The 144,179-nt window shown below is 37.6% G+C and overlaps 9 protein-coding genes across 20 annotated transcripts; 5 read left to right on the forward strand and 4 right to left on the reverse strand.

The window, feature by feature from the left end:
* The first annotated feature begins 5,604 nt into the window (after positions 1-5,604).
* LOC129565922 (transmembrane protein 18-like) lies at positions 5,605-6,911 on the forward strand. The gene is made up of 4 exons (XM_055441275.1): positions 5,605-5,847; positions 5,973-6,090; positions 6,376-6,521; positions 6,638-6,911. Exons 1-4 carry the CDS (start codon positions 5,776-5,778, stop codon positions 6,764-6,766), a joined length of 465 nt encoding a protein of 154 aa, XP_055297250.1. The 5' UTR covers positions 5,605-5,775; the 3' UTR covers positions 6,767-6,911.
* Positions 6,912-16,193: 9,282 nt separating this feature from the next.
* On the reverse strand, positions 16,194-100,585 carry LOC129565889 (carbonic anhydrase-related protein 10). Its single transcript, XM_055441203.1, has 9 exons — positions 99,941-100,585; positions 56,411-56,458; positions 43,696-43,735; positions 43,535-43,631; positions 41,283-41,474; positions 40,019-40,181; positions 19,341-19,495; positions 18,956-19,087; positions 16,194-16,585 (listed from the first exon to the last, which is right to left on the reverse strand). Exons 1-9 carry the CDS (start codon positions 99,990-99,992, stop codon positions 16,442-16,444), a joined length of 1,023 nt encoding a protein of 340 aa, XP_055297178.1. The 5' UTR covers positions 99,993-100,585; the 3' UTR covers positions 16,194-16,441.
* Positions 19,494-25,875, forward strand: LOC129565888 (uncharacterized). Its single transcript, XM_055441202.1, has 4 exons — positions 19,494-21,471; positions 21,540-24,359; positions 24,521-24,784; positions 24,909-25,875. Exons 2-4 carry the CDS (start codon positions 23,321-23,323, stop codon positions 25,166-25,168), a joined length of 1,563 nt encoding a protein of 520 aa, XP_055297177.1. The 5' UTR covers positions 19,494-21,471; positions 21,540-23,320; the 3' UTR covers positions 25,169-25,875.
* LOC129565891 (uncharacterized) lies at positions 32,353-35,345 on the reverse strand. 2 transcript variants are annotated; one of them, XM_055441209.1, is made up of 4 exons: positions 33,847-35,345; positions 33,480-33,650; positions 32,648-33,409; positions 32,353-32,547 (listed from the first exon to the last, which is right to left on the reverse strand). In XM_055441209.1, exons 2-4 carry the CDS (start codon positions 33,486-33,488, stop codon positions 32,452-32,454), a joined length of 867 nt encoding a protein of 288 aa, XP_055297184.1. In that variant the 5' UTR covers positions 33,489-33,650; positions 33,847-35,345; the 3' UTR covers positions 32,353-32,451. The 2 variants fall into 2 exon arrangements, with proteins under 2 accessions (XP_055297184.1, XP_055297183.1); XM_055441208.1 differs by having other exon boundaries at positions 33,480-35,345.
* LOC129565890 (uncharacterized) lies at positions 36,555-38,264 on the forward strand. 3 transcript variants are annotated; one of them, XM_055441207.1, is made up of 3 exons: positions 36,573-37,094; positions 37,446-37,547; positions 37,674-38,264. In XM_055441207.1, exons 1-3 carry the CDS (start codon positions 36,875-36,877, stop codon positions 37,925-37,927), a joined length of 576 nt encoding a protein of 191 aa, XP_055297182.1. In that variant the 5' UTR covers positions 36,573-36,874; the 3' UTR covers positions 37,928-38,264. The 3 variants fall into 3 exon arrangements, with proteins under 3 accessions (XP_055297179.1, XP_055297182.1, XP_055297180.1); XM_055441205.1 differs by having other exon boundaries at positions 36,580-37,166; XM_055441204.1 differs by having other exon boundaries at positions 36,555-37,547.
* Positions 57,072-64,209, forward strand: LOC129565885 (DNA topoisomerase 2-binding protein 1-A). 9 transcript variants are annotated; one of them, XM_055441199.1, is made up of 16 exons: positions 57,072-57,384; positions 57,534-57,690; positions 57,804-58,502; positions 58,634-58,785; positions 59,028-59,160; positions 59,319-59,426; positions 59,513-60,190; positions 60,308-60,471; positions 60,567-61,275; positions 61,365-61,653; positions 61,723-61,899; positions 62,006-62,340; positions 62,412-62,706; positions 62,773-63,107; positions 63,182-63,420; positions 63,637-64,209. In XM_055441199.1, exons 3-16 carry the CDS (start codon positions 58,389-58,391, stop codon positions 63,839-63,841), a joined length of 3,933 nt encoding a protein of 1,310 aa, XP_055297174.1. In that variant the 5' UTR covers positions 57,072-57,384; positions 57,534-57,690; positions 57,804-58,388; the 3' UTR covers positions 63,842-64,209. The 9 variants fall into 9 exon arrangements, with proteins under 9 accessions (XP_055297174.1, XP_055297166.1, XP_055297168.1 ...); XM_055441191.1 differs by having other exon boundaries at positions 57,845-58,502; XM_055441193.1 differs by having other exon boundaries at positions 57,848-58,502.
* Positions 100,586-102,663: 2,078 nt separating the features above from the next.
* On the reverse strand, positions 102,664-106,316 carry LOC129565886 (uncharacterized). The gene is made up of 2 exons (XM_055441201.1): positions 106,007-106,316; positions 102,664-105,927 (listed from the first exon to the last, which is right to left on the reverse strand). Exon 2 carries the CDS (start codon positions 105,752-105,754, stop codon positions 103,205-103,207), a length of 2,550 nt encoding a protein of 849 aa, XP_055297176.1. The 5' UTR covers positions 105,755-105,927; positions 106,007-106,316; the 3' UTR covers positions 102,664-103,204.
* Positions 106,317-113,182: 6,866 nt separating this feature from the next.
* LOC129565664 (uncharacterized) lies at positions 113,183-114,388 on the reverse strand. The gene is made up of 4 exons (XM_055440775.1): positions 114,044-114,388; positions 113,928-113,974; positions 113,559-113,811; positions 113,183-113,410 (listed from the first exon to the last, which is right to left on the reverse strand). The coding sequence occupies exons 1-4, from the start codon at positions 114,386-114,388 to the stop codon at positions 113,183-113,185; spliced, it is 873 nt and encodes a 290-aa protein (XP_055296750.1).
* Positions 114,389-120,956: 6,568 nt separating this feature from the next.
* Positions 120,957-125,098, forward strand: LOC129565941 (neprilysin-4-like). The gene is made up of 6 exons (XM_055441327.1): positions 120,957-122,856; positions 122,928-124,015; positions 124,113-124,141; positions 124,252-124,422; positions 124,490-124,733; positions 124,827-125,098. Exons 1-6 carry the CDS (start codon positions 121,442-121,444, stop codon positions 124,916-124,918), a joined length of 3,039 nt encoding a protein of 1,012 aa, XP_055297302.1. The 5' UTR covers positions 120,957-121,441; the 3' UTR covers positions 124,919-125,098.
* The last annotated feature ends 19,081 nt before the right edge of the window (positions 125,099-144,179 follow it).

Here is a 144,179-nt window from a genome sequence, read left to right on the forward strand (position 1 = left end):
GGATTTCTGCACAAAATGTCAACATCAGGAACACATCGATTATTCGGTTGTATGCAAATCTCCAATATTGGAATGGTCATCGCTCCAATTGAGGCATGATATAAAGTGACAATCGATGTCATCGATAAAATTTTCGGAGAGAAGCCATGAACATATCACATCCCATAATTTATTCACTTTCACATGTATTTTTAATGAAAACAATGAAGACATACATACCCGTGTACTCTCTCCCACATACACACACTCTCTCCCTTCATCTGAAACGTTTGCCGAGAGCCGAACATTCTGACAATTAACTGAAAACCAAAACCCATTAAATCCATTTGACGATTGTCATAAATATCAACGGCAGTAATAATACCATGACACCAGATACCAAAACAGAATGTCTTGATAGAGTACGAAATGCCATGAATGAATTTTGATCTGCATTCATCCAGATAAACGACATTTATCGAAATCTGTTGTTCAACATCAGGTCAAAAAAGATGACCAATTTCTAGTATTCCATCCCGTAATTGATGCTGTGCTTTTAAATGTGATGTTTTCTTGGGTTTCATGGATTTTATGTTGCATTTCGTTGGTTTCGTTAGCACTTTGAACATTTTGTTACGTACACAAAATCAAACAACTATTGATCCACATAAAACATGAACCTTTGATTGTGATCCCATCCATCCGTCTAACGCATTTCTAGAACAATGCAAATGGATTACGACAAATGCAAAATACCTCTGATGCAACCCGCCTCATCAGTGTGTGAACACCACAATTCATTGTACGTCGTTGCATCCATCGTGATGTGTTAAGTGGTATTATTGCTTTCAACGTCAAATTGAGCTACTATTCAAACATGCAAATACTTCACTTGGCCAATAAAATATATCATCAAAGCATAGTCATATAACAAATAAACCATAAAATATACGCCTTTCGTAACAAATTAAACAAAATGCATGCAATGACCTCTGTTCGGCGGAAAACTTTAGCAGGTCGAATGTATGTGAAAATTGTTCATTTGTTAGTGAAAACCTCAATGGTAGATTTCAACCGAAACTTTGCAATTGGAAGTTATTTCAATTTCAAGAGAATTGAATCTAAAATTTAAGTTTTAACTAATTTTTAGTGGAGCACAGAACTATGTAAATAGCATGGATGGTGGGTTCAATGACACACGTACCAGTTTCCCGAACCCAAGGTTGAAGTTGAACAATTTCGAAGGAAACCGCAACGAAACGTATCCACATGAAATTATGCAGCACTACACTGTTCCAAATGGAATGTCAGTAAATAAGACTGCAGTTCGTGGCAATTCGTCAACATGCGTTTCATTCAGAATCTGTGTGGTTGCTATGTCGGTTCTTTTTGTGAACTTGGAACGGGAATACATATTTGAGAGACGTTTGGAATGAATCCATCCTACACCGAACTTCGAAAAAACTGACCAAAGACCGATATTTCACTCGAATATATTCAGTTTTTACAATCGAATAATCAGTAATTTCCCCCAAAAATTGCCAATGTGTGAAAAGTTGCTTGATTTTATCAAAATGTATCAATTAAAACGGATAATCAACAGAAAAAACACAAACATGGCTAATTCAAGATGATAATTATGCTTTTGTTGCTTGGATATTGATGTATACAATACAAAAAGCTATCGGAAAACTAAGCAGATGAACGGCTTAATGATAATACTGAAAAATACGCCGAAAATAAATGAGATGGAAAGACACAAGGGCGATGAGAAATGTGCCACAAACGGGAGCTAAAACATGACATTGAAATGAAACTATTCAATGGTTTGCAAAACAAAAGACATTGTGTTCATAATTAAGAGAGAATCATGCAGCAACAGCAGTAGCAGCCACACAGCAGCGGCAACAAATTCGATCACTTCTAATTAGAAGTTTGTGCCAGTATAACAAGATGTGATAAGAGATTGAATGGCAAATACGCTGCTGGCCATAACGAAATTAACTTGTTCTTCGACCGCACACACTCACATCCGTCGCTTTTAATGCGTTGTATTAATACTGCGTGTAATGGAGTTTGGTATTTGGCGTGTGCATTGTCTGTGCACACACACACACATACACACACACTTCAGAACATGGACTATGTCTTTGGCCAAGAGCAATAACACAAAGCAAATACCACTCATTGACTCACTGTGTTTATTGTGGTCAAACAGTGTGGAAATCGTGACATCTTTATTTACTCTTGCACTTAATGACCACTTGAACTTCATCTGTTGCTCTCTATCCCCCCCGCATTGTGTGTTTCGGTGTGGATTTATTTGATCTCGTGAACAATACGTCATGGAAGACTAATGATAGTTTCACTTTCGGTCGTTTCGATGGATTGGGCCTTTGCGATAGGTTTCATGGAAAATGGTGGAAAGGGTTGATTTGTTTTCATCATTGAAACGAAGTGAAATGGTGAATCAGTAATTTTTGAATTAAAATATAAAAATATTTTCCAACGGTTTTGCTCTACTAAATATCACGTTGAAAATAGCATTCTGTTTGAGTGTTCAAATTGTGACTTAAACACTTTTCCACATCAAAATTGATATTCCCGAGAATGCCGACTAATTTCAGTTTTCATTCATCCAACAGGCAACAATGCAGTTTCTCTCATGCATCTTCATATTGCACACAAAGCACCAAATTTGATATCAACACAATGAGCATCTAATTTTCAACGTTTTCCCGTGCAAAGTGTACAATTTTCCAAAAGGAAACTTGTTTCGGTTGCATTGAAGATTGCACCGTGACATTTGGTTCAACGTACTTGTCGGTACTAGTTAATTTCTCCGGCATCGTTCTCTATCGCAGCGGTGGTCGGTTTTGGCGTAACATATGTATGTGGATTGGTTGACTAAGCGTCAGCATATTATTCAGACGGCGTCATTCAATGCAATCCCGCTATAGCTGTTTGTTCGGGTGTGTGTGTGTGTGTGAACAAATGAACGTGTCTATGGCTAATGATGTTTTAATAAGCGTATCATTGTCTCTCGCTTACTCGATGCCAGAGTTATTGCCACGGTTTCCTTTTAGCAAGCCGTTGCTTGTGTGTTCGCCTGCAAGATTTATGTATGTGTGTGGTGAATGTAGACCACATGTGACAAATGTTCTAAGGCTCCAGATGAATTGGCATTGTGTATGAGTGTATGTGTGTGGCATAGCACAAAAGGATATTCCAATATGAATTTTGATCTTTGCCCTTCACAGATGTGAACATAAAATTAACTCTGTATATATTCAGAAACCAGAAACAAAAATGTGGTAACAATTGAAAGAAGGAAACGGGAAAATGTGGCGGCAAGTCAGAGGACAAATCGATCGAGACTTTTGAACGCCTGACTTTTGGGCTATGAATAAATTTGCGGACAGACAAAACTTCATGACAATGAATTGGCTGCTTCGGATGGTAAAGAGGTAGTGACTTTTCTGCCGTTTTATAGTAAGTTCAATGGTCCAATGCATAGTAAATACAATTTATACTTTTCGTTTGTGTTACATGCGATTGTACGGAGAATGTGTTTATTTGACTGTCGTGACAATTTAATTTATTTAAGTGAAAAACGATGTATTCCTGATTAAACCAGTAGGCCATATCTCAATTTAGATATAAACTTGATTCCATTTTTGGTCCATACGATTATTCGATGATTCAACCATACCAATAAAGATTAGATAGAAGCTTCCGGTGACTTGCAGTGAGTTTCATTAACTTTTGATTCTATATCATAATTTTTTTTTTACACATTTTCACATCTTAATTGCTTCAATAATGAAATTACACTTTTCTCAGAGCCGGTAACTTTCATGGTCGTGTTTGGGCTCGTTAGGATTTCCGTGTCATTGGTTCCTTGATTTGCTTATTTAGTAGTATTGTTGTTTGGAAAACTTTTGCCATATAACCAGATTGTGCTCTTACTGAGAGTCGGACTTTTTTTTTACCGTTTCAAGTTTCTTGGTATTTGGATGCGATTTTAAGTCGATATGAATCGTTGAGAATGAATTTGTCCATCATGGAAGTTTTTGCAAAAAATGCGACTTAAATTTGTTTCCCAAAAAATGGGAATTTGAATGCTTCGCAAGCAGAAGAGAATTATTGTAGAGTCACTAGCAGAATATTATTGTGAAATTACCGTTTAAAAAAAATCAAAAAGTGAAAGTGTATTTATTGTGTTCAAAGTGTGACTGTAAACAATATTTATGTACTAACAATTTAAAAAGTTTTTATTCTGCGTACGACGAATTCGAGTCACGAATGATGTGAATACTTCGATACGGTTCGAAATTTATTCTCATCGACACATATGTTTTTCCGAATTGAGATGCAAAGTTAGGCAAGGCAAATTTAGCTACCGTTATTATTATTATAATATACGATATTGTGGTATCATAAATACGATAAGTCATTCGATGGAGTCGACTATCCAAACAACAGCAACAACATCAATAACGTGCTTAAGCTCCCACATTTCTTCTCTTTTTCTCTCCTTCTCTCTTTCTATCATCGGCACAGACTACGGTTTGCCAGTAAAATGGATACTTGTTCACCAGAAGAAACCGAATAGACTTGAGTAAAACTTATTTTGAAATACATATAATTTTTTCTGCGTGCAAAATGAAAGCACGAATCAGGTGCTCAAAGCACTCGATGCGCATAAAAATGTGGGCCACAAATAACACTTGGGATCGGTCTTTTCATCCCTTCGCTCCGTTTGCACCTTCGTCGACTTTTAGTACAGAGAAGATACATTCCAAGCAAGGTGTGAGAGAGCGAGAAGGAGAGTGAAAAAGGAATTGGATTTGCCGAGTTTTATGTGTGAACTTTGAATCTAATTCTTCGACGAGGTGATAGAGTTAATAAAGCAAAGGTGAGAGCGATTTCCAGATATTTTAGCAGGTGCACAAGAACGAAACGGCGACGACAACGACAACGAAAAGAAACTGACTCAAAACTAAACCCAGAGAATATTGAGCACACTCACGACAGCCCAAGCATAATAAAATAGACGAATACACCGAAATGAGAAAAGTTTTTTAATTCTAGCTAGCTTTTGCGCTCGACATTCCATTTTATCACACATATACACACACTGCGCTCAACCAACACTATCCCATAAACATGAGCCCAACAACACAACTTGACGAGAGTGAGTGAGTGAGTGTGAGGAAGAGCGTGCTGTTTACGATTTTGTAATTACGAGTCGCTATAAGACACAAAATAAACGCTAATCTGATGCGAATCAAGGCTTTTAATTTATTTTTCGGCGAAATAATTTTGGATTCCGTTTTTTTTCTTTCGCTTTTTTCGGCTAGTAACGGTCATGCCAACGTGAAACGAAACGAAGCGAAACAAAATTCGTGTCGCACACAAAGCGTTGATTGAAACGTTCAAGTGTATATATTGACGAATTGCTCAAAATGACAATTGAAATGTGAATGACAAGCGAAAAGAAGCGGAGTATCGCGGCCGGTCGTGCAAACGAAATGTCAAATTAAATGTGGCTACACACATGCAAGCCAGTAGCGCAAACGAAGTGTGCGATGTAAATAAACAATAAGTGTAAATGCGCGCTGGCACAAGCAGATATGAATTGTGAGTGCAAGTGAACGGACGGTACTTTTTGTGAGTGATGTGTTGTTATTATTGATTTGTTGCGGGAATTTAAATCGTTCTATTTTGGACAATTATTCAGTCAATTAGAGAGATTTCGACGACGACAGTGAATAGTTTTTGTTTATTGACAAAATGGAAATGGACGATGAAGATATTTTTATAAAAATTTCGGATATTGTGGAATATTGGGCATATTTAAAGACCGTACGTTATGGTTGTGTTCATATTATGCACTTTTATTGATTTGTTCCGTGGTTAAAAATGCATAGTTTTGAAATCGAAACGCATTGAACTAAACCAAATGGTGTCCTTCTTTCTTTTCCCTCCAGATTGATTGGTTTGATCCATGGCTTATTCTATTGATAATTGCCCATTTGACGATAATAACGGTGGTGGCAATGACTCGCAAACACTCATTATTTCAAATGATTCTCTTTTTAACCATGTGTAAGTATCGAAGCGAGAAAAAAACACCATGTTCTGACTTGGCGAAAACCATTAGATTAACCCGAAGGTCAATGCAAGTGTACAGCGGCGTACGCGAACACAACACAGACTATGAAATTGAAAATGTGTCGCTTGTAAAATGCATAGCCTATTTAGTTCCACCGCCGCCGTTGTCGGTCGTCTTGATTCTATTGTCGGTTGCCGTTGTCGCGTCGTTGTGTTTTTCTTCTCAAGTACTTTATCACTCATTTAAACTGCGGTTTTTCTTTATCTGTCTATTTACAGTGTTGGCTGTGTTTATGTCGGAGAAGATAAATGAATTGGCCACAAAACATTCGCGTTTATTTTCGCGTCAACAAATCGATAGCAGTGGTCTATTCATATCAACTGTATTCTCCATGCCCATTCTACTAAACTGCATGCTGATGATTGTACGCTTGCTATTTGCATACAATTCAAATATTACGTTATACAGCTTACAAACAATTTTGTAATTGAATATGTAATTATGCATTTGGGTAAATTCGATTTTTGCATTTTGTTACAGGTTAACTGGTTATACACCGCTACCGATGTGATGTCAACAATGCGTGCTGCTCAAATGAAAAACAACAGCGCCGGCAACAGTAGAAGCAAAAGCAACAACAACAAAATTACCAACAAAAAACATCTCTAATCGGTTTTTCAGCTGCTTTTCAATTTATTGCCATTATTACAGCAAAACTCAAAAAAGGAAAATTGGCGAAAAATGATGATTTTTTTTTTTAATTTCTTATGATTATATTAATTTTTAGTTGATTTAACTACTCAAATGAAAGAAAATAAATCCACAAAATCTACAGAATCTTGCTCAATAAGCAAAATGAAAATGACAGTCTAACTTTAGACAAAGTGAATGTCTTCAAAAATGTGAAGAAAAAAAAACACAATCACTTTAGCTCAATTCTATTAAAACCGCAGATTGCTTGATTGAAACTGAAAATCCCACTTGGAATGAAGATGGTTAATTTATTTAAACGATTATTATTGTAAATAGGAGAAGGCGACCGACAAAAAACACCACCATTTGCTAGCACTTAGTAAAATTAAAATAGATTCTTTCATTCATAGCTCATTTGTCGAATGTGTGACGGATTTGGAGCTCATAATGCTTTATCATATTGTTTTTCCTCGTTTTTTTTTCTTTCTATTTTTCGTCTTCTTCTGATTCATCTTCATTGTGCGGAGCTTCATGAGTATAAAAGTGGAGGGTGTGAAAGAAAACCGTTGCCATTTTCACTGCGCTGCACGTTTTATTGTTGTTGCTTTTAATATGAAGATGAAGACAAAAAAAGTGAGATATTAAATTTGTAACAACAAAAACAAAAGCAATGTTGAACAAAACGGGCGAATAAGAGGAGAAGCAGAGAAAAAAATCTCTGTCAAGCGATAAAAACGTTTAGCAAACGATGAAATTGCTTTTCCCACATAAACACAGATCGCGTTCTCGTTCGTTCGTTCGTTCGATGCGTTGGTTCGTCTTTTTTCTTCTCTCTCCGAAGTACAAATCGGCACCCTCCGGTTTCGTTTTTTTTTCCTTCTATATGTGTTCTGTTCGGTGGGTGGAGAGACGCTTAAAAAATTTGCTGTGGCGCGCGCGTTACCATCAATCGACAACTTACTTCGTTACATTTTATTCGCGCGCATACACATCATTTTCTTATCAGTTGTGTGTTGTTGTTGTTGTTGTTGATTTCATCTCATTCTTTCGTTTTCCATTTTTAAGCTGAAAATGAAGAGCATGCTGTTGAGAGAGAAAAAAACACTGAATCGCATTTTATTATGTGAATTGACGCGAAACAGAAGAAAAAAATATGTTATTGGCAAAGAGATACATGCACTTTGCAATGGTTGAGAAGACAGCAGTCGAGAGGGTGGCCATCCTCCCCCTCTGACTGATGCAAAACAAGACACCGACAAAAAAAACGTACGATAAATAAGTAAATATGCACATAAAAATCGCACACAATACACATCACCACTCATTCGGTGCCGCTCTCTCGTCCCTCGATACACATCTTCAGCTTGATAGCTAGCAACGAAAAGAGAGAGAGAGAACAACACTGAATGACTGATGGAAAGTTCAATCTTATTATGAGAAATGCTTTCACTTAACTTTAAAGAAAAAAAAAAAACGTTGAACGTTGGTAAAAAACCAAGGAAAATGTTTTGTTTCTTATATTTTTTCTCGCTGTTCGCTGTTTGGTTGGGGTCGCTTTTTTCTTGGGAGCGGAGGAGATGGTGACAAGAAAATGAAGCTTAAAACCGCACACACGACACACAAAACACCTCGATCCTTCTCGGAACCGTCTTTATATTGTTCAACCGTTAAATAATACATATAATGCGTATTAATAACACGAGTGGGAGACGATGACGACGACGGGTCGAGATTTTGCTTCCGCCATTTGGTTAAGTACTTGAGCATGCCAACAAACACAATGAACAATAAGAGTACCAACAGCACAATGAAGAGCAGGAGTAGCAGCAACAATAAGGAGGATGTTTGCCGAGCGATTTGAAAGGTGAGTCAGGTAAGTTTGGTGTCCCATGAGGAGATCTATTTAGCGAATGAACAGCATGCCCTCAATGATATCACAAGTAAAACCGTTCGTAAACAACCTCTTCCACAGAAACAAAATTAACTGGGCTAATGTCGAGCTGAACAACGGTGGAATTTTCAATTTCGGTTTTGTGTGTGTGTGTGTGTGTGTGCAAGAGTGTGACCACGACCGAGAGAAAATAAAAAGTGACTGCTCACTTTTTGCCAAGCCAGCAGCTGGGGAAATGTTTTGTCCGAAATGCGTACCACGCTCAAGTAAATTAGTTGAAGAGAGAGAATTAGAGCGGAGATTTACAGTGTCATTTTCGAATGTGTGCGCTTTCATCCCGTGGATTTTCTTTCTGTCATTTTGCATTTCGCCGTAACGCTAGATTCTTCTTTTCATTTACGTCATGTATTTTTTTTCTTCTGCGGCTGCTGTGATGTAAAAAGCAGTTCATTTTGAGTTTTTTTTAAAATCTGGTTCAAAGTTTACATTAGGCAATTTGTAGTATCCTATTAAAGTGCCACATATCAGACCGAACGGAAAGGCTTTGTTCGGCTAAACGACTGAGTGAGCGACGGCGGCGGTAACGGCGGCAGCACTCAAGAGAGTGAAAAAAGGCGACTGATATCGCCGCCACATACATTTTTGATGATTATTATGAGCGTTCGGTTTGCATCGGAAAATGTTTCCCTTTAGCATTATGAATAGATTATCGCATCAGCTCAATTACTTGCGATAAAAATGCGCTCACTTCAACTATTGTCATTTTGTGGCGACGTCTTTTTTTCCACACTCTCTCCAAAGAGACACTTAACGGTTTAAATTTCGATATCTCAAAGCTCAGCTTTTGGAAAAGTTGATAAAAAGGCATTTTCTGTGTGGAATGACTTTATTCCGTGATACCAAAACTGCCGCCCGCAAATGGAATGGGTCGAGCATTGAGCTAGAAAATGGCTTCGATTGGTTTTTTTTCCTTTCTGTTGGCACTTTATGTGTAGACATATCTCTGTATTTCTATCAGTTGCAAGATATGCGTAACACGATGGTTTTAAAATGAAATTACCGATAAATCACATACGCCACCAATCGACAGATTAAAATGAGAATTTTGCACAAAAAGGAAATCATAAAAAAGCGACAGATAAGAAACAAGAGGATTTTCATTGGCAAACATCACATTTTATATTCAATGTGCGTTCAATTGAGAGTTGCGTTTTCAGCGAGAGCGAACGAGCGCTCCAAAAGCAAACACACACACACACACACACCAAATCTTCGAATGACTCTATATATGTGAGATGAATGTAAGGGAAAAACAAACGGGTGAAAAGAAAGAAAAAGCGAATGCCATTTTCGACAATTTTATTGTTTCTTTTCTACATTGTTTTTTTCGACTGCTTTTATTCTGGTCGTGTGTCGAATCTTCGCAGCTATTTTGGTAGTTTTCTCGCTAGCATTCAATTGGCGCGCGCGTGTGTGTATGTGTTTTTTTCTTTCTACTCTTTATTCTGCGTCGAAAACAAATTCTTAACAAAATAAATGTCACATAAAATATGCCATAAATGTTTTATATGATTTCTTTTTTTCTTTTTTTTTCTCTCTTTTGTGCGTGCGACGCGCTGTTACTGGGCTCGCACCATCCATGAACAAGCGTATGTATGTGAATATGAAAATGGTTGTTTGTGTTTTAATATTTGTCCCTTATTTCATCTGCTCGTTTTTGTATGCCAATTGTTTTTTCTTCTTTTTTTCCTTCTTTTTTCCACGCTCACTCTCGATCGTCTTAAACCAATTTTCCCAAAGCCATTTTGTGATGTGTCAGTGCTTTTTTTCGCCATTCATTCATATTTTTTGCCCTGGGCAAACACGAATCTGAATATTCCGATTAGATACCGTCTGCCCCGTGCTCTTTTTTCTGCTGTGTCATAAAAAGGTTGTTCATTAATTCGTTCGCTTGGCATTTTGGCAAGTGTAATTTGAAACAAAAAAGTAACAAATCGACTTCAATTCAAGGCATACATTTTGCGAGCAACGATGACACCAATTTGTCTGTATGACATGTTTCTTTTTCTTTTTCTAGGTACAAAGGATGCGGAAGTAAAGTGCACACAAGCAATTTGTTGATGGTGGTGCTGGCGTGAATATCGTGCGTTCATCCAACAAAACGTCTTCTTTTTCACACACACACACACACAACTACCTGCACTTTCCATGCGATGCTTGCTGAGAATAACAAATTGGTTGTTTCGTGTGTTGTCGTTGTGAGATTTATCAAAATCTCCTATTTCCACCGATTGAAAGCATTAGGCATTCGGATCGGATCGCACCCTTCGTCCGTTTACTCGCAACCGCTTGCAGCAACTTGAACGATGAAGTGATTTCGCCTTTGTTTGGCTATTGACATTTTTATGTGACATTTATTGTAATAAAATGATAAATTTCAACGAGAGTGGCTTGAGCGAACGTGGAAGTATGCGAGCGTAGAAGGGAACAGTGAAAGAGAGAGAGAATATCAAAAATAAGGGAAAAGACAAAAGTGCTTTATGAATGCTTGGACCTGCTTCGAATGATGGCAGTAAATGTGAATTTCATTAGAATGCTTTGCCTTGTATTATGAATTTCGATTAGAGCAAATGGAATGGTTCCTTCCTGGCTGGCTCTTCGTCACCACAAACGCTGAATAAGCTCAACTATCGATCAATTTCGGTCGAATTTTTGGCCACAACCACTGAAATAGATTCACACACACACACACACACAAACACTCTGGCCCATATCTAGTATCTGTGAGTTGATCAGGTGTCAGCAATAATTACGAAAGCTAAATTTGATCAACGACGATGACGACGACGACAAAGACGCGCCTCCTTCGGGCGCTGAATGTGTGCCACTGATGGCCACCAGAGAATAAAATGTCTGTCGAACGGACGAAGGAAAAATGATTGGAAAATATATGGCAAAAGAGAAAATCTCTCCAAATCCATTACGAATAATTACATTTTTGTTTTGATTTCCAGCAAATTAGCTGTGAAGTCAAGCACGCAATGATTAATTTATTATTGCCGATGATGGTTATTTCGATAAGGTCAACCAGAATGCCACTACGGACACAAACTCTCTCTCTCTCTCTCCCTCAAACGTACACACACAAATAGATATTTGTATTTGACACGCATTTGTGTGGAGCCGCTATGTTGGATTGATAAATGAATGAGAGCCAAAGTTTCGATTCGTTCGACATAAAATCACCATTGGATGTAAACGGATGTAAATGCATACCGACGATGGCCAACGGATGTGTTTTAATCATTTCACTTCTTCTCGGAACGTGTGAACGAGTGAATATTAAACGCTATTCGGTTTTATGAATTTGAGCAGTCAATCGAGAATAGTTTTGCTCCTCTGGATGACATCTCTGTCAAATCGCACGAAAATCGCAAATGAATTTTGTGTCTCCCTCGTCAGACCCGCAAACATGCGGTGGTACACACAGCCACAGCAATCGAATTATTTACACTGTATCAATTCAGCATTGGAAAGAATGGAAGAGTACGATTCTAGCGTATCATGCAACTGAATTGTATGGAGCATACACACGAACACAGGCACAGGCACAGAGCACTCTTATTTAATGTGTAGCACTGGTGATTTGCCACATCGTATCAACAAATAGAAACGTAAATTTTGTTAGCATAATAGAATCAAACCGAATGGTTGAATAGACTAATGACGAGTATCATGGGTATTTATCGGCTTCAATTTAAATATGTGGATTTGGTGCAGCTCTCGTTCAATTTCTATTCCACTACTCGACGTTTTCCATCCGAAACATCGATAGAGTTGATTAAGTGGGGTGATATAGTACGTAGATTGAGTGAGGGAGAGACAATTGTTCGTATTGATGAACGTGAACTGTGGGAATTGACAATGAGATTTTTGCTTGGGAACAAGCAAGAAAGTGGAAAACTCACTTATTTTAATTTGACACTTCATTTAGATTGATCGTGATGATACCAACATCACACACACACACACACACACACACACACTATAGAGATATTGAATAGAAAAATCACATTTTTCTGGGTGATAATATTCAATTTTCATTTGCCGCTAGATACGAATATATTGATATATTTAGTTTTTGGCCTTTGTATTCCAGTCCCATTGTTCGGTTTCGTCGTTGTCGTCATCATCGTCGTGGAAATCAATTGCTATCGGCATATTTTCATACACATCGATGACGAATTCACTTCACATTCGAATGTGGTTACTTTAATTTGCAAGCTGCTGCTGCTGCTGCCACTCTAGCTAACACTATTGTTAACTATGGCACTCGTAATACCGATGAAATATTTGGCATTTTCGTGGCAATAATGGGTTCGGCTTCATTTCATTTTCATTACTAAGCCTCCATAATTTTCAATATAGACTTGTGCGTCTAATAAACTCTCGACTATTGTTCCCCAGCAGGTGTGGTTTTTTCCCCGAATGTTCGAACTCGAACATCAAACGGTTCGACTTTCATCGATTTCCCATAAATTATTCGACCGTAAAATCAATTGGCTGCGGAAAATGCTTGTAATTCTATGAAAACAACGCAATCTTTTGATTGTGAAACCAAAAACCCGGACCGAAAATTCAATAAATGAACACGAATTTCATTGTGTGCTCATCATTAATGTGGAGCTCAGGAAAAATATGTGTATTTTCATAAGCCAAATGTAAATGCTAGTGTAAATGATATGGTAGCTTGCAAAAATGAAGCGCTAACTAAAGTGCCATTGCTTCCGAACCGAACTGGTTTGGTTGCCTGGCTGGTTGGCCACCACTTTCGAGGACAGCAATAATTCAAGAGGTAACCGCAGACGAAAGTAGAATAAATTTAAAGCAATAAATCATGGTAAATAATATCATCGTATGGCCAATTCCCGACGGGATGATTTGTTTCCATATTCCGAAAAATATGTGGTTGAAAGGCTGACAATGTTGATTAATCCAACCCGTCCGGAGATTTTCATCGTTTTCATTGTGTCACACCGCTCGATATATTCACAAAGGAAATATTTGAAAATAAATGAGTACGACGTACGCATGGGACACCACCACCATCGTGCCAGTTGTGCATTAGAGCATTTAATTATAGGCGCGCGCTTTCTCTCCCTGTGAAAATAAATGTCACTTAATTACCTATCGATCATTTCACCTTTGACCGTTGATTTGAGATTGAGTTACTTACGTTCGGCGTGCAGAGGCGCCGTCGCCGCACCACCTCGAAATCCTTTATACAAATGAATCACTGAACAAAATTCGGTAATTTATTGCTGTTGTTCGCGTTTATTTTTTTTCATTCATTTTCTCTCTTAATTTTCATATTCCATTTTTTTTTGCCTTAAAACGATTTATTCATTTTTTTCCTTTTGTTTTGGTTGTTGTTATAACTAAATAACAATAAATGTAATTTTGGATACAATATCGTCTTTTTCTAATACATACATATACACACACGCTTCTAGTTGTTTCATATGTGTATGTGTTTTTCAGTATATTTTTTTCCTTTAAATTTGCTTCACAAATTAGACTAAATGTTTAAAACTAAAATTTGACCGATAATAATTTAAGTATTTTTGCTATGCACCAATTCATTCATTTGTTCCTAATCCGTTCGCCTTGCAACTTGGGACTATGTGACGCTGGGAATTGACATAAAAATCATAACATTTACGCTTGTATTATCTTAATTAGCTGCTTTGTTTAGCCATAAGTTGCCTAAATCTTTACACCATTTCTTATCATTTAATTGTTTATGTTTGGTTTTCCTTTGTAATGTAGACACTAGCTACTAAATCAATATGTTTTGGGTTTATTATTTATAATTATGTACAAAGTATTATTATATCCATTGAAATTCTAAATGCTATTCGTCATTCACGCAAAACATCAAACTTGGCATCGAATCGTTTTGTCAACTTTTTGCGTTAATTCCATGTTTGGTTTTAACACTTAATCTATCTCGTTTGGACAGTTTATTTTGGTGGTTATTCTTAAAAAGCCGCATTTTTTATGAACACGGTCGCTTTTTCGACTGAAAATGAATTATTGTTCAAGAACAGCGAAACCAAAACTCAGGACACAAACCTATTGAAGTTGACATGGTTTCAGAATAATAAATTAGTCTCCAGACATGGTTGAAAATGGAATTATTTTCAAATGCATTTCCGTCGAAAAAGAGAAATGGAAGGCGCGCTCACGCTCCAGTACAGTTATTTCATTATTCAAACAAAACTATTCCATAATTCAATGCATTCCTATTTTGTTTTTATTGTTTTTCTTCTGCGTTTATTTAATTTCAGTCTCTGCAATTTACAAAAAGTTTTGATTTGTATTTCGAGATGCGAAAACTGCACAAATTTAATCGATTGAGAGAGAAGTTAGAGTTTAAAACGAAAAAATGGCATAAATTGAATTATTGCAGACATTTTGAGTCGGGAAAATACGCTTCGAAAATTTCATAGTAAATGCTTGGCAAGTGAGTGCTTTGATTTTAGTACTGGATTGGTTATGACTTAAAAAACGAAAAGCTTTGAATCTTATTGTCTGCTCAAGTATTCTATCGGTTGGTTTATTCGATCATGGAATTCGGGAAGGTTTTTTTGCAATAATTTTGTTGCCAATCTTAGAAAAACTAACGGAACTTTTATTCCGTTTCGAAACAATCTACCGATTTATTGGAATTACTTTGTACTAGAAATGCCGATAAATCCATTCAAGTTCCGATCAATCGGAACATTTGTTCCGCTAATTTTCCTAAGAGCAAATTATTAACATTAGCAAATAATGTTTTAGAGGGGGGAGGTTTGTGGCATTTGGATGAAATATTTATTCGGACACCACAAATAGAGCCGTGTGTCACTAAAGCCATTTTACACATTCTATTTTTTGTATATAGATCGTGGATTAAATGGATTCTTAAAACATTTGCACACTAAAATGTTGGAATTAAAATCGGTCGGTCGGTCGCTTTCACATTCAGTCATGTTAATGTACGTTTGCCGGTGTGTTTATATATATTGATTTAGTTTGCATACAAAATGCACATTAATTTGCTTTACACCGCTTTGCACGATACACACACTCACAACAGTATAATGTAATAATGGGATACATTTATCACTTATAAATAAATCAATCGCACTTAAATTCTTTTAATGCATTTCCTCTAAGCGGATGCGCGAGTATTGCACGGCCACCGACAGCGCAAAATGAGTATACCGCGTGCTTTTCAACGTATACAAAATACACATTGTTTTCGTTTTATTTTGTCATTACGCTTCGGCAAATTTCAATTTGTATGCTGTTCGATTATTATGATTTAATTATTTGTTTGCTGGTTGGTTGGTATACTCTCGTCGACGAATTTGGGACTAAAGTGTTATAACAAACCAGTTGTTAATTCTTGTGATGGGTGTTTTTTTTATTCCTTAGTTTTCGATAAGCGTGACACACAATAAACACTTTTTGGTCGATGTTTTAGTCATTTATTTTTAAAATTTCAAAGAAAGTTTTACATGTTTCTTTAGCTTAACCTTTGGTTGAATTTTAGGCTTTCTAAATATCTCATTCTGTTTTATTTTGACGTCAAACTCGTTTCATTGCATGAAATTCATTTAAATGTTATCCTATTGTTTTGTTAAAAGTCTCTAGAGAAATTTCATCATAATTTTGCGTCGATTTTGTCGATAAGACTGTCGCTGTTGCTGAGCTTAGGTTTTGTAAACGGATGAAAAAACGGCATCTATATCGGCCATATTTCGATCGCGACCGGTTCGCATCGTCATCGGCGTATCCACTGTCCATTTGTTCGCCTTGTAGAACATATCTTTGTACATTGTGGGGCAGTTTTGTGTCTGGAAATAAAAAGAAGAGAAAAAGCATATCATTCACAAGGAGGAAAAATAAACATCGTTTGGATCTGTTTATTTCGCATAATATAGTTATTGGTGTGACTGCTTGGAAAATAATGCCATGAAAGAGCAAGTTTGAGAAGCTTAATGTAGCGATAAGCTTGGCTTTTTATGATTTTGTGATGAAATCTTGCGAGCTAAGTACTTAATTCTTCCTCTTTCTCTAGCTCTTTCGCTCTCTCTCTCTCTCTCTCTCTCTCTCTCTCTCTCCAGTCGACACTTCAAGTTCGTTCTCATTGCGGCCAAATCTCATAAACACTTCAAGTTGTCGCTTATTATTTTACTCTCACCGACACACACTCCACAATAATGTGTCTGTGCGCGCAAGCAATCGACAGCGGACAGCAGAAAAAAAAGAACAACATCAAATGAACTTCCCCAGTGACAAGCACAATCACTTTTTGGCGTGTGCACTGCATGGCAATAAAGACAGATTAAGTTTTCGCTCAAGTTTATTTCGATTTTCCTTCTCTCACTCTCGCTCATGCTCTTCCGCTCATAAGCCGAGCACTGCGAGAAAGTCAACAATATTCACACTTTGGTTTTTCGTTGAATTGTGCACCGGATTTTCGTGTGTTTATTTTCATTTTTGGGCTATATCATTGAAATATTTCAACACTACTGGATTTAATCTCTTTTGACGCTCCCAACTGGGGAATATTAAAATCGAATTTTTCCAGTCGCAACTTTCTCTTTATTTATTTTTTTCGTTTCCTTCGTCGGTTTATCAATTCATTCAAAAAGTCGACGAAATTAAACACCGACTCACAGTGAACGTAATCCGTGAGAGAAGAAACGAAATCCAAACACTCCAAACATAATTTTTTCTGACGTGAAACATTTATATTGGTTGCAGAAGGTTCGGAAGTCGCAACATAAATTCAATTTTTCTGCCTGGGATGAGGCGAAAAAAAGAAAAAAAATGAAACGAAAGGAAATGCTCGATACATTATAAGGGTTTCAATAAGCCGGATCGAAAAGTTGCATTGAAAAAGAAACCGTGTATCGCGAGATTCACGCGTTACCCTCGGCATTAATACTTTTCGGAATATAGATTGCGGTTCGTCGGAGAAGGGAGATGTATATCGAAAGTAAACACATTGCAAGTTTATTAAAGAATATCCGTTAAGGTTTCGGATTTTCGTTACGATTTCGACGGATTTCGACTAAAAATTAAACGATTACTTTTTCCTCACTTTTAAACAAATCTTTGTCTCTATTGCTGACTGACTGACAGACACATCACCACACCGCTAGACGTGAATCTGCAGGAAAATAACTTGAAACAGCAATAAAAGATTGTGATGTTCGCGAAAAACCGAAGCGATTGAGCGAAAGAAGTGAAAAACACTTGGAGTGATATAGCATTTAATCATGCAAATGCTTCGTTCACGATGCAACCCACATTTTTTATCTCTCTTTCAGTCGATTTTCCACGGTCGCATTGCCATGAGCATTTAACGTGCTGATGTTATGCAAAATATGCTGAAATGGTGCATAAAATTGCACTGGCTTCATTTTTCCTCAGTTTCACTGCAACTACTACTTGCTTTTGGTCATTACTTGGCGCACCTGCTGCTGCTGCTGCTGCTGCGCGCAATAAGTTCAATAGCATTCGAATAACCACTTATTGCCGTATAAACTATTTCGAGCACTCATATTGTGCATTCAGGTCTCGCTCTCGATTCTATCGGACATTGGTTCGGCTCTGACTCTTCACCCCGAAAAAACACTCTTCAGCTTTTGTTCTGCGATAGTTTTTAATATTGAATTCACAAACTGGCGACAAAATTATCATCGAGATTCATTTTCAATTCGGTTTTCCGTTCCGAATGAAAGGATAAAAAACGACTGTTAATCGATTGAATTGCTGTGCCATCTCGGCTATAGTTTGCTGAGTGTGCAAATCGCAACAAATGCTCAAGAGACAGATAAAGACATGATTTCTTCTTGACGGCACAAAAACAAAGCTGGCAATTTTTTTTTACTATGGAACAAGATGTAAATCGATTTTATGGCTTGAACAGAACGAGCAAAAAAAAGAACGGTTGAGCACCGATGATTTTATACGACACTTTTGCTCATCGACTTACGACAAACGTATCGATTTGCTAAGAAGACATAAATTGTAGTCGAAATGTAAATTGTCTTCACTTCAATTCAATTTAAATCATCTTTTGTCGATCGTAATAAGTGAATGCAGTTTTATGCGCTTGCACACTCATAGAACCGTGTGATTGGCGACATTGATTCGAGTGTCACAAGAGAGATCACATTTAACGAGATTACACGGAGTTTTTTTTCCCTACATACCTTTGATTGCTTGAAATCGATGTTTGTTCGCACTGTGCGATGGTGGAGGTTTTGAACCGGTCGTGCATTATTACCGAGTGGCGCCTTTGGAGTCTGCTCTGACCCTTGCATCAGCCTTCGTAACGCATATAACTGAAATGAAACGAGTGTTTTTTTCATTAGATTTTACAAAAACTGAAACTTGAATGTTCTTCACGTTTTTTAACGATTGTACAACGAAAGTTAATGTGTCACACCCATGTTTTGGTTGTTAAATATAACATTGTTATTGATATGATACAAAAAAACTGGCATTTCCAAAACCAAAGCATTTAATTCGAAACAAAGCAAATATTTTGTTCAAAAACAAAACTTATTCAAAAAAAATCGACGATTTTAAACTTACTTCTTGTTTTGTTATATAAATCGGTTTGTTCAGAATAATCCAAACAGTGCTCTCCCAGCAGCCGGGATGCGTAGTAGATCCTTCATACGTCATGTATGCATCGGTGTTTGGAATCAATGAGCGCAACGAGATGTGTCGAATCGGCGTGGAAGAACCTGCACAAAATTCAAACAAATAAATGTCATCCAAAGTCCGATGAAGTTTATGTCTATTTATAGTTCAGTCATTCGGTAGTATTGAATCAATACCACACAAAACAGTCAAACATTTTTCATTTAACAAAATTAATTCGATACTAATTATATATTTTTATTTAAAACACGTTTCGCGTCACGCTAGGGGAATATCACACTCCTGAATCTTGTGAGATATTTGAGATATTTGAGATTTTTTGCATTAAATCCAAATAAATACATTTAAATATCATTCATAATCACAAAAATTCACAATATTCCGCCATATTCACAAATATCCACCATATTTCATACGACAGATTCTTAGAGATAAATTGGATTTTTTTGAAATATTTGGAATAATTTAAGCGTGATATTCCCCTAGGCGTCACGATATAATGATATAGGTGATATCTCGTTCATTCGTACAAAATCAGTTGACCGTTAAAGACGCCAAATTTAGAAAAATTCCCAGCGAAAGTTATTTCAGAAACATCCAACAAAAATCAAGGAGTTATTTTATTTTACTTTTCATTTGAAAAAAGAGTTACAATTTCAAAATGAAATGTGTTCAAACACTGCGTTTGTGTTTATTTGTGTTGTCAGTGATAACTATATCTCGCGCAAGTCCGATCGTATTGAATAAGCAATCAAAATCAGTGGATAGTGCTCAAAATGCTTCGTCGAGCATATTTATACAGAATCCATCGACATCAATTTTAGAGTTTTTGCAAGAAAACTCAGCAAAAATAAAATTTCCGCGACAAAAAGATATCATTTTAATGCTGGGAAACACTGGTGCCGGCAAAAGTTCTTTAACTTCATTTTTAACTGGCTCAAAACTAGAATCAATTGAAACGCTAAAGGATTCGGGTGAATTTGTGCTGATGGACGAAAATGAGTTGATAAGTCAAAAATCCACAACAACGTCAAAAACCGTTGTACCAAACCTGATGATTGATGAAACCAATGGCTTAACATTATACGATTGTCCCGGCTTTAGCGATTCACGAGGTGTTACCAATGATATTTCTGTTAGTCATTTGATTAAACAATTGATAAACAGCGCTGACGCAGTGAAACTTGTGTTCGTTGTAAGTTTTTCATCAGTCCGAAACGGCGGCGATCGACGTGATTTTATGGAATTAATGAATCATGCAATGACTTTTGTCAAGGACATACAAAAGTACCGAAATGGAATTGCTTTGATTGTCACAAAAGTGGATAATCGTTACGTAATCAAAAACGAAACACTTCGTTTAGTCGATGACGATAAGATGATCGCAACAATTGCATTGTTTTTAAAACAAGTGAAAATTGATTTGGAGAATAAACACGGTGACAATGTTTCAGCGGCAGAAAGAGAGTTGAACAATAACAAAGTCAAATTCATCGAAACGTTATTGCAAACGAATAGACTAAATAAATATACACGAATTGGAATTCTTCGTCTCGCCAATCAAGCTGGATCGGTTTCGAATATATCAATGCTGCAAAATGAAAGAAAACAAATCATATCGATGATTGATCGCAATCTTCGATACGTGGAAAAGAAAAATGATGACTTTGGATATGCAATCTCAGACCAGACAAAAAGTCAAATTCATGGAATAATAATTGAAATGCAGAAACGACTGACTGACGATGTTTCCATCATTGGTGAAGAGATTCAGCAATTTTATTCACAGCAAGCGAAACACACTTCAAATATAGAAATGTTAAAGCGAAACGCACATCGAGTGTTATCACAACTGAAAAATACGAAACTCAAATCGTTTGCTAGTCAACTAACTAACGCACTGCACGATTTGAACATTAAAATATCGACCGAAAACTTGAACCGATTAAAGCGTGACGTTGAATCCGTCGATTTTCTAAGAATCATTAGCAAAATCAAATTCTCCGACTCATTTCACATCTCCAATGGACTAACACACACTTTACACTACCTTGAAACGGTTTGTATACAATTGTTTTGTTTTTGTTTTTGTTTTCGATTTTTTCATTTGCTTCTCCTTTCTTGCAGCAAGAAGGAAATGATGCATAAACCATCATAATATTGAACGCAAGCGACATTATATGAACGAAAGGAAAGCTGCGATAAAAAAAAAAAAAAAAAAAACAACTAATTAACAAATGATTACATGGAAGTGTGTAGGAAACGCTAAGTGTGCTATCCTATAAGAATTGTATAACAGCATTATTTGATGCAGTGTGATACATTTTAAGTTGAATTCAGCGAATGTTGCTTTATTTTTAGTCGAGATAGTGTTTAGTGTTTATCTTTAATCCAAATGCTATCAATTATGAGGCAAATAATTAGCAAAGCAAAAGAAAAACACAGAAATGAAATCGAAATTCACTCTCAGTGTTTCCTACTGTTTGCATTCGTATATACTTTAAAGGAAATAATCTAGACGTTTTATGTGGTTTTAGTATGATAGAAACATTGAATAAATTTCAAAAGTGTTTTAAAAAAAACTTATGTGTACACATTTTATTCTGTTGGTCTCGCGAACACATCTCATAACACTTTTGCTGATTGTGCACAGTCGAATTATTTGAAAGCATTATTTACAGATAAAACGCGTCAACTGTTTATTTTCTTTTCATATGATTCTGGGTATTAAATTCAGACGACTTTTACGAAAAATGCCCACATCGGTATTATTCGGTCTCCTTGTCGTACACACTTTTTGGATGTCAGCATTTGCCTGCCAAGTTTGATCTGAAAAATATCCAGAGATTGCTCTGTATACATCAGTCTTGTATCGATCGTCGACGAGTTGAGTTGAGTTGGTCGCTTGGCATACCGCAGAAACATTCATCGAAAAAAGTGAAAGTTAAAGTGTTCTTTGTAAAATAATTTTGACTATTCGTTAATCGTCCCACAATGGGTGGCAAATCAAACGAAAATCTAGAGCTGGCATCCGAACCACTAGCATATGATTCAGAACAAAATGCAGTGGCGCAAATTTTGGCATTTGTCAAATCGAATGTCAAAAAAATTAAAATGTGTGAAAAAAAGAAAATTGTGCTCGTGTTGGGAAATACCGGTGCCGGTAAAACAACGCTCGTTTCCCTTATAACAAAGTTCGAACTAAATTCAATACCAACTGTAGAAGATTCCGGCGAATACATGATTACCGATGAAAGGCATTTAATCAGCGGCATATCCACAACAGTATCCGAAACAATGTGTCCAAATTTGATGGTTCACGAAACCACTGGCACACACTATTATGATTGTCCGGGCTTCAATGATTCACGAGGTGTTGCAAATGATATTTCGGTGTCTTATTTCACTCGACAATTGATCGAAAGAGCCAGTGAAGTGAAATTTGTGTTTGCAATTAGATATTCATCGGTTCAAAATGGTGTCGGTGAACGACATGATTTCTTAGATTTGGCAAAACATGCGACGGTTTTCATTAAAAACATTGATAAATACAAAGATGGCATTGCATTGATCGTTACAAAGGTTGAGAATCGTTATGAAGACAAAAATGGTCAACTTCAACTAGTGGACGATGCAAAAATAATCGAAACAATTGTAATTTTTCTTGCACAAGTGAAAGCGGATTTGAGCAAAAGAAATAGCGAAGTTTCATTGCCGCCAGAAGAGAAAGAGTTGAACGGAAGAAAAATCCAATTTCTTGATATTTTATTGAAGCAAAACAGTCAAGGCCAATTCGAAAGGATCGCCATTCTTCGTCTTGCAAATAAAGCTGGGCCGGTGACAAGTATGGAGATACTTCAAGATGAACGGCGAAACATCAAAAAGTTGAAAATAAAATCCATGAATTGATGGAAGATATGCAATGCCACTTGAACGTTGATATAAAGCGTCTCGGCTATGAAACCAAACAATTCTACTTGGGACTGGAAAATACTACTACTGTTGATATAAATGTGTTGTTAGGCAAATTATCAGATGCTCGAAAGAAACTACTACAAATCAGTCATCATGAGTTGAAGAAGTTCGGAAAAGAATTTGAGGAAATGGCGGCGAAACTAAACATCAACTTATCGACCGAATGCAAACGTAAATATGCAAACCATATTAAACTCTTTGAGTTCCTGCAGTCCGTCAGCAATATTGATTTGTCGTATTCATTCCATGTTTCGGATGGGTTGAAAGATTTAAAGGACTACCTTGAAAAGTCGTATAGTTGGTATAATTTCCTAATCGCGTTGCACGACAATTTGTCGGCATATGATGTACAAAAACATAAAACCGAATATATGCCGCGCAGTAATGAAATAATAAAGTGTTGCGAGACTCAAACACGCCCGTTTTGGAAGATCGATGACATCGAATTGAAACATTTTGCAAGAGATGTTGGATGTAAGGTACAATACAATGCTCTGGACAATATTCGTTTGAACCCCTACAAACTGAATGCACTGAAGCTGGTTTTAGAACAGACATTGAAAACCCGTCTTGAAATCGATTGTACACAAGTGGATAAACTTGTGATTAAAGGTTACAATGTTAAAATTAGCGACGTGATCGAGATGAATCTGCCCAAAATTCACATTGAAGTTTTCGCACTGAATAATTTGTTTATTGATGTTGATATCATCAAAACTGGCCAAGATGCACAAGTTTCGCTTATCGCACTGAAGTGGTTCATCATCGGTGATCGTCAAATCAACTTGAATGGCAAAGATGGAGAACCGTATTTAGAATCACCGGCAGAAACAAGCAAAGATGGAATACCAGGAAGACCAGGAGGTGCGGCTGGTAATTTCTTTGGTATCGGAAAGAAGTGCTTCTGTGACAAAAATTTGAAAATTTATTTGAATGGTGGAAAAGGTGGCCCAGGTCAAGCTGGAGCAAAAGGTTTGTGTAGATTTTCGATTCCATTTTTTTTCGCTCTGTGTGTTACCGCATTTCCCACATTCTAATTGTACCATAGACTTTTGATTATAATCAAATGATTTATTATTTTAATGATTGTTATTTACAATTACTGTTAATCATCTCTGAATTTATGTTTGCAGGCGCGGATGGAATTAAAGGAGAACCAGCACCAACGCCATCGTTTTTCATGGTGAACCCATGGGGAAATAAATACCAAAACGATAGAAAAATTCGCTTTGATTTTGGGATTTTCGGCAAACACAGCTATGATGTTGTTGGAAAAACTGGCACAGAACCAGGAGATGGAGGAAAAGGCGGCCACGGGGGCTATGGAAGCAATGCTGGAAAATACAAGATTCTCTTTTTCGATAGGGAACCGAATTTTTCGATTTCACAAGAGCCAGGTGTGTAGTACACTGTGTACTGATAAAATTAAAATTTGAAAACTAAACAAGTAATTTATGTTACTTGTCTAACAACTAAACAAGTTGAGCTAATTTCATTTTTTTGCTCATTTGGAAAATATAGGTCACTGTGGATGTGCCGGAAAAGGTGGGAATGGCGGAAGCCCTGCAGAAAATGACGTTGTTGAAGCTGAATATATACATGTTTTGTATTTTCTCAATTTTTTTTCGAACATTTTATCAAAAGGACCGAACAATTTAACTAAATCTGGTCAAAATGGCGAAGATGGCGGTAATAGTAAAAATATGGAGCGACCAGTGCCACCAAATTCATTCCATAACGAGAAGGTAGTGAAAGAATACGTAGATTGGCATCTAAGATGAAGAATAAAGTTCAGGAATCGGTTTTGAATGAGTTCATGAACGAATTGAAAAAAGATTCAGTTGCATCAGCTTTTAAAATGGTTAAAGAAGGTTTTAGGAATTTGTTGAAACATGGAAATGAAGAGGAAGAGCATTGTTCTACATCTTCTTATTAGATTTTTTTTATTTCATTATTTCCTGATATTTTATCTGTTTGTCGTTTATATTAATAATATCAGTAATATTGCACAAAACAGTTTGTTTTTGCCTTTTTGCTGTTAATCTAAAATGAAACTGACCATTGCGTCAATGAAAATACACAATATTTGTTTCAGACATTTTACAATTCGATCGGTCGAAGAAACTATTTTTAAGATTTTATCATCCATTATTTATCTAGTTTATTTCCAATATTGGTGGCGTAATTTTCAATCTATTTTTTTTTTCATTTAACGCCTAGTTTACATTTTGACGAAAATCTATCGAATAATACTTACTAAGTAGCCTTTAATATGGAAGAAAAAGATTTTTCGGAAGATTTTTTTTTTGAAGTGTAGTAGTCTAGTGACTTGAAATGATATTTTAGAATTCATCAATGTGAAAAATGTCAATAAAACAAACATATTGATTAATCATTTCAAATAGTATAATCGAAATATGAACTGTATATCATAAGTATTGGAATAAAATGTATGCCTTTACAATTTGCTTTTTTTGCTCTTAGCCAATAATGTTGTGTGTTTTATTTCCCAGAAGATCTCGTATTCATTGCAGTGTTTAAAATTTAGCCTCAGAGTTGGCGTATTGCATTCATGCAATGCCGTATGAAAGTGAGTCGTTTCTGGTTAGTTGTGTAAAAGTTGTTTTCAAACAAAAATTTCATGAAGTGAGAGTGAAAAATACCAATGGAATTGTATCGTCTGAATGGGAAGAGGTTGTTGAAAATCCAACGGGCACATTTTGCACATATTAACTGTATTTCGGTGGTAATGCCATGCAAAAAAAAACGAAGACTAACCAGTAAACCGCTATCACGTCTCGAAACAAAATTCTCAATTTAGCACAACTGTCACATTAAATGCTGGTGCTGAATGGTGAGTATTTGCGATCGTTCCCTTCTCTTTCTCTCTTTTACTTCGCCGCATGAATTGGACGCGTTACACACAAACACAAATGAGCTTTCCTTTGCTATCGGTGCTGGAATATTTTCCGAAAATTACACAGATCGTGTACGGACAAACAAGAAGACAACGATTCAACATGAATGAAAACAATAAAATATTGTCGCTATTCGGGTGCATGTCTGCATTTCTTCTTTTGCTGCTGGTGCTGCTCACTTTTATTGTGTGGTTCATTTTGGTTCTATCTACGGTTCGAGGTGATACAATGAACGACAATTGTCTTTCTTGTCTGTACGAATTGTCGTCGATGTTAAAGTGTCGGCTTAAAAGATGGATGCAGCAAATGGCAGTAGCAAAAGCGCACAACGCTTGCTACACTTCTAAATAATATTTCGGGGATTTTCGGTGTGGATCTCGAGTGGTAAACAATTCCATGAATATTCGGCTTCTTCTATTTTTCGGGTTGGTATTCATTCAGTTCGTTCAGTGCTACTGCTGTCGCTACTGCCGAAATTGATTTTGTTACATGCGCTTTCGGTCTTCTTCGGTAAAGTTGGAATTCACATGTGAATTTTACAAATTTACGTTTCTCTCTCTCTCTCTCTCTCTCTCTCTCTCTCTCTCTCTCTCTCTCTCTCTCTCTCTCTGCATTCGAAATTATAAAACAGCCACCAAACGAATGAACGAACGAACGAATGAGCGAAACCGACAATTTTATGTTGCCGTTTTGTGCAATAATATACCATTCCAAATGGTTGTGTGTGCTGCCTTGTCACTTCGTTGCATTGAAATTGTTGCAAACAGAAGAACACATTTGACTAAACGATAGAGGAAAGAACTTTTTCAAAACCGAGTAAATATCTCCAGCATGCATGAAAATGGAAAGTTTGGCTTGTGCTTTTGTGGAAAATCAGACGGTAAATAAAGTGAGCGTGATATGGTTTGAGTGATAGAGAGTGAGCGAGAGAGGAAGCGACGAGAACGACAACGCTTTCGATGACGGCAGCAGTATGAACATAACGACTTGTCACACGACACATCACCAGCCCAGCAGAGAACATAGCAGAGTGAGGCAAAATAGAATATCACAATATCACTAACAAGGGTGCAATAAAGTTATTTGAATACACTGCAAAGTTGTGCAACTGCAATAAAACACAGCGTAAAGAACAGAGCACCAAAGCGGAGAGTGAGGGCGACAGTGAAAGAGTGCAAATGTAAAAGTGGGAGAGTAAACGAAAAGAGAAGTAACAAAAAAAATTACTTTGGTTTAAGAAAATTGAAGTTGCAAGTAAGCCAAAGCATGCGAAAAAGGGAGCACAGAACGGCAGAGTGTCAGTCAAGGTTTTAAGTTTTCGTAGTTTGTTTTGACGTTCATCATATTTCCATACGAAAGTCATTATCAAACAGTACTTAAGCGTCAAATATGAGCTGTTAATGCTAAATTCCGACGTTTCTCTTCGTACGCATAGAAATTGCTTACTTATTTGGCGGAAAGACAATAAAATGTGTATCGAACAGCGATTTGCCAAAGAAAGCGAATCCCGATTTGCTGGTGAAACGGAAGTTTTGACAGTGTGCAGTGTGCCTCTTTTATTGGCGTGATTTTTGATTCATGATGCTTTTTGCTGTCGCAAAGATCACACTGGGTGTGTGTGTGTGTGTGCGATTCCATTTTTGCTAGTTTGAATAATAATCGATCAGACTTAATGCACTGTCGAAATTCATTAATTATTCGGATTCGCTTTCCGTTTGCATTTTATGCAAAAGATAAATTGGAGAAATGTCAACAAAGAATATAAATCGTTAAACGAGCTCCCAAATTAATTGTCAGCTCGAATGAGTTGCGGTGCGAATCGAAGAGCTATATCTGTCGAGTAGTGTGTGTGTATATGATGTGCAAACATTGTCGTTCGAAACCAATTACAATTATTTATTTTGCATATCGAAACACATCCGACTGTGAACACAAGCGTCGGCTACGAGAGTGTGTGTGTGTGTGTGTGTATGTGCATGGTGCAACGGTTGAGAGAAAATGTGGCATACACAACCCAATTCTCACTTATGCTACACATTGTTCACCCGCGCTGACGCTATCATTATAAATTACACGGTATTAATATTCATTTGCCAATTTATTCAATGTCATGTGGCAGTAACACCATCCATGTGTTGTTGTAACTGCAACTGTTCGACCAGCCTCTCCCTTTGCCCGGTGAATATACACATATGGGTACGGTGTCATAGCCGAAACGTCCAAAATCGAAAAATTGGTCATGATTTGCGGATGCGATTTCAAAACGGTGGGCATGTGTATGTGCTGCTCGTTCGCATCTCATTTATCCACTTTCGATGCACAACAACACTTACCATTAGCAAATACAAATAATCGTGGTCAAGAGAATGGAGAGAGCGGGAGAGAGAGAGAAAAAAAACGTTCACATACAAAGCATTGCCCATATGTTACAATGCATAAAGCCCCCCTATTATCTGTGTCGCAGGTTAGCTAAATAATCCAGCCGAATTGACGTGAGCATGCACATTTGCTTCGCATAATTTTGCTAATTTTCAACTTTGCCACCACCGACTTCTCTACCGCTGCTACCACCATCATCATCATCAACTCGTGCACATGAATTCTGCACAAAAGCATTTCATTGACTTCAGCAAAATCTTGTGTTTGTTTGTTTTTGCCTTGAAAACATTCACGGCTTTTGATTAGTAGTGTCTATCGCTTTATACACCGTCGCAGTAATAGTTTCTCTTTTATGCGGAAAAAATTTATTTGAATTTCACCTTTTTGTGGAATGAATTCACCTTTTACAGAATGACATCTCGTCATTATTCAATCGGCTTTTGTGAAATCTGCTCAAAGCGTGCAGCATCGTTTGAGCGGAACAGCCAGATCAAAATTCAATACCTGTTTTCCCGCAGCTTCGGTTTTTATTAAGCCGTAATTCTTGTTCCCATCCTCGATGGAATTAAAAAAAAATCACTTTGTTCTTGTGTGAATTGATACAATTTTACCGTGTTCACACGGTTCCCATTAAAATCATCTCTTTTTTTTAAATAAAAAAAATATCTCGATTCACCAATGGAAAAAAAATACCATGCCGCAACAAAGAATCTTCTACCAAAACGAAAATGTAACCACATTTTCCATCAAACGAAAGGCAGGCAGGCGTTGGTGTGTGCGTTTTTAATTACTTGTCATCAGTATAACGAGTCATAACTTACGAATTACCGTTATTAAATTCATAGAATTTATGAACGACGATGAAAATCACGTACATAACTCGTTGGAATAAACCGCATCAAATAATTTTCAGTTGCACGGCTTATTCGCGCTTCGAACGGGAATCAAAGAGAGGGGGAAAAGAGAGAAAAAACACAAACAAAACCAACTAAAATTGTAGAATGTAAATAAAGCGGTAGCGTGTGTATTTGAGACTGCTGAAGTGTTACACTGTTTGTCTATTGGGGAGAGGAAGAGGGAGCAAGAGATTTCTATCTGCTGTTTTCATCATTGTGTGACTACGTTTGGAGTGACTCTGAGCATCAAACCGTCCGCGCGCTCTCATTCACAATGAACAGCCCGCTTTTCATAATACAAAAGGAAAACATTTACATTTTCAATGGATCCTCATTTGAGAGATCGTCTCTACGAATCCAAATCAAGTATACGATGTGGAACTTTCGGTCGATTCCGGAACCGTTGAGAATGTTGAATGTCGTGAGAATGACATTTTCAAAGAGACTTGCACCTTTACGTATTCATAGAACCAACAAATAATAATTATTTATCATGAGGCTAAAATGGCCTGATAACTTTATCAATCAGATGCGCCCGTACCCGACACAGGTCTTTGACAATTGAATTTAATGATGGTGCCAAAAATAAACAGTTTCATCACACAAACGCATAAATGAGCGAAATTGCTTAATGAAAACACACTCGATGCTCAAGTGGCTCCAAATGAATGAATCAACCCCATATACCAAGTACTCTTACTATGTTGACAAATGATTTTAGTTTCTGTGTATATATGCATTCGTTTGGTGTTGCACATCCAAGATTCTTGATTAAATACCGAGATATTACCGTTGGAACAATGTAATCACAACGTTAACTTGAGACACTACATTTCTCGTAGGTGGCATCCAATATCAGGCAACATCACGTTGATCTCTGTTTACATTTGATAGTTTTGATACTCTTCATTTAGCGCCCGGTTCATTGACTCATTACCATTTTCCAACGATTTCGATATAATATTTATTATTAAACGTAACGATGATGATACATTCCAGTTGACTTCAAAATTGCATTAACGCATAATAACATTTAATTTGAGTGTACATTGTAGGCTGTACACTGTTGAAGTGGTGATATTTAACGCAACGCAATTTTACTATAGCGCAATTTGAGTGAATTTTGAATATATTAGAATGTGCTAAATTAATAGATCGAATCTTGAGTGCAGTTGTAGTTTGTGTAATTTGCTTCACATTTTGAAATAAATTTCTTTAGAAATTTTCTCTATTCTTTTCAATTTTTTCTATATAAAAATATAAAAATATAGATATTCTTCACCACAAAATGAAAAATGTATACGAAGACTACCATGAGAATGTTAACTCTCGAATTGGAACGATGTAAGAAGTAAGAGTTGAACTAAGAAAAATGATAAAAACAGAAAAAAACAAGCAAAAATATTTGAATTTAATTAACTTCCTAAATATCAAAAGATAGCCAACCGCTCTGCCATCGACAATGTTTTAACGACGTTGACAATAATAATGAAGATAATATTGTGACGGATCTATTTTTCGTTCTCTATTTTCCCGTCTTCCGTCAGTGTCGTTAAAATGATGTTTTCGAAGACGGAATAGCGATTGTTGGAAAAAAAAAGTTAAATAAACTTTTGACTTTTTTCCTCGCATTCTTTGACCTCATTACACGGTTGTTGTTGTTGTTATTGCCGGTGGTGGTGGTCGAAGCACCGGAAATGTGCGACGCAACAAAAAGAGGATGTGTATCACAATAACATAATAAAGTTCCATCGACAATAATATAATTAGATTTGTGTGATGGTTTTTCGTTTGGTTCGTTCCGTTTGCATTTGGTTCCCGGTTCGAATCCGTCCGAGCTGGCATAAAACCCGTTGTGACGGATGATGATTTGCAGTTGTGCAAACATAACAACTGAAATTGAATTGTGTGTGTGTGTGTGTGTGTGTGTGTGTGTGACTCAAGGAAACGGATTCGAATTCCAATTCCAATTCCATGATGTAATTGAAGATAATTTGATTCTGGTTACTGTGTACGGTTGCTTTTGCTTACTCTTTCTCTCTCACTCGCTCGCTCACTTGGCTCGTGCGATTCCATACAACTTTTATTCACGTCAGCCAAAAATTTACTGTTCCAATGAAAACAATTTGACATTTGATTTAGTAGCGAGCCCTATCATAGCATTCCGACGCGTTTCACTGGGTTTCCGCTTTCTGCTCTTCGGTTTAAAATCTAATTTTTGTTTGTGTGTTCAATTTGAAGCGGGGCGAAAACAAATTTGCCATCGCTTTGAACTTCGCGAACTGAAAGCGACTCTTCTTTTTCGGTCTCTGATAGAGCTCTGTGTATAATGTACACTCGACGGTGTAACCAAAGAAGGGTGAACTTTTTGATTGAATGGTTTTTTTCTCTCTGTACTTTTGCTCACTGTCTTCAAAGAGTAGAGAGAAAAATATGAGCAACCATTGAATGTGGAATCGGTACAAGTGCCAAACGAAAGTATTTTCATTTAATTTGCTGAAGAAATCCTTCATTCTCCAATCATCTTGATATAGTTTACCATTTGATATGTTTGACTCAATTCAATATGCCCCCGATGGAATGCGGTTACCGTTTGAAATATGATTAAATCAAGTTAACAAGCCACAGCGGAGATTCGCACACGATTCACTTTTGGCCAACTCTCCCACGCATCGCAGACGCGGCACGGTTTGTAGGTCATGTCGTAATATATTTTTCAGCTTCTTCTTTTCATTCAGCTAACACATTTAAATGAAAGTAACTTCATTTTAAGATCTACCGAATTCAATAATTTTTTTCTTCTTCACACAATAAATGGTTACATAAATACAACAATTTCAACAATAAAAACTATAATTTTGGGATTTTAATCTAAAATGGAATGTATCGCGATATTTCCTGCACAAAACCATTCACACTGCTTTGTATGCCGCCGACTAGTTGGCCAGGTCGCCAGTTGTTTGGATTCTACACACAGAGGGAAAAAGAAGAAATGTTCGAAGTGAAATTAAAAAACCCAATCCACCAAGAATAAATGTTGAGAATCAAATGAGTTTGGTGTTTTTACCAGTGCTGCGATAGTATCAGGTACGTTGACTTCGAAGACAGGTTTTTGGGCATTTTCGTCATTTAGTACGGCACCAGTGCCAGAAGAAACTGGCGTATCGTATCCACCGCTGCCTGCATTTGGGTTACCATAACCGAATAGTCCATTAATAAAATCAAACAAACCTTGACCCAATGAGCCCAAATAACTTGGCCTATTCGGATCATCATTGTAATGCGCGCCGTTTCCGCTACCGAACCCAAATGGTGGACGATAGAATGGATTTGGCTCGCAATCATAATATCCGCCGTAGTGATCGTAATGATTATCACTTACTACTGGTCTGTTGTTATCGACAGCGGCGATCGCTGAAACGGTTTGCGTTCCCGGATTCACCTGGTATTGATTGGGTTGATAGCCAAGGAAATAGAAATTCAAATCGTACAGAGTTCTTCCATCGTTTCGTCCACGTCCTCCACGACCACGTTTACCATAGCCATTACTTCCATGATTTGCATACACTGGCACACATGGCCTTCTTTTAAATCCAAACAGTCGACTTTCGGACTGATTTATAATTTCGGCCGATTGATTCGGCGCTTGATCATTCAACTCATCAAATCCACTGTAATCAATTTCATTCGATTGGAGTCGATTGAATTCGGAATTTTGTCGTTTGTATATGTCAAATCGTTGTCGTTGAGCAGCGCTTGCATCTATTGCTGGAAAACCACTCACATCCGATGAATACCTCAGCACGAATATCACTATTAACAGACAAAACTGAACACATTTTCTTGGTTATTCTCCAATCATCAAATTGGTTTTTTTTTTCACCGATTTTCCAACTTACCCTCCTCATTTCCAGGCTTAATTTAACATTGATTCTTGATATTTGAAAAGAAAAAATCGTTTTAAAATTTTCACCATTAAAAATTCGCTACGATTCGCTCGTTACCGTTGCTCGTGTCAGACTAAACACTGCAACGTAAGCAGATTTTTGCACAGGTTGCAAAAAATGCCACTGAAAAAGACAATACACAGCGTCCAAAAATGGCAATTCCACCCATTTTCGCACGCTTTGAACTCGTTGATATTTTTTCGCGTAGAAAACGAAAGTGAGCCAAATGAATTGGCACGGTGCGCAAAATACGTAACATGTAGCGAAAAAGAAACAAAACTAGCCGCTTCACGTAACGTAACAAAATGCATGCATGTACTTTTATAGAATGAACAGCCCACGCTCACTCAGTTCGTGTGCTTTGCACACTGATGATCGCATCAAAAGAAAGCCAAAACGAATTAAGAAATCATTTCTCTGTCGCTTTTCGGATTATCGACACTTTTTTGTCGGAATAAAGATGAGTTTCTGTTGTTGTGTTGACAACGATCTGCGAGTAGCATGGTAACGATCTATGAGATGCCATCAGACTAATTATTTGCAGCAAGAAAGTTGGCGGATGTAATCATTGAAATGGAAAGATCGGCACATTTGATTCTCAAATTACCATTTTCTGCGACATATTTTCAAGCAGAGATATTATCACGGCAGGTTTCTTGTGGACTAGATCAAAACTGGAATAAAAAAATTTGACGATTTTTTTTTCATTTTTCTGAAATTATTGTCCAATACTTTTTCAAAACTCAACGACAATATTGAAAAAATAGCGCCTTATATTATACTTTCAGTAACTTGTGTGATCTTATCGATTACTCGATCGAAAATATGAATCATAGGCGCCAGTCATAGTTTCGATTGCAAAATCACCGTTGAATTAGTGACACTAAATGTTGAGTGCAAATAAAAAGACGATTGGCCCATCAGCGATGGAAATTAGATGCCATCCAAACATAGTATTCGCACACCGCCTCCACACGTACACACACACACACACACACACACTCACTGTGTACCACATTGTCGTTGATGATTCGGACGCAGCGTGATTGAGTGTTAACCATGCGTGCGGTCGTTTATTGTGTCATTTATCTCACTGAACGGCGTATTTTCCGTACTCTCAAAGCGGCAAAGCGAGCGAGAATTTTAATTATAGCGTTTTTTCCATCTCTCTTTCTTCACTCATTCAAACTGTGGTGTGCTGTTGTGCCATGGTATGCCATTGTTATTGTTCTGCATGGGAATTTGGTCCATCGCCGTGCTCTTATAACCCGCGATTATTATTTCTGCTGTTGGCCTTTCAATTTGATAATTACAATACGAATTAATGTAATAAAAATATTATTTCGCGCTTTGTTCGCTTCTCTTATGGTATAAAATGTGAGGTCGGTTTCTTTTTTTCTTTATGCCGAGGGAGCGATTACGTCGCTCATGCACTTGTGCAGATAGTAAAAAAAAAGGAATTAAATACTATTTTGCTCAAATTCTTGTAAAATAAATTAAATTTACGGAGTTTAAACTGATTTTAATGACATTGCTACGGATAACACTGTCGCAAGATTTGCATTAAAAGTGCATTTTAAATGGAAATATACACAAAAAAAAAATCGCACAAACTTAAATTGAGAACAAAATGTAAATGTTTTTGCAGTAAAAGAATGACAGGGTTATGGGTGCCTTTGATTGCAACTCTTTTTTATTTTGAATGAAATTGACACTGCGACCAAAGTTAGCGGCATAATGAATGAAAATGAAAGTTGGAATTTGTTGAAATACGGAATTTCATAGCCGAACACTGTAGTCGCATTATAACGTGAAATCAGTGTGCAGTGTGCACTGTGCAGTCTGAAATTCATGGCGAAAAGAGATAATTTAATCTTTTAAAAGCAAAACATTGCCGAGAATTGATGACTTGCTACGAAAGGTTATCAATGTTAGTCGTTTAGGTATTTAAATAAAGCGACAACGTTACTTCTCTCTCTCATAACACAAAAATGACTTTCTCCCTCTTTCTCCCACTCTCGGTGTGTTTGTAGTACAAACTTCATATGCACGTACGTAGTGCACGCATTCATATATGAACCTTGTGAAGCACGCGTCACACAAGAAGCAGTACGTTTTTTAAACGCGTTGACTCACCATCAGCACGCAACTGTTCCTATTGACTGAAACTAGTATGCGTCGTATGCGAGTGAAACATCATACGGAACTACAGTGTAAACATCATAATCAAAGCAGTTGATCATTAAAAACAAAATGATATGCAAAAAAACCCATAGATAAGGAAAATCCCACAGATGTGAAAATTCTGTTTTTCCAATCGAATTCAATGCGTCGACTTGGTGTGTGTGCACGAGGGAATTTTTTTTTTGCTGAATCAGTGTTTTATTATGTGTATGATTTACGAAATTCTCGTATCAACTCCGTTAGTCAGAATCAAAACGCCTAAAACCTTGACCTTTTTACGCGTGTATTTGTTGACCGGATGACGGAGAATGTTGTACAAAAAACCAAACGGTTTGCGATAATGATACCTAATCCTTGGAACGATGTTCCATTTCTGAAGGATTGATTGTTTATAGTGGTGTCTGTGTTTGTTTTGTGTGCACTTCTGTGTGTACAATGATTGCATCGAAGAAGAAAAAAAAACCATCTCAAACAAGTTCGACAATCGGCTTTAATTTGGCATATTTAATCTCACCCAACACCAGACCGCATTTCGAACAAGCAAAAGTATTTAATGTGTTTCTTTTTTTTCTGGTGTTGTACATCGTTGTGACGTTTGACCGTTTACGTGTCGATGGCTCTTTGTTGGGTTCAGTTGTCAGATGTGCGTGTTTTTTTTTACTCTCATTCGTTGGTTCGTTCGGATTTGGTCGCCTTACTCATCTCACAATCGTCTTAACGATTACGCATCGTTCTCTTTTTCTCTCTGCCCGTGCTGTTCTCGTCTCTGTTTGTATGTGTGTTTGTATGTTTGTATTGATCTGTGGTGCCTTTGTTCTACATTCACCCGAACATTCCGGTCGTAACGGGTATCTTTGCTACTGTATGCATGTCACTCACATCAACATACAATATTCTCAATTTCATCTTTTCTTTCTATACATTCGTATGTGATTGACATCGCTTGCATTTCAAGCAACACTCATTAGTTCAATTTAAGACGCCAGAGAAATCATTACCTACCAAGTTTGTAAGAAGGAATCGCTTGTGATTTTGACATTGAATGATAGAGATTAACTGAATACGAAAAAGAAAACACTGTCTGGATTTTAAAATAAAGCAAAAATTCGTAATCTTTTGGCAGTCGGTGTTTCATAGTGTAAAAGTCTAGTTTCGCTTCGAAAATGTTGAGTTTTGTTGTTTTAGTAATGTTTGCTGCAACAGTAGCAAATGCTGGTTTTCATAAGCATCGATATTTTACAACTGATATGAACGGTTTTCACAATTTCGGCCGTCACTATGGATTTGGTCAACATGGTCGATTCGGGCCACCGCCACCAGTCTATGGACCACCGCCACCAGTGTATGGACCACCGCCACCGTTTGTGCCGCAGTTCCACCAAGGTAATCATCCTCATCATCATGGCCATCATCAGCATTCGCCACAATGCAATCATAAGCCAGGCGATGGTTTCGGTACGTTCCCATTTACCTCAAATACCATGCCATCTTCTACAGACACTTCCATGCCTATCATCCCAAATATGAATAATCCATTTATTCATGATTCGCATTTTCCGTTTAATCCAAAAAATCCCTTCTTCGCAAACCCCAACCAAAACGGTGGCAACATTCCGCCATTTTTCGGACAAAATAACTTTGGCTTCGTTCTATCGAATTTGCCATTGGATCCACTTCCGACATCTAATTCAATATTCAACACAAACACAATGTCACCGCTCGATGCAAACACAGCACTGATTGATCATCGTTCGACGACCACGCCAAGCATTATTGATGCGAACAACGGTGGAAATCAGCCACAAAACCCATATATTCCTCCAAATCAAACGAAAGGTATGACATTATTTGCGACAATTTTGCGACATTTTATTACACAATTTGAGCTTGAGAGCTCGCTACCACCGCACGTACGCACATGTTCTATGCTGATTTAAACAATGATTCCAATCACAAAAACAGGTTCACCCGATGCCACCGGCTCATCAACCGATGCGAACCAGAATAATGGCAATAATTATAATGGAACCGGAGCAATTGCAACCGACAATGACTTCGATAGTGTCGATGAACCATCAGCGGCAACAACAACAACAACGCCATCACCGGCTCAAGGCAAATACAACGGGCTCGACTACGATATTGACGTGCGATTCAGTGACAGTAAAAATGACAATAGAACCAATCAAAAACCATTGGACACAATCAAACCATAGGAATTGAATCGAACAGCAGCATCGCAACTGAATTCCTTGAAAATTAATGCAAAATTCTATAGTTATAATCAGGCAATTTAATTTTTACATTCTCATGATGAAGTGACGCATACGGAAATGCTTCCGCGAATAAAAACATGATTCATATTTCGGTTTTTTTTTTCTTGTTGCCAAACTAAAATCGAATGCAACCTTAAGAAATGACGTGGAATTGTGGTTTTTTTTCACTTTTGCTGGAAATAAACTCAACAATATTGAAATTATACGGTTTTATAAATTATTCATGTTATTACCACCGAAGAAATAAATTAAAAAATAATCAGTTTTGTTCAAAGAAGTTACAGTGGTTGTTTTGTTTACAAGATTGCAAGGTAATGCACTGGATCTCATTTCAACGGCTTCTGTTTTGATTACGACATTGGAATAGAATTCAACGGAATCGAATATAACAAAGTTACACATTGATGCGAATAGTTTGAAACACATCTCATCGCTGCATCATGGCATAAATGACATTTCAACAGATTTCATACTTGTTCAGTACAATCATGATGATGATAGATCGTCACATGAATATTCATCATGATTTTGCACTTTTATACATGCAATGGTCACGAGTTCTTGCAACTTGTGGTCTCAAATCAGATATTTTAGAGTAATCCATTGGTTTTGAATTCGAATAAAACCTCAAACTCTTGCAGTATTTTCTACATTAACATTTCAGACTGATTGCGGGTTCTACCTAGGTAAGCGACCATAAATATCCCCTTTGAATATGCCAGCTTAGTGGTTGAGCTAATTGAAGACATTTTAAGCTATTTCTGTTGAAATTGATATTACTTTAATACATCTAAAATGTCGTCTCATCTTATGTTCGTTTTCGTGTTATGAATGTGACGACGAGATTCTTATGATTATCATAGTGAGTAGATGTTGAATGGGAAATTTTGAATTTATGCGGATTTTAGGTAGTTGAAATAAATCGGAAATGAATATTTCGACGTGATGAACGACAGTAACTGGTCATATTTTTTTACCCACATCAACAGACCGGGTATTGAGAGATATACACATTTAGCAAAATCAGACATTTCACTCAACGACTAAGGTTTTCATTGTTTACTCTTCATTGAACTACACAAAAGCTAGAACTAGATTTTTGTTTGTTTAAAATATGATTAGCTAAAAACGAAGACACATTCGAGATAGTTTCGCTCAAAAGTCATTTGTTCAAATATTTCATTGACGCAGATTAGGCCAATGTGAATGGTTGGAATATGTTCAATTAGAAAGCAATTCGTTGTCCATCAAAATACCCTTATGGATGTGGTGTGTGTGCGTATGTGAGGTGTGACACATTGGCCAAATTGTGGTAATTCAAATGTAAACGGTACGTGGAATGTGCCTAAGTAGATAGATTATGCAAAGGTCATGTAATTATTACAGTGAGATTATGTGTCTAAATACGAATTTATTTGATTGTGTTGCAATTACACGTGTTCAAAAAGTGATATGTGGAAATGTGCATTGTGCGTGAATCGCATCGCAGGCAATGAATGGACTTAAATGCTGGCGAATTTATTTGAATCGATCTAAACGCAAATAGACATTACTTAATCAGCATTAAATGTTATTCACTTAGAATTTATTGCCTTTTGCTTAGCTGCACATCATCAATTCCGGTTGGTATTGGTTAGTCGGTTTGGTGCCGGTCCGTTGGAATGAGACCAAAAATATTGATTTTATGTCTCAGAACACACCTTGCCGCTCAAGCAGACACACACTTACATACATACAAACTCACATACGCAAACACTAGCACAATCCAACCTAATGTTCCGTGATAATTGAATAAAGACTACGTATGAGTGAACGAGTCTGTGGCAATGTACGAAGTGCAGCAGCGTCACTTTGAGAATTCCGATAACACGCTGCTGCACATCGACAAATTGGTACGTATCCAAAAATCGGAATATATGCAAATTGACTAATCTAATGCACATGCCATGTACACATCATTCACTTTCACACATACACATTCACATCCACATCCACATAGTGGATATTATAGTCAACAAAAACCGTACTCACCTCTATATAAAACCTTATTAAATGTACTAGTGATTATTCTAAGTTCTGCATTTGGTGTTTCGCCTATTTGCACCATCACCGATATACCGACAATGCCTTGACTTTTGTGCTGTGCTTCCGACATATTATGGTATAATTCCTTATTGAAGCCGTACAGTTGTATCTGTGCTCGAGCAAAAGAGGAGAATGAAGACAGAAAAAAAATCGTTTCAATTAGAATTTCTGGTTTGTGGATCATTTAGAGTGGGATTGGAAGAAAATTGGTTCGAGAAAGTGCAGCATCAGAAGAAAAGCGATAGAGACGCTTTAATTGAAAATCCGTTGAAAAACAAATCGATGCGCCCGAAGTGAATGTATCTCTGCATAAATCAATCGATGTTTTTGGTTTCAACATGGTTGTTGGACCGATTATGGTGAACATTGTTGCGCAACTATTCCGATTAGCATTTATCGATCTCTGCAATGGTATTTCGGTTTCCTCTGTCGTCTCAAACTCGAAATTCTCTCTCTCTCTGCCGCATGCACTGCACATTCTGACAAAATATTTACGACATCCAAACTATTCAAGGGATATCCTTGGGCACCAACTAACTATTCAACACCAAATGTTTACATTTGCGTAGCACGAATGCGGTGGTGCAACTTGATGAAAAAGAAAGTCATATAGATAGATTGGAACTTTGGGGAGAAGTATATCGTTTTGTTTTTGGAGTGAGTGGAGTGCTTAACTTTAACCTCAGTTTAGCATTTTCATTGTCTCTAGTGGTTTTTCATGGCACAATAAAAACCATCTGCATGCTTGTGCATCAAGCCAAGCAATGTAGTGAATCGAAATACGTGTAGATTTGGTAGACGAAAAGTGTGATATATAATAGAGAGTAGTGGCCATATCAATGATTCACTTTATGGGGCGAGAGTTGTTTGAAATGTGAAAAAAAGGCTCATCTAAATATCGATTTTGATTTCTTTTATGTGTTTGTGTCGTTGTAGTTTGGGGTCGCATTCATTTGTAATCTGATGATCAAAAAGATGGAAATATGAATTTTGAACAAGAGAACCAGAAGAAGAATCATTTTATGCATGCCATTTGTTGGGCAGGAGAAAAAGACTTTATTTTTTTTGGTAAAAGGTCGAGACTGTCGTATAAATACAATTTTTATCCCATTGAATAGTGTTAAATTGTCTGTATGAAAAAAAATGATGAAGGAAAACAAGGGGAGAAAGAGAGCTTTATTCAATAGGCCGACTTAAAGCCAGTACTTACCTCGCCTGGAAAGTGATAGCCGTGTATTTTGTGTTCGGATCCTTGGCTGTTCTCGATGCCATAGTGAATGTAAATTTCTTCAAATTGATATCGATAAGCTAATGGGCCACCGGATATGTTAACATGCTGTTTTGTATCTTTATCAATGCGAAACACGAGCGATTGACCGGTATTTTGTAGTACACCCGAAACCTGTATGTATGTGCCCAAAAAAAGAAAATAAAATAACACAGAATTTAATGGAGCGAAAGGCGAACGTCACACATTTTACCCATCGGTTTGTTTACTTCTTTCGGTGTGAGCAAATTGTTGGTCTCCAAAGCGAGCCAACGAAAACGATAGAAAGAGATCGAGAGAATGAACAAGTCGTGAAAAAAAAAATCACACACCAAACAAAAACAGTATTTGCATGAAAAATTATTTCCTTAGAGTTTGTATTGTTTTCCCTCGTTTTTTTTCTTCCTGCTTCTACAAATATGATAAATGTTCGTGCGGATGGAATATTTCGTATGTATGTCAGAAGAGAAAAGAACGTAAATAAATAAAAGGTTTTGACCGGTTTTAAAAGGTAAGTAACAGCAAAAAAAGGTACTCAGTGGTGCTGCTTTTGCTGCCATTTGATGTAAAGTGCTACTTTTCCATTTTCCTTTTGTATTGTAGCGCATGCAAGCCACGACGAAAATATAGATTATGTAAGTAGCTGTTTAGCAAAACACACGTTTTCGGACCAATGGTTGACCATCACAGGTCAGAGGGTTCGTATGTGTGTGTGTGTGTATGTGTTTGTGCTGAGTATGTGGCGTCACTCGAACTTTTGCTTCTTTCTTCGTTCATTTTACGATTTTCTCTTCATTCACAGTGTCTACCAAAGTTGTGTTCAAGACTCGCTCGACCGAAGAGCGTATCCTTTATGCCGCATGATTTATTTGTTGGCCGTCGAATTTGTAGGTGACGACGATACGATAAACACAAACCATAAATTCCATGGGATATACACATCTAAATGTTTCTTCGATAAGAAAATGATTCTTGAATTTTTTTCTTCTTGTTACAAATGTGTGTTTTTCTTTTATTTATGAAAATTGTCATTTTCTATGGGGGAAATCCATTTTTTTTCGGCTCGTTTCTTTCACATCGTCACCTTTTTTTCCCCGAGTCTTTATCTTGCCATTAGATCGCTCAACTCAGTATCGGAGTTTGGAGTGGAATGCAAAAGAATTGCATCTTCAATGCAAATAAAAATGCTTATGAAAATCAATTCGAGTATGTGCACAGTTTTGATCGCCAACTTTCTTGAAGTATTCGATGATTCAAAGTCGGTTTTTCCCTTTCTTTTTCGCAACGAATTTCTTTTCTATTTATATGCCCATCTTGAGCAGAGAAAAAAAGGAGAGGAAGAGTTAACATGTTTGCTGGAAATTGTATGTTTTTTGCCGTCGTGGAGTGTGAGAAAAACTCAAGTCAAGAAGCAAACGATTGGAAAAGTGTTGCGATGGCATGGCGAATATTCTCTATCCATTTTGACTATTATTATTATTTCGTTGTTGTTGTTGTTCGCCCATCACATTTCGATAATCGATTCGTTTTCATATTTTCCTTGTGCTGGTTTTTTTCCTCTTTTTTTTCTCTCTCTTTGTCGTAGTGCAAAACACTTCATATTCATGTTTGCCGGATGTCTCGTAGTTGAGACACCATCTTAATATTTATTCAGTTTTTTTTTCTGCAGCTTGTATCGTAACTCGTCGCCCTGTTCCTTATGCCATGCAAATGTTTATTTCCCTCACTGCCAAATGGTAAGTTTATGTTTTAGAAGAGAGGAAAAAATATAAACACGAAAACGAACGAACGAACGAACGAGCGAACAAAAGAAGGAGAGAATATTGAAAACGTGCACATGCATATAAATTCCCGATCACGATTGAATCAAAATACATGAGTTATTCCGTTTTATGTTTCATGCCCATCGGCGCCGGCATCGGGAATGTAAATTTCCGCCGAAGAAAGGAAAACTTTGACGGCAAAAATCGTGACTCTTCTTCTATCGGACTTTTTTCTCTGTCTTTAATTTGAATCATGGCTGGGCTTTGGAAAGCTGGATACAATACGAGAATAATGAAATATGTGATTATTTATGTTGTGCAAAGTCTGGTCTGTTCATGTTTGTGGTTCAGTGATTCTTTTTTTTTCGCTCTTTTTGACCTCTCGGTCAACCTATTAAATAATCATTTTTAAGGTAATTCATGACATTCTACCTTGTGTTTGTCGATGTGCAGCGGCCGAAGGTATGGATCAAATAACAGTTTGTCTGGTTCAATATCAATCGGCGATTGTCGGCGACCCTTTGTGCACCTGGAGAAATAGGCAATCATCGTTAGAGAGAAAGATTAAAACATTAATGTTGAAGTTCACTTACATGTTCCATTGTGGATTGATCAAACCCCAAAATGCGGGACCTGTTACGAAGAGAATAAAAGAACAACAAACACACATTTTCATTTAATAAAATCGGATTACAGAATTGGCAATCGAATCGTCTATTGTTCGAATGAATAAACAGGCTACTATCTATAATCTGGCAGGGGAGAGGGAGAGACAACGATTTCCGAACCAGATGTGGAAAGAGAGAGAGACAGACAGACAGAAAAACCTAGGGGAATTTAACTCTTACGAGTTCAGCATGTTTTTTGCCAGTTTGCTTGATTCGCGGGAGTTCGACGCGTTCCTTGTACGTACTGACGCGCACGGTCACAAGTTTACACAAGTTTGTTTATGGTTTTGCGCGTTTTTCAAGTTGTTATTTGACAATTAAAACGCGTTTCAAGCTAAAAATCGGTTGTTTACGTGTATAAAGATTTTTCACATCCTTTCCAAAAGTTCAAAGATTTATATAATTATAAAATGGACAAAGGAAATATTTTTAAAGAGCTGGAGAAAGTGTTGAAGAAAAAGTTAATCCAGATATAATAAATGGAACGACTGATGTGTGCGCGTCGTCCAGCTACAAGTTTGCACACGAACTCGCGCGCGTTCGCGCATGTTGTTTTAATACGGAACTTGTCAACTGAGTGGAATCATGCAAGTTCTCTGGTGAATGTAACAATTTCGTGCGCGTTTATATCATTTTTTTACAAGTTTTCACGTAGTTAAATCCCCCTAGAGAAAAACACGCCGCGTATTATTATTTTGATGTGATTCATTTCGTTTGTTATTCGTTTGATGCGTACAACATTGAAATCCGACATACAGAACGTTGAATCATTTCAGTTGAGTCACGAGATGAACGTATTTTTGCCAGACATTCACAAACTAGGAAAACACATTTTATCATAAATGGAATAACATTGACATGGATTTTTGGTAATGAGGCTTGATGAGCAAAAGAGAGTTTTTTTTTCAGGATGACTCTATGAAAACTGGATATTCTGCGATGAAACTGGTGAATCCCATCATCTTTTCGAGACTTCAGTGGATTTTATGCAGCTTTGAGGGAGAGAAAACGTGAAAAAATCATAAAAAAAACTGAAGAGAAAAACCGGAAAAGTAGAAAAGAACAAAAAAAAATGTAAATCGAAAATAGAACATTCTGCTGCTGAACGTGTCACATCGAGCTGAGGTAAAATGCAAAAGCCGTATTCTGATCCATTACCATTGGGATGCAGGCATTGATACTGCGTACGCTCTTACTGTGTGTCATACAAACAGCACCAGCAAAGGCATGACCAGCAGAACAAAGTTCTTTTTCTGCATTAAGAATAAACCGTACTCAAAATACATAACAATGAAATTAGTAATCAAATTGAAAACTCAACGACCAACCTTACATGCATAATAATAAAAACTCATTCGTGGCTTTGGTGCGCGTTCGCTGCATCTCGCAGCATCTCTCAGCAAAACACGAACCGAAAATGACAAAGGCATCATCGCTGAAGTTGATGCTGTTGTTGTTGTTGTTGTTTGCACAGTGGGTTGAATTGAGTCAAAATAAATTAGCAATTCCAATCAGAAAGCAATGCGATGCGCTGCTCACACAAAACGAAGACGCGTAAAGTATTTTCAGTATATATATACGTGTATATCTGCGTGTAATTGGCATTATGACAACACACAACAAACATTTTCCCACTGATTCACATCTAAATTCGTTCTCCTTTTTGCTTATTGTTTTTCAGCCATTCATTCGAATTTTCATTCAGCCAGGGTATTTTTATTCAAATTTATGTCATAACCGAGAGCAAAACAGAGAACGATGACAATGAATTACCCGACAGCGATTGGGCCCCTCAGCGTCGAGCTGTACAGATTTTGGGGACAAATGACGCAATTCAATGGTGGTACATAAATATTGGTGCACCTTTTGTGGACACACTTTTTATCCAATCAACTTAATTAACTTTGTGTGGCAAGTTATGATGATTTTTTTGGATTATTTTTCAATAAAATTTGAGCCGTGATTATGCGGCTGCTACAGTTGCTGCTGCCGCTGCTGCTGTTGCTGTGTGTTAAACATGTTCGTCATTAATATTCTTGTAAATATTGTGTCGAGTTGCAGAGCCCCGAAAACAAATGCATGAACATTGAGCGTACACGGCAACTGAAAGAGAAGAACATTCCGGACGAACGAGCAAAGTGGATGGAGTACGTGACATCAAGTTGAAAATACATTTTATTTCTAATCTCAATGCGTGCATTGTCTCTATCTCTCTCATTTTCCATGCAAACGAACCCGTTGACAGAAGACACCCCCCACCGCTCTCTCTCTCTCTATCTCTCTCTCTCTCTCTCTCATCTCCTTGTTCTCGCTCTCGCTCGTGCACTGCAACATTATTAATAATATTATTAATCAAGTGCTACATAGCTCGAATGTGAATACCAATTTCTCACATTTGTGTTCGCTCATTTCGTAACTTGTCGCATGGCTCAATCTTGCCACGCTCTCTCGCACGTTCTCATTCGAATTGCATCGCACTGGATCAACGTGTTTGCAAGTTGTCGCCACCTCCAATTTCCCATCGCTCATTTCACTCTGTTACTTTACGGGCTTTTCATCGAGCGAGAAACATTGGAATTTGCATTCCGATGGGACATCTATGATTTATCCATCGCTGATTTTGGCGGCAGATCGAACAATGCAAATCAATGCCGAAATGCATTCGACAGCACACACACACACACCAAAAAAGCAGAAGAGTCGCTCAGAGGGTCGCATCATAACATCACGTACACACAAAATAATGCTCGATGTCACCGTGAATAATGAAGTTCATTTTTGAACTGACATTTTCAATTTAATTTTCTCCATATTCATCACCTTAGACACAATCAATGGAAATCCCCTCTCCCCTCCTGCCCGAAATCAGTTTTTTTAGTAAATCATTTAAGACACACAAACTTCGCGATAGCGTGACACCGGATTCGAATCGATCTTCATAGAAGATTCCTTTTTTTCTTTCTATTTGTAGGATTGAATATATTTCATGAGTTGGTTCGAAACTCAATTCACTTGACTATTTTTGGGGTTGAATTCATGATTTTTACTAACGAACTGTAATATCCCTTGCGTGGCTTCGATCTTTATCGCCTTTGCTCGTTCACAATACCGAATATTTCCCCTATTGATTCGATATGGATGAACCGTAATTCGGCGACCGTCTCTATCGAATCCGAATGAAAAATGAGCAAATAATGTGTACATCACATTCGAAGCCAAGTTCATGTTTGTGTGTATGTATGTGAAACGTATGTGCAAACACAGAGTGTCGATGCGCTTGGAGTTTGTCAAATCATCGATATTCCTCGGGAGGCAATCATTTATCGAAGTTTGTCTTCCGAGAGTCGTCGCACTATAAACTTTGGCTAGACGAAAGGAAAAAGTACACCGTGCTACACGCAATGACATCACAACCAAGAGAAAGATTTTCAGAAAATTGTAAACTTGTGCTCAAGCCGCACTGCTTCTGTGTGACAGCTCAAGGCGTATTTTATTCCATATGAAAAGTCCACATACACAATGTGAAAATCAATGAATGGCCCTTTTCTTCACATCCGTTTCGTGCAACGGATCGAATTTTTCGGTTTTTGTTATTATTATTGTTGTTGTTGCTGCTTTTTCTTCATTTTTCGTTTATTTCTTGTCCCGTGGCTCGTTCGTTATTCTTCACGTGTGTCACATTGTCTTGTCGTTCAGACAATGGCTTGAAAAGTTGTTGTTTTACCAACAGTTCGTTTTTGGTGTGCTGTTTTTGTTGCGGGTATGTATGTGTTCGGCCACAACTCACTCAAATTAGATGAAGAGTATTTCGCCGGTGGCATAATACACCGGTTGAAAGTTGATTAAAGTATAGGAAGTCGGCACATAGTTTGACGTTCTTTGTGAAGTTCATTAAACGAATATTGCTGAAATGCATTCTATTCAGGTCAGCTGGTGTGGTGTGCGCTACTCCTACAGCTCTTTATATATATCTCTCTCTCTCTCTCGCTCTCTCTTTCTCCATCGCTCCTTGAACGAACCAGTTTACACGAAACACATGTGTAATTATCCGTACGTGACGTGGTTTTTGACGCTAACCCAAAATTTATGCCTTGAGACTCACAACAAACCGATCATTAGAAGAAAAATGCCGGCGTGAAAGAGACAAACGGTCGTGTGACTGCGAGCGTGGGGTTTTATTAAAATTGTTCACCGATGGGGATATAAGGCATTTCGGCTTGCAAAAGCGATTCGAATGTCCTTTGCACGAACCATTCCCAAATGACTTGAAAGCTCTTTGCTACGGATTTTCTTTCATTCATTTGACCCGCTTTCAACGATGTTGTTATTCAATAGAAAAACACAACAAACGCCGATAAACATTCGTGCTGTTGGCTTCCCTTTTCTCTCTTTCTTTATTTTATTTCTTATGTACACACACACGCAAAACGTACATATATTTATGCAGATTTCAAGTATGTTTTCGACTCGATGCAATACCACAAGCCAAAAGAGATAATTAAATTTTTCTTCCCCACATACATACACCAATTCACGTGCTCTTTCCGTATTCTCTGTAGCTTTGGATTTTTTCCGTACAATTTAACGATCTGGTCATTCTTGTCTCTATAGCATCATTTTACGGGGAAAAGAACATGTGTGATACATTTTAAACAACTCATAATTAAATCTTCCGATTTATTAATCATAGTCTGTTCCAAAAGCATTGAGTGGAATAACTAGTGGGAGCTGCAGGGAACCATCGCAATAACATACAGGTTTTTTGATTAAGATTCGAATCTCAAATTCCAAATTATTTCATTCAGTTTGAGATTCCCATTTTAAATGTCAAATTTGGTTTAGAGTGAATGCATTTCAACGTTGATTATTCCGTGCATATGGTTTTCCATTACTAGAACCAATAAAAAAAAGTCTTATTATTAGTCCACTTCAGTGATGCAATGTTTTCGATAATAAAAATTGAAACATTGAAATAACAATGGAACTAGGCAATTTTCTATTGCTGAACATTTTCTCATTAAAAATGTGCCAAATAATAATTGATTCCATGTGAAACCTCGCATCAGCCTCAGATGAAGTGGTTTCTAGGCAACCCAATGTATCGAAATTGAAGCGAAAGAGCGAATATTTTAAACGTGTGTGCATGATGTGTAGGGAAATTGATTCAGATTGCTTCAATTATCTATTGATTCAGTTTAAAATAACTATGGAATAAATTCTGTAGAGAATATTAATAATAGAATTCGGTTGAAATGTTGAAGTTTGGCTGAAATATGTTCTCTTGTTTTGTAACGTAATTTCAATAAATTGTATACGAAAAATAATATGCATCTGAAACTTCGTTTGCAATGACTTGAACCCATGGATTTGGCTAAAATGTGAGCATATTGAATGAAATAATAATTATTTGGAAATAGCATGGAAATAGGGAAATAGCATCAAGCAAAATACCTGCATTGGCCAATATATTTGGTTTTATTCATGATTTATGAGTTAATACTGAGAAAAGTGAAACTCGCTCCAGTGTAATCAATCCATTGAGAATGTTTGGTTATGCATTCGTTTTTGGTGACCTTTAAATGTGCGGAACACAAAACACTATTCCCATTGCATTATGCCCAATTGGGGATTGTTGTCGACGGTACAAAAGAAACAAACAAATGAATTCGGAAATCGATCGAATTTCAACATGATCGAAAAAAAACCGAATCGGATGCAGTGAAAAATGCTCATAGACCGAGAGGAAGGGTAAGAGAGAGGGAGTAAGAGAGAGAGAGAGAGCATGCAACGAACGGAAAAGTATTTGATTAATGGATATTACTTTGGTTCATGTCGTTATGCGAATGGTTTTGGCAAGCGAAAACAAAACTTTGACCGCAAAATATTTGAATTTCTGCACAATGCAATCTCGTTGCTTATGCACACATCTCCCACATTTAACTCGAGCATGGATCGTCGTTGTTTTTAAGGATTTTTATGACTGTTTTATATGCATCCTTATTAATACACTTGATGCTTTGAATCCAAATGTGCACACAAGATTCTACATTTTCCCCTTCTCCTCGTCTTCTTCTTTACATTTATTGATGTCGAGAGAATCGGAAACGATGCATTTTTTTATTTTTCATTTCCGTTCGAAGTCTTGCAAATAGTTTGGCTTGCAAAATCGATTATGTTTTTGGATTATTCAAAATGCATGGGAATTGAACTTATGAAAACAATTATTATAATACAGACGGTGTTTATGCCAAAACGCAAAACTTTCGCTTGCCACAGAGGATTCGGGGCGAAAAAGCGAAGTTTCACCTGAATCGAGAGAATAAAGTTGGTGCTGGCTCCTTTTTTTGGTTGTTGTTAATAAAAATGCATTTTTTATACGGGAATAAGAAGTTTTGAGCGAACTTTTGCGAAATATCTGAAATGTTTGGCATATCAAAAGCACATTCGAGATGCATCACAACGTGTATGTCTCGAATGAGGTAAATTTAGATTTTATTTCAACGGTGCATTTTTATAACATCGGAACAAAAAAAAAACAGTAGATAAGACTTTTGGTGGGTTAAAAAAAGTGCACAAACTTTTCGGTAGCTCCAATGCATTCGGTGCTTCCGCTTAAACTGTGGTGGATTTGTTACCCGAACATTTTTTCACCACATTCCCTAATTCAGTCATTACTTATGAAAAAAAGTGCTCAATTCTTCGTATTTAAACTAAGAACACAATTTTTTTAGGTTGCCTTTCCAAACGGAGAAAGAACTACCAAAAAACTGACGTCAAGTGTTTAACCATGGTTAAGTTAGAGCTGCAGTTTTTTGTTACCAGTGTAAAATGCTAGAAAACACTTCCACGAGAAGATTAATTGTTGTAATTATATGAAGCCGGAAAGAGGGCGAAATAATCCAAAATTGACCGACATGAAAAAGTTCGGCAGACAAAATAAACCGTTTGGTATGCGCGGCTTTGGCCAAAGCCCTTACCTATTTTGAAGCATGAAAGATTGGTTCGCAAAGTGGTCGGCATTTGTCGAAGATGACGTTTGGATGAAGAACAACGAAATGAAACGAAACGAAAAGAAAATTCGCGGCTTTGCTTGCGAACGCCAAAATTAAGTTTTTCCCAATGAAGATGCGAATGTGAACGCGTTGGATTCATTTGAATTTGCGGCATAGACACTCCTTTTCTCTTTTCGGAATAGATAGAAGGGGGGCGCAACAACATCGTCCAAATGAAATGAGAAGCAACAACCAAAAAAATTGAACGAAAAGTGTATACTTATTGAATAAGTTTGTAAATTTAAATATTTGACTGCTGTTGCCACTGTGTATGGAAAAGTGTGCGCGTGGAAAATTGAGCAGTTTGGCGGTGGCGCACGTGTTGTGAAGTGATTTTGAGCCGCTAAAAACAACCAAACAGCAAAAATATTATATAATGAAAAGAAGAAAAACTTTCTGACTTTTTACCCAGAAACCAAGTCATTTTCACACTCAACACACACATATTTTCCACATTTCTTCATTTCGGGTCTGGGAATCTAGTTCTAGACTGTTTTATTTTCTCTTCCTCCTTCTTCTTCTTCTTCTTCTCCAATTTGGCAATCTCCTCACCAGAGAGAGAGAGAGAGAGAGAGAGAGAGAGTCAGGACGCGCGGCTTTTTGCATGAAAATAAATTGCAATTTTCATTTAGGTTTTAATTTTATTAAGCTTAATAATTCTGTGCGGTTATTGAAATTCGAACAAAAAGTTGGTGAAAAAGAGACTTCACACTTGTACAAACACTCATCTCATGGTGAACGCGTCGGCTGGGTGCGAAAAACTTGCACCGAGGAATAAGTTTTCGAAAAGAGAGCGAACCGAGCGAGCAAAAGTGAAACGACATACCAAAAAATGAATCTCATTTGCTTCGAAATGGATGTGAACGATTTTCAGATGGAATTTGCGGTAATGTTCGCTTAAAAAGGCAAAACCTCGACACAAAAGTCATCGCCTGAAAATTGTGCGACTATTATAAATAGGGGCTAGAGAATGAGAAAGAGTTCGCGAACGGAGGAAAGAGAGATAGAGAGCGATGAAGGAGGAAGAGAACTCAAACTTGAAAGTATGGAAAGTGTTGTGTGAAAACAATAGAAAACGAATTCCCCAGTCTCGAGAGGAAGTGTGAGGAACAGCCGTCGTCCTCGTTGTCGTTGCTTTGATTCGGAAACCAGAAAATGTTTGCACTGACAAATCTGTTTGAAGTTTTCTTTTGTTTTAAGTGGCAGCATTTTGGATTAAATGCGTTGAATTATTAGCATTGTTGACTTTTGCCAAAGCGACGATGCAGCGAAAAATGAATTATTTCGATGGGGAAGGGGGAAGGCTGCGTGACGGTGCGCATTAGCTGACATACGCTCGACGAACTTGTGTGAAATAAAGTTTTCATTACCGTCAATTTGATTGAAGAATTTTGTTGACAATTTCAATAATTTGTTGAAAAATTAATGAAATGCGTTTGCATAACATAATGCGGTTGGATGGCATTCGAAGTGAGAGGGAGGTGGTGGTTTGAGATGCTGAAGCAAAAGCAAATGGGCATTGTTGACATAGTGCAATGTGGCAAGATGCCCCAATTTACAGTTGGCTTCAGTGGGATCAGCATTCTGTATCGCATTTTTGTGCCACATACATGCAATACACGATATGCTGGTGTTATTTGCAGAATGGAATGTTTTCATTGGCATCGAAATGAATGTGTTATTACGGACTACTGTGGTCACTTTGCAGTGAAATGTCTACCACTATAAACGTCAGCGATCAACATCAACAGAGACACTATAGCACATAGCATTAAACGCACTATTGCTTCACTCTTTGTACACACTTTGACATCACTTATGCTTTGGCGCGCGTCGTACGTTTTTCAAACGTTTATGTTTGATTCAAGTATTTCACCGATTTCACCGAATTTTCTTACTCAATATCAATATATTCATTCTTACTTGGAAGTTTTTTTTTATTGCAATGATGTTTTAAAATATATTTTGTCGAGAAGTTTTTTTTTTCAATTTCCAAAATTAAATGAAATTAAAACACATAGCATGAAACGTATTCATAGTAGAAATGCATATGTATTAGTTTGTACTTATTCATTATAATGTATTTAGATAGGACGCTAGCGCGGCCTGTGAAATGTTTACTGGATAAAAATTATTTCCATTAAGAACGTGTACAACATGAAATTCACACTCGCTCTTTATGGTCAAACACGGTTCATGTTAAGCCTTTTGACTGTAGCAACGGCTAGGGGGTAGACACGATTAGTAAATTAGAATCTAATACAGTAAATTAGAGAATATTAGAAAATATTAGAAACTGAAATGTTTGATGACTTTGACATGGCAATTCTTTATGAAGATTTTTGTTTTGTTTGATTAAACAAAACGGTAAACAATACCGTTATTTGTCAACAAGTCTGCAAGTATTTCAACGCATTACCACTGTGCATAGTACAGAGACGTAAAATGTTCGCCATTTAGTTTTACATTGCCAATGCATTTCCTTATGGAGATTTTTGTTTTGTTTATTTTTCGTTGTTTGTAAGCAAATCTGCCAATCATTTAGCATTGCCTCTGTATATTTCGTATGGACCATATACTAAGTACAGAGGCAATGCTAAAAGATAGGCAGATTTGTTTACAAACAACAAAAAATAAACAAAACAATAATCTCCATAAAGAAATGCATTGGCAATGTAAAACTAAATGGCGAACATTTTACGAGAATATTAGAAGATATTAGCACTTTCAATCGATTATTAGAAATATTAGAGAAAACTAAATAAAACTTGGGATATATTTCCAAAAATTAGACAGATTAGTGATATTAGACCAATATTAGAATCCGTGTCTACCCCCTAGAGCAACGGCCATTCAAAGGATCTATTCAATCTTTTCTCTCGATTTTTTCTATCTGCGTGTTTGTATATGAATTAACCGCATATACCGGGGCCATGCCACATCAAATCACTTCTACTCACAGAAAGAAATCCGACAATTGAAAAGAACACACGAGATATGCGTCAGCATTTTTCTCTAGTCCCCCAATCTGAGTTCATCCTTTTGCTCGTCACACACTCATTTGGTTCATACCCACTGCATGTTGGCGGTTTATGTTCTTTTCAAACTGAATCCTTGTTCTTTTCTCTCTCTCTCTCGGCTCATAGTCTTTGGTTTCGAACTGCGCGAATGCGTGCATATGTTCCATTGGTGTAAACATTATGCTACAAAATGACCACTTTTAGTGTCATTATTATTATTACCCAGCTTTATGCCAACTTTAGCCCAATAACACGGACAATGGAGACAAAACGGCATGTTTTCACTTTAGTAAATTAGTTTTTTTTCCTTCTTCCCTTCACTTCTATTACGTTCATAACATTTTTCTTGTGCTCGTTTTGCTTTTCCACTTTTTCGCCCCCAGTCAAATCACTTTCCATCGCAGTGTCTCGTGTATTCTTTCCATTTTCGCCAAACCCACTCCAGTTGTTGGCATTCAGTACATTATGCTCACACTCATATTAAATAAAGTGCAGCTCGTTTATCATGCTACAGGAAAAAAAATTGTTTGTCCACCAGTTAACTCGACAGCATTCTTACCGCCTTTTTACTGCCTCCCAACAAAGAATTCCTTGGTTTGTCAATGAACAATTGGATTTACACTGTGTCCTCAATCGCTTTATCCAAATGAATTCAATGACTTTAAACCTTTTTGGCTGCACTTCTAAATGCCGTGACATTTTGTTTGGCAAACAATTGACGATTTCTATGCCATAGCTGCTGGTCTATATTGAGATATGAATGACTTGACGAAATTGCTAATTCGTCTGAAATATTTGGATTAGAAATGAAAATTCCGACTCTGAATAATTTGTTGTTAAATTCACACTGAATTTAATTGAATTCATTCAATTGACAAAAATCTCTCTTTCTTTTACAATAAAAAAGGGTGTAACGAAAAAAATGCCATGCAAATGTAAAGGCCAAACTAAAAGTTTTTGTCTAAAACAATACCAACGCAATCACAGAGTTCAATAACCAAATCGATTGTGGTGCCGTTGGACTGGTAATGAAAATAGGGATCGAAAAATCAATTTGGCAAATGTATGGTTGTGTTTGTTTAGTGGCAATGACAAAACTCTATACATTATTGTTGTGGTTTATTGTTTGAAGTGCAGTCAAATTTGCACCCTCCCCAATTTGCAATGGCCGAATCCAATTGCAATCGCAACATGAGTCATAACTAGACAAAAAAACAGATGCATTTCATCGCCAGCTACTAGATAAAATACAATTCACAGGAACTAGACAAAATGATCCAAATAACACCAAGCTACAATATTGTAAGCCAGCAAAATCAAGCAGCTGCTTTTGTGCATTCTCACCCTGATCTAACAATTTTACGAAACAAAAAATCCATTCAATAAATATGAAAAAGCCCAAAAGAATTCCATTCCAGTTATTCCTATCGGTCGTTTTTTTTTGTTTCTCTGTCAGACGCCAGTAAATTTCTCTGTTCGGAGTTTGACAGAGAATGTCCAGACGGGCAAAAAAACGAATGTACGCAGCCGAATGGTTCGAATCGGTAAAAACATGCATCAATGTCAGTAGATATTAAGTTGGGATTTCGGCTCAATGCACCATGAACATTTATATCGAATCGATAATTACTCGCGGATTATTTGCATCTATTCGTTTAAATTGATGATTGGCGCGCACGAGAGTGCGCGTGTTTTGTTCAACAAAATACCGAATGAAATGTATGAAAATGAGCGATTCATATAGAATTTTGTGTTTTTGTGTACAACGTTTCGGGATTAAATGGGCAGAAAATCGAATTCCTCGCCAAATTTCATTGGCCTCTAGGTGGATTTACTCACTTTCAAATCGAAATTGATATATTTCAACATGTCTAACGCTTTGCATTTTTTTTAATGCATCGTTTGATATTTCCATTGGAGAATTTTAAAATGTGGGAAGAAAAAATCGGTTAAAATAAAATCTTGTTGATTTTGGTAAACAAATACAACAATTTTTACCCTGTCAACTCGCTCAAAATATAAAAATCACTTTATCAGGTTGCTCCATTTTGAACTTTATTTTCGTGCGTCCATTTCTTGGTCCATTTAGTTGTATTTTAATTTTTTGAAAAACATATAACACAATTCGCTCAAATTTATTTAGCATCGCCGATTAATTGACCCGGTAATGTTTCATGTGGCTCGGAAACAACAACAGAGTGGAAAAATATTCCATTGTTTGAAACATTTTTTTGTGAAAACGGATTTTTTTTTCTGGGTAGTTTTCAATATCGTTTATATTCAAAATTGGTTGATGCATGGAATTTATACGGACTTAAACACACAAAAAATGTGTATGAAAAATCGCCTGAAAAACTGTACCACACGAAAAGTTTGTGCAAAAAAGCAATGTATCGTCATGATGCAACGATAGATCGCAGTTGTTGTGTGTGTTTTTTCTGCATGGAAACACTTTATTGTGGAACATCAAACGATGACGGAAATCGTAATCTCATTTTTTATTCGAATTTAATCAACAAATCCAAATATAACACGGAAACTTGTCATTTTTTCCATAAAAAAAATTACCTGAAATGCCATCGTACGTCCACCACTCCTCCCAACTGGCTGCTGAGTCTGTAATTAGAAGAACACAAAATCGATATCAATAAAAGGAGTCGTACAAAATTGTCGTCAATCTTGAGACGAAAATTATATATTTCATGGCTTTAGGGCGAGAGAGAGAGAGAGGGAGAATTATTGGAGTAGGGGACATTTGGCGTGGAATGGACGAATCGATATCGTTTAACCGTTAAGTCGCAGCAAATTACGGCATCTCCAGTGAAACTAATATCCTTGAGAGATGCAATTTAATGGTTTTATCGATTTTTGCGATGAGTAAAAACCGAATCGGTACATTGCGACAGTGCTCCAGTTGCCAAACCATCGTTTGCGAGAGCAGAAAAAAAATTCGTCGCTTTGAAGGGGAGCTCCGCATAAAAATGATAGCATTTACGGCGCCGTATATTTTATGCCAATAATCGGAAGAAACAGAGCAAACAACAACAGCAAATTCCGAGCGTATAATAATAAATGTGGCGCCAAACATTCTGCAAGCAAACGGAGCACTTTTTTCTCGGTCTCTCACTGTGTGTCTGTGTTTCTCTCGCATTGTCGGCTGTCGGTGAACGTGCGTTTGTGTGTGTGTGCGTTACGATTTGAGTTTTGTCGGATTTCAATGCATCAGTGCGACAGTGTCGCGCGCGCACAGCGAGACTGAGTCTCAGTGGCTGCCAGTCGAAACGATATACACACACACAAAAACCAACGCAAACGACAGATAACAATAACTGTAACCAAATAATCTGCCAAAAAATATTGAAAACAAAAAAAAATACATAGAGAGAGAGAGAGATAGAGAGAAGAGAGTGAAGTCGCACACAGCGATTTTTATATCGCATCATAACTCAATGTCGTGTGTGTCTCTGTGCCATGTGTATCAGTTGAAAACCGTCGGAATTGGTTTTTATGATGCCGTTCGCCCCCTAACATGGAAAAGTCGTGTAAGTAAACCGCATCGAAGAAGAATCGGAAAAGAAATGCGAGAAAAACCAGTTGGAATGAGAACACGCGAGCATCCATCCGACCAATTAATTCGATTCGAGTCAAACCATTCGACTGAGTCATCATCATAATTCTCGTTCATTTCCAGCGAAATAAGCACACAATAGCTCAACGCGGATTCCGAATCGCCCATCATGTGCTGTGCTCAGAACAAGCAGACAAGAATATATATACCAAACAATTTCGGGTGAAATCGTCGTTTGCTATTGGGGACATATAAATTTTCCACTATAAACATGCTACGAGTGAGTTACAATCTTTTTTTTCTGCATTCAAAATAAGCACATGACTCAAGCTACTACACGCCTTTGAGTAGTCTTCAAGTTATTTTTGCTGCCAAACACCAAACTATTTTCAGCAAATTTTTTTTCCTTTTGCGTCGTTCGTTTCTCTGTTCAGCAGAAAAAAAAGAGCAAAGCAGAGGATTCAACTCGCCAAAAAGTCTGGAACATTTTAATGGCTGTTTTCAGCAATAATGTAGCAGAAGAAGTTTATCATAGCGCATTGTTCGACATCAAACTGAGTTTTACTTGAAAAGAGTTCAAACACAATTATAAATGAAATGAGAATGCATTGAAAACCAACATTCATAAATATTTTCAGCAAATAATAACTTAAAGATGATTTTGTTTTTCTTTTCTCGTTTCATGTGAGGGAACAATTTCAAATTGGATCGCAAGATTAAGTACGTCAATCCAATTTCGATTTTCGTATTTGATCTAGTACTCCATCGCCTCCGAAATGTCAGATCATTAAGCAACGAATTAAACGCGCGCAACTTGACAGTCGCAGAGATGGTTTGACTCAAACAAAAAACGTTCACACAGCATAGTGCACAACGAAGCGAACAGCATTTTTTATTCGCAAACAGAGAGAGAGAGAGTAAAAAAACAGAGTGAAGAAAAGAGATCGTGACATATTTTCGTGGTTAATTGGAATAAACATGGAGCATAACATTGAACAGAACTTAAGTTTGTACGAGGACAAACTACAGTTTTACTTGGTTTACTCTCCAAATGATAGCCAATTGTCACCGCATATGCAGTTCGCTCGTGAGGTATTTGCCACACACTTTTTTCTTGTCATTTCATCGGTTTTTCACGGGGATTTTAAATGATTAAACAGTAAAATTGGATGACATAAAACATTTTATGCGGGTTTTAAAGAAAATTGCGGTATATTTTGCAGAAACTCGAAGAAAATGTGAAGGCAAGCAACATTAATGAGGTCACACCGGGTAATTGTGTTGGTTTATCTGGAAATTTTACCAAGAAACACATTGTCGTTTTTGATGAATTTGAAGGAGAATGTTTTGAAGCGATTAGGCAAACACAAGCGCTGTAAGTACCACCAAGTGGATTTTTTTATTGTATCATGTCGATTGAATGGAATCAATGACAAAATTCCCTTCGAAAATTAATCTCAGGCGATCACCAAATTGTTTGTCTGATCAAAGTCAAACAAAACATTTGGCGCGAAACCTAACCACAAAACAATCGAAGGGATTTTGTGATTTTTTTTTTTCAATGAACATCAAGACAAAAGTGATAAAGACAGAATATTCATTTTTTTCGTGTTTTAGTGTTCTCGGTCCAAGATGTGTTATCAGTTGCATGATGGATAATGTGGTATTACCGTATATCGATTCACCAATGTACAATTTGGCCATGCGCGATCTGATATTGTGTCTGTCATCATTTGATGTTCAAGAGAAGGTGAGATTTTGTGCGTTTTTTTTTCGAAAGTGCATATCATTGTGCCGAGAGTGAAAAAGTTACATCAACTGAAATTTGGTCGGCATTTTTCGGCTATGCGTTGGGCAACCGTAAGTCGTTTTCATTATTTCAAAACTGTCTACTTCGATCATTTCCAGAGAAGGCTGAAGCAACTCATCGGCTACATGGGTGGTCGTTGCATTGACCAATTAGCTGGAACAGTGACACATTTGGTAACAGAGAGTGTTAGGACGAGAAAATATGAGGTAATTAATTGGTTTTTGCAAGCAAATCATGTGAATTGAGGTGCAAACGAATCATTTCAAATGCGGAACATATTTCATTCGATCAGATCGCTGTGATGCAGAATATGAAAATCATGAAAGCCGCTTGGATTGACGAAGTGTGGAAGGAAAATCTGAGCGAAAACATCCTAGCGACTGACAAAACGTTCGACGAATATCAACTGCCGATATTCTACAAGCTGAGAGTCACAACGACGGGTCTGACGCGAAGGGAAAAGAAAGAAGTCGAAGATTTGGTCAAACAAGAAGGTGGAAACTACTTTGGTGAATTCAGTTCTGGGAATATTGACGTTGTCATAGCCAAAAAGAATGCCACCGAAACGGCCAAGCTAAAGGCAGCATTGAATCAGAAAAAGGACTGTTTGTGCATCGAATGGATTACGGATAGCGTTAAAAAGGGTGGTGCTCTGCCGATTGAAGATTATCGAATTGATTTGCAAGCGAAGAAGCATACGTCGACACCAGAGAAAGCATACGCCAATAGTCCACGGTTTGAAAATACACAAGCATCGAATATGGATGTTTCGAATATCCCATTTGCTAGCACGATAAACGACACGGCAATGTCTAATTTGAGCATCGTTTCGGATCTTGGCATGGCCAGTCGAAAACGCAAGAGCAACGATGCAGCCAATGAGAACAAGGATTTGTCCTACAAAGCTGCATACGGAAAACTCGACGTGAAGGAAGCCAAACGAGCCGGCAACTTTCTCGATGGATGCAGCGTAAGATTCTTTATACATTTTCTCTTCTTTTTTAATGTAGAATTTCTCAAAACTTGAACATTTCCAAGGAAAAATCCAATTTTACATAAAACTCATAAACATCGTTCCATTGGACAGGTTTTCATGTGTGGATTCTCAAGCGAAGAAAAGGAAAAGATCAATAAAATCCTGAATGCCGGTGGAGCAACACGATTTGATACAATCAATTCGAATGTGAGCCACATTCTGATTGGGAGCCCATCGAAAAAGGACATTACAATGTTGCAAGCAGTCCCATCAGAGTGAGCATACTTACATTCATCTGTTTGTCATTGAGCATTGTCGCATTTGTTTCCCAAGCTAACGCAAATCATACTATTTTCTCACCATTTCGCAGTGCTGCTTTGGTAAAACTGGACTGGCTTCTGGAAAGTATCGCTCAGAAGACAGCTGTCGACAGCGATAGATTCATTTATCATTTGAATGTGGGCAAATCGAATGCCGTTGCAGACGAACAAGCCACCGCACCATCTCCGGCTACCAAACGAAACATTCTGTTGATGAGTCAAACATCAAAACTGAGTACACCAAAGCGTTTGGATTTCGATGGCGATGCATCAACGGCAAAAGATCAGTCGACACATAACGAATCAACGCTTAAGTCTCAAGATCAACGGAACAAAAGAGCACAAGCCGAAGATGACCTCATCGATCAGTATCTGAAGGCACCGGCACCAGCTCAAACTCTAGCACCAGCCAAGGAGCCAGTGGCTGGTCCTAGCAAAACGACGAATGATGTGTTCAAAGTGCCAGCTCAGCCAACGGCCAACGAGGAAAGTAGATTTACGGATTTCGAATCAGAATCGGAATTCAGCGTCACAATGAACAATCAGGTGACGTTTTTGGCAAATCTCAAGGTATACATCAAAGGATTTGACATAGAAAGTCATGAATCATTGGTGGAAGATTGTCGAATCGCTGGCGCAGAAGTGATCGAAGACGATAACTACAAGGGAACAGTCGATTTTCTCATCTTGCCTGTGGACGCCATTACAATGAATGGAATCAATGTAAAGGCAAAAAGAATTGTCAATCATAATTGGCTGGTAAGTTATTTCTAACCCACAAAAGCATTAAAATTGGTAAAAAGGGGAAAAAGGGAAAAGAAAAGAATCAAATTTCTCGTTTATTCCAGATCAATGCGAAACGATTGCATCAAGTCAGCGAAACGGTCAATTCGGTCGCTGATCCGAGTCTAGAAATTCCATACTTCTACGAGCCAATTTTCTTTCCAGAGGATAAACTACCGCTGATGAATATGAACATCGTGTTCAGCTTATATTCAAGCGATGAACGCTCATTTCTATTTCAATTGGCACAGCTAATGGGCGCCGAAGTACAAGAGTCCTTCATTAGAGCGAGCAAACCGCTGCTCATTTGTCCAGAGGCAAGAAGCGCCAAGTATCAAGCGGCCATTAGATGGAGTGAGTATTCTTGACTTTTCATTTCATTGAGCCGAAACTTACGTCAATTTCCGAATATTTCATCAACAGGGCAACCGGTAGTGAATAAAAATTGGCTGCTCGACTGTTATAAATCGAAAAAACGGATGGCACTTCGGAATTATCTCGTTGGGGATTCAATCGCACCCGTCGACGATATCGATGACGATGAAGAAGTGTTATGTTCACAATCAATAATGCTGCCTGATTCAAGAGATTCAAGCAAGAGTAAGGGGTTCTCTTCAAAGGAATAATTCATTTCACGATCGAAATGCAGATTTCATATGAAAAAAAAAGAGTCAACAATGTCATTCGATTGTTCTCTTCTTTCCAGATACTCCGGCTATTCCGAATCGTCGGGTGGAACAACTTCGAGGTGGTTCGAAACCATCGAATACAGCTCCGGACTCACCCATAATTCCGCAATTCAATCCGGAAGTGTTGAACGAATTGGACACACCGACTCGAAACTCGATCCTGCAACGATTCAAGGAATTAGACGAGGAAACGCCGCAAACAAAGCGTCGTCGTTATGAGCAGGCTGGTATCAAGACGCCAGAATGCGCTACAACACCATATTGGATGGAATACAAGCGGCAACAATTGGAGGAGCGTCGAACGCGTCACGCTCCAACTCAAGAGCAAATTGAACAGATTAAAAAGCGAACGGTAAGCCAAAACACAATCAGACATTAAAGTAAGTGAAATTAATCGAGAATTGGCATTTATTTTCCCATCAGCCATGGTCAGAAGTGAAGCGCAGCTTATGGAAAGAGGCATTAGGCGATGAGTACGAGAGTCCCAGCCAATGCTACAATTCCAATATTCAGCCGGATGTGTCACATGTTAACGATAGCGTGGTATCGCGACCAACTGGCAGGGTGTTGAACTATGACCAACCGGGCACATCAGGAGAAACAGAAGCCGATGAACACATCCAGGCACTGGCTGATTTCATCAGCAAAGGCAAACAAGGCAATGACCAACAACAACAGCAATACGCTGATGTGCCAAACACAGCAACATTCGAATCAGGTATGCCTTTCCGTAAACAATTCAAAGCAATCGACTAACTAATTGTTCTTTCGTTTTTCAATTCAGAGATGATGAATACAGAACAACATGAGGTTATCGGTTGGCGTGATCCAAGTGAAGTAATTGAAGATACACCGAAACGTAATGCAAGGCCAAAGAGCGTGCCATGCTTTAGTATATCATGCACAAGTGATGATCTGAAAAATAAACTCCTCAAACAAATCCAAGCGCTGAAGGGAAAGGTGTGCGGTAATTTGATGAAATACGATAGCGCATGCACGCATTTTGTGTGCGAGAAACCAAGTCGCAGTGAAAAAATGCTGAGCTGCGTTGCAGCCGGCAAATGGGTGCTTGGCTTGAGCTACATCGAAAAGAGCTACGAGGCAAATAAATTTCTCGATGTAAGGCATTGATTGTGATGGATTTTAACATTTCAGTCTGATAGAATTGATTTCATTTTCTCTCTCAATTCCAGGAAGAAGAATTCGAATGGGGCAATCCGAAAGCAAAAAATCTGCCGCACATTGAAGGCGCCAATGATTTATCGATTGCACAGGCAGCGCATCGCTGGCGAAAAAAGTTACAACCGATCATCATTCCATCGGCAAAGGGAATTTTCAAGGATTTCCGTGTAATTTTGAAAGCGGCCAAACATGAAAGTATGCGAACATTGATTGAAGCTGGACGCGGACAGATTATCGATGTTAACCCAGAGTAAGTTAATGCGGCAACATATTTTCGCATTTTGAACATTCATGAGTCGAAGAGAATTGAGAAGAGTTTCATGAAGAGTGAGAAGCAGTTCAATCAAGTGATGAAGTACATTGACATTCAAACTTTAGATTGGCCGTTTTGGATTTCTCAGTTAGGTTGAAAAGTCAGTGTTTTATTTGGATTTTAATTGGAATTTTCGATTTCTTTTCGTTTCAGTTTGCCGCTGGACAAGCAAATGACCTTATTGGTCGATGCTACGCATATTCTTTGCCAACAGAATTATGCAAAATTCACACCAAACGAAATCAAAGCGCTTGATGAGGCAAATGTGCATCGGGTGAATGTTAACTATCTGCAGGCGTGTATTACAAACGAAACTACACCAGATGTTAAACAATTTTCATTTAAAAGCAAAGTTTGATTTTGAAAATCGTTCCATTTAAAAGCAAACTCATTATAATTGTTACAAATATACACATACTACGTACTACATACACACATACTCATTCATTCGTTGAAATTGTTAAAATTGTTAAATAACATCAGATATCATTTTAGAAATTTCTTGCATAAATCAAAAATCAATTTCCATTAAACAACAAACAAACAAACAAAAAACTCAAACATTAGATTGTAGTGATAAAAATCATTGAATTTTATGAAGCATAATCCATAATGCGAATAGTTTTTTTTAAATCGTAATAAAATTGATTTCAATGTGAAAAGTTATGGGAGATCACAGGAAAAAAAGAAGAAATCTGTTGGAAATAAATAATAATTTTAAATACACATTTTTCGGCTTTCAACTTTCCGGCTGGGTGTTTTTTTCCCAGAGCGCTAGCATATATTCAATTTCGAGGTACAAAAACACCCCGTCTCTATTCAATGGTTTTATTGAGCATCGACAGATTTGGTATAGAAGTTTAGTAAGTGAGTTCAGTCGCATTCAACACAGAATTTATTGGGCTACTGTTTGGAGTGAACGAGCGAGAGGGATAGAGAGTGAGTGTGCAGTTGAGCTCGAAAACTATCTGAAATACTTAAAATTCCACTTGGATAGCTGCTGTCCATGTTTGTTCATCGGGTGTAAGGCGAGAGTTGTGTGTGTGTGTTTTTTTCGTTCTGCCTGTCCAAAAACGAGGAATAATTTGAGACTTTGTTCTCAGAGTAAGAGTGAGAAAGAGAGATGGAATCGTATAACTCGTATGAGTTTGAGCTCTAACAAAGAATCATTTATGTACTTGGTTACGTGTTCACAATTGAATTACCCGAGAGTTCGGGAACAATGCGATAAATGTAAAATACTTTCTCGGTGCAAATCGAATGCGAAATCGAATTTTCCATTTCGGAGCGGATTCGTTGTGTTGGTACTGTGCTGTTCGGTGCGTATGTGCGGCAATGAGGTAACGTCCGTTTCGTTGACTGTGAATATTATAACCGGGATATTCAGATCCCGATAAGCTGATGTCTATTATTATTTTCATTATGATTTTCGGCTGAGGGAGAAAAAGGAAAACCGATAATCAATTTAAAGAAGAAAAAAACTAAGGGCGAAACCATTATTTTCCATTCATTCAAGGTTTTCCCTCACTCGTTCGTTTTTGCGATTTTGTTTCCTGCAAGAAATGTAATCGAGACTCGAATTTCATGGCTGCAGCCTGCAGAGTAGTCGAAGGAGCATCGAATTTTTTTCATTGTGCATATATCGATTGGCAATCGACGATTGGTTCGTATCAAAGTCATTGTTTTCTTTCACAACATCTAACTTTTCACGTCTGTTGTGTCCGTTTCCATTCAAAATACGTGCTCGAAACACAGCAAACTTCATACGAAATGCCCAAACTAAGCTATATGCAATTTTCTGGCTTCTTTATACTCCCTCGGTCGAGTGTTTCGATCCATTGTGCTGGCTAGATTTTAGTTTGAAACAAAGTTTGCATACATCAATTCGAGACAAACGACCAGAAAAAAGTGGTTTGTTGGCGTATACACAAACAAAAATTAATTACATAATGCACTTGATATTTCTTCTGTTTTTTTCTTCGTCGAATCGTTTGATTCGAAACCTAATAAGCAAAATCAACTCTTGCTTTGCTCGTATTTGAATGCATCGGATTGACTATTTAATTTATAGATTGTTATCATGCACATCCATTGAGTTGCAAACGGTTCACTTTGCCAACGTCATATATATGTGTAACATGAAAAGAAACATTTTTGCCAACAAAAGAATAAATGCATATTGATTTCAACCCGATGGTTGATGCGTTTCTCGCAACATGGTAAATGGCATTTCAAGTATTTGCATCATGCCTGGCATTGTTATCCATTCGGTTTGGATTTCAACCATTTCTATTATGTGAATATTTTGTGCAATTTTTATTTGGAAAAACCCTTTTTGCTCGTCAAACAAATAAAAATGATTGACTTTTTGCTGCATATTTATGTATCATATGCGAATCTTTCAATAATGCACCGCATTTTTCCATAGATATCATTTTTCATTTCGAAAATAAATTCAGTTTGAATTCCATTGAATCGTTTGAATTTCTTTACAAATCAAATGCCAAGAGTAAACAATTCCAGTGGCAGTAGTAGCAAGCAGGGAAATAAAGCACGTAACCAACTTGAACAAATTATAATAACGTCGGTAATTTTTCAAACGAGGTCAACATATTTCCGGTGAATTCACGTGATTTATTCCCAACAAATTTCTCCTTCGACGGAAATGCATAGAAAATATTTGAATGACGTTGGTCAAAGTTTCGAGGCAACGTAATTCCAAGAGAAAATGAAAAAAAAAACTTCAATTCAACAATCAAATTAATGATCTGCTGAAGTTTTCATCCCGTTCGAAACGTACACGAAGCAAAGCGGCAGAGCGCGCAACCGAAAGTGTAACGAACCGAGTGATGAATAAAAAAAATGACGCCAAATTGATTTATGATAAACGAAACGAGTTGAAAAGCTCAAATAAATTATTTCATTAAATGCAGAAATCCATCTCAAACAACCAACCCACTCCCAAAGCTAATTTATTTCGACCAAACAAAAATTCGTCTAATTGATGAACATTTTCCTGTCATTTTCATGCGGTTTTCCATTCATATGTAACAAATTCGTCGTTTTGGGGTTTTAGCGCGGTTTAAAAGGCAATGAGCGGAACATTCACGCACATTCACTTTATATACAGATGTCGCGCTTACAAACCCAGATAGAGAGTGAGTGTGGAGAGACACAAACACAGAAAGGAAGTGAGTATGGGCGAAGAGTTATGCCACATCGAATCGTCACCCCGAAATTCATTAAAGTCGTCAATGAAATAAAACGGCTCAATTACACAATTAATTTGGTTGTCGTTTTCGTCGTCTGCCTGCGTGTTGCTTTCCATTAAATACATTACATAATTTTTAATGTTTCTAATGGTGTGGTGTTGAGGCCACTCTCTCTCTCTCTCCCACTCTGTTACTTACTCGTGCGCCCGGCTGGAGAAATCACAGTCAGCAACTGTGGCAGATTGTGGGGGTGCGCGCGAAATACCCCTTATCAAAACTCGAGCCGCCAGTTGAAAATGCCGCTGCTCACACTCTGCCAACCGATTTCTCATGTTTTATATATATGAACTGTGTGTCAAAATGTTGTTCGTTTTGTAACGAACAATTAACAGACGGAAATAGCTTAACGTGATGTAAGTGTAAAATAGAACGGAAGAATTTAAGGACAGTGAAAAAAAAACAACGACAATAACCCTAGAGTCAAGTGTATAACACACAAGAATACAGTTCGGTCGCAGTATTCGAAAGGTGTCCGTGTGTATGCAATAGAGAGAGAGAGAGTTATTCAAAGCGAGAAAAAAACTCGTGTAAAAAAACCGGTTGAAATGGTGAATTGTGTCTATTGTTTGGTACTTGGCTTTTGTTCACCTCTTTTGCTAACTCGACATGCGATAAATAATAGTTGTTTTATTCATGAATTACTTTCCATTAAATAGACTCTGTTTCTCTCAATTTTTTCCGCGCGTTAATCCGATTTAATGGGTTGAAAAAAAGCTGCGGCGGTAGAAATGTCATTCGCGGTGGCTGTTTAGCCAACATATGCCTTTTGTTCAAACTTTTTCTTCACCACACCTCGCTCCCCGTGTTCATTTTGCTATTTTTGGTGATTGTGGTGCACGTGTTTCACATACAAATCGCACACCATTTACACGCTTCATTTTGTAATTCGCATGCCCCTTCGCACGCAATAATTAACCAAGAAGAGAAAAAATGTTTCAATTATGTTAACGATAAATGTGAATACATTAAATATTACAAATGCCATAATCGAATCACTCCTCCGACACACCGAAGTTTAGAAAAGTTTTGCTCGGGCTTCGTTCAGAATAAAGCGGATGAATGTGAATAAAACCCAAGTCATTTTTCGAATCGAAATTTGGCCGTGTGGCGTTATTTCATTAACAAAGATTGTTTGAATGCAATGAATGGCCCCCCATTTTATTTCACATAATAGCGTATAAACTGGCTATTTATCGGCATCATAAAAAGCCAAATTTGTTTTAATTAATTTTTGCCTAACAAATGATTGTGAAGGATTTTTATTGCCTGTCATAATACGATAATGATGGCAAAATATTTTCACCGGAACGGACTCTTCTTGCGGCTGGATGAAGTCTATTGAAAACAGACATTACATGCGTATAAATCCAACGGTTGTCACTTTCTTCTCTTTACAACAATGTGCATGTTCCACGGTATTTGACACTAGTGATTAGGAATCCTATTTTTGGAATTACATTACTTTTTAATAGCATGAAATTAAAACGACGTATGATAGAAATGAGCGTCAATTTTTCTTGAATCTACTTGAATTATCAAGACTAATTTTTTGGGTCGTTAATAAATGATTCGTTATCGATCTTTCTGTTTCGATCAAGATAGAAATGATGGAAATTTTTCATTGAAAGAAGCCAATTGTTTCGCTTTCCAAAACTTTGAAGAGTTCACTTTAGGGAACTGAAGGGTTATAAAATGGCAGAGTTTGAGAAAATGCAATAAAATCAAGTCATCATCAAAGATAAAACAAATTTATTACCGATTTAAAAACAATCCCCTTGCTGTCTCAAAACTCCCCTTACCTCGTCAAATTGCTCCGAATTTTAAGGATGTTATAAAATTTTATCGATGATGACAAAATGGAAAACACAATTAATGGATTGACAAAAACAATTACCCACAGCGATTAACAGGCATTGAATTGCACATCACAACAAGATAAACTCTGTGTCGCTCTTACTCTCTCTCCCTTTCGATCTCGTGGTTTTTGTCGGCATACACGTTGTCATGGGCTGTGTTTTTGGAACGTGTTATGCAATTCATCGCAAAATATTCATTAGCGTGCGCCGTTGCGTCAATAACTCGAGCTCATAAAATATATCATTGCTTTTAATAATAGAAATTCTCCGAATAATTTTGCCGCCAAATTCATGTCATTTATCACATATTTTGAAAGCGCGCAACACATCGTTCGATGTCTTGTCATATGCGAAACATATCAAAATTCCGAGTTTGAGTTTGTGGTTCAACGTGTATATATCGAATCAATTTAATAAAATACCAATCATTAATTACATCACGACCAAGCAGTTGTCAGATTGAGAGATAGAGTTGCGTTATCTCTGTGTTGGCGGAGGAGGTAATTGGCAAAGGTAAAATGTGACCGAGTTATCATTCCACAAATGTTGTTTGCTTGGGTTGTGTCACCCGAAACACGACAGTAATGTTATTTACAAAACCAATTAAACTTGTCTCGCTTTCTCACTAACATTCTTTCTCTCTCTCTCTCACACACCTTTTTTTACTCAATCCTACTGCAGCATCCATCTCTCGCAATTTTCTGCCAACACAAACTTTTACCGTACTGTGAAAACTCCGTTTCATTGGCATCGATGTAATTTGCGGTTGCATGTTTGTTCTTTTGGATAAATCAAACAGTTCTTTGCCAATTTTTCATTATATTTATACAACATTTTCGCCTCAACGTTGTTCGAATAGTTGGCCCCAATCCATCATTGAATGACGCACGGTACACTATGGAATCATTGCATTTCATATACACCACCGGTGTGTACTCTCATACACACCAAACTTTCCCAACCAATAGTTTTATCATCATCACCGAGCGAACAACTTTACTCAAACTCAACTTAGACGGCTATAATCATTGTTGCTTCATTTTTTGTTGCGCCCTTTTTCTAATCCGAAACTCAAGCAAAAACAGTAAAGTCTACAGTTTTCACCACAAACAAAATTTTCAACGTCAAATTACAATTTGCAATTTTTTTCCATGTGCATTCTATACAAGTAGTCGACAGCAACGATTTAATGGTTTGTCAAGTGAAACAAACCGACGAGGATTAGATCAAAACTTGCCGTGGATGATTTAAAATAAAGTTCTCGTCTGTAATTTAGACAAATTGGAAACAATGGTTGGCGCTTAGATGTTAAAACATTTACCCCCTAGTGCAAGTTCATTTAAAATGGTTTGCCATCACATAATCCACTTCACAACTTTTGCATTTAAATATTTTGGTAGTGAAATGAATGACATAATGAAGAATGCAATGGATAACAGGGATATAAAGGAAAAATTGTTTTATAATAATCTGCTTTTAATCTTGTCTCGGGTGACGTTTTCCGAATATGAGTAATTTTTCAATTATTCGGACAAGAATTTTAATATCCGCATCATTTTCATTCGACGTGCGATAAAAAGACACTTTTTTGCTAAAGAAGAATAAAATAATAAGAAAAGGGCGAATTAACTATTCGTGAACCGTAGCTTCACCGAGAAATACTAAAGTAAAATCTACAAGTGCAAGCAAAATTCCTAGTTATAGGAATCTGCTTCTTTTCAAGGGTATTTTCTATCTTTTTTTTTCGGTAAGTCAGTAAGATGAGGACCCTTGACGTTATTTTCCATTCGATGTTATTTTCTCCGAATTTCATGGAACATATTTACATTGATTTAACTTTGGCATTTCTCATATTACCCGTGTACCGTGAATCAACTTGTGTTTCACCTTAACAATGGGAGCTATTAAAAAGTGTTCGATGTGCTATTGAAACCATCTTTTATCGGAATCAGTGTGTGTATATGTGCGTATTATTTCAAATTGGTGCATCTGTACGTCGTGATGATATAACGTTATCGCATTTGTTCATAGAAAAACGAAAATATAAATAACATGTTGAAATTGTATGCGATGAAGCTTTATCGAGTGGCGAAAAGATATGAAATGAATGCAATGAAATGTAATAAACATCATTAAACCGCGAGTTATGCAAATCTAACGATCCTTGCAGGAGAGAGAGAGAGAGAGAGAGAGAAAATACTCGCTCGCGCTAAACGAGCTCATCGTTCGGCTTAGCCAGAAGAATGAATAGAGAATAAGAAAATCGGAAAATTGCTACCTCTGTTTTTTCTAGCTCGGCAATAATTTAAATTTATGGCGTTGCGCGTCGTCAATGTTGTTGTTGTCATCAATTCGATTTTGCCAAGTAACGCATTGATTTAATTTAATTGCCGCCTATCGATTCGATGGGTTTTTGCATTCGCTAATATTCGAAGCGATACCCTCCATTTTCCGGTCTATTTATACACGTTTCACTCGGTTTATCTCTCTCTCTCTCTCTTTCAGGTTTATTGGAATCAAGCACGCAATTCTGTTGGCACTGCAATTTGCAACGTTTATTTAGTACGAATGAAAATTGGCACGTGAATCTGTCGACAGCCTCATCGACCGAACGCACAGAAAAACAATCTACACATAAATTTGATAATGGATACGCGAATTGTGAGCCAAAAAATGTTGGCGTAAAAATCGTAAATTATGCCAAAGATCCTTGACTGGTTTTTGTTTCGCTGTGCGCAGAAAGACAGAGAGACAAAGAAAGGCAGAGAGGGAGAGGGAAAGAGAGACAGAATCCGGAATGAGCATGGAAAATCCGAATTGATTCGGTGAAAAGAAGACAATTTATTGATTTCAACAATGTGAATCATAATTGAATTAAATTTGCATGATTTTAAATTTGATTTTATTTATTTGGAGTCTCGAGTGCGCTCCCATGTTAAGTGTCGTTCTTGTTCGATCGGAATCAAGTTTATGCTGGCTTTTTTCTGCACATTGCGGCCCCTGCAGGCGTATTCATTTTCAATGGCAAGCCGAAAAGCATCTGTAACCGAATGAATTAATTAAAAAGCGAAAGCTCAACATGAAGAAGAGACATCCGACGGCATCAACACCACACACAGAGAGAGTTCGTGCCGCCAAAGCTCATTCATTTATTATTTATTTATTCAAAAGTCAATTTTTTTTCGCGGTCGACAACATTTTCGGATGAACTTTGTCCTTTCGGTTGTCAAAAACTGTTCGGCTCGCGGCAAAAGCGCTTTTTTGTGCAGTGTTTGGGCGCGAAGCGTAGCACAGTCGCTGGTTTTTAATCAACGTACACAATTGAATTTCAATGGCAAATTTTTCAAGTACAAAAACGATGCACCATGCACGCGCGTAGCGACAAAAAAGTGAAGAGCCTACAACAAAAACTACTATCAAAACCATTTCGAGTAGAAGCATCGCGCATAAAAACAAAAATTTGCTTGAGAAGAACAAAAGCAAATGTTTTGTTCGACATATTTCATCGAGAAAAAAACATGAACAAAACCATCAAAAACAACGCGAGCTGATTGTTGACGAACGCGCGAGATCGACCGATCGAGAGACAGAGAGATACTTGAAACTGGGTGAAAAAAAGAATAGCAAAAGATAACAAGAGCCCGTGCGACACCCAACAAAAACGGCACGGAAATTGATTGATTGATTGATTTTTATTGAAGTGCTTTGTTATGTTTTGCTCTGCCATTGGCAATACATATTTTTCTATTCATCGCCTCGTTTCTCTCTCTCCCTCTGTCTCTTGTGCGCTCTCGACGGCATTCAGCGTAATTGGTTCGTGTGCACGCAGCATGCAGCCTTTTTTGGCAATTTTATTACTCGGCTGAATGAAATCGAGTGACAATTTAATAGTGGCATTTGGGTGTGTGTGTGTGTGTGCATAAAACTAAATATTATTGATTGGCAATCGCTTGTAAAGAGAAGTTCGAATAAACAAAATTTTATTGCTCAAAATATCGATCCAAAGTGAAAAAAAGCGTTTGGGCAAACAATGTTATTTGAGTCGATGACAGCAAACATTGTATCGTTTATTTTCGGGCAAAAATGAGCAGTTCGATGAACTTGACAACGAATAGTTAGTGATTTTGAGCCAAAGCCGCACCGATAATTGGGGGAAAACTTATCAAATTAGGAAATTTAGTGTCTTCGTTGAAATGGGCTGAATGCATGAAAACGCGACAACAGACCGGTGTTTGGTATTTTGTGCACGTTTTTCGGTACATCACCACAGTCGAATTGTTTCCACAAAAAGTCATGTCTGCATATGAGCACACACACACAATATTACATTTTGGCTAAACAAACAACCAAATCAGGATAACTTTTGTTTGGTCGTCACTGAATGAAATTCATGTTGATCGAAATCTAAATACAAGACCAAATAGTTTTTGGTCGAAATGACAGTGGACGATCTAATCCGAATTATTTAGATGACCCATAGTCTGGTGTATTTCATTTCGTGTGACCGGTCAGTGGCTGACATGTTCAAGCGCGCTCGTGGCACAGTACACAATGGCCAATCCAATTAGGACATACGAACAGAAACATTTCGACAGCGTAGACACAGCATGTCTAAAAATCAGAATCACATCGTTCGTAACAGCCAAAATTATATGCAATCCATTTAAGCCGTGTCCTCTCTCTCTCTCTCTCTCTCTCTCTCTCTCTCTCTCTCTCTCTCTTCACACACACAATCCATGGGATATTAATTCTGCATGTAATGCGATGTGATTAATATTTCATTAAGCATATTACCACATATTTTATAACAATGCCACCACCGACGTATTTCCACCGTGTTCAAGCATTTTTTTTACATTCTCATTTCTTTCTGCTACCGCGCGATTCAATCAAATTGCGTTTGGTTTTTGTTCATTCGGGAAAAGTGTCTAAATGGGAAAAACAACAAAACAACAACAACAACCAAATTACTATTCAAATGAATGAATGAAAACGAAAAGTTGTTGCAAGCGTAGCAACTGTTTTAATGTGAATATTTACGGTGAAATTGAGAGTAAATTATTGATATATACGCCATGCATCACACCGCGGGAGATTCACAGCTAACAGATGTATATGTATCGGGAAATAGCTTGGCAAAACCATACACACCGAATGCAAAATGAAAAGTTTTTCATTTTCATTTCAAATGAATGAATGGGTAAAAGTGGTGTGTATGTGGCTATGCGTTTCGATTCAATACGTCTTTTTTTCCCAAAAACAAACGATGATGCTTTTGTTTATTTGTTGTGTGTGTGTGTGTGTGCATGTGTTTGTTGTGGGGAATGGTATAACTGACTTGCAAAACTTAATACACGTAAATGGTGTGCTTTGCATTTTCAAATAACCACATTTTAATTTTCCAAAGTACAGACCAATTGAATAGAAAATGAATGCGCTTTGTTTCGATGCTGGTTTATCGATCACCTTTTGAAAATCACTGTCATTCACTCATTCATCACACGCACAACACAATCCATCAATTAAATTGGGATAAATACCCCATGAAAATATCAAGTCATTTGTGTACATGGAAAAATGGAGAGAGATAACGGGATGATTTATATTAATCATATCGAGGCTTTGATCACTTCTATCAATATAATAGGAATGTCAATGTCCGATGGGACCTGTTAATGCATTTCTCTGATTCTTAATGATCAAAATGATGAATATTTTCCCCCGTTTTATCAACGTATTAACTTTGTGGGATAAAAAAACATCATTTTTCAGGCAGTTTTCATTCATATAATAAAATCCAGACAAAAAACGGAATTGACAATGAGCGGACTGTCGTTCGTTTTTACCCAATACATCATTGATAAAAATGGAAAAAAATCTTCGTGAGAAAATGGAACACATTTTCGCATTAAATCTGACTAACGGAAAGTGCATTTTTGCGCGCCGCGCGCTCGCCTCTATACAAATAACTTTTTGAAATGTTATGTCGTTTTTAATATTTCACATTTCCGAAACACACAACTTATGGATGGCGAGAGAGCAGGAGAGCGAGAATGAGAAAGAGGAGAAAAAATGCCCGTTCGTGGAAAAAAGGCTTTTCACTCTGGTATTCCATTGCTGGAGACAGAGAGAGAGAGAACGAATTCGCGCTCCCGTTCCGAAATAATGGTAAAAAACGAGCAACAATGTGGCAACGGTGATACGAAAAATAGCAAACCGAGCACATATTTTTGTGAGCAGCTTCCATTTCCTTGAATTCATCTCGGATTTTCCTCTTTACCGTGCTTCCTGCACCGGCAAACGAGCTAAGCGAACGAGCTAAGCCACGAAAATATGAATTTCATAAGCATACTACGTGCTAATATTAACGCTTTTCATGTTTCCCGAGCAAAAATTTTCGGATTGCAATTTTCGATTGTGTTTGTGCTGGGGACGCTCGCGAACACGATGCGGCGATCCTTAACATGAAATGTTAACTATAGTTAATATATGGCATTTGACGGCCGACAGCTTACGTAGCGCATAGCTACATGAGCGAAAATATACTAAATATTGCTCGGCTCGACATGAAATCACATTATTTATTGTTCATAATGAACGTTAAGAGAGCGAAAAAGACAGAGAACGAGAAAAAAAACGGTGAAAAAAGAGAATAACAGACGAAGCGAATCAAGTACTTTTGCTGCCATCCCGCCAAAAGAAGATAGAAATGCCAGGCTAACGAACAACAACACCAACAACAATAAATATTTTATAAAATGACATATTATCCGGTAAGAATGGAATGCTAACAACGATACAAAGCGTAAAGAAAACACAGAACTGTGCAAAAAGTACACGACGCGCCACGATCTTCACAACACAAATATATAATAACACAACGGCACGGCGCTCAAGTGAAGGAATGAAGTGAAAAAAAAACACACATAGCTACGTGGAACATGAAGGGGATGCTGCAAAAAGTGAGCAGATTTTTATTTACAGAAAACGCAGATAATAAGAGAATTATGGGCGGAGGTATGTCTATCTACTGCCATAATTTATAACCTAACATCACCGTTTTGCTGTGACACACAGCCGACGACACTGAACAATGTCACTTTTTAACTTTCACTTTGGCTTTATTAAATTTATCTATTCAGGACTTCTTCGGGTTTTTTTCTCTCTTCTCTTTCTCATTTGCAACCGAAATTTGTCACCCTCATTTTTCTTGCTATTAACATAAAGTCAAACGACCATCTTTTGTTTCAAGGTGCATTTTTATTATGTGCCTGGTCAAACGATTCACACGATATGAAAACAATGACGATTCTAGCGGAGCTAAGCAAATAGCTGCAGTCAAATTGAGAAATATGCACTTCTTCGAAAGGGGTGAATAATTGTGAACAACAGACGCTGAACATCTGACGTAACAACAAAAAAAAACATCTTGCGATTCTGGAATTGTGGCAAAAAAGACAGCAGCAGAAAAAAGTATTAAAAGAAGGACGAAGATAGAGTGAATTTATATGACTTTAATAAGATGCGATGTTAACATAAAAAAAAAACTTCAGCAATTTACCAACAACATAGAAAAAGTCTCCACTTTTTTGCATGTTCGGGTCTTATTAGCTCGGCATTTGGTTAGCTTGGACAAGTAGTCAGATACACTGCCAGTTGATGTTGAACGAGAAAGTTCAGCAAAAAAAACAACGAATGAGTGTTTTTTGACGCGGAATTTTTCATTACTGAACAATGTTCACGATGGCCGATGTTTCGTTCGGTCAACGCTGTTGGAGTGGCACTTTGAACTATTGTTTGCCTCCAAAAATGGCACTTCCATTATGCCGGCCAATTTATTCATTTTTTCGTCTTTCATTCGTTCGGGCGATGTACAATTCGATGACAATTCACTTGAACATGCGCATAGAACGAGATGTTTGCGCTGTCAACAGCCTCCAAAAATTATGAAAAATTGTGTGATGGATTCTCTCTGTGGTTTGAATTTTCGCGGAATTGAGCTTGACTTTCATTGTTCAGTCGCTCGTTTTCATCAACTTTTCAAATCTCATCTTACATTTTGCCAGCATAGTTTCGCTATTTTCGGCTTTTCCATCATTGCAGCGCTTACACTCTGAAAATCAATTTTTTTTTTTTCTTTTTATATGTACTTAAGACGCAAATAGCAAAAAGCTATCGGATTTCAAGTTAGCCGAAGAAATATTCCGTCGATTGTTTCAACGACTCGAATTACGGTGGCATTTTGGCATTTTTTCTGTTTGTATGGGCGGAACGAGAGTGAAAAAACGAAGAGAAATATCATTCGATATGAGGTTTCATATAGACAAAAATATGATATATCATTTCGCTTGTGTTGTTGATTCGTGTGATGTTTCCACTTTTTTTCTTCATTATAGCAATATTTCGAGAGTGATTCTTTTTTTGTGTGTGGAATTGTGTCTGTGGAAAAATGAGGTGAAACCAAACAAAAGCGACAAATAACAAAAATAAAAGAACTGAAGAGAAAGAGAAACGGTTCGGGTATTCAACATTCGATGTGCATCAAATGTTTGTTTGTCGATGGTAACACAAAATATGATAGTATTGTGAATGGGAAAAACGTTGTATTTTCCGTATTTATATTCCTTTAAGCGCCCCATAAAGCTTTTCTGGTTCGATGGTAATCGTTTTACCTATCGCATTTCAATGCAACATTTTCCATTTTATATACTACACCAAAAAATATTATTCACTCTATAAAGCAAATTGACGCTTTGTGGTATTCCGCAAAAACGCAAAATGTAGACAATTCGAAACATGAACAAGGTCTTTCTCCTCCTCTCCTCCGCTCAGTGGGTTTTACTACACTGAAAATTCGAGTGTAAAATTCGCGCATACATTCGAATCCACGATAATATTATTATCAACTTTAACGCCGATAATAAATTGCTTTAACTTGTTTATTTTTTTCCGCTCTGTCGACTATTTTTTCCCCAGTTTGTATTTCGGCCACCCGATTCCAAATGGGATTTTGATGATATAACCAAATCAAGCCGGCGTTGTTTCTGGATTGGTTTTGGATTTAAACTGGGTTTTTAGCCGAACACAAAGCTCGTAAATAAAATCAAATCGACAACTTTAGCTGACATTGAAATTCACTCCGGCTGCAAAATTGTGCAGCATTTTCGGGATGAATCGACGCAATAAATCGTTATTCAAAATTCAAATAGTTTGACATTTTCAGTCGACGTCGACAATGACAACGGCGGTGGCGATTGAATCGATCGAACCGATTTGCATTGAATTGGACATGACATTCGAAAATTGCAGCCAAAGTGAATGCCGAGTGATAATAAATATGATACGGTTGACGGGGATTGAAGTAGTTTGGCGAAAACGCAACGCGCGCGCGATGTATATCATCGAATGTTTTGGACTATTGAGAGCGAGAGCAGAGATGCATTTGAAATTCATACGGGTCACGCAAAATGTTTGACGAGCACGAAATAATAATAAAATATGATTAAAAAAATGTATATATTCAACATGAGTTCGCTCCATTTCGCAAGGCATGAATTTGAAACCGAAAAAAGGTCACACACAAAAAAACTAAAAGCTGTCGCCTGCTGACGAAGAGAGCGGGCAAGAGCGAGAAAAACACACTTGGAGTGGAAAATCGAAATTTTGCCACCGTGTCGAAAGCAATGAATCAAAAAACACAGTCATATTTTATAATCCGATAATCTGTTTGGTGCGAGCGCCGAAGGACAGAACGATGCACAGACAACAAAAGTGTGTTGGAGCATTTGTTTGTTGGTGCGCAAAGCACAAAGCAAGTGGGAAAAAAGTGTGGAGAAAACTAGACGCGCACGCGAGAGAAAAAAAAACCCTATGAAATAGCAGTAGTATTTGTGCTAGCTTTCACTGCATTTTATTTATTAATTTAATTAACATTTATCTCCATTTGCTTTAATTGAACGTGTCAAATGCATTCATCGCCATTGATCCGAACAAGAGAGAAAGAATGAACGAAAAAAGGAGAGAGGGAAAAAAGACGAAACAAAGAAAACAATTGGAAAAACTCACAATCCTTTTTCTATCATTAAGTTTTGAGAGCGCGCGAGAGAAACGAACGAATGCCAGAAGCACGAAGAAAATAAATCTACTTGAAACTGACACATTGGAAATCCACACACTATTAAAACCTAACGAGCAGTTTCAAGATGCGTTCGCTTCAAGACGAGGCAAAAAATAAACTACATTCAAAGAGAACGAACCAACCGAAAGAGTCTTAAGAGTTTGGCTTAAAAGTAAATTTTAAAACAAACTGAATTAACTGGTAACATCCAAAAAGGAGAACAAGAGTGTGGAAGATGGTGGCTGAAGGGAGGAGGAAGGGAGAGGAAGTTGGAGCAGTGGAAAGTAGCCATCTCTCCATTAATTCAGTTTCTTTTTGTGTGGCGATGGTGATAAGCATCTCGTCGCTGTGATGCAATTTTCAGTTGCTGATGCAGTTGTGCAATTGCTCGTTGAAACCGAGACAGACAGACACAGAGATCACATGAGAGCAAGAGCACGTTTCACAAAGTTTTACCATAATCATCATCGTTATCAAAAGGTATAGAGCAACATAAAAAGCGGGTCAATTTTTGCTCTTGCCATCTCGCACATTGGGATTCCACACGAAGCCCGAGCAGCTAGTGCTGTTGCTGCGGCAACGGAAGCGGGCCACGAAAAGTTGCGAACCGAAAAATGGAAGATAAACCAAAAGAGTTGAAACTAACTTTGGCACCGAGAGATGCACTGGGTAAAATGAAAAACACAGAGAGAAAAAAAACAATAAAGTCGACGGAAAGTTCAGCGGCAGTGCAAGTGTACATGTGCATCGTGACGTAATTCATTTTTGATGATAACCGAAAACAGAGTGAGAGAGAGAGAGAGGATAAAAGTTTTTGGCTGAATAAGTGACCAATGACATTTTCACCGGGTGCATGCATACACATTTACATTCGTCAAATCGGATCTCCAATGTGACTTCACTCTTCTCCACCTCCCGAAAAACTATCATTCCCTCCATTTTTGGAATGAGTCGTACGAAAATCTTATATTCTCATTGTATTATCGTGAGATTTCGTGTTGAGTAAACATTTGGTCATTTGTTCGCCGAGATTAAGTCCAACAGATAGACACTATCTGCTCTGTTAATTTCAGTTGAATGAAGAACATTGTATGAACTGAACTCTCTTTCTTGTGGCAATCAAGTTTCATCTCCCTCTCCGATGTGTATGTGAGTGTATGTATGTATGTATGTATGTATGTATGTATGAGAGTAAATTACTTTTTTTTCTTCCAGCGCCCGAAATGTAATCCGTTGTGCGCCAAAAATAAAAGCCAACGACACCCCAACTTAAGTTGACACATTCACTGAAAAGTAATGGCCAAATGGAGTCATTGCAATGTCTTGTGCATTTGAAATAAATAAGCTGCTTCATAAGTCTGTGATTTGAAGCGTTGTCAGTTGAAAGTGCACTTTTCGAGGGAATGAAAAGCGAATTGTCTGTGGAGACACGTTTTCGTTGGCTCCTTGTCCCATTTGATGCACGCAACAAAGTTAATACGAAAAGTAAATGCGAGCTTTTTTTCTCACTCTTATTTCTTTTTCTCCGAATTTTGTAATGCTGGTTTTGAATTAGCCATTTACTTTTGAGTTTATTTTTTTGTCCACACATTTTCTCCCAAGAAATGGCTACTTTTCCCCGATCCACAGCCAAATAGTCGCCTAATTCATTTATCTGGAAATGCATTTATTTATCAGCTCACAAACGCTATGTAACCACATGCCATTAATGCATTGCCCAAATGCAACTTCTCCATTTATCCCGTGTGTGTGTGTTGCAGCTTTTGTTATCTGCACTGAAAATTGTAAACAATATCACACGTTAAGGAAGAATGCCGCTGGTATACCAAGTGTACCAGTTATGTAGAGACGTCTACTGCTTCGACACTACTGTAGTCGTCGTTAGTTTTCGAAGGGTAAAAGTTTTCATTTGAGAACTTGTTATCTTCGGTACGTGATGTGCTGGTGGTCGTGCGTATGCATTGTCGGTCGGTCGGTTTGGGAGGAAGTGTGTCTTTCTTGAAGCATGTCAGCAACTCATCACAAACAATACAGAGACAATTTTCAACCACATGAACCTTAGTCAAATGAAAGCATGTGAACCTCAACACACGGCACCACTGACCACAGTGACGACAGCCACAGCCTCTCTCTCTCCCTCTAATTCATCCCCTATCTCTTTCTTCCGCTTTTTCTCATTCACTCGGTCTCACATTTATAATTAAAGCGATCAGCAAAGTGTTGTGCGAGCTGGAATTTGCTCATAGTTGAATTAATATTTTACAAACTAATCCACTGATAAAGCAACAAGGATTTATTCTTTTGTCTTTGTTCATCTCAAACTTTTGAACTGGTTCCATACTCTTTTTCTTCTGCCCGTACATGAAGCTAATAGATACAGTGGTATATATTTTTATTCGCATTATATCGACTGTGTGTCTTGTCGTCTGTATCGTGTGTTGTTGAGCATGTGAAATTTTCTCTTTGTTTTTGCTCAACAAAACTCATTGCCCGAAAATGTAGCCGGAGCAGCAGCAAGCTGCTCTCGCTCTTGAATGAGTAAATCACAGTTGATATGGTGAATTAGACTAAAATGCATGCTTTTGTGCTTGTCAATTATCATCATTACCGCTTAGCCATCGTTTGATTGAAGCACTTTAGCCAGCAACCATATTTCCATCCAGACTTGTAATTAATAAATAAAGCGATCCGTTTGTGCATTTTGAAGTGTGCTTGTTGAATTGAATACGAGCATGTGTGTTGAATGAAAGAGAGAGAGAGAGTGCCGATGTTGTTCAATGGGAGAGTGAGAGAAAGGAAGTGAGTCTCGTCATTCGTACGTACTTATCACCGAAAATAGTTTCCATCAAAATAATTCAGTGGCAACAATGGCTGGAAATATATTGTTGAGTATAGTTTTCAAGTGTTTGTGGCTAGACTGTGCTGATGACTGGCTGCGATACATTGTGCATAGCACCCGCATAACACCATTCAGTGTTCATATATAGAAATATCTTGGATAAGGGTCATTCATGCCTGACCAAAGTAATTTTCATTTCCACCAAAAGTATAATCTCGATTCATTTGTTGACTGTTCCAAAACCGGAAATCAAATCGAACACATTTTCTCGAAAATTTATGATACGTTCGAACCACCGAGTGAAATTCATTGTTGCAAATGTTCGGCACAAGCACAACGAGCAGCGAATTGCGTGCGGTTGACATAATTTATGATTTTCCTCAAAATATTTCATATGTTTTTCGCGCGCATTTCAACCAGCTAAGCCACCATTTTTCATTGTCATGGTTGACGCATTTGCACGGGGAAGATAGGCAGAGTGCCACGCTGTTTGCATTGCGGCAACACATATCATTTATTCCCAACTTGATTCAGCGTTCAAGTGATAGCAATTTTTGTGTGGCTGCTTACAAAAACGTCTATAAAATTGACAAAATCGTCTAATGAAATGACAAAAACGTCTATGACAAAACCATCTAAAAATGTAACAAAATCGTCTAAATTTTTTTCCAAAATATGACAAAATCATCTAAAATTCTGACAATTTTTTTTGTGACAAAATCCGTATTAAAAGTGACAAAATCGTCTAAATTTGCAATTTCCGAAAAAAGTGACAAAAACATCTAAAAACCTCCAAAATCGTCTATAGACAAAACGCGTATTAAAAATGACAAAATCGTCTAAATTCGCAATTTCGAAAAAAGTGACAAAAACGTCTATGGACAAACAACCCATTAAAAATGACAAAATCATCTACATTCACCAATTTTTTTGAAAAATGGTTTCAAACTCGTTTTTATTTCCACAAATTCGTATAATTGTATATTTATGAGAAAATGTTTGTTCAAAATATCAATTCCCCCTTTTTGCTCGACTGAAACTCAATGAATGGAGCGCAGAACTTAATGCTTATTGTTAAAATAAATTCTAATTGACACAAATTGACTACTGCATACGCTGGAGGGAGTTTCGCAGCCTATTGATGACATTCTGTGCGAGCATTCATTCCTTGCGAATCGATTCAGCGTCATTCAATGCACCGAGTGTCAAACTTCTGGATATTATCATAAGAAACTGCCCGTCATTACATCGTTTGGCATTGATACAATTCCAACTACAACAAGGAATATTTGATGGTTCCAACCACTTCTTTCCGCACATCGAAATACTTCAGTAGTTTCGTATTTTCGGAATAAAAATTTGCAATGGTGAATGTAGATGATTTTGTCATTTTTAATACGCGTTTTGTCCATAGACGATTTTGGAGGTTTTTAGACGATTTTGTCACTTTTTTCGGAAATTGCAAATTTAGACGATTTTGTCACTTTTAATACGTGTTTTGTCCATAGACGATTTTGGAGGTTTTTAGATGTTTTTGTCATTTTTTTCGGAAATTGCAAATTTAGACGATTTTGTCTTTTTTAATAACGATTTTGTCACAAAAACAATTGTCAGAATTTTAGATGATTTTGTCATAAAATATAGACGAATTTGTAAAAAAAGTGACAATTTTTCAGTAGACGATTTTGTCAATTTTATAGACGATTTTGTCATTTTTATAGACGAAATTGTATTTAACCTTTTTGTGTACATAATAGTAATTATATAAACAGATAATGTGAAATATCGCATAAATCGCACTCATTTGAATATATTTTTTATTTCAAGTCTTTTAGCGCGAGTTTTCACTTCTTTTTAGCAGCTCATAAAACGCTACTGTAATGATGATGATGATGATCTCACAAGAGACTTTTAACAATCTCAGTGCATTAACTTGAACACACGAATCTCTTTTCCTCCCGTTCTCTGGTGGTGTGCCGGGCACGAGAGCAGAGAGCAAGCAGCGTTGTTACGCTCATTTCCGTTTCTGCTCATTATCTTATACGCAATTTATCCGAAATCATGACAGTAGTTACTCGACTTTGTGTGTGTATATGACACAGCTCTTGTTTCAAGTGCGCTCAGAGCTCTGTCTCTCATCGTCGTCGTCATTCAGCTTGTGCTAAGCATTTGTATGCTGGGCGAAAATGTACAATATACATTAAAAAATATTTATGCCATAAAACAGTGTGATACAACGCAATGTTGGGCGAGCAAATGAGCGAAAGGAACGTGTTCAACAAGGCACTGTTCGTTGTTTGAGTCCTTTTTGATTCAATTGGAAAACAGCTCGAAATGACCTCGATGTTGCAGATTGCTACATTTTTAACTCTTCGTTAAAATTGTGCAATCGTTAAAAGACAGTTGAGAAAGAACGAACGGAAAAAAATGCGAATCATTTGTGCTGCTTCGCCAAAAGCGATTTTAATTTTAAGTAATATCTTTTTGTAGTGGGTTGTTATCAAATCGTTAGTGGTACTTAACAAAATACAAAATCCAAATCGAAAAGTTAAACGATGAAACACAAATGATAGCGAACAACACTCAGTCACTCACGGTAAGAGCGGAGGTTGGCGCCTGAGCGTAAATCACTCATTCCGTACTCATAAGTGGGCTCTCTTCGTAGTTTGCTCTAGTTTTGCTGCCATTCAATGAATAGATTTTCCACACAAATGTTTACAGTCGCTTGTCACGTCTCGTCATTTTAACGAACGCATTATCAGTGCCATTGTCAAGTTGCCGCCAGCCATTTCCAATCGTGATAAAATGCAATTTCAATTATTTTCAATCAACGAACGTCTTCAGCGAAGCAACGTTTAGGTGTATGTGTGTGTGTGATGGTTGCGCTTAAGGAATTGTGCTCTTTCATTAGGAAAAATACCGAAAGACGAAATGAGCGTACTTAAGATAACTAGGTAAATGAAAATGCTCCAAAATGGGATCCATTTTTTGCTGTGCTTCGGTAAAATGTGATTTTGAAGGTGCGTACCCAAATGATGCCAGACACGTCGTTCTTAATGAACAATTTAATGCACGCATCCATATATTCAAGTGGCTGCAACTCATCCTCATGAATGATTATTGTCATTTTTCATACCGCATTCACCTCCCTCTCTCGCTCTCTCACTCTCCTCCGCACTCCAATCGCACCAATTCAACAACAATTGTTTCCGTTTATTATTTATTGTTGCACGTTGCGCATTCATTTTACAACAATGCAACCGACAGAGTACACACTCAGAGTATAATTCAAAAGCTCGGCTATTGCAATTGTCGGCAGTTGAACATTGGATTTAATGAATTGCTGATTCGTTTATTTGCACAAATAATTGCATATCGATAAGCATTTTTCAAGAGGTTTTTGTTTGGAATATGCGCACTTTTAAGTGGAAAATCCTCCCCCAGTGCTCTCTGAAACAGGCTTTTGTGGCATCAAAAACTGGACCCAAAATCCCTCAACTCTATTAATTTTGCACAACATCAATAATTTTTGCTACGAGTCGTACAACTAACGAGCACTTGAAATTGCTTTTCCTTCCTTATTTCGGAGAAAAAGAGGTGAAAAAAGCGATAGTACTGAATCGAAGAATAACTCCGCAAAAGTATGGCCGAAGAAGCAAAATACTTGGGGCAAAAAAAATTCAATCCTCTGTGCATGTGCAATCATGTAGGTTTGTACTTGAGTACGGTATTCATCAATAGTGAAGTGAATTAAATGCAAAGAATTTGCGGTGGGGCAAAAATATTGTTGAAGATGGAAGAAAAATTGTAAACAAGAAAAACAAAGCGGAAATGTAGAACAAATAAAAATAGAGGAGAAAAAAAAAACTAAAAACACATCAAAACATTATTTATTTTCTACTTTATTCATGCAAAAACAATCAGGCGAATTGTTCCGTTATTGCGAATTTGGGGTCGGTAGAAATGGATCGTGTTGGTAATTTTCCTCCGCTTGGCGCTCATTCATTTATTCATCAAACTTTGTACGAAATGCACTTGAGCGAACAGAAAACGTGAATATCGAAAGTTTTTGAATGGAATCTCTGTTTCTGCTCTCCGTATAAGAAGAAAAAATCGATGATTTAAACAATTATAAGTTGGTAAAAGTTGAACTATGAAACTGCTGCTTGTGAACCATTGCATCTTATAATATAATGATATCGATTGTGTTTGGCAAGGACAATGAATTTTGAAACGATAGTTTCCTTTATCCATAAATAGAAGTTTTGGGAAATCAATTTCTCTACGATTTCCCAGGTAAAATGTCTTCTTCACAAATCGGTTTTTGTGCAGTAGTTAGAGGTGAAACTATCACAAGAAATTTTGTGTGTGTTGTGATATTGCGGACCGATTTGCGGGCGGAGTGTGTAGTGAAATTCATGGATTTGCCTGCAGCAAAGCAAATAGTAATTTTCGAGCACTTACTTTGTTTGAGTATTTGCATGCAATTCGTGTGTTTTCTAGTGTCTGCGTTTTTCAAAGTGTGTTTGAGGCTCTCTTTATTTTTGCGTCTTCCCTCCTCCCGTCCTTTCCCGCCCTCCAAAAAATTGAAATTGAAAGAGAGATGTTTTGCCGTTAGATAGACAATATCCTTTTATGGTGTGAGTTGGCTGTGTGCACTGTGCACATGCACAGACACACGCATATATCAATGTCTTCTGCTGCATCTGTATCCACGTTTTGAGCTTTGGGTGATTGCATTTGCAAATGTTTTTTGCCATTCATTTTTGCATGTTGTTTCCGTGTGCAGTTTGCACGCGATAAATCTGAGAGAGAGAGAGAGAGAGAGAGAGAGAGAGAGAGTATGTGTGGTTGCTCGGCACCGTGTTGAAACGTGAACATGTTGGCGCTAGCATCATTCATAGCTGGCAGCCGTTTGTTGAGTGTGTGCCGTGAAAGAGCAGAAAAAAAACCAACCAAATCTCATATCTCAGGCTGTGGTGGGAAAAACCGTCGGGCTGCTCATAGCCTGTGAGCGTATAAGCGGCAATAAGCCGATATAATCTTCGACTCATGTGCGGATGATGCTCGCCCGTTCGCTTGCTCATTCGCTTACGCGCGCTCCTTTTCGGCAGGATATTAAGCGCGACGTAAGGAAATGTTCGACATGGTAAAATTGATTTTCAGCATTTCAGAACGATGTGGCCGAGAAAAAAAACAGGGAAAGAGAATACACGAAATGCGCGCTGTACAACTCAGTGGAAAAAGCCACAGCAACCTGTTTCACCGAGTGCAATCATTCAATGAAACGAAAATAAACGGGGTGGCTACACATGCCGTTGTGTGCATACCACGGCTGACGGCTCCATCATACGATAAATGTATTATTATTTATTAGAAAAACTTGTTTCCGCATGAGATCACACACACACACACACACACACAGTGAAGAGAGAGTGTTATGAATTCGTTATGTTGAAATGCTTACCACGGATATTAGTTTCTTTTGGCAATCAAATCGCTTTTTTTTGCGCCAGTTTACGGCTCGGCTCTCTCACGAAATTTCATGTAGAAAAATGATTCAATTCGCCGATTTTAAAAGAACAACGTTCAAAATGAAGAAAGAGAGATGTTTCGAATGAATTTTATTCATTTTGAGAGCAAAAAATTGCATTCTCCCTGCCTTTATCTCTTCTCCTCGCCACATACACACACACACACACACACACACACACACACACGCCCACAGAATGTACTTGAGATGTTGCTCGAGTTGAACAAGAAAAATCATTATGTGGAAGCAAAGAATTTGGCTTCCGGTAAAATAACTGCATCATGTACGAGATGTGATTCGCGGTCTTTGGTTTCAATCTGGCAAACTAGACGTGACATAATAAAACTATAATTCTGGAGGAATTTTTCATTTCCTCCCAGATGCCTCACTCTATCGTAGTTGATGCGATTACAATATTCAGAAGCGCGACGATGTAGAGAGAGAGAGAGAAGGAGACAGAGAAATTGGCTCGGTATTTTATTGCTTCAATGATAACATTGAGATCATCTCAAGTGATGCCATATCTTAGCTACCTTGATACCAAGCATTTGACGGTTCATTCCACCGGTGCGCGCACATTACGTCCATACATCGTAAGCCAATGTATCAGCTACAAAATTGTTTTGAGTTATCTCAAGCATTCAATAATAAAATTCATCGTTTATGGTTCCTATAACATGCTTCTGTATTTTCGACTCCATTTTTCGTACATTTTCTTCTTTTATTTGATCTTTTTCTCAAAACTCATTCCTCGTTTGCATTTCGTGCTTTTGAATTGACATTAAATTCACATTTGGATATTTACACAAAGCGAAATTAAACGGTTTTTTTTCTCGTTTGACTTTGAACTCGGTTCGCCCGCTCTTTGTCGCAGGTAAATAAGACTGGAAATAAACTATTTCTTCGTATATACATACGCTTACCGCTCAGCGTATAACATAAACAAGTAGCATTATCCGATACTTGAGTTATTCGACTGAGACAATTAGATATTTCTGCTGTTGTATACCTTCACGGAAATTTCATTGTGGAAAATGTGATAGCATTGAATTTTTCCAGAGTCAAAACGCCACGTAGAATGAACAAGTAAACAGAACTGAAGACGATACAGAGACAAGATTACAGGCACATACGGAAAAAAAATAACTAACTACATGCACGTAAAATTAAAGCACACACAAATACAGAGCGAAAGAGACAGGGAAAGAAGTGGATGTGAGGGAGGGGAGAGAAAGAGAATGAACGATACATGGTAAGATACATGGAATGTTCGCATCAAAAATATTTTAAGGAGCCGAGACAATGGGCAAATATGAAGGCAAAATGCCATTGTTGTCTAACACGAGAAAAGAATGGTTTGCTCGCGCACACTTCGAATATCTTATTCCAAGCTATAAATACACTGAATAGCGTGCATAACTTCATAAATCACCAGAAATTAGCTATGGGATCTCAAACGCAAGTTTACACACATACACTCACACACTCACACTCCGTGTAAAGTGCAAGTGTGCCACGCAGCCGGCGTTGTGTTCATCATTGTGCAAAAAAGCAAACATACACACAAATATTTGATATTAAAAAGTGAAATATGTTCACGTCATCGTCGTCGTCGTCGCCGCCACCGACCTCAAGCTGCAAATCCAAATCCAAATCCAACCCGAATGTCGACGGAAATTTTATCGTTTTTGTTCCAGCTTGGTGCATTTTCCTGCTGCTTTCAGCCACCGTTCATTACATTTTTCGGCACAATATTTCTAAAATGGAATGTTCGCTTTACGAAAATAGCAAAACATTCAATAAATACATTCTTATTGCACTTTTTCACCCCGTCTCAGTCAACTGAAAAATGTTAATTCGTCATGATTGTTCTTTTTTTTTCTGCCAGTCGCAGGACACAAACAAACACACCGATGCACTGGGGAAAACTCTTGAAAAGCAATTCATGTGATCTGAACGGATTAAAATTGTTTATATTCATAATAATTGAAACTATAGTAAGCTTTTATGTAATTAAATGAAACGAAGCAAACGAGGAGATAGAGAGCGAAAGCTAGGGAAGAGAATCAACGAGCAAAACATGTTACGTATTTATTGCAGTTGACTCAGTTTAGGCATGAATAAATTTAATCTATTGCATTTTCTCGTCGTTGTTGCATAACATGGATGGAGCGACGAAGAAGAAGGAAAAAAAATTGGATATGAATAAATGCACCAAAATACTTGCCGTTCTTTGCAGCTCACGCAGAACGTTCTCGTCGTTGTTGGTCGTTTTTTTTCTACATCTTTACTCTCTCTGTGTGTGTGTTGTACAGTTTTTGCCACGGTAAAAAGACAAAAACATTTTACCTTTTGCCTCCTGTTTCCTCTTGTTGTATCTCTCTCCCTCACTCCCACACATTCTCGGCATAAACATGCTGGCAACGCCATTAAAATGCCAGAAATTTATTTGTTCATCTCGGAAAATCTGTGTCTTAAAACAACCGACCGAGTTGGTCGTTACGGTTATGGCTCGTTTTGCTCGTGTGTCGAACAACCGAATGATAATAATAATGAGGGGAGCAAATCCGGATGCGATGCCGCACAGCGGATAGAAATGGAGCCAAAAGGTGTGGGGAGCGGGTGTCTGGTGACAAGGACGATGATAATTGGAAAAGAAAATATTAAATGAGGACTTTGGCTTTGAATGGATGCAAAACGACAAACATTTACATTTTGTATGCGAACGAATAACAACACGACCATTTCGACGTTCGCGATTCAATGCATTCACTCTATGCCCCCCTCTCTCTTTCTCATCGTTTTGGTAGCGGAGAATTCCGAGCTAAATTGCACAATCCAACCCGAGAGAGAAAAAAAAACACAAAACGAATGCAATCACTTTGCGCACTGTGTGTTAAATTCACATTTTGCAGAATTAGCGGGTCGGTTTCATGTAAAAATGTGCATGCTAGCGTGTTTTTGTTTCGATTTTATTGCGAATAAATTCAGTGTTAAACATACAAAAAACGACCAAACTTGCATCATTCTGATGCACAAAGATAAATATTCCAAGGCAACCAGCGCATACACACACATACACACACCGACCGCCGTGTACTTTAAACAAACTGACAAACACACCAACACTCACTCGAATAGAGTCTCACAACTAATGCGAAGATTAAATAAATGAAATTTTCTTGCAAATTGTTTAAATGCTTAAAACTCGTTGTTCAACATCAGTATGAAGCATAGAATTGTGTGCATGTGCGTGGGCGCATCTCTGTTTACCCGGATTTTCGCATGAATTTCATGCCAACGCATCGAATGCAACATGCGCCTCATATTAGCATACATTCAGATGGGTATTTATAGTGAAAAAACGTGACAAATTTTTGTCTTTATTCACATAGAAACCGAAGCATTTCTTAATGTGCCATTCGTTAGACAAATATGAAACTGCAAATAGAAAAATCCCACTATACATCAGATTAGCAACATGATTTTCTATGAACTACATTTAAATCCAGAGAAAGAAAATAGTTAGACAAACACCATTAATGTGGTTTTTGGGGGCACTCATCCTCCTGCACCGAACAAACCATAAGCAGGAAGAGAGCGAACGAGAAAAAAGGAAGAGAACAAGAGCAAGCGATTATCAAAAACCATGGCGGTGAGGGTGAAACAGCACAAGTTTTCCGTAATTTCACACACACATACATGAGATAGCAGTGCTTTTGTTGCATGAAGGAATTTTTGTTTGGTATTTTATAAACATAAACACAGCTTGTAACGTTCCAGTCGAATGCTATTAACCCGTCATTTCAATGAAATGCCATGGGTAAAAACCATTTCCGAAAATAGTAGTAAAATTCATAAAAATCATTGCACATTACGATGTTCCAATCTCTCTCTCTCTCTCTCTCTCTCTCTCACTCACTCTCGTCGTTTCCATCGTTGTTGTCGAGAAGAATATGCTGTTTACTGTCTGTCGTTCAGATAAACTGCCTCTGCAACGATAACTGTATGAAATTTTTCATTTTGGCAATTCATGCTGTGTGTGTATGGAATTCCGCAAGTGAAGCACAAATGTTACGTTAGTGTGTCGGTCATGTCGTTGTGAATGTTTACAATTCGTCGGTCAATATACGGAATGACGCGAGAGCAAGAGAGCGATAGTGATAGTGTGAGAGCGAAAGCGAGATCCGAATACACAAAAAGTCTTATTGTTACAATATTAATGAAAAGCCCTTTATGTCCTTTCAAATGGACAAAACGAAACAAATCGGAGCGATTTTCGTAATCCGACTATGTGCATGTCTGTGTTTGTGTCTCCTTCACTCTGTGCGACACAATGCAAAAGTCAAACCATAAGTGGGACCATTTGTTGCAACTTCCACAACGTTTTGGTATTTTTGGAAACCTTTTCCGAACCGAAAAACTTCTTTGCTGCACTAAATCACCCGGAAAAAAAACTAAAGCCTGGAGAATGGAAGAGAGAGAGAGAGAGAGAGCGAGAGAGAGAGAGAGAGAGAGAGAGAGAGAGAGAGAGAGAGAAGAAGCTTGTGTTGCAATCGAAATTAAAGTTAGAAAATCCCATGGTTTTCCGAGGAGCATTTTCAACGGCACATTATCATCGTCGTCGTCGTGTCGCTTATGAGCGTATTACACTTATGGCTTTAATTAAAATGTGTCTTTGTCTCTTCGGACGCCAATAAAAGTTAATTACCAACAGAAAGAAGTCTAATTTTCCGCCACCGCCTCGTTCGAAGGACCGACCAAACAACGCACATAAAATGCGTCATCGAACGAACGAAAGAGAGAATGACAGAATGCCATGGAATAAAAGTTAAATGGTCAATATTATGACAATGAATTGGTTTGTATCGCATTCGATGAATTTTACCAAGTGACCGAAAAACATTGCACTATTTCAGATATTTTTATTATTGGTGAACATTTGATCGTAAAATGTTTTTATTTCATTTTATTTTCTCTCGTTGAGTTGTTAGAGGTTGAATTGTCGATGCAAGTAGTATATATGACATTTTGACCGCAATTTATTCACATAAAAATGGTTTGTCGAAATTCAAACGGATTTCGATAATACATCGAAGAGTAATGGTAATGTTTAATTTAACTTGGTATGTGCCAACGGAAGCTGAAGAAAAGGGGAGAGCGGAGAAAGAGACACACGAACTTAACTCGAATATCTCTTGCTCACACAGTTCACCTTTTCAACTCTAAACTTTCAACCAATTCACTCTGGCTTGATTGTTCGCCAGTTCGCACAGGCAAAAAGCACTTACGGTAATTAATATGGTAAGTTTATTCGATGTACCATGAAGCCAACGAACAAGAAAACTGTGCGATAGCACACTCACCACACTGAGCCGACTGAGCTAGTCTCATACGAAGAAAGGCGGGAGAGAAAAAAAAATTTAATGGTTTTTTAATGATATTCGCTTAGCACATAAAAATTGCATCGCCAAAAAGAGCGGTTATGTTTGTGTATACTTTAAATGGCATCGAGATGCAAATTTTCGATGCGAAAAATAATTTTAATAATATCAGCTGTGTGTGTATGGCTACAGATTCAACGGTAATGGCATTCATAAAATATCTTGGACGAATTCTTTTTCTCTTTCTGCTTCACTTTGTCATGCTCTGTCCCTCTTTTTCTCTCTTTCTCTCGATCTCTCACTCTGGCTTCTCGCACATTCTCGCTCGACCATTTTTTTTTCTAATGAAAATAATGTATTTTCCTGTCGAGTGTGTATCTTCCTGTGTGTTTTGAATCCCGACGGTGGATTTAGTGCAGTAGTTCTTGATTTTATCATTGCTCAAATGAACTGCAACTTGTACTCGGGCAGTGTGAGTTGGGCGAGAGAGAAAAAAATGGGCACAAAATTTGCAGTGCAAATTAAAACGGGCAAAACGTGGTTTATAGTTTAATGGCATCATAAATCGAACTGCGTTTTTTCCACTATCTCCGCACAAAGGTTCTTGTTAACAGACTCGACATTTCGTTATTCGCCGGCCCAAAGTTATATAAAATAGTGAAAAGCATACGAATCGAAATTGAATCATCGTTTTTTTTCCACGAAAATGCAAGCATTACATTCAACGAACTACAATTTTATAGTACACATGTTCGAAAAAAGAAGAGTAATGGAAGCGGATTATAAACCTCAGTTGCGTGTGCAGTGTGCACATGATTACAATTCTACTGTATATATTGATGAAGATTTCACAAAGCTCATATCACTCTTTCACGGATATTAACATTTATTTAAATATTGCATACAATTTTTCACCAACAGAAAGAAGGATGTGATGCACATTTCCGTGGAACAGAATACCCATACACACACAAAAAAAGGCAAAGGAAATTACATGTACTGCCATGAATGTTAACACTGCACTCGACTACAACGACGATGACGACGACGATGACGACGACGACGACGAGAAAATTGCCACACAAACATTGGAATTAAAATATGCACGTTGCATCGTCTTCATTACCACATCATTCACTTAAACATGCAACCTTTCCACCGAACCGTGAAATGAATGAATGTAAAATGATCGTGTACTTTTGAATGGCGAGAGACAGAGCGCAAGAGAAAGGATCTTCATTTACCCAGCATGTTACTGTCATATCATTTTCATAACTATACATTGCAACCCCTACCCTGCCTTCTCATACTTTTCGGCATCACTTTTTCTGTTTGCTGTTTACTTGTCGAATTAAAAATTCGCCGAGAAATTGAATTTATGATCTGGCTTTCGGTGGTTTGCTGGGTGTATATGGTTTACTTGACAAAGGCGTTCTCATTTACATTTTTGACATGCGATGCTTTGAACAGATAAAACAGACAAGAGTCGGAATCAATTTAACACGCATATAAATGAGTAATCGTTTTTAATCGCTGACGTTTGCACAAAGCACCAGTTGACAAGTGGATCTCTTTTTTTCCGAACCTTCTTTATCCCTTCTTCCTTCTCGCCTAGCAGCTCGTTAAATTCCACGCGTCAAATACATAGATTCCACCGCACGCGCGCTCACTAGCACACGTCTAATCGCGTTCCAATATTATTCAACATTTGCCGTTTGATTACATTGAAACACATTCAAGAAGCTCTCTCACATTCTCCATCGAGCGAACGAGAGGCTCATACACTAACCCCGTCTCGACGATGGAAACATTGAGGGTATTCGAATCCCAACTAAAGTGATAAATTGATATTGTTTGCAGCCACTTTTCATGCAGTTTGTCAGCATCATATAAAAGTTTGTACCCATTCTCACCGGATGCGAATCATCTTTTTCATCATCGAGAAAGTTTTTATTTGTCTTTGTCATCGTTCACATGACACGGCAGTATTTGTACTAGATTATTTGCATAAATCCTTTCGGAATCTTGCAATGGCATCATGCCCAAAAAACGCAAATATGACGACAACGACACCAACAACAACAGCAGTCACTGAAACTCAAACAATGCACAAACAACTACATGCCGGATTTTCCGACGACAATGACGATGATGTCATATGAAAATTTCCATTTTTCCAATTCCGACACTGTGTGGCACAAGACAAATTGAAATGATTATGCTGAAAATTATATGATACGTTTACGAATTTAATTTTGGGCGAAAATTATGTGTGTAAACAGTTTCGTTGCGTTTTCAAGACCGGTTTTTTGTGTACTTGGATGTGGTGGCAGGTCGGCTCGTTCATTTTTCTTATAATTCTCGACGGCTGATCTCATTCTCATCGTTTGAACCAGTCGAATAGCAAAGTGTGTGGGTGTCTTTGTTTTGGGGTGCAATTTTAAGTAAATTGTGAAAACTTTTCACCGCACAAGTTTACCATTTTCAAACCATTTTTTTGTTGTTGTTGTTGTTGTTGTTGTTGCACCCTATCTCTCATTCAGTTTTTTGTCGTTGCCAGTTTGAACGTGATACGATGCACTTGTTAAAAGAAGACGTTAATCTATTTGACGGAAAGTTGCATGATGATGATGCCTTTGCACTGTCGTTGCAACGGCAGCTGCTCTACAAATTAAGCAACATGCGCCCGAAAATTGTGATTGTGTGTGTGTGTGGATGTGGCAGTGAACTAAAATGGAAAACGTGACACGAAATTCTTCGCGTTTGCAATCTAGATATTTTCATCCCAAAAAAATTATACTTTGCAGAAAAATTTGAATGTGTGCCCAACAGCGAAAAACATACACTTCCGGGGCGCAATATTTTTCACTTGATTCACACATTTTCGACAATTCGCCACCGCTTACTGTCACACCATCATAATCAACAGCGTCTTCGTTGGTCGTTTTCTTTCTTTAGGCAAATTCCAACAATTTTCATGCGAAGCAACACAACCAAACATTAAAATAAACATCATTTCCCAAGAAGTTCATGTACGAATTCTTACTTTGTCGAAAAAAAATTTTTCGCTCCTTCTTCTTTCGTATTTTCGCCCCTTTTATTATGCGGTTTTCACTTTTTCAACACGATTCAGTCAAGTTCCTGTTTCAAACCACACACACACAAATTCAGTTCAGTGCATTGGAGGCACTGACGATGTGTTTGAATATACGTGCATACGAACGAAATTCGGAGATGATTGCATTGCCGTGGCATGCATTTAATGTCATTCTCTCGCCCGCATTCTTCATGAAATGCCATTCCACTGAAGGAGAGAAGATGATGAAGAAGAAGCGAGAAAAAAAGTTTTCTGTCTTAGCCCACAGAGAGCTTTGGCTTCCCAATGTGTATGGAAAACTTTGTCATTTCATACGCACAAACTATCATCATTGCAAGTAGTATACAAAATCTGATTTGTCAACTCCCCAACGCCATTGAAAACCGCCAGCATTGAGACCACAAAAACCCGCCGAATCAAAATGATAGCGTCAAGAAAGTTAAAACTAGATAAAACAAATAAATAAGTTAAAATGGAATAAGAAGAAGAAGAAGAAGAAAAGGAAGAAGAAACAAGTTCGGGGTGAATAAAATAGAAAAAATGGCTCAAATTCCAAATGCGTTAATGATATAAAGATGATTAAAAATTTCACCGATTTTCCCATCGGTTCCCATTTACTTTTTTTTCGAAAATCGATCAAATTTTTTTATATTTTTCTCACATAATTTTATTTTTATGGAATTGTTTCTCCTCGATACGAACAAAACGTTCGCATTCGATCGCACCCACACATGGAAAATTTAAGTGCTAAAGCTTATAATTCCAACTTGTTCCGAAAAATAAACATCACTATAAAATTTGACATTAAAAAAAGTAACGTTAAGCTTTCAAGTTTGGTGAATTACTAACTGCGCGTCATACGCAGCTCATAAATAATGGATGTGTTCGGTCTTATGTTAGTTTTTTTTTATGTTCACACAATCATTAAAACAAAAAATAAATGAAAAAAAAGTTTTATCACAATTGGATTAGCGTGCCTTTTTCACTATCGAATTAAAAGTTTTTATTTTTTTTCGGAAAAATTTCCAGTAATTCTTGAGTTAGTCTATTAATTTTTCTCCCGTTTTATCGTTGCTATCTCTATCATCTTGAAGTAATATCAACATTCAACAATGCTCAGGCATTTAAGTTCGATCATGAGTTTTATGTCGAAGCGTATTAATCGAATTAGAAGATAGTTTCGTTTTTTTGGTGCTGACAAGCATAAGTAATGCATTGAACTGATAATTTCATGAATGTTGCATTATGCATGAACTTTGCGTCCGGTGGATTTCTCCACGTGCTAGATTAAACACATATTGGTTATTTATTGCTTTTTTATCGAAAAGTTTTCTCGTTTCGAGAAACAATTTCAAAGCAAAAAAGAAAGTACATTTTTTGAGGCGACACAGTCGATATGGATTACCCCAATTCGGAGTCTATGAAGGCATTTATATTTTTAGGTACAATTTTTCTGGTTAAAAAACCAGATCGAATTTTAAAGCGAACATCGCGAGTGCTTCTCCTTTTTCTTGGTGTGGGTGTCGTGTGAGGTGCCCATTAACATGGAAACCAACAATTCGAATTAACCTTGTAAACAGAAGCGCCAAATGCATTCAGTCGACATGAAAAGCGGAAAGAAGCAAGTGAAAAAAGCGGCAATAATCGCCAGCAGTTTGATTCCATGAAGTTGTGTTCGATGTGTCTCTCCTCACTCTCCATCTCTGTGTCCCTGTGTGCCGATTCCGCGTTCGCAATGCTCTTTTTAGTATTAACACGCTGATTTTATTGCACAAATTCCCAGATCGCAAATAAACACATCGAGTCGAAAGAAACGGTTGTTTCTCTCGCTTTTTTTTCTCTCTAGTCTTGAACCAAAACGAATGAACGGGATCGTAACTACATAGAGAGAAAGACTGATTGTGTAATCGAGGGTTGTGTTTCTGTTGTTGTCGAACAAACAAAACTTTCAATGTTATTTATTTATTTCTTTATTGGCCTGTTTTCAATGTTCTTTCTCTCTCTCTCTTTCTCTTCGGTGCTTTTGTTCGAAAAGTTGTGTGTACTGGTTTAGCATGCCAATTCGAGTTGTATTTCGATTTTATGATTATTGAATCGCTTCAACACCGATTTATAGAACTCAAATACTCCGAATGAAAAACATTGTTCTGTTAAGAAAAAAAAATCAAGGAGTTTTCCGTGAAATTTTTTTTCGTTCCTGGCTCTTGTTTAGCCCGAGCTCGATGTGTGACAAATTTAATTGAAGTCTATGAAACAGACGTTCATGCTATTTTTTGCTGTGCCCTAACTAAACGCGGAAGTGCCATTGTATGGAGTTATAAAAGATATGCAGGCACGATATACATACACAAAGCACTTGATACGTAAATAAAATCTTAATCAGATTAACACAGGCAGAACAATACAATTCAAACTTTCGGAAAAACTTAACTTATTATTACAGATATAAATGCATTACGTGCACAAATACTGCATTGAATGAGCCCAACGAGCGAATAAACGACTGAGCGAATGTGTATGTGTGTGTGTGTGAGAGAGGGATGTAGAGCGAGCAAATCGCTTGTATCACATAAATTCCCAATGAATTTCAACGAGCAATTGGGGAAGCGAAATAGAAAATCGTCGAAATAGCAACTGAAGCAGTGCCAAAACATTTGGAATTGCTTCGAAATTGTGCATGCTGAAGAAAGAAAAAAACGCCAACATGTGCAAACGATGCCATTGCCATTCACTGACAGCCGACTGAATTTTTTAGTTTGCTGTTTTTCTTTCTTTTCGTTTTCATTTGCTCCGTTGCCACTATGATTCGCTAGCATTTTCTTGTGATTTCGAAACTTAGTCGAAAAATAAGTTGAAAGCCATTGAATGCCAACATTCGTTGGCGTAAACATGCACTTAAATAAATGTGCCGTAAAACAATAAACCACAATAACAACAACAACATAAAAATGATTTAATTTATTTGTAAGTAGCGAGAACAGTTCAAAACGCCATTCGGAGATATTGGAGTAGAATCGTAACTTTGGCGCGGTCAATGCGATGTTCATTAGGTGTGAAGTGAAATTCGACCATTTGCGATCAGGCGTTGAGCTTAGAAGGTCTGCCTTGTTAGACCCAGACATGAAGAAAATAACAACATTGGCACGAATATTTGTGAAAGAACAAGTGTATTTCAACTTCTTGTTAGGAAAAGTCGTCTCGACACGAAATGCTAAAATGAAGACGGCGAACCAATTTTCATTGGGCCGAATTACGGAAGTAAATTGGTCAACAACCCAATGTACAAGTACATCTTCTTTTGCAATCAAATTCAAACTGTCACACGGTGAAATTAAAATTTAGTTTATCGTTTCGTGTGCAACGTGTACGGCATACAATATTCGTGCACCTTGCACATTCTCGCCAAGGCTTTGGGTATTGGATTTAAGTGAATCTACGTTCAAGTGGTAAATGAATTAATCTCATTCGATTTCCTGGTTTTTGGTCTCGTCGACGCAAAAACACGAACATTGTGCACTACATCTATCTTTTCTCCGTGTATGTCTGGTTACATGCCAAAGGGTAGCTTGCACTCGTTTGCTCTCTTTATCTCTTCTCTCTCTCACTTCTTTGTGCCAGCGAACAAAACACTTTGACTGTATGTTTCAGATCATTGTCTGCGAAATCACCACGAAATATTTATTGGTGCAAGGCAAACAACGGCGGAAACTTCCGTTTTATGCACGTGTAAACCGTTGAAAGAAATAGAATTAATTGCTTGAACTCGGAACGTTCTCTTGTTGGTGCTGTTGACTATTTTAGTTTGCTTGTTGGTTGATCTGTTTTGCTTGTGCAACGGTTAACGGTTTGGCCTCCTCAACCGTATAAATCTTACTCAAGTTTAAAACGATAACAGTCCTCTTCCCCAATCGCAATGAAGTAACCCAAATTGCCAAGTGCAATTGTTGATTTCCCGTAAAATGTTCACATCGAAATATCCAGTATACGATTAATGTTCAACAAGATCGTTTGTGCTTGATAATTAGCCCCGAACATCGAGTGCACACAGTCAGTACACCAATCCAAAAATAAATGCAAACTACACCGATATATTTTGCGGCCAGTGCCAACCGAAATATCTCGACTTAATTTACTTCTCCACACTCGCAAATGCGGAAAGTGTTTTGGCTGGCAAATAAAATGCATGTGTTTCATTTAAACCCTCAACACAACATCCAATGAAATATTTCATGGGATTTTATTGTGGATTGAAATCCAAATCTCTCTGGTTTTTTAAGCCATTTCTATCGTTTATTTATTTAATTTTTTTCAATTATTTTTTTTTTTTATAAATTGTTTAAAAAAAGAATTTTCACTGACCTTTTGCATAAAGGATTACAAAAAATAGTTTGATCGCTATAATTGGCTGCATGTTTTTGCTATAAATTTAATAAGCAATAAATCTAGAAATTATGGTGTATTTCGTTTTGAAAATTTGTTTTCAATTTAATTTTCTCTTGTTGCAGGAAGAAAATTGGTTTGGATTTTGTTAAAATTAAAATGTTGAACCATCACACCGAAATGCATTGGAACTGATCGTTTGTGGAAATCATTCTGTTGCACCCACTAAATTTTAATGTCACCCCGTACCGAGGTAGAATGTTTGATTTATTTGGACACTTCAAACATTTTTTAAAATTTTATCTCGAAAATTCTGATTAAAAAACAAAAAAAAATTCTATTTTATTTCTTTTTCTCTCTCGTGTAAATTTCAATGTTCAATTTTCAAACACTCGAAAATTCCGATTGCAATTTTAAAGTAGTCTCAATAATTTAATGAACTCGTCAAGTAACCGCTCAAAAGATTTAATCCATCGATAAACATTAAACATATTCACTGTCTTTTGCTGTGTGTACTTGTAAGCACCACCAAGAAATTGATGATGTGGTGTAACGCGAGAGTGTTAAAATAAAGTCGGCGAACAAATCAACACAACCGCTTTCGTGCACCGCTAGAAACTTACTGACTTTCTTGGTCTGGCACCGCCACACTAGTAGCGTATACCAAAAAGGATGTTTGCTTTAAAATCTATCCGTAAAATCGTTTTCGCATATACCGTGTATATATGGCATATAGTGGGAAAAAGCGGGATGGCTGTGGAGCACGCACATTTTCAATTTTCCCAAACGAACGAACGAACGAACGACAGCCAGACAACACATCACATGAACCATGTGAATGCGTTCATCCCTTAGCAAACAACACAAAATTATGACGATAGCGTCAACAGCACTCCAACAGCACACCAAGTCACTGTTATCCACATTTTGTGCACAAACAGCCTTTTTTACAATTTGTTTCCCCCTCGCGAGCGAACTAACGAGTGCGAACAGAGCAGAGTGAAAACAACAACGATGAGAAAAATACAGCAGCCAAAAATTATTTCAACAAAAGGAAAATCTTGTTGTTTAATGTGAACAACAAAATATCGTGGGTACGTATTGTAGACGTTTGCTTGTAGGCACCCAAACAACAAACACACACACATACAGAAAACCCACCAAATGGCACAGCATTGGATAAGCGACACTGAGACGAGATGGCACATCGGTTGGTGATCGGCTCGCATTCGACAATAACAACAAATCTTATTCGTTGACTGATTCGTCAATTGTGCACATTTTTAATGAGCGGTTCGTGCTATCGAAGTGCGTATTGGTGGCAACCGTTCTGTGTGATTCTCAGCGGCGACGGCGGGGAAATTCAACGAACAACCCGACTGCCGAACACAATCCAAACACATCACACCTTGAATGACAACATTTCCATCTGGCCAAGGTTACGTTTTCTCGGCTTAAGAGTAGAATTAATTAAATTTTTTCTACGATTTGTTCATAAATTTTCTAAAAACTAGAGAAAAAAGACGTTTTATTTGCTGTTGGCACATGCGCCAAACGAAAACATCAAATTGGAGAAATCGTACGGAATCTTTTTCACCACGTTTTCCCTCATTTTCGAACAGCCCCTCAATTTAATTTACAAATAACGATACCTTCATGCTTTGAATGAGTCAACGAAAAAAGCGGTAAATTTATAATACGTTTTTTCCCAATTAGTGGATTTTTCATTCATTCGTAATTGTTGTTTGCCTAAACGCGGTGCATAACACGTAAATAATTAGAAATAAATATTCTATAGAGTTTTTTTTACTCTCCTATAGGAAATATACTCAGCGGTTTTATCACTTTTTGTGAATATGTTCAATTTGGAGGAAATAGTGGTATTCAAATTAAAACAAACATTTAATTTGTTTATTTTTTAATTCAAATACAAACACTAAAATCACGTTACCTTCTATAAACAGCACCACCAAAAATATAGCGATTATAGTGATGAACCTCATCTCTAATTTTGAAAGTGAAACACTTTCGTCAGGTCAAACTTTTTATTGGAACGATTCAAGCAAATTGTGTAGGCCACTTCGAACAGACTGAATGGAACAAACTGTATAAAAATTCTCAAACTGCAAATTCGATTGCTTCAAAAATATGTTGGTTGAATCAAATTAAAACCCGTAAATAATTCCTTTATTCCATATCTCAGTAGAATGTATTATCATTTTTTCGGTGTAAAGGTCAATTTTATATAGCGAATAGCATGATTATCCGAACGAGACAGAAATGATAACTAATTTTCATTCTATAAACGGATTTCTTCTCTATCAAAGCGTTTTGGTCTACTCACCTAATGCACTCATTCTGATTTTTAATGTGTTTTTAATCTTCGATTAATGTTTGAAGTTGTTTCAACATTGTTTGAAATCAAAATATTTACATAAAGTAAATTGTGTCTTCGAAAATAGCCTGATAAGGTAAATAACCTGATAAGACAACTTCGGTAAAAGGAATTGATAAAAAACCTTGAAAAGGCCAATAACATATTTCTTAAACTCAAAAACATTACGCAGTTCGACTATTCCCACGTTTATTTTGGTTGATTTCGAATTTTAATAAACAACTTTTTCAAAAAAAAAATTCTAGAGTTAATATACCAAAAAGTTCAAGAAAATTCAGCCAGAGAATGAAAAAGTAACACAAACAAATTTGATTTTTCATTTTTATTTCCTACAATTCGAATAATTGAATGTTTACATTAAATTCCACAAAAAGAGTGACTATTCATTTATTTTCGATTCGCTTGATACCAAAAAAATTCTTACACAAAAATAGTTTCCATTTAACTAAAAAGACCAATTGGTAAACTTATTCAAAAAAAAAGTGTTGGAAAGGCGAATTTGACCTTTGTTAAATATTGCCATTTTAAAAACATACACGTTCATCTAAACCCTTTGGTCATTCTTTCACAATTTCACTTTGATAACAATATCTGTTTTTAGTCTATAAACTACTTCTTCTGATTAGACAATATCATTTGTTTGACAAGATACAAAAATATGTTTGTTTGTTTTTCGGCAACACAACCATTGCATCAAACTAAGAATACAAAAACCCTATATTTAATTTATATGTGAGATATTGGACGACATTGTTTACTTGATCATTTTATCTATTTGAACTTCGTATCTGAAGTCAGCGATTCTATTTTTATTCTCTCTCTATCTTTTCCTTTCTCTCTGAAGTATTTTATGAATATTTGATTGCTTTAGCGTTCGCGATAGCCTGTTTGGATTTGAGGTGATCGGCCACGTAGCGTGTTGAACCGAACAGAGCCCGTGTTACACGGCACAAGTACGTGTACAGTTTCATGTTTCGGAAAACGTTCCAGCAATCGATGAGAAAATTCAATATCATGGCAATTGTATGCGATACCCAAGCGCATACACACATTTCGTTCGATTTGTTCGCGACGATATGACTGCAGTTGCATTGCGTGGTGTCCTTTGTCCCTTGCTTCTGCTGCTGCTGCTTGTTTTCCGATGCATCGGTGTTCTGTTGTTTACATTTGCATGTTTCAGTGTTTGACCTTTGATATCGTTCGTACTTCATTTGTTGGCAATAGGCAACGGTGAGAATGCGATTTGGATCAGCGCCCAAAACCGTTATCACACAATCGATGTTGCTCTGACACATTTTGACCAAGTCATGAAAGTCTTCGGGTCGCATTTCATTGATTTTCATTTTCTTTGGTTCATTCGACTCCTTTGTGTGTAATTCAAACTGTTTCTCGGTGCTGTTGTAGGAAATGGTCTTCTCCGGTGAAAATTCTTTGAGCGATGATGGTGGTACGGTTTGTGTATCATCAACGACAAGTGTTGAGGGCATGTTTGATTCGACTGAAGCCGTTGTGGCTTCCGATAGATTCGCTTCGGATGATTGATCCAGGGATAATGTTGAGTGTGACTCAGACGATGTGGAGTCGTATGCTGGAATAGTTGAATTTAGACTTCTCAACCGTTTGTTACGAAGGCGACGACTTCGACGAACTTTCACCGATCCACTCGGTGTCGATGGTGGCGTTTCAAAAACATGCATTACCGGTTTCTTTGCTGCTTTTTCCTCAAAACTGTTCTCCATCTCCCTGTCACTTTCCGTTGCCGTCGATTCATTTAGGTGCACCGAGTAGTCATCGCCAAAATAGCAAAGTTTATTGATTAATTCTTTGCTCTCGAAATCGCTGCCAGAAAAACCATAATCGCTATCCGGTTTCGTGAATTCATTGCCCAACTGAAAGTTGTCCCAAATCAGCGAACATTCCTCCGAAATTGAATCGTTTAACGTTGACTCGAAGCGTTTCACTGGGCTCAGAATCGATGGCAAACAATTCAGCGATGTTCGCATTGATGACGTACGATTGTGTACGTCCAGCGGCCGGCACATCGACAGATCCATTTCCGATTTAGCACGATATAAAAGTTGATAGTCCGCTTCACCGGCCGTTGCACCATCCAAACTCACCGTTGAGTTTGATTGGCAGCTATCCGCGTGCAACCAATCGTACACTTTGTGATGCGACAATTCGTACTCTTCGGCCGGGCTATTTGATGCTTGAGGCAGCGGTGTGGACGGTGTGGCCAATTCACAGAAATCGATTTGATTCCAAATGTGATTCAACTGTGACACAACAATCGTGTCCTCGATTAATTCTTGTTGCAATGGTCGTTGCTCCGTATGAACTAAAGTGTGATCGTTTGATTTCAAACAGAGGCTATCGGTTGCATCAAGCAATGAATGCAAATCATGTTCAAATGTGAACTCCCTATCGCAACTGCTTTCGTAAATAGTGCTGCTCATTTGCGGTGTGACGTTATCAGTCGTGTGTTGGTTGTTGTCACAGCTATCATCATAGTTGAAATAGTATGTACCGATGCTGGTTGACATGACATTCGTTTCAGTGTAAATGGGTGTTTTAAGTTCGGAATGGATTTTATCACAGATTACATCATTCAAGAACTCATTATCACCGTTGTCCACGTGATCCGATGAATGTTCTTTGCTGTTTGTACTCAAGCTACACTCGTAATCATGAAATGATTCACTTAAAATGCGATTTGACGGTGAAAAACTGTTGGCCGGCATACCTTCGAGCAGCAATAGCACTTCGTACACTTTCAAATACAGCAAATGGTATCGTTCTTCGAGCGATTTGTGTTCATTTCGTTTGGCTCCTTTCACGATGCACGGCTTTGCGACGATTTCTTTGAATATTTTCGAATGCACATCCAACTGCGAGGCCATTTGTTTCGGTTTCATTGTAACGATTTTCGATAGTTTCGGTTGCGCAGCCACACGATTCTCCATTTCGCACAGCCATCGGGTGAATTGTTCAATGGTTTTCGATGTGACCACCGAATTGTCCGACCCGCTAAATGATGAATTTGTTGTCGAACTGAGCGATCGATTGAATTCACAGCGTATTTTTTCCGACCGAATCGAATGCACTCCATCTTCGGTGCTGATATCATTCAATGCAGCCGCACAACTATCCAGTAGATTTGTATTGTCCATAATTGAATTGTAACTCTCTTGAAATTCGGGCCAATCACACTGTGGCGTTGTTTGTGACACTATCGATAGTGTCGATGATGCTGCTGTCAACAACGAAAAATGACTATCCATAGACATCGGGGAGCGTACTTCGTAAGACTCGTTCGACGAATGCAGAAGATCGGTCGATGCTGTGGTTGCATACGTTGACCCTGCCACAAGCACGCCAGCCGGTTGAAATTCTCTCATTTTTGGGCTGCTTGAGTTGTTGTTGCTTTTTTCAATTCACAATTTTCAGCTCAAAATCAAGGTGCTCTATCGTTGACAAAATAACAGCAAAACGAATGCAATAAATTCACGGTGAAGGTCGTCATTCAAACTGAACGTCATCAATATTATTCGATTGCGCTTTAGCACGAAACCTACAACAAAACCATCAATTTCAATTATTAACAACAACTTGTTTCTTCTTCTTCTTCTTTCGATTTTCACATAACTTACTTATTTTGATGCAGATAAACAATATTTCAATGATTTTACTTCTTTTCACACAGAAATAGACAAATTTTACAAAACGGCCACAAAATTTAATTAAATTAGCATGAAAAATGTACAGTACGTTTTATTTTTGTGAGGTTTGACAGAACAAATGACGAATTCACAATGCGGTGTTTGCACAGAATATGTATGAAAATTTTTGAAATGACACTCATACACAACGCGTCAGAAACGACTGAGGGTAGCGCGCGTCTGATAGGTCACGCACACATATGCACATCGCATACACTTTCAAGACGCTGAGACGATGTCTGAGCTGTTGCGCTCGAGACGTCAACCGATCGTCGCTCATAATAACCAATATGCACAAGCATTAACCATAACGCAGCCTATCGACCGTGATTACACATACACTCACACGCAAACGGTAGAAAACGCAAGCCATAAACAAAACGGAACGAAACGAAAAAAAAATACGTTAAGAAGAATGAAGCATAAAGACGGAACAGACGACAACCGACCAAATCCCCATCATAAAAACAAAGAAGTAATTATTCGCCTTTTTCACTCCGCATCGGTCGGCTAATTGCGACTGGCTCACCTGCATTGTCTAATCACTGAGCCGTAGACAATACAATGCTGAGTCTCTTTCTCGCTCGCTCCCATTTACAACACACTTGTCTCGAGATGTGCAAATGTGTCTGCATTGATAGAATGTTTCCCAAACATGGGAATAAGAATGAGAATAAGAATTGAAAACGTGAGCGACTTTCTTCACTTTCGCACGCATCCAACGTTGATGTCGGTGTTGTTCTCGGTGTTGTTGTTGTTGCTTGCAATAAATAGATAAACAAATAAACGGATTTGTGAAGATTTCTAAATACTACTGGCTTTTGGAATTGGTTTGTTTTTTCGTCTTTCTGAATGCTGCATACCAGCATCAGAATATTTTTCCATAGAAATATGCAAAAATTTACCCAGCGTTTTGTTTTATGTTGTAATTGCATTTAGTCAAACAAAAAAGAGGGGAATAACTATTTTTCTGGCATGCAAATTGTTTTAAAATAAACATGGGATTTCTATCTTATTTGATAAAAATGTGTAAAAAACACCCGGCAGACATATTAAATATCGCTTGTGAAAACAATCGCACCCGATTCCGATTAACCTGCACACAGAACAACAATAACAACTAAGGTACACGGGGAAAAAAATATAAATTGAATTTGTTCAATTTTTATTCAAGCCAATTTGTTTTTGAGTTTGTACACTCTATTTAAAGAGTAAACACACGAAACCCATTTTGCTCGTGCCACTCTGCAACATCGACCATGCACATTCGATGCATACAAAAATATGGTTTTTCCACAAAAACCAACACAACACACACAATATCTAGTATATTTCTGTCTTTTACACAATTTTCGGGTAAACACACAACAAGAAAAAAATGCAATTTTTCGCATTATTTACTTTTGTTGGGGGGTGCGTGCGTGCGTTCGTGAGTTGTCCGCTGGCGAAAAGTTCCGATTGGAAATTGATGCTTTTGTTGCATTTGAAAGTGTTTGAATTCAACTGGTGCACATAGTGTGTCGAGTGCACATGCTGTTTGCATGTCAATTTGAAAACTGATGCAAACATTTTGACGATTTATTTACGAAGGACGCGGCAGCAGTAACGGCAGCATCAGTACTAGTAGTAGTAGTAGTAAAAAAAGAGTCTCTGAAATGCATTACGCACTCACTCACTGTGCACGCAATGTGAAATATTTGGAAAGGGATATTGTGAAACGAGCGCTTGGCAGGCAGCATGACATTCGATGGCATCTGCTCGTTCGCATTCAATTTTGATTGTATTTGCAAATGCTGGCGTAGAAAAAGGCAGATCGAGAGGGAAAGAGAGATCGATCATAACTGAAATTACTTGTTTACATACAGTAGACCAAGCAAACAAAAGTGTTTGTTGATTACGTACGCTAAATTTCCTAAATCTGTAATTGAATCGAATTGAAAATCAAACAATGACACTGCGCGATTGAAGCACGTTCGATCGTGACGTATGCGAATGGCTATTTTCAATTTTCCAATATTTACCAATCGATTAAGTTTGGCGCTTTCAGCCGTTTTTAGTTTTTTTTTGTTGGTTTGTTTGTTTGGTAGTGCCTTTGATTCATACACTTTTAGCTTTGAAGCGTATAAATCCACGAAATAACAGGGATTTTTTCAAGTATTCAGTGAAAACAATCGACTCTCTGTTGGGCAATGGCGATCAAAGCGATTATATACTGAAAGACCGATTCCCTTTGAGCAATATCAATTACAATTTTAGATGTTTGACGTCGATGTCAGTATCATTTGTAGTGAAGCAAAGCAATTGACGTTGGCACATTGTACGAGTTTAACCTTTTGATTGATTTGTAAATAGATTCTTTCAAAACCTCAGGCAAATCTCCACAGCGCAAAAGTCATAATAGGAAGAAAAAAACACAATCAAATAAAATAGCTTCATTGATTTCGCAGTCACTTCTAAAAAGAAGTGTTATTTATACATTACGCAAATTATCATAATTCAAAAAGTTGCAATCTGATACATAGATAGAGTAGTCTGAATGTCGTCGATTTGTAGCTCATAAATTTGTACGCCATAACCCTTGATAAATATAATAAAATCGACGATTTCCGCTCGTTTGCTCGCATTCATATCGCCATTAAAGACGTGCGATTCTCACATTCAACCTCGCCAAAAATGTGCATTCCGAAAGCAGGGAGAAATTATCAAAGTCATTTAAAATCACTTAACATTTTTCCAAACCAACCGCTCGTGAAACCAACGCAACTCTTTCGACACCCGAATAATTTATGACTCGAGCTCACACTGATTTAGTTCAGATATTTTTTTTGGCGTATTTATTTACAGCATGAAATATATGGCATGAAGAAGACATTTCCAAAGCAGAAAATAAATAAAACGGAATTGCGTGATATCTGCATTGCCGTCGAAAAATTGTTCAGGTGTTGTCATCAGGTCGGTGAAGCGGGCTTTTAATTATACTTTTTCCTACATATAATAGGAATCCTATTCAAACAAATGGCCAATTTTGCAAATTGCATCACTGCTTTGAACTTTGTGTAGTGCCTGCAAACCACTTTTAACATCAAATGGCATCCTCTCAAGGCTCTTTATCATTCTTCTGCCTGGCAAGCACTTATCGGATGGCTGAATGGTGTATTGTTGTGTTGCTTCTGCTGCTGCTGCTATGCGAGAGAAGCATGTTTTTCCCCCTCATCTAACTGAAAGTGTCACCAAAGAATTCCAGTGCAAACATATGGGAGAGAGGGAGGGAAAAAAAGCAGTGAGTACGTGTTAAAGAGTCATTTAACGAGAAGATCTTTTTTAAAATGTGAATTTATTTAACGCCCGGACCGTTTCCAATGGTTTGCTTGCATTGTGCGATGCTTGGTGTAGAATGGCTTGTATGATGCCATTTCCTTTTGTTTGCTGTGTTTATTGTGTGCATACTTGCTATCATCGACCCGAATGCCACTTCAGCGCGCCACCAAGCATTGCGACAACACACAGATACGGAAAAAAAAGATGTATTTTATTTTTATTCCGATTTTCTATTGCGCTTCGGCTTCAACACGGTTGGCCTGAAATTCTTCATTTCACAGGCGCTTCGCACACACGAACACATCGAGCACATTCATTTAAGTGGTTAAATGTGGCGCAACCGTAGACTCCATAGATAACGACATATTTTGTCTTTGTTTAAAAGCCACTCGCCGGTAAACATTGTCGGTCTTGGTGAGCGTGAGCGTGAGCGCGACACGGAAAAAAATCATGCAACGGAAAGAACAAAACGGTTTTGTGAATAATTGTGTGCTGTGTGTACAGTATTTTGCAGCATACATCGATCATTTTTACCTGTCGCTGCCACTAACGATTCACCGCTTAAGCACTAATAAAGGAAGTACCAACTCGTATCTAATCCACTTTCCCTCTCTCACCCTTGTCGCTTTCAGTGGCCGCATTGTTTGCACCAACCATGTGCAATTTATGGCCGCAATCATCATACGCTTTCAATTGTCGTGCCCATAATGAGTGTGGCGTGAACTATGAACGCCAGATAAAATTGAGGATTCAAGCTTCAAGTACTTCATTTCAAACGTTGCTTTCATTTTCTTCCGCTCACATATTTTTTCTGCCGTCATTGTTGTTTGCCACTTTTCGAATTCATGTCGTGTTTTTGACATTCGAAAAATGGAAAAGAATTTTTTAATTTTGCCGAAAAATCCGTTGGTTTTTTTTTCTAAACTACGATGAAGAATAACGCGAAAGAGAAAAAAAGAGATGGGAAATAAATCAGCGAATGGGTTATAAGAGAAGGAGAAGAAAGATCAAGACAGAGAGCGAAAGAGCCAGATCGGGAAAAAATGCAAGAAAAATCGAGTAAGAGCGAGAATAAGTGAGAACTAGTAAGTTGGAACGAGACAAGTAGAATGATTGAAACGAAATTCGGCTGAAGTTCAATGGCAATCTACAGTAATTTCTTGCGAAAAACCACCATCGACATTTATGCGATGTGTTACAAGTAGACAGTGTTACGGTAAATAAGGAGAGCGAAGAAAATGTGAGAGAAAACATGTTTGCGAAATGGCACATCCATTCGGAAATCGGACACCCAAAGTCCGGACCAATTGAAGCAGTTCTCTTTTTCGCACTCAATTGCTATTAATGTGTCTCTCGATTTTATCTTCTGGTTGCGACAATCAAACACCAACTGCCAATAAAGAGTGTTTATTCAATACAATAATTCACATCTGAATTGCTTACACTTAGACACATTGCCATCGATAGAGTGAGAGCGAGAGTATAAGCAGAGAGACAGACAGCATGAAACCGACAAACGAACCGCAAAGTGTCATCACAAGCATCCTGGTGAAATTAAAATCCGAACGAGATTCCCAATTGCTTCATCGTTGGTTGATGGGAAAAGCAAAGACAAATAGCACACACACACACATTCCACCACAAACAACAGTGAAACCGATACGAGTCATTTATCTTTGGCTCATTCAATGTGTGTTTTCATTGTGGTGCTTTTCTTTTGTGGCGTCGAACAGCAGAAAAAAAGAGTATCAGAGAGAAACCGAAAAAGGAAAGTCACAAGGTATTGAATCTGTATTTATCAGCCATTTTAGCCATATTACGGCTGAAATAGAGACTACACTGTAACGCACACCGAAGACAACAACACAAAGCCAACGTGTAAGTGTACCTAATACACTTTTCTCCTTCGCATCCACAACAATTTCCACTGTCACAATTTGATGTCGTTTATTATTGTTGTTGCTGTTGCTTTTTTGTGATCATTTTTTCTCTTAGGTCATCGCATTTTTTTCTCTTCTTTCATTCTCTCCGCCCATTCGTGCGCTCCCATTTTCATTCACTATCCAACGAACAGAATATTATTTTCAATTTCCTTCTTTTGGATGCTCTTCACATGAGGAGGTAAAGTGTCGCATTTTGCTGGTGTATTAATACATCATTTGAAGGATTATACTGTCTGTGTCGTTCGTTCCGCAAAGGATTTGGATATATTGACACACTTTTGCTGCAAATTCGATGGGTTTTTAAATATTTATGCGGGTGATTTTTTGATTTTCAAGATTAAGTCATCGAGTTACTCTATTTTTCTTCCTCTATCTCTCTCTCGCTCTTCCTCGACCCGTTCGGAAAAAAGGTTTGAACATAGCCCGTATTTTGATATGAGAGAACATAAGCACAAAACTACTATTGTTGCGATGTAATGGCAAAATGTCATCACAATACGACGATATGTTATTGTAACCAATTGCGATGTGCTGTCATATGCTTTTACACGATGCCGACTATTTGGAGTCTGTATCACAATTCGATGGATTTTCTTCTATTCTTTGCCCTATCTTTTTATATTAAATGCGAAACGAAATTGATATGGTTCGCTCGGGCTCCTGTTCGTGTGCGCGCGCGTGTGTGTGTGTGTGGATAACTCTGAACGTATCGGTACAGCTGTTATATTAGATTTTGATACACGACACGTGAGTCGATCTCCTGTTACAACCAATATCATTCGAAAATATTTGAAGTGTGCACAAGCATAAATGAGACTGAGATGGGGAATAAAAGCAACAGCACACACTTGAAGCACAAGAGAAACGAGAAAGTGAGAGAGTGAAAAAAATGCAATAAAAATACAATCGAAACACTTACAGATGAATTGTAGATAGATATTTTATTTGTGCTTATTGCCTGGTGCGAGCGGCAATGGAACGAGCTGCGGAGATTGCTCCATTGCAAACGAGCGGGAGAGAGGGAGCACATTTTGTGTGTGTGTTAAGTGACAATAACAATGTAACAATCGGCATTTTACTTCATGTGTGTTGTTTATTAATGCAACAAACAAGAGAGAGGAAGAGAACAAGCAGTCAAGTTTGGAGGTGTTACTTAAGGTTACACCATTTCAACAACGATATTGAATGGCACACAGACAATTTTGCTTCCAATTGATTTGATTAGATTTGAATGAAAGGCCCATTTTGTCGGCGCTCATCGGTGTGTGACGCATAATCGCCTCCTATACTACGGCATTACGACAATCTCCACAATTTGATACTTAATTCCATTTTGGTGTGTTGCTTTCCTTATTCTTCGTCGTTTCGTAACACTTTGAAAAATGAGCCGAGGCAGGCAATGCGGTGTTTCATGCTAATGGATTGAAATCATCATCCGAATTGAATTTGTATCCAATAAACGAACAAATCAACGGGTTTCGCTGGCAAATCACAAGCGATTTGTTTCATTTGAGGATTGGCAACAAGAAGTTGGTGGCTGAAAGAATTTTTTTTAAGAACTATACCGTAGGTATAGCCCATTGCAAGCAAGCAAGGAAATACGCACTTCATGCGCAATTTGTAGCTTATCAAACACAAATTAATCATTTACTCAAACAAAAATTGTTATCACCAACAAATTATTGAAAAAACGATAGTATAACGTTAATTTATTTTCAATATTTCAATCTCAACGATCAAAATTGCCACTTATATCAACCAAACTAATCAATCGAATCTAAATATTAGCACTTTTCCATGACAATTCCTTGATCACCCTGTGATTTCTTTGTTGCTGTTGTATATTTCACGAGTAGCTATTCTCTCTGCTTGATTTAAGCGGCCTACTATTTATCATGTATGCAGCCAACGGTGGGCCGAGAGTTGCGCCCGTCGTCTGATATGACCCAGATGGTGGTGGACCGTACGATGTGTTTGGTATGGTGTTTGGTGGATATTCATTTGTTGTTGGATTCAAGTTTCCATTCCCATTTCCATTTACACTCGGCGGGTAAGGTCCTTCTGTTTCTTCTTTCTGCAAATGTAACGGACATTTCTTAGTTCCAATTTTATTTTTTAATTGTTTACATGTTTTTTAATCGATTAGTTTAGGGGAAAAAATCAACATTTAAATTGTTGTTCCGCTTTTAGTATATTCCACATCTTTAGCGTGAATTTAATACTAAATTTGAATTTGGCACCTGTGTTTTGTATCGAATAAAGTAAACTTCTGGCTTAGTGGGTACAGTTGTAGCTGGTTTTGGTAAAACAAGATCTGGAGGAGGATCCGGTTTCTTAACTAAAACGTAGACCAACGTTTTCTCTTCATCGGGCGGTTGCAACGGAATTGTTGGATATGTGACTGGAGCTTCGGTTGGTGCTTTTATAAACACGATTCGATAGTGCTTTTGTGGAGCGACAGTAGTGAGTGGTTGCCTAAATAACGAAATATGAATGAATGACGTTTTTTACACTTTATTTGCTTGAATGGTCATTTTTTATCTTTTTCTATTCATTTCATCATCGCCATTTCTAGATCGTCCAATCCCTACCTTATTATAGGTTCTTCTGGTTCGGGAGGGGGAATGTGTACGTAAATCTTGAAAAATATGGAAAATAGTTGTGAAGAAATTCATTATTCATAGTAGAAAATCAATTTTTCTGTTACATGTTTGTGAACAACTGGTTTTGACGTTGTCGGTGGGCCGTATTCGCTTTTCGGTGGTCCATATTCGTTGTTAATTTTCGGTGGGCCGTACTCCATTCCGGGCGGTTGATAATCCATCAGGAAATTGTTTGGTGGATCGTAGCTAGGTGGTCCAGGTGGACTATAGCTGGACATGCCGTTCATCAGCATGGAAGGAGGCGGCGCATAATCAGAATGAAAATTTTGTGCGGAGGCTAAACGAGGTGGACTGAATTGTAAAATCGGTGGCATAGACGGTGGTCCTTTCATTCGATAAATTCGATACCGTTTCGGCATCGATAGCACACAATTTAAATCCAAAATCATTACAAACAATGGCAAACACCTGAAGAAAACTGGTAAATTTCGTGTAAACATTTTTATTTTCACTTTTTATTCGGCATTAAAATTCTAAATTTCGTTCTATTCACGATGAACAAAAGAACTCTTAAATAAACACTAAACAAAGTTCCACACTGCAAGTCCCTTTTTTAGCCACACAGTGAGAAATCATGCACAAAACTTTTGCTCTCAATTTGCGCAATGACGATGGAATACTGAAAACTTTGTTAAAAATTAACATGTATTTATAAACAAAGGTAATTGCGTGAAGATGTTCTTCACCTTTTTTTTTCTTTCGTTATTGCTGCAGCTTGTTTTTTCTTTCACTTTGTGTTGCTTTCCCCATTCCCCGTCCAAGTGAAATGAAACCACTTGCTGAGGCGCGCACCCATTATCATTGTGTGCTCATCAATTGTGTGTCTGTGTGTATGACTGTGTATTTGTTGGCGTTCATATTGCTCGCGTATAATCTATTCACTGTTTTTATTCATTTACTTTTTTAAATTAGAGCTTTGCATTTTGAGTCTTGGTGTCGTTTTTTTTCTTTCATTTTCAACTTTTTTTTTCTTTCTTTCTTTTCTTCATGTAATTTTGGCCCATTGTGTTTGTGCGCGTCGTTTTGAAAATCCCTCAAACTAATTAAGCAATTTGTTTGACGCGTTGGATTTTTCCACGGATTTCTCAGCGCTTCACTTCAAATGAGCCAGCAATGAGTGATAAGAGAAGGCGAAATAAAAAGTTTTATTCCAACGAAATGAACAGAAAAGAAACACATCGTCATTATAATTGAGAAGTGAAAAAAAAAACAACACAAATTATACAAAGCCCCTAAAGAATAATTTGCACAGAATTATTCAAATGTATTTTGAAGAGTCAGATTGGGTCATCCAAAATGATGAGCTGTTTGAATCTGTTTCATTTGGAGAAAGAAATGGTTTTTTTACCACCCAAATAACCTTCGCAGAAAGTTAGAGAATTAATGCAGCAAATCGGAAGTGTGGAAATATCGAGGGCAACATTTAATATTTCTGTGACGGTTGTTCCTTTTATTTGCATGTTGGTCGGACGTGGTGTGAGAAATGGGCCAAAGAAAAGCGAAAGCATAGACGAATAAAAAAAAACACGCGGAAGAAATTCCCCGACTAAAATGCCGAATCGAAATGGTGTGCTGTCGAATTATATAATTATCACTTTATATGAAAAGTTGAGCATGAAATGAATGATGTGCACTTGAAAACACTGAGGAAGATTGCATGAATGGTTCAGTGTTTGTTGTTCGGCATTACATTTACCCGTAAAACCGAAAGAATAATTAAATTATTAATGAATGAAGATGATTCACTATCAACACAATCGCTTCGTCTGTGCGTTTGCATTCCATTCGCTCATAGCAATCCGAAGAAAAAACTCGTCAAAGTAAATACGCGCTGAAGTGCACTTTTATCGACGACATTCCATTCATGTCGAATAAATTCATTGCATCACACTGAGAGTGCATCCATCTTCGGGCCATCGGGGGAATTCATTTGAATATTTCGACAGTTTGGTGAAGGAAATCAATTGCACTTGACACGTGCAATCACTTGTGTCATTCAATTTGCACGTCGATGCGATCAAGTGTTACTGTACGATGAATGTTTTGGCGTTTGTGCACGAAATGTGTTTTTAACGCCTTTTGCCCAAACTTAGCAGCTGACTTTCGACTGGGAAAATGTACGGGCGCACAGCCGAACCAGCGTGAACGAGACCGAGTGTGAGAGGACGAGAGTGTGAGGGAAAGAGCACTTGACGAACAACAGCGTCGAGTGCAATTGAAGAGTTTTCATCAATTATCGCTTGAGACTAGAAGCAAAACCGAGCGTCGGCATGAAATGAGCATGCAACTACTACAACTGCCATCGGTGCTAGATAAACACCCAGACAAAAACTCACACACGAAGCATTCAATGCGTCGTACGTTCAGGTTCACATAATTTAAAATATAATAACAAGCGCTCGCGCGTCATGCATGCAAAAACCGAAACCAAAACACAAACAAAAACCGTTCATTCATTGTAATTGAATGAAGTGTATGTTATTGGAAGTAAATGCAATCTAAAAGCTATCGAAATGTGCATTCAATGTTGCACAGAGGCATAAAATTACATCTTTATTTAATTAAATGTGAAAAAACAAAACTCTGTTTCTGTTGTTGTTGCTGTTTTTTTTTCTCTCCAAATCATCTTTGCGGTTTAACACTTCTAAAAGCGAGTGCGAGAGAGAAAAGCAGAAGGAAAGATGCTTCAATCTTGAATCATTGACAAAGCCAGCGTTTCTGATGTGTTTATTACCACAATAATCGGATTTACAGCACGTCGAGCCGAAGACGGAAGAGCTTCATCCGCGTGTGATTGGTGATCTCATTTTGTCTTCTCCCTTTTTTGGCCCGTGTGTTAAATACAATGTTGCAACGTTGAGGTTTAATCTTAATTCACTCTTCGGATGATACTCCGATCCGCGATGTATTGTTTTATCGTGCTTTAATCTTCCGCCAATTATGTGTATGTGCAATTTTCCGCTATCAATTTCACATCGTCGATAATAGTTCTCGATAAAAATCGAAACATCCACAGAAACGCACACGCCAACGCAATTTGCATGTTCACCAATTTTCCCAAAATTACCAAACGAAAACAATAGCATTGCATTTAATGCTCGCACCAACGCTTAAGCAGTATCCCGATACATTGGGTTGGGGTGCAAAAAACACACATACATCCGATTCCGATCTCGCCCGCTTACAACCATTTTATTATTTCAAAGACTTGATAAATGCACAAAGCAAACTGCGAGAGCGATAGAGAGACAGAATGGGTCCCAGAGACCAGAGGAAGAGTGGAGAAACTTTGTTGAAGACAATGCGAGCAAAAGAACGACGAAGATAGCGTTCGATTTAGCCACACAAATTGGTCGTCGTGAAAAACTGTAAAAAAAAAAATTTGCGCAAACACTGGAACAAAGACCGATCGAAATGATAAAGTAATTTTCTGCTTTTGTGTGGCAATTTCGGGTAAAATTTATTTGTTCGACGTACACACACATACACACGACTTTCTTCTCGTAGAAGAATGCCCTTTAGCTACTACACAGTGTTTCGTGCAATAAAGCAAACAAAAATATATTATCGAAAAATGCCATTTTACGAATCAAAAAAATGTGCTGACGCGCGCTACTTCTCTGCATGTGAGGCGAAAGAGCTGAGCATGTGGTGTGTGTGTGTGTGTGTGGCGTTGGCGTTATGCGAGCGCATTTTCTCTATGTGGTTAATGGGCTTTCGATCTGTTTCTTTTTCAAAAAATTTCGGTTCGTTTTTGTTTTTTTCTTCTTCTTTTTGTTCATCGGTTGCATCGCAAAACGATTGTGGTTTAGCCAGACAATATCAATGGGCGCATATCTCGCTACTTTAAGCTATCGATCGCATCTCTTGTTCCACAACAGCATTTACTGTTGTTGTCTTGGGCCGCAAAAGTTTCCGTTTGTGCGTTTCATCGACACACACACACACACACACTCGTACATTGGGAACGAGTATCATGCCATTCATATCGATTCGCATCAGAATTTATGTTATTTTTGTTCGCCTTTATCGGGCGGGCGCCCAAAACGGATTTTCAGCATGCGTTCAACTTTGTGGCTGGCAAGTATGAGTACAGAAAAATGTTTCGTTGGCCAAACAGAAGGAGAGAGAGAGCGGAAAGAAAATTGACTTACATTCGTCTTTTATGCAACGCAAAATCGCTTGTGACGATATCGATATAGCTCAAACAGTCAGAATCCGGCTCTCGAATGAAATGCGAAAGCAAACCGAAACATACAAAACAACAAAGTAATAAAATAGATAAACATGGTTATCAACAAAATGCTGAAAACGTAGAAAAAAAACGAGCGCAAGAAAAAACAACACCAGCTAAAACCAAAATGCACACAGACAAACACAAATAAGAGCGAAAGCGAGATTCATAAGCGAAATCGAAACAGACAACCACTTTCTGATGCAATGGCATGGTAACAAATATACAGGGAATGGAGCCGAATGGTGCGCGCTCAAGACGAAAAACACTATACAATCGACAAACGATAGTTTCGTTTTTTCTTTTAAGTTTGTGTGAGTGTGTGTGAAAACAAGTAAAAAGGATTTCAATATAGATTGCTTGCAGCTAAAGTAATAATAGTAAAAGCTCAGCAAACCCTATGTATATCGGATCGTTTATTTAAGTCTCACTATGATATTTTTCTCTTTTCTTCCTCTCTGTCTTTTCGCTCCGAAGAGTCTGGGAAAATGGGAAGCGAGAAACGTTTGAAGTGTTTTCATCTCGCATGTGATGAATTCATTTTGGGCTAACCCCAAAAACGCAGTCGACAAAACAATATCAACGTCTCTCTCCCTCAGAACTAAATTGAAGTGAAACAACTCACCAAATCTGCCTCACTCCACAGACACACACACACACACACACACACACATCGCAACCAACGAGATAAAGAAACCCGAAATTGAAGGAATGCTACCAGCAGCGCCGATTTAACAAATACCCGATATCTCGCTGATAGATTCGAATATATCCGAATAAATATCAATGAAGATAATCGCCAATGAGTGATGCAAGCTACAGAAAGTGTGGTGGGACTCCAGAAAATGTGTATATCTCGATTTTAGTCAATTCCTCCTCAGTTCTCGAGTTTTTTTTGACGTTACCGAACAGTTATCCATCCACAACTAAGTACTAAGTTCAATAAATGATTCAAATCGCAATAAATCGACTATTCGGCAAGAATAAAGCAAGCAAAAAATCTCCGGTCCATGAACCAAATTTGATTCTTCAAACAGTTTAGTTTTCGCAGTAGTTTTGCCTTACTTGCGCCTCATGCAAACATCCTGCCATTGTATTTGTTAACCATTTTATCGTTATTTCAACAACCGCACGTACCGTACCATCTCTAGCGCCATTTAACGTTGCAGAGAGTGTGTGTATTGATATTTCGGCTGGTATCAGTTTCGCTGGATTATTTTACCGTGCATATTTCCAAAGTCAGAGTGCGGTTTGGATTTGATTTTTGCCTTCATTTTTATTATGATGATTGCTGGAAATAAACTGCAATGGCAAGAAGACAATGAACAGAACGAGAGGAATTGTCCGGAATAAAATCAACGACGCGCGGCTAGGGAGCAAAGTGTATAAATTCGGTGAGCGTTAAAATAAGACGAAGGGTGCATTTCAAATGTGTATTTATTGCGATTAACGTTGACTTTGATTTCCGTCAATATCGAAACAATTTCATATGAGCTACAAGACCATTTTCATTCGTAAAACGAGCGTTTGAGTCAAACTGAACTCACATCATGTGTATTGCCATTATTATTGGCACCCACGACGACTTACTTATATGCAAGGTTATATAGCCGAATGAATTGAGAAATTCTTGCAAATTCGGTTGGAATCTCGTCACATCGCAATCGGCACACATGCGTTGTAAATTCAATTGAATTGATTGAATTATTAGAGGTAGGTCGAGGTCGTGGGTGTTTTGCAACGACATAAATTGCCAACTTTAACAAACAAAATGAACGTCATTCGTTATTACGTTGTTAGTTTGATAGAAAATCGACGGAATAAAAAGAGACTTTTTTGTGTTGTCGTTGTTTTTTCCTCTAGTTTGTGCACCCAACAATGGGTCTTTTCAATATGTTGACAACGTAAATTATTTGCTCTACATATTCCATCCGAATAAATCAATTAATTTAAAGCGATGTCATTATTTTGGTGTTTGTTCGATTGTTGTAGCTGTACGCTTTCATTTTTCAATTCGTTGAGTATGGCACGGCATACACATTTGATGTCGATACACACAAAACAAAAATTGGTTCCCATTTTTGATGTTTCCTCAAATGAACATTTGATTGTTCGAAGTCATCATTAGAAAGGCAAAGAACGCGAAGAAATTAATCAATTTCGCCGAACTGGCCTCAAATTGCATGTGACAACAGAAAAAACCAAAAAAAAAGAAGATCAAAATATTTATGCGAAATAATACTCTTGTACCCACACAAATATATACGCAAAACATTTGAAATGGAACATTTCGTTCAATTGTTCAGTACACGCTCATCGCGCGCATATACGCTGTGGGAAAAAGAAATGAACATGATACAATGTTCTGAATCAATAGCTAGATAGCTATTATTAGTTTCATGTCGATTATTTTTATTTTGACTGCTGTTTTGATTGTCGCTCAAGCTATTATTTAATTGCTATCGTTTAGCTCATCTCTCGCGTTCTCTCTCGCTCTCTGCCATTCAGTTTGTTCATTCCGGTGCGGTTTCGATCGACGATTCAACTGCACGGGCGAAGTGCGATTGTGTGAGTATGTTTACGGAACGACTACGTACTGGGATGAAGTCAACGGACAATTGTCTATGGTCGTGTGTTGTGCGATATTCTATGTTTGATTACTTTGAATTGATTTAAATTGTTTCAACGAGTTTAAATTCGCTTTAGGCACTGATACACTCAGCGAGAGCAAGAAAGAATAGCGTGACACGCACATCTTACAAGACAAGGCACTGGCTCTAGCATTGCACGACCGAGAGATCTTATCGCAATCAGACGAACGACACGATTGCAGCAATTTGCCTGGAACGGTCGACATTTGCAACGGAATGATTTCACCACGTGATGCCTAAAAACTAGTTCAACGGTCACAAGACGCGCAAAAACGAATAAAACTAAAGTCAATAGTTTTCGATATCGCGGAAGAAACAAAATAAAAACAATTGTTATAAAAAAGCGAAGTTCTTTATAAGTCAAGACGCGTGCAAGCGCATCAAAAGATGTGAACAATTTTAGTGGGTTGTCATTTTTCAAAATTGTAATGTATCGTAAAGTGCTTTGGATTGAACGAAAATTACGCAAAATCCTCTGAAGCGAAAATTAAATTGAAATACTGAAAAAAAGTGTTCGTTGTGTTTGAATAATTTAGAAGCAAAGAAATAGAGTTTAAATGAGTGGCAAAGTGGAATGTGATACGATTGGTGTTGACGTCGAGTCATTGGTGCATTTGGATATACTGCCGAAGCCACCAACACCGGGTACAATCCCGATAAATTGTCGCCTTGGTTTGGATAAAAAAAGCGGCCGTGTAAAATGGTGTCCCGATTGTCAGTTCATAAAATATTTCCTGATTCTTCCGGTGATTTTGCTGCCGGTGATTGTAGTGTTTGTGCTAATGATGCGCATTTCGAGCACATTTACTGGTCGCATCGAGCTGACCCCATCCACGGAACGTATACAAATTTCCACGGATTTAGAATCAGTTCATCGGCTAACACGCGATGTCAACAAACTATGGGCCACCATCAATCATAACTGTGAGATTTTTCGTCATTTGGCATCGGAAAAATCGATCGCTGACATGCAGGACAAAGATTTGTTCCGTGATATTCGCACGTCATTCATTCCATCATCGGATATGTGTATGCGGCTGTATCACGAAATGTCGCATGATGAAATCGAAAGCGGAATCAATAGTGTCGACGACCCACCGCAAACAAATCAATCAAAAAGTGTTGATCAATTAAGACGTTGGATCAATAAATATGCCGATCCAATTGATTTCAATCGTTTGAACTATGGTTCGTTAAATTTTCGGCGTCGTCGACGACAAATTGATAATAATGAAGACATTACGGATGACGGACAAAATAAAACGAATGACATTCGAAATGGGTCAGATATGGTGGCGGCGGCAGCAGCGGTTGCGGTGGTGACAGCAGTACCGGAATCAGAAAAAGAAGACATTGACGATGAACCACTGGAGATTCCAGCCTTTTTACGCACTTTTTGGAGCCTTGGCGGCAAAACATACGAGCAAATTCGAAACAGTCAAGTTGAAATCATAAAGCAGTATATGGACACAAGCGTTAAGCCTTGTGATGATTTTTATCAGTATGCCTGTGGCAACTGGGATAAATTGAATCCGATCCCAAAAGATAAAGCCGCTTATGATACATTCGAAATGTTACGAGAAATTCTTGATATTGAATTAAATAGCTTGTTATCGGAGAGTAAAGTCACGGCTGACACCGATAGCAGTCCGGATATTGATGTGGCAGTGATGAACACAACCGAAATGCCACCAACGGAAATCGCTGATTCGCCTAACTCAATCGAAATCAATATCGTTAAACGCAGTGATGAAAATGCGGAAAAAATTATGATGAGCGCCGAACAAAAAGCGAAATTTCTCTACAAATCATGCATGAATGCCGAAATACTAGAGCAACGTAAATTGGAACCGTTGTATGCGTTGCTCGAATCGCTGGGAGGTTGGCCAGTACTTGACGGTGACAAATGGGATGCATCAAAATTCAATTGGCTGGAATTGGCAGCGAAATTGCGTCTTTACAATAATGATGTGTAAGATCTGTATATAAGCAGTAATGTGTCGACATTTGTACTATATTGACTTTTCATTCAATTTCTCGTAGATTGATCATGCAATGGGTCGGGCCTGATATCAAAAATTCACACGAGAATGTCATTCAATTTGATCAGAACAGTTTAGGGCTGCCGACCAGAGATTATTTCATCAAATCGGTAAACAGTGTCTACCTCGAAGCGTATCAAATGTTTGCAAAACAAGTGATTCATCTGTGTGGTGCGAGTGAAAATGAAAGTGCAAAGACGGCCGATGAAATTGTCAAGTTTGAAATTGAATTGGCACGAATAATGGCATCGCCACAAGATCGAATGAATGTAACTCAATTGTATCGACGCATGACCGTCGCCAGTTTGTATGATTATGTGCCCGAAATCGATTGGCAACGCTATTTGGAAATTGTTTTGGAGCAGAAAATCGAACGGAACGAAGTGATTGTGATGTTTGCATTGAATTTCATGCAAGACGTTGTTCAGTTGATAAACAATACGGACTCAAGAACGGTGGCCAATTATATGCTGTGGAAATTCGTTCGGCATCGTATCAACAGTTTAGACGATCGATTTCAAGATGCGAAGCAACAGTTTTACAATATTTTAATTGGACGCAAAAAATCACCACCACGATGGAAAATTTGCGTCAACCAAGTGAATTCGAACATGGGCATGGCGGTTGGTGCAATGTTTGTACGCGAATACTTTGATGACAGCAGCAAACAAGACACTCTGGCTATGACTCACGAGCTGCAAGACACTTTCCGTGAAATACTCAATGAAACGTATTGGTTGGACGACGAAACGAAAGCATTGGCTGAATCAAAAGTCAACCGAATGTCACTGAAAATCGGATACCCTGATTACATTTTGGATGCTGACAAATTGAATGAAAAATATGCAGATTTGGAAATCCATCCGGAACAATATTTTGAGAATATACTGAATGTGTTACGTCATTTGACACGATCTGAACAGAACAAACTGAGGGAATCGGTCAATCGAACGACTTGGAATACTGCACCAGCAGTTGTGAATGCGTATTACAGCCGCAATAAAAATCAAATCATTTTTCCGGCCGCAATTCTGCAGCCACCGTTCTATCATCGACATTTGCCACGGTCTTTCAATTTCGGTGGCATAGGTGTTGTTTCGTTGTTTTGAATAATTGAATTTTCTTTTAATTTTACCATTTTTTCATTCATTTTTTTACATTTTCCTCTTCGTTTCTGTTCGATTAGGGGTCGTCATCGGTCATGAGTTAACGCATGGAAAGTATTTCTTTTCTCTATTTTAATCGTCGTACTCCGTAGTGGGGTGTCAATTTCAATTTCAACTTTGTGTCATTTTATCTAATCTCGCAATCTCATCCACTTTTCAGGATTCGACGACAAAGGCAGACTCTTTGATCAGGATGGCAATTTGAATCGGTGGTGGAGCGAATCAGCGATTGAGGTATTTCATCAGCGTGCTAATTGCTTGGTATCACAATATGGCAGCTACAGAATGAACGAAATCGGTGGTCTGCCAGTCGATGGCATAATTACGCAGGTAAAGTAATTAAGATCCATTTCAATTAAAATTCAATAAATTTGCTTTCATCATAAAATCAAAATAGGGCGAAAATATCGCTGATAATGGCGGAATTAAGCAAGCGTATCGTGCATACGAGAAATGGCTTGAAACTAACTGCCACACGACTGAATGCATAAAACAAGAGCATCTACAGGGATTAAATGTCACCCACAAACAGTTGTTTTTCATTAACTTTGCTCAAGTGTGGTGTGGTGCGATGCGACCAGAGGCGACCAAAAGTAAAATGAAAACCTCCGTTCACAGTCCCGCACGATATCGAGTAATAGGTATGTAGTTCGAAAAGCACTTCCATCATCAAAAGCCCTTTTATCCCAATGGAATTTCGTTGAACTGACATGAAATGCATTCATTTCCTCTAGGCACCTTATCAAATTCAAAGGAATTTGCATCTGCGTTTGAGTGTAGTGCGGACGCAGCAATGAATCCGCCGAAAAAGTGTAGCGTGTGGTGAACAAACCAGGAGTGCAATAATCACATGCTCAATTCATATTAGGCAAAACCAAAAGAGAAAGATTTGTTAAAATTTTGTTTTTAAAATGAGATTTAATTAAACATTGATTATGTGAGTTCCAAAAGAAGGAGAACAAAAACGGATCAATAAACGAAAATCGAACAAGTGGTTCAATGTGTTAGCAAAAGTGTTTTTTTGAACTTGGATCGCGCGTCAACAGTACCAAATTTCTTCGACACGAATTTCAGTCGTTCATATCTTTCAGTTAAACTCCTTCGACCCGGGTAGCAATGTCCGTTAGTGTGTGTGTGTGTATGTGTGTTTTTTGGTTATCTTTCGGAGTGTATAGCTGCTGAATTTGCAAATGTTTCGCGTATCACTGGCTGCTGGGCATCATAAAGTATCGGTCAACTATATATGAAATGTGAACAAGACTTTTTTTTCCTCACTCATCTCGCAGCACCCACACCCTTGCCGAAAAAAGCGAATAAGGCAAAGGAGTGCGAAAAAAGTAACTCACACACAACGGGGCAAATTTATGAGAAAACATTTTATCTGAGCGTAGTTCAACCGCCAACGGTCACTAAAACATCAACCAAAAAATGCTGCAGAAAAAAGAACACATTCTCTCTCACACACACATACAAACATTGAGGGTAAAAGTGATTATTTCTGTGAATGACTTTGCTCGTTTCGGACTTGTTTGCTCGCTTGCTTGCCCGCTCGCTCCGTTCACTGTTTTTTTTTGCATTTCTTATTTATATGAAAGAGTGTGTGTGTGTGTGTGTGTATGTGTGTTCGTTATGTGTTTTTTTCTTCACTTTTTGCGGTACGATTTGTTGAAATATCGAAAAAAGAAAAACCATAACGAGGAAAATTTATGTGCAACCATTTACCATTAGATGAAAATGTATCGGATTGCAGTAGCAAACATCATCGTCGCTCTCGTCGTCGTCGTCGTAGCCATCCTAGCCGACGCTTTTGTCGTCTGTGTGTCGTTACTTTTAGCATACTCTCACAGTGCGGCCGAGTGTTAACTGAAGTAAATGCGAGTTTGCCAACCCTTTTTCATCTCCATTTCAAAATAATAAATTTTCACATTCGATTCCGTTTTTAGTCGGTCGCTTACGGACCAACGAATGAACCAGCACACGGTATGGCACTAGCAACGATGACAACAACGACGACGGCTCATTTCCACATGTGCTTGAAAATCCTTAGCAAATCATAATAATACTCAACATATTGAGTTCAAACGCCCGCACTTTGGATCGCTATTTTGTATTTATATGTCAGTGAATGAAAACTACATACTTATAATGCTGGCTGAGTGTGTGTTTGTGTTTGTGTTTGTGGCGAAATTGATGACTTGCGGAAGGAAATCGAAGTTGTTCAACGGGATTTTATTTCACATGCTTCGACATGTGTCTCAGTTATTCAGGGTAGCCTTGCTACTTGACCAGTTTGTCTGGGTGCCTTTTGCTGTGGAGAAAAAAAAATTTGCTCAACAAATGGGAAAAGATTTTCGCCCAAGAAAAAAACATGCAAACCGATAAAAAAAGACAATGATGGGAAATGACCTGACCGAATCTAATTGGAATGAGTGACCAATGAAAAATTGAAACAAACCGAAAGAAGCGACCGCTTTGAATATCACATTGACAAACGCGTATGACACACGAGCTATTAAACGGGGCGACTCGACTCAACTCGGAGAATCAGAGTGAATGAGTCCATAGGGAATGTTATCTTTTGCTGTGGTTGAAAATTATCGTCGCGCCTCAAACCGTACTATAAAAAATGCGATACAAAACCACCGCAATCTATTTCAAGCACAAAATCGGCAACGTTTCCATTTTTGCTTCGAAAAAAAGAAGAAAAAAAAACTTAGCGTTATGATTTGATATTCTCAAATTGTAATCGATTAGAGCGGTTAATGCCTTTGTCACACACACATACACACACACACACTCACATCAACTTCTATACCATCCAGTAACCACATTCATGCGCTATTTTTCATTGCCATTTTTGTTCGTTTTGTTTTTTTTTCGTTCCTTTTCTTTTCTTTTTGCATGAAGAGGGAAACAAGAACATTTATCTAAAATACGGTTTCTCTTCCGGCGCATAAATTTTATTCGCAAAATATAAAAGAGAAACTAATATTTCTGACTTGTTGAAAACGACGACCGGAGCAGAATGGAAAAAGAAAAAAAAACACCCTCCTCCGAAAGCAAAACGACGTGATTTATCATCCAAAACTGAGAGAAATGAGAAACTTAATTTCAAAATTAATTCCGTAAAGTGGTGGAAACGGGTATAGATGAGCGAATGAATGTGTATGTTGTGCATGGGGCTTGGCTTTATGTACTGCATCCGCAGATAATTCTTCTTGTCAACCGATTTTATGAAATGTTATTAAAACAACAAGATACATATCTATTGTTAGTCGGTATACGGTGTACAAAATATCACAGATGAAAATCATGATTTATCTATTATTATCTGGTAATTTTCCATTCGCATGGCGCATTTAACACGTACGCCACAACGAAAGCAAAAGTCGACAATGCATTTCGACTTTTTGAACATTGTCATTGTCAGCGGTTGCTTGCGTTTACTACTTTTTTTGTTGCGATACATCAACATGATTCATCACACGAATTATTTTTGGAATGTGTGAAGAGATGCATCTACGCCACCGTTTTTAAGATGCATTACTTCGTCGAAATAATGGAGCAAGTTTTGGATTTCGATTTTATCTTCGAAAAGAAATTTGTTTTTGGCACACCTACACTTTATTGACAGTAGCCGAAATTGATTTTTTTTTTCTATGGTGTAGCTGGGGTCGAGTATGTTCCAAATATATGCCAATTTTTTTCCGCACCCCCCTGTGTATCCAAAAAATGGGTGTTCGAAGGGCGACCATGAAAATCAGGGTATTTACACCAAAGGTCATATCTCCCCAGCCATGGGAGGGAGGGCATTGCTCCTTGGGTCAAAATTGTAGTACTCGTGAATACCTATCCAACGGTATACATTACTTTCACATTTATCTACGTTATGTTCGAAAAACCGTTACACGAAGAAAATCAAATTTTTGGGTCAAAAAAGTAAGTTTATCCTCGTTTTCTGGGTCATTGGGTGGTTTTATCGTTGGAGTGTGTTCAGGAAAATTGTAGAGTGACTCAAGGAGGACAACTTTGCTTCAGACCATTTTGCCCCATCTCCTTATGGCAGGGCAGTATAGCCCCCGGTTTCACTGAAACAAGGTCAAATTAATAAATACTGAGTATTTTCTTGTTCTAAATGTCATACTAGTTGCACCATATACCATAAAATATCCCGTATAGAACTTGGTGTGACACCTGTATGGATTTTATACCTAACCTCACTTTACCACAATACATATATATACGATTTATAAATAACAAAATAAACTAGGTAGGCACGAAGTAAAAAACCAAACCACTCAATTACCACGCGGAAAAAATGGGATGGGGTTAAAAGCGCGCGCGCTCGTTCGGTCTTGCACTCCCTTTTAACCCCATCCCATTTTTATTTCATTCTATTAAATATAATGGGTTGATTAAATGTATATGGGGTTTCATTTCGGAAAAAATGGGAGGGCGGTTAGAAAGGAAGCACAAGACCTTCACTCGCGCGCGCGCTCGTTCGATCTTGTGCTTCCTTTCTAACCGCCCTCCCATTTTTATATTAAAACTGTACGTAAAAGTGACATTTGAAAATGTGTTATACAAACTGTTATAGTGGTATACAAATGTGTTATACTGATATTTGGGAGTGATATATAGACTGTTATTTAATATGCGGTGCCACTTGTACGATATTAAGAACAAGAAAATATTCAGTATTTATTATTTTGACCTTGTTTGAGTGATACCGGGGGCTATACTGCCCTGCCATAAGGAGATGGGGCAAAATGGTCTGAAGCAAAGTTGTTTCTTTTGAGTCCTTCTATAATTTTCCTGAACACACCCCAACGATAAAACCACCCAATGACCCAGAAAACGGAGATAAACTTACTTTTTGACCCAAAAATTTGATTTTTTTTCGTGTAACGGTTTTTCAAACATAACGTGAACAAATGTAAATGTTATGTATACCGTTGGATAGGTATTCACGAGTACTACAATTTTGACCCAAGGAGTATTGCCCTCCCTCCTATGGCTGGGGAGATATGACCTTTGGTGTCAATACCCTGATTTTCGTGGTCGCCCTTCAAACACCCATTTTTTGGATACACAGGGGGGTGCGGAAAAAAATTGGCATATATTTGGAACATACTCGACCCCAGCTACACCATAGAAAAAAAATAAATCAATTTCGGCTACTGTCAATAAAGTGTAGTTAAGCCTTGTTTCTAGATAGCGATGGTGTGAATAATGATAATTGTATTTAAAAAATGATCTGAGTTTCAATAAAAATATTGTTTTTGAATGAAGAAATAGCGACAATGAGGAACTGATCGTCTTATGGCAAGACTTTTGTGTCATCATTTTCCGCACGTAACAATGAAATAATTGTGCCATGAAACCTGTAATTCAACCGACAAATTGGTATGGCGACAGCTGATAAACGCTTATTGAATTACCCATTTTCAATGAATTCATCATCATTTCCACCTTCACTAATCTCTTTATTTGTTGAATCAGTTAGTTGCCGGTGAGAGACACAGAGATGCTGACAGAAAGTGATCGCATACCTTGGATTGTGGCATTAGTATTCCAAGTTGCAAATCAATTCCCCTATCAATAAAGCGTTAAATATGCACGTCAATTAAAATGTCTCTTGAAGTCAGTGCTGAAAAGTTAACTCAAAATGGGAAACGGGTCTTGTCGTCGTCATCTATTCAAAAAGTTAAGTTTTCCAAACGAGTAAAAGTGGATTTGAATAAATTATCATGAAAATCATGAGGAATGGCAACAATCAGGCACCGAAAGATATTTATTACTGTCTGTTATGAGCAAGAGTCATTCATCGTTTGCAGGGAAATGAAATCACATCACAAAGTAGCTTAAATACAAAATAGTCACATGAGAGATCTGTTGAAGACGAGGATGTGAATGATGACGACGACGCCAGAAAAATGATTCGTTCGATGTTCCATGTGACTCAACAGCATCATAATAATCGTTAGGACAATTTCGAATGCAACAGCCCGACATAATAGATGTACGAAGAAGTTTTCTAGTTTGTCAATATCGGTTCATCATGTTGCCGGATTCCCTGCCACTTCATCACAATACGTGTAAAAACGCAACCAATTCATACGTAATTTTTCATTCCCTCTATTAAATAATTTATTATTAGCATTTTTGCGTTCGCAACGCATTCCCATTTCGGCTCGGCATGTGCACTGCACGCGTTGGAATCTATAGAGCTGCGTGAAGCTCTCGCAAATTAGCATGATATTAGTGTTGTGTGTGTATATAGTTTGGGTGTTGCGTTGGCATTCTTCTAGGTTCCTGTTGTGCTGTGATTTTTGCGGTCTTCTCAAACATATAGCCATCCCCATAGAGAATAGCGAGCGAGCCAGAGAGAAAGAGAGACATTGGGACAAAGAAGAACCCATGGTGAAAGCAGACGAAAGTTTTTCACATCTGTTCTGAAATCAAGAACTTGCTCATCAAATAGATTCGTGTTGTTGTGTACAAGTTAATAAAGGGAAAAATGTTTGCACATGCACACACACACACACACAATGGATGCTAAAATTGGATAATACGTCGCCTATCTTTTGTGTACAGTGTACACTGTACACGCACCACGTCCATAAGACACCACAGAACGAACAAATGAAGATAATATTCAAGGCGTTCGAATAACAATGCCAAAGACCAAATGCTGTGAAATCTCGGAGAAAATATGCCACACATCGTGATGTGGAAACATGTTTGCATTGACATAATTTTGAGCTCATAGCCATAGTCGGAGTTGGTTGGTGTGCATTGGAAAAAAAGAAGAATGTGGAGTGGAATGGGATCAGATCGGGCAGCATGGCAACCGAAATGGAAATCATGCAGCTTCAAGCACAAATGGGCTAATGAATAATGAAAATGGTATGATTGTGACCAATGCGGGATGCCATCCATTTTCAGAACGCAAGCTGCAATTTCACATTCAAATCAATTCATTAAAATGGAGCAAAACGACTCTATTTCTATTCCACCATCTCTCTCCCTCCCAATTTTACAGATGACCGGATGTTTTGCGATCAAACAAATTGTTCATATTCATTTGGAATTATTCATAAACGAATCCTCAATTGAATTTTGCTTGTTGCTTGCGTTGTTATCGATTCCTAACGTGTCCGAGATAGAGAGAAATGTTGTATTATGACGACCCCAATAAGAAGAAGAAGAAGTAGAAGAAGTTTAACTTAAAATTGCCAAGCAGTAAACCGTTCGACATCGTAGTTAATAGAAATGGCTTTCATGCATGCCATGGCATGGAATATATGAAATATTACCGATAAATTCGTGCTTACATTGTTCACTCACAATCGTCTTTTTTTTTGCTTTACCAACTCAACAATAGACATTCTTTTTCTTGCCATTCTAATCGCTTCCACCATGGTGAAGAAAAAAAACTCACACACATAAGATTACATAACTTCAAATTCACAGCACTTTGAAACGTTTCATATTTACTAGTTTTGCTTCACATTGCATTATTCATGCAAAACGGATTACATTGTGTTCTTCTGCATACACTTCATTTTCACATTCTCTCCCGCCATTCGACGTACGTTCCGTACGAAGAAAGTCTTAAAGAAATTACTCTCTTTTATACTATTATATTTCGCACACAGCTGAAGAATGTCTTATATTATATATGAACCACACCAATCTTTCTCATAGAGTTCAAGTAAAATTTTCTGGAATTGTTTTTTCCATCGCTTGAGATGCACAGAAATAATTCATTCGATAGAATTGAAGCCACATTGCTATAAATACCGAATGAACGATTTATTTTCCGTAAATTCTTCTGAAAACTTCAAATAAAGTCTCATTCTGAGTGGAAATCATGAAATGGATTTGTTCGACTCGGCTGGAGCGTGGTGTCGTTTTGATTTGAAAATTGGTTTTAATCAACACAATAAAGAGAAATATTTCAAGTGACTTATGCATTGACTTTACGGTTGTGATGGAATGAGACAACGATGCATCTTTGCCCATTTCACTTGATAATTCAGTGTAAAATCTTTGATCTGTTTTTCTTGTCTATCTCAAGTTAATGTGGATTTGTCACTTGCTTTTTCATTGGAATGTGTCAAATGACAAATCTGATTTTTTTCTCATTTAAAATTCGATTCGATTCGATTCAAAAACTTGATCTCCAAGAAAAAGAACGCACATTGCAAATGGATAAATATGAATTCAATGTCGACTTTGAGCGTCAAGGTTGAATTGAAAACACTTTGAAAATGGTGAAAGTTCTTTAATTAAAGTTATTTTGTAAAGACGAGTTTGTTCGGTTTCGCTTTCAGTTGTGTTGCTCATCATGGATATGGCGCAATCATCAAAGTTTATTTTAAAAAAGTAATCATAATAATTAATATTCCGAAACGGGGCGAGAAAAAAAAAATGGAAGCACAAGGAATGATATTTTAATTAAAAAATTTTTAATTAAAATTGAGTATTTTAATTGCGATCAAATTGCAAATGTTATTTAGCGTCAAATATTTACGGTGGTAGCTTATAAACAGCGTTGGATTTCGAAGAATAGTTTTTCTTTCTCTGTGTGCTCGATTCTCCAAAACCATAAGGTATATTTAATAATGCATAGCAGCATGGTGGTTTAGCATATTCAAATTGTGGCGAACCACTCGAATATTCAATTGATCGAGAGAACAAAGCGTTCTAAAAGACAATGGAGAGAACGATGGCACATACATCATACTGGACAACAAACAAACACTTCAATCGGAATAGGAAATGATGTGTGTGTGTGTGTGTGTGTGTATTGACGCTAAGTGTTGGCCCTCTGGGAAGGGTGGAGTGCAAGTGTTTAGAAATGTTCATTTGCCAACTACGTGCTTGTCACTCGAAAGTGTCAACCGAAATTTTTCGGTATTTCAACATAATGGTGACGACGTTAAGTTCGATAATAATTTGACATGAATAAGAGTCATTCTTCGTTTTTGGGGGCATTTTCGTGCGAAAAACCAACAATTTCATTAAAAACTCTGTTGTTAATGAGAGGTTAAATGGAAGGAAAGCTGTTGAAAGCCAAAAGTTTTCCACGTGACACAAAAGTGAATGAAAAACCTGACATTCGAAAAAAGACAAGGTAAAAATCGGTAAACAAATGACTACTTCACATAAAGTGATTTGTTGACATAAATGACTATTAAATTCAAATGCTCGACATCATTTGGCGAATGTACGGAAGCGGAAAAAAATACCACACACACACACACACACACACACACACAATATTGTTATATATGTTTTGCATCTCTTCAACTTTGTTGAAGCCCACTCTGAAGAGTGTGTGTGTGTTTGTGTGGAATTCAAACCGAACACTATTTATACACCAAACAATAAAGACCAGAAAAAAAACTTAGCGTAAGAATTGAGCATGCTAGCGAAGAGTAAATAACTCTTTTTTGGCTTTCTCTCTTTCCCTCTCACCATCTCTCTCTCTACACACTAAAACTACCTCAACCCAAAATGAATATGTATTAAAATACTTTCGGTTCGGTAAGTTTGTCTATTGGAACATTTAAAGGCTGTGTTTCCACATCATCACATATACGGTGAACGTAAACCGCACATTTGCAACCACTTTATTTTCCATTCATCAAGTCGGTAGCAAAGTGAGTGTGATTTTTTCTATCTACTACTGCTGCCGCCTCAGCCGTTGCCGTTTCGCTGTATGCTACCGTTTTTCTTTGCGCATTTCCACGTGTGTTTCGCTCGAAATCAATCTATCTTCATTGTCTTTGAATATTGTGTACATTTTTTTTCTTTTGTTGTTTTTTTTTCGTTGTTCACTTCTGTGTATGCTTCGATGTTTCGTTTGTTCGTATGTAAACAAGTTCATTCGTCTTCCTATTTTCATTATATTGCGAGTTGGTTCGGAAAAATGGCAACAGAAGAACACCGTTTTGCCATTATTATTTCGAAATGCCGGCACACAAACCGATGAGGCTCCCAATATGTTGCTGCTGTTGTTATTGTTGTTCAATGTGTTATGTGCCCAAGTTGAAAAGGCGGCAGCTAAAACGCAACCATCTAACAGAACCAACAGTGAAAAAGTCACGGTTTTCCCCCTTTTTACACTGTCGACATACTGAGTCCGTGTGTTGGTAGTTTTTGGTTTGTGGTCTTGTTTATTTGGTTGCGGTTCTTGTATTTGAATTTTCGACTTTTCTCTGTGTGCTCCCTGTCGTTGTCTCGGCATTGTTTTTCCGAACTTATCGCTTCGTGTGGCCACCGCCATCATTGCCGTTGCTACAAACCCTTTTGCTAATGCGTTTGGATTTCCTTCACACAATGGTTTTTTCGGTATGTTCAATCCGTGATATATTTGCCATTGTATTTGCATTTGCATTTTCAAGTATATAAACGACGTCGATAAAAATGTGTTTATTAGTGCTAATGTTTTCTTCTCCCATATTTTTTGTTGTTAGTTTTTTTTTCGGCGGTAGCGATTGACAGACAGCAAAAATATCGTTGAACCGCTTTTATCGTGAACGCCTGTCATACTTCAATCGCCGTTATCGAAACTTCGTTCAGTGGTATGCATGCATGCAATGCATTTCATTTGAATGTAAATGGCGAAATCACGGTTCGTTCCGTAGAAAAAGCATTTAGTGGCCGTTCAAACTCTAATCATATCATCAGCTATAAATATACAGTCAACAAGAAACGATTTCGAGTACATTCGTTTTCAAAACCATACAAAAGCCAAGCAATTGTCGATATTTTTGTAGTGGCTATCAGTCTGGGGGGGCCACGAATGATTCTTCCTTCTTCCTTTTTCCTCAACTTTTGCATATTGCGTCTGCACTTAACAAACATGACCATTTGTAATTCTATGCATTGTATGCCTTCCCATGCAATTTGTCTACATAGGTACAACGTAGAATTATTCTGCATCGCGTGCTAAGCTTTTGGATTTTTCTAATGATGTTTGCCAACGGTGAAATAAATTGCATCGAATAAATCGTTTGGCAATCTTGTTAAGAGCATATCAACAACATTATCATTCTTCTCTTTTTGTTTCAAAATGGAATGGTTTCCCATCTCGCAACACTGAATTCATTCAATGTTGAGAGGATTTTCGGTCCGGTGTGAAATTCTTTGATCAAAATTCGATTTCCGGCACCATTACATCAGTTTGAAACATACACAGCAAATAAACACAAACATCAGTTTTGATTTGAATTCGTCGACGCAAATGCACTATTTCATGTTGAGCTGTGCCAATTCGCCTGTTGAAAATTTTAATTGAAAATTAAATGTAAACAAACTTATTAAAACATCAATTCATTTCAGATGGGTTTTCATTGTGTTAGCACTTTCACCCTCACCACCACTCTTTCTCGATGATGCGGTCAACTCCAATGCACCGGCAGATGAAATGCACTTAATTTATCTGATATTATCGCGGTCGTCGCATATTGCTGCCCGCAATATGTGTAGGCTTTTTCATTTCACATTGAAAATCGGCCGTTGTTTTGTGTACAGAATTGTGTTTCATGCATATGTGCCGTTTTTGTTATGAACTCGAGAATGTGCTTGCATATGTGTGCGAGTGAGGGAGTGAGTGTATGAGCCGATGATTCACATTGCGATTTCGGTAAAACTATTTATTAATGTTGCTATGAATCCACTTTATTTCGAAATAATTGACTCGTTTTGCTACTGCTACTGCTGTCGCTGCCGCTGTCGTAGTTTATTTTGCAGACTCGAATTATGAATCTACTGCATGCTAGTTTATCCTTCGCCTACACATTTATGCCAAGTTGAACTCTTTTTTTTCTCGCTCTCAGTAACACAGCAAATTACATTAACATGTGCCGCGCTGCTATATTCACAAGGCTTACAACATCAATCATCTCCCTATATTCAATGCAAATTCATTTACAGTCCTCACTTTTTCCAACTACATTAGATGCAAAACCGATTCATGGGGATGTCACTTAGCTTGGAATGTAAACAATGAACTTCATGTAAAACATCATCATTTCATTTAAGTTCCACTCTTTTGTGAACACAACGATATGCAGCTAATTCGCACTGATTTTTAGAAATACACATGACATACGGTCTTTTGTTTGCATCCATGTTGAATGTGATTAAATTAACTTTGTGTGTAATGGAATTGCGAGACCTAATGCTACTGAATGCATTGAATATTTCCACCAAAATTACATTCCAACGCAGAAATTTGATCCGATATTCCTCGGTAAAATCTAAACAAATTTTCATCAACGATTCGTTTGATCCACTTTTTTAATGAACAAAATAACTTTTCAATTTCGTCTAATGTTACGGGCAATTTGAATGAAAATATGCTTAAAATGTAATGAAATTGGATTTGATTCTGTCGAGAAAAAAAAACAAGATGAAAATGTATGATCAAGCTTTGTGCTAATGCAAGTAAAAACAAATCCAATTAAAACAAATTTGACTTGAAAAGTGACAGCAATCTATTGTTTTATTTTGAATTGAGCTTCAAAATCAAATTGTCTCAAGCAAATTTTTCCAGATTTATCCATAAATGTATGGCAATAATTGTGGTTTTCATGGAATTTACGCTCAGGATTATAGCTATAAATAAACCCACAACTCAGACATGTGCATAGTGCCTTTATTTTGATAGTATCAAACCGACAACGGTGGGGACAGACAGTGAAATAATATTTCGTTATTGTTGGTTCCCACTGGCCAAACGATAGACACAATCCATAAACGTGAGCATGATGCCATAAACGGCTATTAAAATGAAGAATGTGTCGCATTCGTGTCGAGAACAACATTTTCGAAAGTGTCCATATCAATAGGACGCGGCGAGCGAGCGAACGCACGTACAATTATTGACGGATAGACAGACATTTATATTATTATTAAAATGTAACATCATCATTTTAATAGCATATGACATTTATATATTTACACGCCTCCATTTAGATTTATGCATTGTGTCAGCCACACAAACTTTAGCCCGACACCCTGGCCGAAAATTAATAGAACAATATGCGGTTTATCATTCAAATTAATGTAATTCTAAATAACAGCCGAAAAAAAATACGAACCAAAAAAAAAATATCCATAACAGACAGACGTTGTTTGCGAATGTGACAAATTCGACATGTGCAATTGTTCGTGTGACAAGCACAATGTGTGCCATTTTTTCCACTTCAATTTACCACATTGTGATTGCATGATGTCGCCTTTTATTAGCAAATTGATTAAAATTTTAATTGATGTATAGCGACAGTTTTTTTTCTGTCGTTTTGAACTCAATGTGGTCAAAAATACAATCCATTCAATTGGCTTTGAAGGCATCTTCGACCAATCGACAGTATACTTGTAGCTTTCAATGAATTCATGACATCAATTCATTTATTACTTCCAAACACGGTGGTTTTTTTCCCTGTCGGTGATTCTTTTTCCGGTTGAATATGCCAAAATGGCTTTTCAACTTAATTTTTGGACTTTCAAAAGAAACATTTGTTCGCTTCCGATTCGATTATAAAAATAAATTGGATGAAAGTGACACTAGTTGACCTTGAGATTCATGACGATCGATGTCATCTATCGCATTCGGAAATCCGAGCAACGAAAGCTATATTCATGGCATTTTGCATTTTTCATAACATTATTCCCGTTTTTCCTGTGTTCACTGCAAGCACAAACCACGCGAAAAACCGACCAGAAAAAAAATCAAAGTAACTATGAATGGGTACCGGAAAAACGCTGCATTTAAATGCAAAAAAAAAAATTCACAATACACGACAGTGGCTGAGTAACAACAGAAAAGCCTATTCAAAATTAATACATTTTTAATGAAAAAATCCATGTGCAAAAATCGAAAAGTAGAACACACAGTCGCGCGGGTGGCAAAAAAGAGCCACAGAGAGTGAATGAGAGAGACAGAAAGAGAGGACAGAGCGAGAGAGAGAGAGAGAGAGAGAGAGAGAGAGTTGCATTGTAGATGACGTTTTATACGCGATTCCAATGCGATGGAGTAGCATGCTGTATGCTCATTTCATCTCATGAAAATCAAATAAATGTTCGTGTGGAGCGGGGTGAAAACAAATTGGTACGCGGAACACGGCAAATAAAACCAATAAAAAGTAAACAACAACATAAAAAATACCGGCAGAGAGGAAAAAGCACCAACAAAACACCACCATGAGAAAATGAGAGTGCAAAATGGCAGAAAGAGAGCGCGAGAGACAACGAAAAAAATGTATTAAAGCAGTAGATAAAAGCTCATGTGCATGTTTATGGTACAGGAAATTGAAATTGATAAAATTGAAATAGGCGTGCACACGCCGCCGTAGCCGCCACATGCCCATGCGCCACCGAATGAAGCGCACCAAATATACTGTGGACCATTTGCCCAGCATTGCTTCAAACCAGCGACGGCAATTATGTATGAAACCGAATGAACATCGGTTTAATATGCCACTGTTGAAAGCTGACTCGTATGTTGCCCGGCACATGAAGCCGAGTGTGTGTGTGTGAGTTTGTTATTTAATGAAATTATTAAATTTATAAGTTTGTTTGCACAATATGCTGGATGAGTTTCATGTTTCGTTGTGTACAAGCGGAAAACCCGTATGGTCGTGCATTGCCGTGCACAGTCTCGACAACGTGCACACACACGCACACATACACAGTAGTCGACAGTTACAGTTACAGTGGAAAAGGATCCCGTCGAATGGCAATCGAAAGTTGGCTGGCGCTGTACTTGAACTTCGTTTCAATCCGGCTGCTGTGGAAAACGCAAAACAAGCAGTTCTATCTAAGGTGAAATACAAACACAATAATCATTTATTTTTCAGGAAAAAATGGCAATGTGAAAATCTGCTTATCTTTCGATTGAGATACATAAAACCCATAAATTCGCAATAAGAGAGAGAGAGAGAGAGAGAGAGAGAGAGAGAGAGAGAGAGAGAGAGAGAGAGAGAGAGAGAGAGAGAGAGAGAGAGAATGAACGTAGCATCTTCATGTTGATTGTGTACGGTTGTTGTTGTTGTTGTGCTTGTTGTTGCATCAAATTGAATACTGAACTGTAATTCGTGGTGCAATTTCCACAAGAGCCCAATCCCGACGAAACCATTTACAATTTGCATTTTACGGTTTCACTCTCTTACAAATTATTTAGAAAATTCGGTGCTATTTAGCAATTGATAACACAAATGCTTCGGCTCGTCGTATTTTGTGTATGGGACGCCCGAGGGAAAGATTTTCCACACACAGATAAAGTTTGACCACTGCAAACTGCTTCTCTCTCTCTCTCTCTCTCTGTCGCTCTGGGTCTCTCTGCCACACTCACTATCTCGATGAATGAGCCGATTTTCTCGTTTTAATTCACTTGTTCCGGCTGTCGATCTCACCCTCATTTACTCGCTCAGTCCATTTCTACGGCTGTAGGAAACAATTGTACCACTCTTCGACTTGCCGCTTTATACTAAACGTTTACATTTATATACAGTCTGATAAATTCTGATACTTTTACAGTTCATAAATTATGAAATACGTGATGCTGGCATGGTTCTGTGTGCTTTGTGAAAACCTGATGATTTCCGATGTTTCTTTCTTTCTCTCTCAAAGATACACACTTGTCATCCATGTTCTTTGCCGTCGACTGAGGGCTTATTACTTGATTATTACCGTTCAACAGACAACAGACTTAGTTGAGAAATTTTTCAATTTTTTACTATAATATTTCGAACGCAACGAGAAAATCATTTATAATCCTCAACTGTGAAGTTTAAATTGCAACCGATTTACTCTTCGAAGTTGATGTGTTTGGCATTGAGAAGGAGCGATTAGGTTTCGATTCAATTTTAAACCTGAAACCACTTATTTTCCGTACAATATTTTGATCAATTTATGATATCCATGCAAAGAGTTAGTCTAAATAAATTTTCTTCTCATATTTTCTGTTTCAATTTGATTAGTGTTTCAGTTTCCAATTTTCTCAAGTCAAAAATGTGGTTTTGCATCGACCAATCAATGCATCCCATAAATCTGATGTGTTCAGGTGAATCAAGCAATATTTCAAATTGTTTGCAATATTCGATTTGCATGCATTGTATTTGATAAACGATAATCTGACAAGAATATTCGACAGCTAATGTGCTTTGCCGTTGATTAATTACCCCAAAAACCGACTCTACCTAACTAGAGGTTTTGCCAAAGTTTTGCAACCAACAGAAAAAGTGTTTAAAACTGATAAGTTTTTTTTGGAGATGTTTATGTGCATTTGAAAGAGGATATGATCAAGCCAGAAAAAAATGGTGCGAGGCTGGATGTGCCGAAGCGATTGAACATGGATAGATGTTCAGTTTTCATTTGCTACGTAATATTTGGAATGAAATTTCGTGACAACGGAGTAACGCCTTTGGGAATGTTGTGTTTCGCAGCATTTTCAAAGTGCGACTGAATGGTTTTGGTTTTGTTCAAATGTTTTATACGTTTCCCCGCCCGCATTTCGTTAAAAGGGGTGTAATGTAAGCGCAAGCGCCCTTTCAACTTCGAAAACGGCGGAGACATTCAAACTAATGCTGGAGAATTTTCACCACTAGGAGTGATTGTGACGTATCGACATACTCGGATTAGGGAGTAAGACACATTGAATTGTGATTTAGCGGTTTTGATAAATTGATATTGCCATAATAACAACATCTTAAGTAAAAATTGTTGAGTCATTCAATCAAACATCAACTTCGCATTCAATCTGAAATATTTCCATCAAATTGATTTCAATCGAAGCTACGATGAAGATGATGATCTTGATAGGCAACAAAAACTTTACGCCGCATATTGTGAGCGGAACGATGCTAACATGACAAATTGTTCTCATAAGCACTTCCAAGTTGTAGTTTAATTCATTTAGTGTTTGTTAACCAACCTTTGGCCTATGTGTGGCAGTAGATGTCAATTTAATTCAAATCCAATGACTTTTAGAGAACTAAAATCGATTCAAATGAAGAAGCGTTTTCAATTTACTTAATTTGTATGGCTTCCGGACTTTGTGTTCGGTTCGAATTGGATGCAAACATGGAACGAATGCAGTCAAAGTCAAAGAGATCGCCAAAAGCCGGTGTACGAAACAAGTTCAATGGAAGTTGCAGCTTGGAGATTGTTGCCAAGTTCTTTGGATAAAAATCTGTTTATTTTGCTCCAATCAATCGAAATGTTTTTTTTCTCTCAAAAGTGCTTCGAGATTTTCATCAACTTTCAAATTAATTTTATCGAAAACCATTTGCTTCTCGCATTTTTTGCATGCTTCAAGGGGAATACAATGCTTCGAAAAGCAATAAATGCAATCGAAGTGAGCTTAAAAATGAAAGGCAACTCATCAAATCAGACAGGTGCATTGGATGAAGCAGAGAAAAAAAAACCAGAATGTGAATGAAAAAGCACCGAGTGCTTTGAGCAACTTAAAAAGTGTTCGTGAATGAATACAAATCAACCACTGACGGAAAAGAAAACTGAAATGAAGGTGCCATATTTGAAAGCGGTTCAATTAAATGCGTTTAGCATTTGTCTTTCAAACGGAACTAAGTACACACAAATCCGTGCAGTGTCTGGTTTAATCCTATTCACGTTTCTTCCTATTTGAAAAATCGACGTTTGTCGTAATCAGAGAAAGAGTGTCAACGGACGGGAAAAAGTTCCGAATTTTTCGCTCAGACAGAATGAATGAATAATGATGTCTCGGGGCATTATTGAAACGAGATAATTGAGTCGAGTGTTTGTTCCTTTTATGTTACTCATCACATCAATCTTGAATGCGTCAATGGCTCCAATATTTGCATGGATTTTTCGATAGCTCATTTCCATCGAGTCTTGTTTTTTATCAAAATAATCCAAGTGGAGGGAGGGACGTAGAGAAATGAATTAAAACGAAATGCAAACAAATCAAAAACTTATCTCACATTGGCCATGAATCAATTTCACTTTTTCATTTATAATTGTCGCAAAATTCTTGAATACCGAATGGCTATAGCTTACTGCAACGGAGCCAATTAACGGAATAAAAACAGATCGGAAATCGAAGCGACCTGAAATACCGCGATAAATATATAATGTCAAAGTCAATCAACTGGAAAATTGGTCTAGACGAAACCGTTCAGTTGGGGTATATTGCATCCATATTCGATTAATGGAAGTTAATCAAGTAATGAAAGTTCAATATATACAACGACAAAAACGCAATTTTATTTTATTATCTGCATGTAGCTCTGAATTGGTGTACAATTGCTTATGATTTTTTCGAGAAGAGATTCAAATTCTTTCCACCCTTATTCTGACGATCCCCATACAATTTCTGAATAGCTTTGCACACTACTAGAAAATTTTAGTTCTGCTGAATTTGTTTGAAAAAAAAAAAAACATGTTTTTGTATACTCATTTCCATTAATATCTGTGATGTCAAACTCATTTGACATATTTCGGGACGCACTCCTGAGAATATAGAGACGGTTTGAATATTGAAAATCACAGATGTCGCTAAGCTATGAAAAAAAAAACATTGAGCAATGTTTTTGGATTAAAAAAACATTTCTTCTTCGATAAAATTCTAAGCACAACTTGACAGTAATTCCGCGGTGATTATGAGTTTAATATGCATGAACATCTTGAAGAAGCAACGCGATCAAGTAGGTCTTTTCGTGCCAAAGCCTCCACTTTTCCTCTCAAAGTCAATGACTTTTTCGCCCAAAGCAGTTTCAGAGACTTTTTATCCCAAATTGATAGAATCCGAACACGCCCGGAAATCGTGCACTGAATATTTCGACGTCAACTACCGCATATCTTCCGACATCGTGTGTTTTTGAAATGAACATTTTGGAATGAAAATTAGGCCTTTTTGAGCCAAAGCGCTCCACTTTTCCTTCCAAATTCAATGACTTTTTCACATGATGTAGCGGGATCTGTATTGAAAATTCATTTGTTTGTCTCCATTGATACATAACCACCAAGGGTATGTTTCGTCTTGTTTGCTTTGACATTTCTTCGTAACAGATATTAATGGAAATGACTATACTAAAACTTTTTTAACCCTTTATCACATATTGGTTCCTAAAGTAACCAGATACGCCAGACGCTATGAAACCACTGAATATTTTTGCATTCTTGTTTGGAAACAAATGTAGGGAATTGAACTAGCTTTCATTTGATACTTTACAGGCTACAATTGGCTGGCTGAATGAAAAGTTTTTTCTGTTCATGTACTGCTGTAAAAAAAATGCGAAATTATAGCAGAATTCCACATTTTTCCTCCTCTTATCTTGTGGGTTTGTTCATTCTTTTCAATTGTCAAATTGGGACTCGTAGGACCAAAACACATCAATTTAACTTTCTGCATCATTAGTTTTATGAAATTTAATTTTTTCAAGCTTTTATAGTGATTTGACACTTTTGATTCTTTTCCGATTTTCTCGACAAATACGCAATTTTTCAAAAATCTACGTATGAGGTCTTTCTCTATTTATCATGGCACAAAACATATATATCAAAATGATTCAAAAACAAAAAATTGTGCATCAAAGGGTTAAAAAGCAACATTAGCTAATTTTTGACAACGGATTCGTGTTTGGCGTCCCAAAAAACACTAAAAATGATATGTCACTAGATTCGATTTGAATAACCTATGGGTTTTCAATCAATATATATGTTGAAAAATAGGTCAAAAACAGCCATTTTAAGTACGGCTCTATCGACCAAAAGATTTTAACATTTTTTTGATCCGAAAATAGGAATCAGCCAAATTTAATTTTAAGCTATTGGGAGCATATACTTTACCATGATAAATCAGTTTGGACCACCCTACATATCATTCACTTTTTCAAACATCACATACCTCATGCACCGCTACTGGTAACAAATAAGTTCCGGTGGAAAGAATACCTGTAACATAAACCAATAATAATGCAACCTGTAGAATAAGCGTATGAATGCCAAGATTTTCTCTTGAAATGAACAAACAATGTCGTCCAAAACTAAATGATTTCGTAACTACCTCGGTTTGAATCTTTACGCCA

Source organism: Sitodiplosis mosellana, unplaced genomic scaffold (genome assembly GCF_009176505.1).
Source record: "Sitodiplosis mosellana isolate CC-2019 unplaced genomic scaffold, AAFC_SMos_1.0 Smas_scaffold_3, whole genome shotgun sequence".
NCBI classification, from domain to species: domain Eukaryota; kingdom Metazoa; phylum Arthropoda; class Insecta; order Diptera; family Cecidomyiidae; genus Sitodiplosis; species Sitodiplosis mosellana.

Coding starts and splice junctions, on each gene's coding strand:
- LOC129565889 (XM_055441203.1), bottom strand. CDS start 99,992: ATGCAGCCAATTATAGCGATCAAACTATTTTTTGTAATCCTTTATGCA. Junction 41,475..43,534: donor TGCACATCGACAAACACAAG/GTAGAATGTCAT, acceptor ACATACATACAG/GTTTCGGGTGTACTACAAAA. Junction 40,182..41,282: donor GCTATCACTTTCCAGGCGAG/GTAAGTACTGGC, acceptor GCTCGAGCACAG/ATACAACTGTACGGCTTCAA.
- LOC129565664 (XM_055440775.1), bottom strand. CDS start 114,388: ATGATTTTGGATTTAAATTGTGTGCTATCGATGCCGAAACGGTATCGA. Junction 113,975..114,043: donor AACCAGTTGTTCACAAACAT/GTAACAGAAAAA, acceptor ATATTTTTCAAG/ATTTACGTACACATTCCCCC. Junction 113,812..113,927: donor CCAGAAGAACCTATAATAAG/GTAGGGATTGGA, acceptor TTCGTTATTTAG/GCAACCACTCACTACTGTCG.
- LOC129565922 (XM_055441275.1), top strand. CDS start 5,776: ATGGAAATGGACGATGAAGATATTTTTATAAAAATTTCGGATATTGTG. Junction 5,848..5,972: donor ATTGGGCATATTTAAAGACC/GTACGTTATGGT, acceptor TTTTCCCTCCAG/ATTGATTGGTTTGATCCATG. Junction 6,091..6,375: donor GATTCTCTTTTTAACCATGT/GTAAGTATCGAA, acceptor GTCTATTTACAG/TGTTGGCTGTGTTTATGTCG.
- LOC129565888 (XM_055441202.1), top strand. CDS start 23,321: ATGGAAGATATGCAATGCCACTTGAACGTTGATATAAAGCGTCTCGGC. Junction 24,360..24,520: donor AGGTCAAGCTGGAGCAAAAG/GTTTGTGTAGAT, acceptor TTATGTTTGCAG/GCGCGGATGGAATTAAAGGA. Junction 24,785..24,908: donor TTCGATTTCACAAGAGCCAG/GTGTGTAGTACA, acceptor TGGAAAATATAG/GTCACTGTGGATGTGCCGGA.
- LOC129565941 (XM_055441327.1), top strand. CDS start 121,442: ATGAGTGGCAAAGTGGAATGTGATACGATTGGTGTTGACGTCGAGTCA. Junction 124,142..124,251: donor TCGGTCATGAGTTAACGCAT/GGAAAGTATTTC, acceptor ATCCACTTTTCA/GGATTCGACGACAAAGGCAG. Junction 124,423..124,489: donor TCGATGGCATAATTACGCAG/GTAAAGTAATTA, acceptor AAATCAAAATAG/GGCGAAAATATCGCTGATAA.
- LOC129565890 (XM_055441204.1), top strand. CDS start 36,875: ATGTTGAGTTTTGTTGTTTTAGTAATGTTTGCTGCAACAGTAGCAAAT. Junction 37,548..37,673: donor TCCTCCAAATCAAACGAAAG/GTATGACATTAT, acceptor TCACAAAAACAG/GTTCACCCGATGCCACCGGC.
- LOC129565891 (XM_055441209.1), bottom strand. Junction 32,548..32,647: donor CTGATACTATCGCAGCACTG/GTAAAAACACCA, acceptor CTCTGTGTGTAG/AATCCAAACAACTGGCGACC.
- LOC129565886 (XM_055441201.1), bottom strand. CDS start 105,754: ATGAGAGAATTTCAACCGGCTGGCGTGCTTGTGGCAGGGTCAACGTAT.
- LOC129565885 (XM_055441199.1), top strand. CDS start 58,389: ATGGAGCATAACATTGAACAGAACTTAAGTTTGTACGAGGACAAACTA. Junction 61,276..61,364: donor TTGTCAATCATAATTGGCTG/GTAAGTTATTTC, acceptor CGTTTATTCCAG/ATCAATGCGAAACGATTGCA. Junction 61,654..61,722: donor TCAAGCGGCCATTAGATGGA/GTGAGTATTCTT, acceptor TTTCATCAACAG/GGCAACCGGTAGTGAATAAA.